This window comes from Peromyscus maniculatus, chromosome 15 (genome assembly GCF_049852395.1).
Source record: "Peromyscus maniculatus bairdii isolate BWxNUB_F1_BW_parent chromosome 15, HU_Pman_BW_mat_3.1, whole genome shotgun sequence".
Taxonomy (NCBI): Eukaryota; Metazoa; Chordata; class Mammalia; order Rodentia; family Cricetidae; genus Peromyscus; species Peromyscus maniculatus.
Genome location: NC_134866.1, coordinates 43334171 through 43478349, shown reverse-complemented (window position 1 = coordinate 43478349; position 144179 = coordinate 43334171). Strand labels below are relative to the sequence as shown.

At 45.4% G+C, this 144179-nt stretch overlaps 1 protein-coding gene and 1 long non-coding RNA gene across 3 annotated transcripts; one reads left to right on the top strand and one right to left on the bottom strand.

The window, feature by feature from the left end:
• Positions 1-33480: 33480 nt before the first annotated feature.
• LOC121822758 (uncharacterized) lies at positions 33481-36949 on the bottom strand. Its single transcript, XR_006063971.2, has 2 exons — positions 36558-36949; positions 33481-34265 (listed from the first exon to the last, which is right to left on the bottom strand). It is a non-coding gene; the product is annotated as an uncharacterized LOC121822758 (long non-coding RNA).
• Positions 36950-45834: 8885 nt separating this feature from the next.
• On the top strand, positions 45835-140952 carry Ankrd55 (ankyrin repeat domain 55). 2 transcript variants are annotated; one of them, XM_076551893.1, is made up of 12 exons: positions 45835-46135; positions 46360-46525; positions 70932-71054; positions 76007-76137; positions 79932-80041; positions 91406-91466; positions 103012-103140; positions 113364-113548; positions 121062-121229; positions 125923-126554; positions 137997-138089; positions 140320-140952. In XM_076551893.1, exons 2-12 carry the CDS (start codon positions 46471-46473, stop codon positions 140439-140441), a joined length of 1809 nt encoding a protein of 602 aa, XP_076408008.1. In that variant the 5' UTR covers positions 45835-46135; positions 46360-46470; the 3' UTR covers positions 140442-140952. The 2 variants fall into 2 exon arrangements, with proteins under 2 accessions (XP_076408008.1, XP_042117495.2); XM_042261561.2 differs by having other exon boundaries at positions 125887-126554.
• The last annotated feature ends 3227 nt before the right edge of the window (positions 140953-144179 follow it).

The following is a 144179-nucleotide window of genomic DNA, read 5'->3' as shown; positions in this document are numbered from 1 at the left end:
ACTAGATACACTGCCTTAAAGAGTTAGACATGCAGAATATGACAGCAGCTGGTTTCCAGGCCCAATTCTGTCACTCTTACTACTTGGTACCTGGTCTGAACAAAAATAAGCAGACTCTTTATATAAAGTTCATTGGGTACTTCATAAATAGTAGAAGCCCTATTAAGAATATTTTAAACTTATGCAGGGACACTTGGCTTAGTCTGGGAGGAAGGGACTGGACCTCCCTGGACTGAGTCTACCAAGCTGATCACAGTCCTCGGGGGAGGACTTGTCCTGGAGGAGGTGGGAATGGAGGGTGGGCTGGGGGTAAGGGAAGGGCGTGGGAGGGGGGAGAATAGGGGAACCCATGGCTGATATGTAGAACTGAATGGTATTGTAAAATAAAAAATATATATCACAAAAAAAATAAAAATAAAAAAAAAATAAAAAAAAAATCCCAAAGAAAACACAAAAAAAACCAATAATAATAATAATAATAATAATAATAATAATAATAATAAATAAAAATAATAATAATAATAAAAAGAATATTTTATATATCATCTAATTAATGCTGAAAATAAACTATTAAAGCATTTTTCTTTACTTTGTAGATATGGGACTTAGACATAGAGAAGTCAAAGGACCCTCCAAAGGCTACTTAGCAAGCTAGTTCCACTCAGGTGTAAAAGTCACAACTACCCATAGCCATTGTGGTGGTTTGGATGAGGATGTCCCCCATAGGCTCATATATTTGCATCCTTGGTCTCCAGTTGATAGAATGTTTGGGAGGATGAAGAGGTGTGGCCTTGTTGGGAAGCCTATGCCAAGCGCTCTCTCTCTCTCTCTCTCTCTCTCTCTCTCTCTCTCTCTCTCTCTCTCTCTCTCTCTCTCTCTCTCTGCCTTCTTCCTGCAGATCAGGATAGAGCTCTCAACTGCTTCTCCAGCACCATGCCTGCCTGCATGCTACCATGCTCCTTGACATGATGGCAATGAACTAACCCTCTGACACTGTAAGCCAGCCCCCAATGAAATGCTTTCTTTGATAAGAGTTGCCTGGGTCGTGGTGTCTCTTCACAGCAATGGACCAGTGACTAAGACAGCCATATTACTTGCTGCTAAGAGATGTCACTTCTGGGAGGGGCTCAATGTGCAAAAATACAGAACAGAATGGGAGCAGCAGGGGGCAAATTTGTCCATGCTGAACTTGGTGTGCTGACAGAGAAGTCCCCAAGTAAGGGACAAAAGTCAGAGATGAAGATATAGAACTAAATCCCTTACAAGAAGGTAATGATTGACGCTGTGCCACTGAGAAGGCACACACCCAGGGTAAAGGCAAAGAAAAGAGAGAGAAAGCTAAGGGAAGACCCTTGGCGTCCACTGCACAGGTGTTCAAGAGCCAGAGAGGGACTTACGGGATCAGCAGAGACCCTCACGGGAGTGCTTCTGGAGTAAAGTTAAGATACCCAGAGAAAGAGCTGGAGAGATGGCTCAGTGGTTAAGAGCACTGACTTCTCTTCCAGAGGTCCTGAGTTCAATTCATGATGGCTCACAACCATCTATACTGGGATCTGATGCCCTCTTCTGGCATAAAATTGTACATGCAGATAGAGCACTCCTATGGATAAAATAAATAAATTTTTAAAAAAAAGAAAAGAAAAATCTATGTAGGTGATTTATTTTAAATTACTTAAAAAAAATACCCACAGAAGGATGGTCCACAATTCCAGTGCCTCATCTCCAAATCAAGACAAGCAGAGGCTATGGAGCATCAGGGGATCCCTGGTGACCCTCCAGAAAAGGGTAGCATGCTAGGGTTCCAAACCTGAGCACAGTGTTAAGAAGAAGGTCACACAAGAACTGATCTGGAGCAGGAAAGCATATTCTTCATCTTTCAAGGAATACAGTGTCACCAGAGAAGTACTCAAGCAGGGAAGAGGAGGGAATGTTGGGAGAAGGCGATCTCTAACATGGGTCAGGTTGGGCAATTTTTACTCTGTGGAGAAGGAGCCACAAAGAAGAGGGGATAATTGGAGGGATGGAATCTTGGAGGCCAGGGTTCAGGTGCAAAGGGGTGGGGGGTTGAAGTCCAGTCATCTATAACATCAGCTTCCTGTCATCAGAATCATCATCCATCCTCAGCTTAGTTCAAGCTCTCAACTGAGCTACGCCCTGGCCCTCTTACTGCATGCTAACTTAATTAATGTTGAGGCCAGAAGCTCTTCCTACAGCCATATTGCTTATACAAGTGCAAAACTCTTTTTCACAGTTCCTTCAAATAACCACTCCATTATACTTTGAAGGCACACAGAGGAAAGGATGGCTGCATTACTTATGCTTGACTTTGTGAGGTTAATGCCTTCCTCTTTACATGATGCTAAACCACCTCACTGAACTAAACTCATACGCTATCTGCCCGAGGCCTAATGCTTCAGTAAGTTTATTGAAGCATGATTTAATCAGTACAAAAATCAGTTCAACTAAATCAACACCAGAGGTGGTTAAGTTGGTGTAAGACCAACCACATCATCTTGCAATCCCTGGATTTTAACACCAGGAAATTTACAAACCACTCACATGCATGGTGGAAGTCTGTCTGGGCTTGCTCACCCCCTGGAAGGGACCCTCACGGAACATTGGCATCTTTTACCCTCAACCTGCCATGTCTACTTTTCCCTCTCCTTGACTTGACAGCTGATCACAAATGCCTTTCACCAGAACCTACTGTCTTAATCCTGGCTGCTATGGATAATGACCTGGTCCCCAGTGAGTCTACAAATCCCTTTATGTGTCCAGCATATCCTACTTCATTCTTTCTAAGGGCCAACTTTTGCTTCTCACTTGGCCTCTGTATTAATCACTTTTCTCATGCTGTGGTAAAACACTATGACCAAGGCCGCTTATAGAAAAATGAGTTTATTCGGGCTTGTGGTTCCAGAGGGCTAGAGTCCATGATAGCAGAGTTAAAGCATGGTGGCTGTAGCAGCAGCTGAGAGCTCACACCTTGAACCACAAGCAGAAAGCTGAGCACTGGGAATGAATGGTGTGTAGCTTTGAAAACTCAAAGCCTACACCCAGTAACATACATCCTCCAGCAAGGCCACACCTCCTAAACTTACCCAACAGCCCCTCCAACTGGGAACACGTCTTCAAACACCGGCGCCTATGGGGGACATTCTCATTCAAACCACCACAGCCTCCTAATGCATAAGGAGAATGCAGTCAGTCTGGAAGAACTCCAACTTCCTGCCACCCTCATCGTAAATATATTCACATCGTCACTCCTCATTTTTGCCTTTACACATCTGCAAGGCTGAGATGGCCCTCCCCTTGACCAGAGTTAGTTTCTGCTTTGAACCCCACCCCTGTAGCTGGGAGTTTTCTCTAGTCCTGCCCTGGCCTGCAGCCACTCAGGCCCAAATAAACACACAGAGGCTTATATTAATTAAAACTGTATGGCCTAATGGCTCAGGCTTCTTTCTAGCTAGATCTTACATCTTAAATTAACCCACTTCTATAAATCTGTACCTTGCCACATGGCTCGTGGCTAACTGATATCTTTTACATCTTGCTTCCTCTGTGTCTGGCTGGCAACTCCTGAGCCAGCGTTCCTGTTCCCAGAATTCTCTTCTCTCTTTTTCCCATCTATACTTCCTGCCTGGCTACTGGCCAATCAGCACTTTATTTATTAACCAATCAGAGCAACATATTCACAGCATACAAAGTGATATCCACAACACACCCCTCTCTTTCCACCTCCCTTTGCTATACTAGAGGCTTTTCTCTCAAGCTACCTACTGGGCTGTGAATTCCTGCAGCCTCCTCTGGCCTGAAACATCTGCCTTTGGTCAAAGGTTCCTCAGCTCCTATAACCCCCCCCCCCAAGACAGGGTTTCTTTGTGTAGCTTTGTGCCTTTCCTGGAACTTGCTTTGTAGACCAGGCTGGCCTCGAATTCACAGAGATCCACCTGCCTCTGCCTCCCGAGTGCTGGGATTAAAGGCGTGCGCCACCACCGCCCGGCTTCCTATAAATCCTTTTTGTCCTTTCCTCACCAAACCTTTCAAAAATGCAACCTCATGCACCATTCTTTGTCACCCTCCCCGACACCAGGCTTCCACATCTTTCTTTCACCACAGGTGACCCCTGGGTATCCCACTCCCACATATTATGACTCCAGAGCCCCCAGTTACCCTCGGCTTTTGTCTGTGTGGATGACCACTCACACCAAACTTACCTGACTCCCATGAGCCCACGCTTCCACAGTTCCCTTCCTAACTCCATTTATTCATCATTCATTTAAGAAAATGTGGGGAAGTGGCTCAAAGGTTGAGAGCACTGGCTGCTCTTTTAGAGGACCCAGGTTCAAGTCCCAGAATCTACTTTGTGGGTCACAGACTTCTCTAACTCCAGTTCCAGGGCATCTAATGGCCCTCTCCTAGCCTCCACAGGTCCCACGCATGTAGGTGGTGTACAGACATACATACTGGCAGAATGCCTATACACATATAAACAAACAAACAAATGAATACATAAGAAAACACATATTTTCTTGTACCTGCCATATGCTAGGGATGGCACAGATCTAGGGATGAGGAAAGTTGAGCTAATGCTTATTCCCACAGAGAGTGCTGCTTAATTGGAGAGACCCTGGCAGACAGCTAAGAAGGAAGTATATGGGGGTTCTTGGTTTTCAGGACAGCAGTGTAAACACTGAATTAGTGAATAATGATCCATGGCTCCCAGAGGAAGGGAGGGCCAAGTTCCAACAAGCCTAATGGTCATCAACCAGTTACTATTGCTCTTGTTTTATGTGTTTCTGTTTAAAGACACCCAATTCAATATATTTTTAAAGTAATTAATTATATGCAGGATTTCTTTATTTAGGAAAAAAATACCAGCTAAAGAAGTTTAATATTTTCCTGATCCTAAAAAACAGGAACTCTCCTACATCAGAGTCTCTCTGGTCACAGAAAATTCAGGACCAGCAGTCTTAAATGGTTCCCTTGTGTGCACAGGGCTCCCCCAACCCAAGCCGAGCATAACGCACACAGCCTCGTAGCATCTTTCAAACTCAACTCACATTATCAGCACCTGAGTCTCGCTACCACCGTACAAATTATCCTGACACTTTAATTATGTTTCTTCAACCAAAATGTATGGACTGTTGTGATTGACTTTCAGTCCAACACCTTAGGTTTTCCTGAGACCAAAGGTAGAGCTGGCTTAGCCAGGGATGGGAGTGGAGATGGCAGTAGAGTCCTCAGTGGGCAGAGGACAGAGGACACTGGGGTCTAGAGTCAGAGAGACCTGGGACACAGTGCTGCCGGGTGCCTACTAGACCTCAAACGTAGGCTCTTGTCCTCTCTGAGTTTCAATGAACTCATCCATTCCATGGGAGAAATGGGTTAGAAGAAGGCTTGAAGACTTTAAACACATGCTGCATGTGAATTTGCTACCTCTTGGGTGGGTCATTACCACTAATTAGTGGTACAGGCTTCGGTCGGCTCCCTTTCATTCAGGACTATGGCCCTGTCCACTCGTCTGGCTGACTCTCTGGCCACTACAGCACGAGCTGGTACCAAAAGGGGAGGAAACCGTCTTAGCGTAACTTAAATGAAAGACTTAGAACAGTGTGAGTTCCAGGAAAGGCGCAAAGCTACACAGAGAAACCCTCTCTGGGGTGGGGGTGGGGGTGGTGGAGAAGAGGCAGCAAGAGCCCTGGGAAGGAAGAAAGGTGGGAGGGGAGATAGAGGCCACTGTTACCATGGAGAAGACAGAAGCACTAAAGGTCCAGTGGTCGGGGAAAGAGGGCTAAGAGAGAAAGAAAGCATAAATGTGTTCAAGGACAGCAAACGGCAAATGAACTGTCACGACACTAACCATGACCTACCTCCCGATTCCCAGGATGACTCAGGCTCTCCCTGGTTGGATTTGGCTCACAGGGAGGGAAAGCCCCAGCAGGCCAAAAAGAAATGCTTCTGTGAACTTCTGGCCAGGCTGCTGGAGCCCATGTGTGGAGACAGGGAACAAAAGAGAATGTCTGGAGAAAACAGAGCTCTAGTTCTTGTTCCTGGCTGTCACGTGAGGCTAAATTCCAACTGAACCAAAGACAAGGACCCGAATTTAACCCACAATTCGGGCATGGCGTTACCATGCCTAATGATGACACAGATTTTAGATATACTTCCTGCATGATAGTCCCTAGCAATGACAGGTTTGGGGGACCTCGTTTCCTGAGATGACCACTCTGCAGAGATCCAAAGTCCATATGAGAGCTTGGAATCCCCGGTTCAGTTTAAAATAAAATTCCACAAAAGTCAAAGAAGGATCCCCCTCAGTTTCTGTAGCCTACTCGTTTTCATGTATACAAAGGGAGAGCTGGGATCCTCGGGGTCCTCGTGTGAACCCCTACAAGGAAAAAGACCACCTCCTCTCCCCTCCCTCTGCACCCCACAATAGCAAACCCCCACAGTGGCATCCTTGCTTCCTCTCAGCTTTTGTCCCATTCACTCCCCCATTCACCACCACCACCACCACCCCTTCCCCACTTTTCCAAATTCTTCTCCCCCACGAGTCAGGGATTGAAAATTCTTGGCATCCTTGTTGAACAAATAGTGTTTGTCCACGGTGATCCTGGTCAGTGGCAAACTGCCATCGCTCTGGGACAAGGAGGTGTGAGGATACAACCCACGAGTCTGCCCAGGACCCTGGTCTATACGGGTGTCAGGCCATTGGGCTCCAGGCTTTGCTTGCCTTCTCTCCTGGCTAGCTAGGCTGGCATCCACAGAAGGGAAGAGGGAAAAGAAGAAAAAAAAGGGACCAATGGGGGGTGAGGGAGTGCTGACTGAATCCCACTTTTATTCTGCTGTCTGGAGGCCTCAGGGGACACTCTGCCCCCCCTCCCCGGGGCGGGGCACATAAGCTGTTACCTTCTCCTCTTCTCTCTCAGCCTGCCCCATTGAGAGAGCTGTGTGTTTTGGAAAGCTCTGGAAGACGCACATCCTGAAGATCCATGGGCACAGAAGTGTCCCAATACTCCCTGAAAATCCCCCACAGGGTTGGGCAGACAGGCAGGAGTCACTTACCTGCCTTAGTAGGTCCCGCCCAGCACCAGTGCCTGCATTAGCCAGGGAGCAGGAGAGTTCTTTCTGCCATGCAGGGCTTTTATATTGCTCTTTCCATAGCTTCGGAGCCTCTGCTAATGCCTTATGATTAATATATCAATTGTGCAAATTAATAGGTGCCCTGAGGCATTTGCAGACAAGCCTGTGTCCTGCCTTGGGTTTGTTACTTTCCCTTCCTTTCTGCCCTCTTTTGTCCTCCTGTCCCTCTCCTCCCTCCCCTCCTTCCCCTCCCTCCCCCCTCACCTCCTTCTTCCTGGATGGTCCCTCCATTTCCAGATCTAGATACCTGTTTGAATGCTTTTAAATTCAAAGGTTTCAAGGGTCACTCACTCCCAGCGGCCAGGTGCGGTCAAACCCAACTTCTTACAGAGAGCATGGGCAAGGCCCAGGAAAAATGGACACCCTTTGAAGTCACACAGCCAGGGAGTAAGAGCCCGAGACATGGTCCGTCACTCAGCACGTTCACTGGGTGCTTAGCATCCACCAGGTACCACTGCTTGCCGAAGCTCATCGTTCTTAGAAGCATGCATGGATGCCCCCCGCTGCTGCTCCTCCGACGTGCCCCTCATCCGGAGACTTTCCATTCCCAGCCCCACAGTCTAACCCCAAGACCTCCAAGGCCACTGGCAGCATTCCTGAAGACTTAGAAGAGGGGCTTTTGTGTGCAGCCTTTTTCCTCCGGGACCCTGGAATGCATCTTCACAGAGCTTGCTGATTTACGGCCCTGCTGTCTTTCAAAGAATTCCCTGGCCTGTGTTGAGTCAACAGATAAAAGAAAAGGCTGGTTAAAGGTTCTGTCACGGGAGCCAGTTGTCTCTTGCACTATCGGATGCTTTCTTTAACCCTGGGCCTGGCTCTGGCCCTGGAAAATGCACCATGGTCCCACAAGTGCTCAGCATCTGCGTGGGAGACTTCAAAGCTCCCAGTGATGCCCGGCGATAACCATATCCTGTGCCGCATCCAACCTTGTTCCCAAGCTGCTACTCTACCCTATATTAAGTTCCGGGCTTTACAGAACTGCCTTCAAGCTTTGTTTTGTGGGTCACATTAGCCTGTTTTCTAATTCCACACTAGTTACTCTGCTCGAAAACGGTTGCTACATCCTGTTTGTGCTTACCAACCATTCTGAAAAGAATCCATTCATTCATTTGTTCATTCACCCATTTACTCAATGATCTTCGCCCCTGTTATAGAGTTAAGAGCCCAGCAATAGTTGAAAAAACTGGCTGATAGTTCGGGACACTACCCTCATCCCGGCTCCAGGCCAAGCTACTCTGTCCCCAGCTGACAAGAATGCTGTTGGCTGGTGACTCACAACTGAGTTCTCCCTAGGAGTTGTCCTTGGCCAAAGGGAACTCTATACCTTGGGGAAATGTCTCTTTTTGGGACAGCCAGCCTCCAAGGCCTGGTAGCCAAAGAGAACTCTGTCCCTTGGGGAAATGTCTCTTCTTGGGACAGCCAGCCTCCAAGGCCTGGTTGATGTAGAGGTCTGTACCTCTCTAGGCCCGGGCCTCTTTGTCTCGCTGAACTCACACTGTCCCCTGAAGCAGTGTCTAAACTTTTAGGCTCTTAGGCATCTAGGTCCCTGTCACAGTTACATCACAGTCCACCTCCCATCGCTACCAGCTCCTCCGCCCTGACTTTTTTGGCTCCAGTCCCCAGGAACAGCCCTGCTCCAAGTAAGCCTTCTGTGAACAAATCTCCAACTCCGAGAGCTGTTCCCAGGGAACTTGTCCTGAAACACCTGCCATCGTGAAGTGTGCGTACTTAAGGAGAAAGAAAATAAACAAAACAAATAATCACAGTATGTGAAACACCACATGGCTGTCAGGAAAGCTGGAGCAGGATGAGGGGATTTCAAATACCGAATGGAGGCTGATTAATTTTCATAACTTTATTTTTTAAATTTTCATTTATTTGTTTGTTTGTTTTGTACAATGATCACATGCCTGGCCTCAAACTTATTATGTAGCAAGGATGACCTTGAACTTCTGTTCTTCCTGCCTCCACCTCCTGAGTGCTGGGATCACAGACAGTCCTTCCTTGACCCACCCACAGGAAGTTGAATCCAGGGCCTCATGCATGCTAGGCAGAAACTCTACCATCTGAGCCGCAGCCACAGCCCCTGTATTCCTTTTTGATGGAGTGATCGGAGCAGCATTCTCTGAGACATTTGAGCAGACTTGAAATTAGCAAACAGATCTACAAAAAGACTCTGAATCCAAAATTGTTACTGGCAGAGTCCTCCAGAGAAATGTAAGTGGCAATGTGTGATGGGCATATGTGTGTATGTATATTGAATGTGTGTATATGCATGTGTGTGGGAGGGAGTGTATGCATGTGGGGGAGAAGTGTGTGCATATGTGTGTGTGCGTGTGGGGGAGGAATATGTGCATATGTGTGTGCATTTATTTGTGTGTGCATATGTGTGCGTGCATGCGTGTGTGTGTGTGTGTGTGTGTGTGTGTGTGTGTGTGTGTGTGTGTAGTCCTGTGCAGAATTTGTCCTTCTCAGGGAACATCAGTGTTTGCTTGTTCAGTAGATGAGCTGACCACACTGTGGAGAGAAGTCTGTTTTATTTAAAGTCTACTAATTGTGATGTTCATCACATCCACTAATCCCTTTACAGCAACATCCGGGTTAGCATTAGATCAAATCACTGGGTACATCAGCCCCGCCAGTGTCACTCAGAATTCACCCTCACAGCTGCTCTGCTCCTCCAGCCAAGCCCTGTCACTCTCCTCATTTGCCCGCTGGTACATTGTACATCCCTGTCTACCTTATTGTCTTTCCTCCCCATCAGCAGAAGGTGCCTCACGCCGAGGCCGGAATACTCATCTTTATTCTCTGTTGTCTCTTCAATGTCTGGAATACGCTGGTCCATATGGGTTCCCGGTGGTAATTCACAAGCAAATAGTGAATGAATTTTAACCACCGGTGTACCAAGGAATTCTTTCCAAAAGTTCACAAATTCAGAAAGGGATTCAGGTACCGGAGGAGGAAGGAGGGGCGGAAAGAGGGGTTTCTGACCAAAGGCGCAGAACGAACGTGAGGATAATTTCCCAAATTCAGATTAGCAGCCGACACAGGAACTGGGGGGGGTGGGGGGGTGGTAAGATTAGATGCAGAAGCAGCAGAAGATGGTAACAGATGAATCCTCTGGAGACAGGATCTCTCCCTGCGACCTGAAGCTCACAAAGTAGGCTGGGCTGGCTGGCCAGGAACGCCCGGGGATCATCTGTCTCCACCTCCCGGGTTACAAGCCTGAGCCACCAAATCCAGCGGTTTTTTGTTTGGTTGGTTGGTTTGGTTTGATGTGTGTGCCTGCGCGTGCAGGTGCACGTGCGTGTGCGTGTGCGTGTGTGACGTGGTGCTTGGGATCAAATTCAGGTCCACATGTTGCCCTCCCCCTCCCACTCTTTAGGTTTTTTGAAACAGGGTTTCTCTGTGTAGCCCTGGCTGTACTGGAACTTGCTCTGTAGACCAGGCTGGCCTTCAACTTACTGCCTCCCATGGGTTGGGATTAAAGGCATGCTCCACCACCAAGCTTCCACACACTTCTGTAGCAAGCGCCTCGCCAACCAAGCTGTGTTCACCAGCCCCAAATCTGACTTTCGATATAGGGTGTGGATTCAGTTTTCTACAGCCTCCTTGGTTCCCAGGGTCTCACACTGAGGCCACGCATTCATGTGGTACCTGCTTGTTCCCCTGGATATATAAAAATATATAAAGTGGTTTTACTTTCCAGTTTGAGTATCTCAGAGAGAAAACAATCATATAAAGTAAAATATGAAGGGATGGAAATGATAGCGAATGCCGATAAAGAGAGAGAACGGCCCCAGGCGGAAAACATGAAGGTACCAAAATAGCCCTAAACATTATGCCATCGCTAATATTGCAGAGATTTAAAAAAACAAGAGGGGCAAAATATTTGTAAGCTGTACTTCTGTCAAGGGGCTAGTGTGCAGAATATGTAAGGAACTTTCAAAACACACACACATAAGCAACTCCATGAAAAATGAGGGTAAGGGCTGATTCATGTAGATAGGCATTTCTCAAAAAAAAAAACATACACAAATTATGAACAGATAGGTGGGGAACATCCAATATCGCTTCTCGGGAGGGACCTATCAAACCAACCAGAGATACCACTTCACCCAGTAAAAACAGTCCTTATCAAAAAGATAACGATAACAAACCGGTACCGCAAAGGTGTGGAAGAAAAGAATACTTGTGTATAGTGTGGGTAGAAATGTCAATAAGGCATTGCGCAGAGCAGTGTGGTGGGCCCATCAGAAAGTCGGAAAGAGAACTACAAACTGGTCCTGTAATCCCTACTGCTACATCAATAATCAAAGGAAGTGAAACCAGTGCCTCAAAGAAGCAACTTCACACCATTGTTCACTGCAGCACCGCTCATAATAGCCGAGAAATCAGAATAAATACGCACTATGAAAAGCAATTCAGCCGTACAGATAAGGAAATCTTGTCATTTACAACAACGTAGGTGAAAACAGAGATCATTGGGCTAAGTGAAATAAACCAGACACAGAAAGATAGGTACCATATGACTCACATTTGGAAGGTTCAGCCAGGCCTGGCGACAGACCCTGTAAACCGCAACACTTTCGAGGCTGAGGCAGGAGGATACCGTGGTTCAAGACCAGCCTGGGCTAAATAGACTCTGTCTCCAAAAGTTGAAAAAGAAAAAGTTAAACTCATTCAAATTGAGTGGAATGGCGATGCCTTGGCACTCTTTCAGGCACACACACACACACTCAATTTACACATATGGAAAGCTAGCCAATAACTCAAGGCAGTCAACCTTTGGGCACAGCCTAGGGCTTTTGCCATATGAGCAGTGGAAACAGGCTGATGGCGGAAAAGATTTTATGATTGAAGAATAGAACTTAGCCCCAGAAGAGGAGAGAGCAGCCTCCAGTTGAGACACTGTTCTGAGTGAAGGCACTGTTCTGAGTGAAGGGCAAGGTGGGAACACACACACACACACACACACACACACACACACACACACACACACACACACACACACGTTGGGCAGCAGAATTCCTGCCACTGTACCAATCCCCAAGGGAAGCAGTGTAAGGTGAAGACATTTTTCATGCCTTTAGCATGCATAAAGGGATGGTGAGATTTTTGTTTCTGGTTTGTAAAGTTACTTGTACAAATTCTCCCACATTAGGAACATTTAGCTTGGGATATAATAAAACAGTCTTAGGAGAACCCACACCTTCCCTGTGCGCTGGTGGTTCATTCGCGGCTCCTCAACTCCAAATCTAACTTTCTGGCCTTTGCCTATTAGCATGCTGGGCCACACCAGGGCTGCCCTGGGCTTCCCATGAGACCCCTATCAACAGGAGTCTTCGTGTGTGATGGCAGGTGGCAGGAAGGAAGAGGACCCACCTCCCTGTGTGGTGCACTCCTGTGAGTGTGACCCCAGCATTCTGGAGCTGACTCCAGCTTTCAGAGACCCCAGAATCAGCCTTTCCATGCCCTTCTGAGGAGCCAGCAGCAGGCTGGTGGTGCCAGAGAGCTTCGTTCAGCCCTGGGTCATCCTCAGATCAACAGCGTTCTCCTAACTCCACCTCCTGACTTCCCAGGCTCTCACTGGTCATGGATTTCTCTGTCATTTTTTTTTCCCTCTAAAGCTAACTTCAAACCACATAAATCATTTTAAAGTGCACAGCTCAGGCATTATCACGCACGCCTTTAATCCCAGCACTCGAGAGGTTGATGCATATGGATCTCTGTAAGTTAAAGGACAGCCTGGTCTACATAGTGAGTTCTAGGCCAATCAGGGCTACAAAGAGACCCTGTCTCAAAAAAAAAAATCAATCAAACAAACAAATGAATAAAAAACCATAGCTTACTGGTTATGAGTATGTTTACAATGTTATGTGACCTTTACTGCTATCTAAATCAGTGCATGAGCAATATCTGTGTTAGTTCATGTGTCTACATATATGTATGAAGATACAGGTATATGCATACACATATTAGTGTTTTATTTCTGTATCTAATTCTACCTGTTGAAAGCTCTAAGTTTCTTCTAAATTTTGATGAATCAAAACTTCTTCTAATCCCAACACAGGACTTATTCTAGAATTCTCCGTATCTGCATGTTTTACTCTCTTTTCTTACAGTGAGAAGCTTGCCTATGCCTCACTTTGCAACAGTGACTGAGGGTCGTCCATTCCCTCGTCCACTGGTTTGGACTTATTTCCCAAACCCAGTGAGTCGCCACCCCTATTTAGCCATCTTCCCTAAACAGCCAGAACACCATCAGGACCATAACCTCTTTCAAATGACGTCATTACAACAATAAAAATGCAGATTAAAATGCTTCCTGTGCAGAAGATGCTCCAAACGTTTTGATCCAGCATACTCTTTACCCACGTCTCCCAGCAACTTTGAGGGTCTGGCTGGTGCTTGCATCTGTGCCTGTGAACCTGTCTTCCCTAAGCAAAGCTGACTTTGTGGGTTTAAATTCTTGAGTTGTACAATCATGTGACATGAGCAAACACACTTTATTCAATGATTCCTGATGTGGCACAAAAGAGAAAGTTAGCTACTGTTTCCTTTCGATGGTGTCCCCCACTCCAACCCCACCACACACACACACACACACACACACACACACACACACACACACACACACACACACGCTTTGTAGAAACAATAAAATGCTTCTTTCTAAAGAGGTATGACTTTTTCTCAAGGCCTAAGATTAGGAAGGGAAAGAGGGCCATGGCTTTGTGGACCACTTAGCATCGTCATCCGGCCATTAAAAATTCTGTAGGACGTTTTGACTTGGTGTCTTCCTTGCCATTGACTGGAAAAGCGCTTTCTGGGATTCTTGGCTATCGTTTCTAGAACATACTGGAAGATCCTCTCAGCTCTCAGAGACTGTCCCTTCCTCCTTCACAGATGCATTCTGGCCTGAGCAGCTGACGTGTGCGATCATTAATGTGCACCCAGGTGTTTTGCAACCAGCTTTCAGGAGTCACACTACAGTGTGGATCTGGAGTGTCCCCCCACCACACACACACACACACACACACACACACACACACACACACACACACACAGAGGCCCATATGCTGAGGTTTAACCCTCAGTCTGGCATTGTTAGGAGGTGGTTGAAACTTTTAAGAGGAGAGGCCTAGTAGGAGGTTGTGTAGTCCCTGGGGACATGCCCTCAGAGGGGATAGTGGAGCCCTGGTCTCTTCTTCTCCCACTTCTAACATATCCTGGCCATGTGGTCAATGGTTTGCTTCACCATAATGCTTCTGCCTTGTCTTGCTATACAAGTTCACATGCAACAGGACCAACCAGCATGAATGAACACCTCCAACACCATGTGACACCTCCAACACCATGAGCCAACGTGAACCTTTCTTCTTTTTAAACTTGATTGTCTCGGGTATTTTGTTGTAGTAGTGGGAAACTGGTAACACAGGGGAAATGGGCATTTGCCCATTTTATGGCACTGATTATCCTAACAATGGCTCCTCTCTAACTATCCATGTGGTAACGCTTAAGTAGGCTACAGAATGAGATATATACAGCTGACTCTCACAAGCTGCCTCTGACCTGGATGTTTATGTATATCTGTGAACGGATATACACACCTATCACTTAAGCAATGTGTTCAGATTGCCACAGACTGAAAAAGGAAGTGGATATATCAAGGAGATAGGGATTCAAGAAGTTAGGCTAGAGTCCTCTATTCCAGGTGTTCACATGCTAAGCCAAGGAGATGACTTTCCTGCGTCCATGACTTCTGTGTCCATGAAAGCCCTAAGTCCTCAATCTACAGAGGTCTTATCACTGGAGAAAAGTGAGATAGGAAGAGAATGAGTGGACAAAAACATGGATGCTCCCAGTGTTTTGAAGTCAAAGCCAATGTCCTTGCTAAGGGCCATGAGATCCCATGCCTTCTCTCTTTCTAAGTATCTACTCTACCTGGTCAGAGAACTCCAAAAGAATTGACATTGGCTTAAAGACACAGAGGCCTGGATGCTCTCTGAGATGAAGCACCTCTGACCCCTACTGGCTGTTGGAGTGCATTGCATCTCTAGATGACCAAGTCTCAGCTTGTAACTTTTTTCCAGCCAAAGGGCTGGACCTACCTAGTGCTCCTCTTGACTGTTGTTGTTGTTGTTGTTGTTGTTGTTGTTGTTGTTGTTGTTGTTGTTGTTGTTGTTGTTTTGTCGTATTTCTCCTCTGGGGTGGTAGGTAATTCTACTGTCACTATATAGTGGACAGAATTCATTTGAACAGAAAATGGGCCTAGAGAAAATCCGAAGGTTTTACACGTGTGGTTGGTTTTCATTTTCCACTCTCTGATTCTTTTGCTGGTGAAACCTCAGGCCCTACTTCCTTGTTTAAGACCTCCCTGAAGATTTCAGTGCCAGACATGGAATTTTGCCCATCAACTTATTAGTCAGGGAGGCCCTGGAGGTGCCCCAAACAACAAGAACTATTGCCGTCGATACTGGTTGCCAACATAACTGAATGGGAAACTCTATTGCTGAAGACCCCATCCACTTTCATTGTGAAATCAACCTCAAACTGATCAGGATATTCTCTCCCCGCCGGCTACCTTTCATAGTGCCGGAGGATGTTGTGTAGCTGGCGGGGAGAAAGGGAACACATCAGTGGTCTTACTCAGTACCAGACCCTGTGTGTTACAATAACAACCCACTAGCGAGTTGTGCCCACGGGAACAGTAGTGTCCCAGCAGGGATGGGGGTAACCAATGACTTTCTGGTTGGATTTGAGATCAGTTCCATTGGAGGGAGTTCATGTCTGGTACTGAAACCTAGTCAAAAGCCAATGACTAGGGAGATCGTAGGTTCTAGAGGGAGACTTGCTGGTGTTTCTCTACAGGGTCATGTGTCCAGCTGCCTTCTCATTATTTATGTTTAGACTCATAGATTGGTGCTGCTCTCAACCTAGGTCAGAGAAGTTTCTTTCTTTGCAGCGGGCAGTAAATTGATTCAAAGACTTAAACCTGGTCCAAGTGCTGAGATCAAGTGACCACGGGAGTTCAGCAGTAGATGGATCATCTACATCAACCCTACCCCTCCTTCAGCTCACAGCAGTTCGGGCTGCCTACACAAGACCTGTACAAAATCGAGCCAGTCAAAACTCCAGCGTGGATAGAGAGCAGCTTACAAGGACACATTCCTAACACCGGAGCTGCTGACAGTTGACGGTTGATGAGGGACAGTCACTTCTTGGGAGGAATGTAGCCAGTAGTGTGTTGTTGTTCAGGTCCTACTTTACGTCCCCATTCTTGGGCGCAAATTGAACTTAGGGAGTTATTAGTAACATTGTCGCTCATAATAAAAGATGACATCAAATTGGGAGGAAGATGGGTTGGTAGTGTCCCGAGGGAGTTTGAGAGAGGGAGTAAGGAGCGGATATGACTACAGTACACTGGACACATGTATACCTTTTTCAAAGATTAAATAATACATGTCCCTCCACCACCTAGTCTGTGGTGGCATTGTCACCCATGGCACATGCTCGCTCATGATGTCCATGGTAGAGCAAAAGCACTAAACATAGCAACCAAACAAGCCTGGGCCAGGCACTGGATCTCCACAGGGAGTGAAAGCACTCGGTGAAACCTGGAGCCAGAGTCCTGGAGACAGTTAGGATGCTCCACCTGTGTGTGTGCTCAGAGTCTGATTGCACTCACCCATTCTGCTATTTCTAACGCATCTCTCACCCTAGTACTTACTGCGCTGGTTAATCTCAGTTCTCCTGCCTCTGCCTCCTAAGTGCTGGGATCACAGGCCTCCAACATCACACCTAGCATCTTTCATCATTTCCCATCATGGCCTGACTGAGACTCCTCTTTACTGAACCAGGATCTTCTTGCGTCTCTGGGTGTCAGTTTTCAGCCATAAAATCCAGGCTTTCTTCTTAAGAACCGCTTGCTGCTCCTGTTTCTCACGGCCAGCCGGGAACCCCAGGGCATTGCTCAGACAAAGTGTGGGATTAGGCTATTCCATGTGGTGAAAGAGGCATGGCTTTCTTAGAGAGGTGACATTTAACCCCCAGGCTTCCCAGTGCACACACAAGAGACTTGAGAACCGCAGCTGGTCTCCAGGGACCACAGGTGCCCTCATCTTCTTTTGGGGTAGAGAAGATATTTGCAACTATATCCACCCCTGGCAGGAAGGAAGAAAGCTGTGTTGATTCTTTTGAGAATAGAGAAAACTAAAGAAAAGAGAAGGAGGAGGAGGAGGAGGAGGAGGAGGAGGAGGAGGAGGAGGAGGAGGAGGAGGAGGAGGAGAAGGAGAAGGAGAAGGAGAAGGAGAAGGAGAAGGAGAAGGAGAAGAAGAAGAAGAAGAAGAAGAAGAAGAAGAAGAAGAAGAAGAAGAAGAAGAAGAAGAAGAAGAAGAAGAAGAAGAAGAAGAAAGAGAGAGCACTTTACTGAATTATCCAGTGTTGGTATCTGTGATTGCTATTTTTATGTTTAACCTGATTGGATCAAGAAAAACCTGGGGGGGGGGCGGGTAGAGAAGCACCCCTCAAAGAAGCATCACACAGAGTGTGTCTGTGATGGCATTTCCAGACCCTTAGATCATGAGGGTTCTCTTGTAGTCAATAGATGAATCCCTTGAAGGATTCATTATACAGCAGCATTATCAAGAGATAGCATAAGGTAGAAGGTAGGGGCCTACTCAAAGGAACTAGGTCACTGAGAGCATGTCCTCTGGAACTGTATCTGCCCTTATCTCCTTCCTCTTTCCCTGTCCTCAGTGAAAAAGATCTTCCACTACCATGATGTTTAGCCCAAGTGCATGAGGCCAAGCAGACATAGACAAAGCCCTCTGAAACCAGGAGCTTACTTCTCACTCCTTAATTAAAGCTACCTCCCTCTTAGTTGCTTACCCCACATGAAAGCTCACTAATCTGACAGTGAACCAGGGCTGGGTGGAGGAGGAAATGGAGGAATTCAGAACCAACTTGTGTTCATTATATTCTCTCAGTTGAAAAACTTTACAAACATCCTATTTTTCTCCATCAATATTATTTTGTCTTTTGAGCATTCCTCTGCTTGTCTTGTTGCTTGCAAAGTGTAGTATAGATGTAACCAACCATCTTATTAAATAAGAAACACAGAGCCAATACAGAGATGAAAGCCAAGAGGTCAGAGCTAATAGCAAGCCTTAGCAGAAGCTGGGAGGTGGTGGTGCACGCCTTTAATCCCAGTTCTTGGGAGGCAGAGCTAAGCGGATCTCTGTGTGTTCAAGGATACAGCCAGCATGGAGACACACGCCTTTAATCTCAATACCAACCATAGAAGACCTGGAGGTCTGTACAGACAGGCAGTGTCTAGGAGGTCATGTGGTTGGGTTTACAACTAATGAGAAGGCAGAACAGAAACAGGACTTTAATCCCAGAAAGCGAGCCTTTAATCCCAGGGAGTGAGGGTAGAAAGTAGAAAGGTATATAAGGCATGAAGACCAGACACTAGAAGCATTTAGCTAGTTAAGCTTTTAGGTTTTGAGCAGCACAGTTCAGCTGAGAGCCATTTGGATATGAGGACAAAGAGGCTTCCAGATTGAGGAAACAAGATCAGCTGAGGAATTCAGGTGAGGAAGCTGTGGCTTATTCTGTCTCTCTGATCTTCCAACATTTCACCCCAATAACTGGCCTCAGGTTTGATTTTATTAATAAGATCTTTGAAGATTCATGCTACAGTGTAGAAAATAAATTCTTCCTCAATAAATATCTGTTAACACCAACAAACTACTCTGAATGGAACCCTGTCTAGTGAGTAGTAGTGAATGGACAGCTTTATCATTTCTTGGCACATGGCTATGTGACCCTCAGCCAGTGTCTAGGTAGATCCGCTATTTAAAAAATTTAAATCTTGAAGGTGAATTTTACTTTATAATGCTAAGAAAGAATGGTTAATATGGTTAAAAAAAAAAAAAAACATGGTGTATCTGTCATGTTTAGAGACCATACAAGGCAGTACAAAGACTTTCAACAGGCATTAAGCATGAGCTCTGAATCCTAAAGTTGACTACCCACTCAGAAAGAAGAAACATAATCAAAAGCCATAAAAAAAAGTATCACAAAATCTGTTTGATGCTAACGTTAGCTGCTGAGTGCTGGGCATTTATTTTGTCCCATCCTCTGTACCAAGTGCTTTCTAAACTTTATCTCTTTAAATCCCTAGAGTATCCTTATGAGGTCGAGACTATTATTATTCTCATCGCAGGGATGTGGAAACCTATACAAAGTTTAAACAACTTGTCAGGATTTCATTTCGAAGTGAAACCAGATCCTGCCCTTAAACATCAGGGGATCTGCCTTGCCAGGAAGCTCACAGCATGGGTTAGCGGAGCATGCTTAGAACTGGAGAGCAGATGAGGCTCCTGGCTGGAGAAAGGAGAAGTCTTCTGGGGAAAGAGAAACTGAGAACAAGCGTGGCTGGCAAGTGAGAATCATGGGTCACCCGGGTTCCAAGAGTGGACCTGCTGCCTGCTGCAGACCCTTCCGGCAGGGACACTAGCTGGCAAGTACCAGTGGTCATTAGTAGAACCGAGTTGAAGTCAGCTCATGGGGTGGTTACCCTGAAAAATCACCCCTAGAGACTGGCGTCATAGAATGTAAAATATAAGCTGATTCGTTCAATGATTCTCTGTAAGAGGTTACAAGGCATGAAGTTAAGCTGTGGGCAAGAAATTCCAATAAAAAGTGAGAAAGTTTCCTGGGAACTGGCTAAACTCTAGCCCTGAGTATCTTACAATGTAGTCTTTATCAGAGGCTATCAAACACTAAGGTATTTTTCGACTTTGGACCAGTCATCTAAAATGACCATCTTGGGTAAATCCTATACAAAGTCCTTTCCATATGGCTTTCATCCTCATAAGTGAGCGTAGGAACCATCATTACCATCACCATCATCAACCACAGCTGTGTTACAGATGGGGAAATGGAGGTTCAGGGGTGCTGAGTATTGGACCTAAGGCTTCACACATGCCAGTGTCTTAGTTAGGGTTTCTATTGCTGTGAAGAGACACCATGACCACGGCAACTCTTATAAAGGAAAACATTTAATTGGGGTGGCAGCTTACAGTTGCAGAGGTTCAGTCCACTGTCACCATGGGGGGCAGCATGGCCGCATGCAGGCAGACATGGTGCTGGAGTAGTAGCTGAGAGTCCTACATCTTGTAGACAGCAGGAAGTCAACCGAGACACTGGGTGGTATCCAGAGCATAGGGAACCTCAAAGCTCGCCCTCACAGTGACACACTTCCTCCAACAAGGCCACGCCCACTCCATTAAAACCACATCTAATAGTGCCGCCACTCCCTGTGAGGTGATGGGGGCCAATTCCGTTCAAACCACCGCACTAGGCTTGTGCTCCATCACTGAGTGCTCCCAGCACTGCTCCCTAAATGGCTTTATAGAAGCTTCTCAAATATCACCAAGTCCAAGTTCAAACCCGGATTATCTTGTCCTGGTGTTCACTGTTGTATTCTGCAAACAGCAGCTGAGTGGTCACACATACCAAGCATTGTGCCAGGCGACAGGGACTCAAAGCTACATGACTTGCAGCCACCACTCTGGGGAATTCATAGAGACGGCAAGGAGAAACTTAATAGAGGTGATAACTGTAGGTACCAACAGTACCTGTGCTGACTGTCTTAACATTCGTAATGGAGTGAGTGCGTATAAAACATCCAAGAGCCATTTTCAAGAGTAAGAAGTCAGTTCAAAGGCAGCTTACTTCATTTCTCACTCCTTGCATGAGGGTGACTGAACAAGGTCAGCTGTCAGTCCTTCAAAACGGGCCCCAACGGGATGAGTGAGTGATGATTTCCACAGTTTGCCATTAAAATAATTCCTTGTGCTTTGTAGGAGTGCTGACTGATACAAGCCTGCCACCTGCTGGTGCTAAGCAGAACTGACGCCAGATTCCGTGAACGGGGTATCTAACGCTGCTATCTTAAACGTACAAACACCCAGTCACCGCTCACAGCCAGCCCCACGTTTAATGAGCGAAGGCTGATGAAATCAAACACAAAGGAAGATTTTTAAGAGAAGACGTTATGAAGGATTTGGAGGCAGCGGCGCCGGAGTCCTAAGCGCAAGTCATAACCGGCCCGTGGTAAAGTACTAAAACTCTCCCGAAACCTCAGACTGGAACCTGGATCTACATCCAATGGCTGAAGGAACGGGCTGCATGGATGCATTTTTCTGAGTAGGATTAGGGAAAAAAAAACATGCAAAGCATTTGCTGTGGTACACAGCACAGAATCACAAGTAAGCCAGTGTGAATAGTGTGTCTAAATAATCTAGTATTTCTCTAGCGAATGTGAATAGTGTGTCTGAATAATCTAGTATTTCTCTTCATAAAGTGATTGGGGAGAGAAAAATGAAACAAAAACTTCACAATCCCCTTTCTCGGGTTTATATAAACTGGGACCGGTCCAGTTTCTACACCACTGAGATATGTACGTAACATGCCTGTCATCAACACAGAAGAGGCCTCTCTACCCATCTGGCCACTGAGGAGGGACCAGCTGCCCACTTGCACATACGGATGAGATGCTCGAGGCTTTTAGAGGCAAGTTTTGAGGTAATTTTCTTGAACGGACCCTGATACTCTGCAGGAGCATACTCTGAGGACAGCTGTGGCAGCTGCGAGCGTCACGTAGGCTAGGTGCCTTCCGGGCGTTGTTGCATTTCCTCTTCTAACAGCCGTGTGGGTCCGCAGTCACGTGGATCAGACATTATTATCACTGGGTTGTGGATAAGAAAAGTGAGATTCGACAAACTTGAGTAGAGAAGACACCTGGTGATTGTGCGCCCAATACCCTCCTTTCGAGTCAGCCAAGCTCAATTTCATGGAATCACCTGCCCATCCCACCCCAAGTGGGTCTGGTTTACATGCAGATTTGGGAAACCCCGGAGAGGAATTCCATTCTCCCTGGCTTAGGTGGAAGCCAAGTGGTTCAACTGTTCTTAAGAGAAGTCAGCTGGGGATGAAGAAAGGTAACCAGCTCATGAGAGAGAAGAAAAGCAGGGAAGAATTTTTTTTCTTTCACCAGACCTCCCATCTGGGTGTGACTTGGGGGGAAATGAGAAGCTAATAATGTCACTGAGACATTGAAGACAGACTAGAAAGACGGTCAGGACCTGGAATCTTCTTGATGCTCTGAGACGGGTTGTCAGCCCTGGAGAACTTCTGGGGAGGCTTTGTAACAAATGCAAGTTACTCTGGGGGCTGTAGTTTCTGCTACTTGCTTTCAAAGGCTTCTTAGTGGAAATTCAGAGACCGCCACACACCTAAGAAATGACAGAACCAGGTCACCTCACCTCCACATCTCAGCTCTGGTCCTCTGGCCTGAAAATACAGGGTGGGAAACTTGAGCATTTTACCTGGACCCTCTGTTGCTCAGGAGGGTCACCAAACGCAAGGGGACGAGGTCAGACACACCGTCCCCAGGCGGCCCTGGCTCCCACTACCAGGGCTCTTCCAGACTGAAACCCGCTTCCTTACAGATTTCCCACCCGGTCCTTTCTTCTTCGCCTCCTTCTCCCTGCACTGCCCATCACTGTCCCGTCAGGCCTCTGAATTCTCAAGGGCTCGTTGTCTCTTATTACTTGATTTCAGAGTTTTAGGACACGGTTCCACCTGCTTTTCCTTTATGCCGTGGTTGAGCACCGCATAGTCAGTTTAATCATCGAGGTAAAACACCTGAGAGGACAACGTAAGGGGAGAGGCTGTCTTTGCTCATGGCGGCAGGAGTTTCAGTTTTCATGGCGGGTGGGGCATGGTGGGGCACTTTGAAGCATCACAGACAGAAGACCCCAAGGCACATCTCCAGGAACCCACTTCTTCCAGTCAGACCTCACCTCCCACAGTCGCATCCCCTCTCAATACTCTATTCCAGTTTTGGGTACACAAAGGGGTTAACCCACTCACTAGCTCAGAGTCTGCGCACACCGTCACAGACACATCCAAAGGGATGCTTCATCAGCCGAGGCGTTTCTCACTGCACCCAGCTTCACAAGCAAGATTAAATATCACAAGCACTGTGAGCCTTCCTAGACAAAATAATAAAGGACTGTATACTTTTTTTTTTGGTTTTTCGAGACAGGGTTTCTCTGTGTAGCTTTGAGCCTTTCCTGGAACTCACTTAGTAGCCCAGGCTGGCCTCGTACTCACAGAGATCCACCTGCCTCTGCCTCCCAAGTGCTGGGATTAAAGGTGTGCGCCATCACCGCCTGGCTAATTGTAGCAGAAAGTGTGTGTGTGTGTGTGTGTGTGTGTGTGTGTGTGTGTGTGTGTGTGTGTGTGTGTGTGTGTGGTGTTGGGACTCAAACCCTGGGCATTGAGCGCTCACCATTGAGCTACAGCCCCAGCACACACACACTCTCCCCAGCCTCCCCCGGCCGTGAATGTGATGCAAACCAGCCTGAATTTGGTTCAGTTATCAAGGCTAACATTTTAGATGTAATTTTTGCCCCGCTCTCACTGGTTAGACGTGCAATCAGGCACTGCCAAGCCTTCATCTCCAGCACAGTTCACTCTGAAAGCATAGTAATCGGCATCTTCTTGTTCCCCCTTTGTGGGAGCCCGTTTTCAGGTTCCTCGTGGCTTTACCCAGCAGGTCCGCATAGAGGATGATCAGGACCACGGGCCTGAGTGCAGGTGTCTGAGATGGTCTGCACTTGGCTGTGCTGGGGGAGGAGGTCTTTTGCTCCACCCTTTGGCGTCTCTATAAATACCCTGGGGCAGAGACAGTCAGGGCCCAGTGGAATAGGTTCCAGGCCCTCTCCAGGCTATCCTGTATTTTCTATCTTTATCTCCCCCAGCTAAATCCTTCTATCTAGTATTTCCTGCTGCTCCGACTCAAGCACTCTGGGGAAATGTGGGGATGGTGGGTAGCCCCCCCCCACACCTTTTGTAGTGAGGTTCCCCCCTTCCAGATGTTGGTTGAATCAATATTATCTAAAGAAGGCACCCAGGAAACGTTAGGAGATTCCCCCATCCCTTGAAAAAAAAAAAGTTCTACACTACATTTGCATTAGCTGAGGCCAATTGCCGGGCCAGAGCAGAACAAGACTGGAGTATTAAAATAAATTATTTTGTACTCAGAAGAATACTACAGGATCCTTTTTAAAAGAACATAGCCTATTGTGGATGGATACAGGGCTCACTCTAAAATAGACGGGTATGACGAGAGAGAATCCAAATGCAGAGCGTGGGGCATGGTGCTTCTGTTGGTCAGGGTCAGACAGACCACAGTGCAGGGGCGATAGAATCATCAAATTGTAATGGCTTGACACAGCACCGTTTAATGTCTAGCTCCTTCATGCTCAGTACTGGTTGGCAGAGGATCCTCCTGCCCCTGTTCAAAACTGAAGAGCGGTCTATGACTGCCATGTATCCTGTCGGCTTCCAGAATGTCTTTCTGTGTCGCTATCTCAGACTGGAAACGGCAGCCTACCTGCTCATAGCCATTGCCCAGGGTTCTTACATGGACCTCTCTAATGTGAACCATGATATTCTGTGAGTCCACAGAGGAGGAAAGAACCTCTTACCCCACGGCTTGTGGTCCTGAATATAAGGGGAGGGGCTGAGCACCAGCTTCCTGCCTGGATGCCTCACCTTCCCACCACCATGCCTATAGCCAAGATGTACAGCATTCCCGATTAAACACGACCCCAAATACGCCTCTCCTTCCTTAGGTTTCTTCTGTTGGGTGTTTTATTTTTATCTTTATTTTATTTATTTATTTTTTTTACAGCAATAAGATGGGTAACTAACACACCCAGCTTCCTGCTTTCCTTCTAAGTAGAGGTATCGTGCTTACGTGCACAGACTGGGGGGACATGTGCTCTCTTGATCCTCCCTAACATTAAACTTCAGCAGAGCTTGTCTTACTCAAGCTGGTCTCCAGCCCGGGGAAATTATAGTTCTGCCTGTTACCTACCTCCATTCCTTTCCCACATAAACATAAGGCAAGTGTTCCATGCTGGCCTCTCAAAGACCACACCCTAAGTCCAGCCATTGATAAGATCACAGGTTATAGAGAGAACAGAGTAATGTTTTCATAAGAACACACACACACACACACACACACACACACACACACACACACACACACCAGACTACTCAGGCTTTTGACATCAGCACACAAAAACATACCCTGAACAATGTTCTAGAGTCTTCCACGTCAGTTTCCCCAAAGACCTTCAGAATAGGCTCAAGCCCCACACTGGGGACAGGCCATCTCCTTTTGTGCCTTATTCCCAGAAACTCTAGTAGCAAGACACAAAACCCAGCAATGGCAACTACCACTTCCAGAGTCGGGGTCATGGGTGTGCAACCTGTATTTTCACCGATTCAGAAAAGGTCCCTAGGGGGCACCCTCCGTCAACTGTTTCAAAGGGTCTAGGGTAGACAGATGTGGTCACAGGCCCCTCTGCCGGGTTACCCGTGTTAATTTCCAACCAGTGTGGGTGATAGTGATGCCCCAAGATGGGAGAGCTTGGACATGTATATTCCCCAATCCTTGTACAAGAGAGATGGGTGCATGATTTTCTCACTGGAGGTTCTGTCTGGGACATTTGCCCATGTCTACTGGAATGTGGGCCAGTGTTTGAGTGAGGGCCTTCTCCTGCTTACCCCTTAGGCAGGAAGAGGAGGAAGAGGGAAGCAGGAGGTTTTGTGGAACTCTTCGTGATAAAGAATGAGAAGATTCAGATCTTCTGCAGTTACGAGAGTCTATAATTTTGTCCCTTTACTCCTTATGTTTCCAGAATGTAGTGTTTAAATTCCAGCGAGGCCAGCCACACACCCTCCCTCTGATCCAAGCACATATTCATAAGCATCCATCCATTAAGCTGAGTGCTGGATGATCCCAAAATACTGCCATGACTGTCTTTCTGTGAGCTGGAAGCTCTCGTCATTAGAACCATACTATTTTGGCGAATTCATTGCATCCTATTGTGATCTGAAAGCCAAACCTACAAATGACCCATCTAGTCCAGGACGCTATTATCCATGAGTCTTGTCACACTAAGTGCAAAAGGGCTCACTCTCTTTACTGGACAATCATCTTACTTTATTTTATTTTCAGACTGCCCCATTACTTTCTTCAATGAAAGTTTTTTACTCTGGTGCAGTCAATAACATGCTCCACAGCGAGGTACAGTAGCTGCTCCCTAAGCACCCAAGGAAGGGCCAGGAGACTTTACCCCCAAATGTAAGGACTTAGCTTTCCTTGGACTTAGCCTTGACTAGTACAAAACAGGAGATGAGAGAGAACTGAAAACTCACATCCCTTCTCTCTTCCCTCCATGAAACATCTCCTCAAAACCCTCCAGGGAAGTCACGTGTCAAAAGCAGACACCTGGCCACTTCTCTCACTGCGGATGCTATGGCCAGGAATGTTTCCCACAGGTTTGAACACTTGGTCCCAACCTCGAGACATTGCTTCGGGAAACTGGAACCTTCGAGACAGAAGGCATGGCAGAGGTGGGTTACTAAGAATGGGTTTTGGGGGGTTACGGCTGAGGCCCACCAACTTTTGGTCCCATGCTCTGCTTTCTGGTCAACCGAGACATGTAGCAGTGAGGCAAACGCCAAGCATGCCAGCCTGCATGCTCTCCCTGCCGTGGGCCGGCCTCTGAAACTGCAATCCTCCATGCACTGCTCCTCACTCAAGTTGCATCTGCTGGGCACTTGTCACAGTAACAGGAAAAACAGACAAGACGGAGTTCGAGCCAGCATAGCACATCGTACTGCGTGGCATCACATCGTTCCTGAGTCCACTTCTGGTACTCTGTATCACACACACACCATGCTGAGATTGCCTCAAAAAACACGTCCAGAGTTTATTCTTCCCCCTTCTAGAAGAGCAAGGCTACGATTGTCCCTCTGATAGACTTTCAGATTATCCCAGTAAACAGCACCTTTCTGTATAGGATTCTAGACTAATTAAGTGAAGAAAAGAGAAACACTATATACACACATGCTTTAAAAATCGAAGCCCTGGGAGCTGGAGAGATGGCTCAGAGGTTAAGAACACTGACTGCTCTTCCAGAGGTCCTGAGTTCAATTCCCAGCAACCACATGGTGGCTCACAACCATCTGTAATGAGATCTGGTGCCCTCTTCTGACCTGCAGGCATACATGCAGACAGAATACTGTATACATAATAAATAAATAAATCTTTTAAAAAAAACCGAAGCCCTAAGAAATTGCCTATGATAAGAACCATATGTATCTATAGATGGACATATATTATACATATATTTTGTCTGTGTGTATGCTTAATCCAGCCAAGGCTTGCACTTTTGTCTTGTATTAGACTGGGGTCCACTTGGCCATGCAGTAGCAACTTGCTCAGATGAGATTGACCACAGTCAGTGGCAGGGCCGAGAGAGGCTCAGAGTTATGGTAACTAATCCTCTCCTTCCAGAAGCAATATAGAGGTAAGAAAGAATTCCCGTTCCATAGCTGATTTGCTCTCAGGAGTCTTAATGGCATCCAAAAGGTCTATGGTTTCCAGTGAATGAGAGCCGTCAATGGCAAAATAAGTTGTCATCATATCCAGGGCAGGGAGGGACCCTACATTGTCTACAACAGAGACAACGTTGTCATGGAAGCTTTTAGAAGGGTTCCCGAGATCACCCTGTTTAATGGACGCAAGCTGAACATTTAGGACAGGCTGCGGGTGGGCATACGGACATTAGGGCCTTTGGGTGGAACGCAGTTTTGGGAAGGCAGATGAGTTTTACCATGAAATTATAGTAGAGCAGTAAAGCTGCTTCCCTCGGGAGCATCCGGGCTCATTCCATGAACAAGACGATCTGCACAGACCGCAGCAGAACCTTGAGAAGCCTGGTTAGCACTCCGCTCACCCCAGAGATTCACTGCAGCGACCTGAAGAATTCATGGAAAAAAACAGGGAGGACGTGACCCTCGTCGGGCCAGACACTGGAAAATGGGAGCAAAGAGAGCAACAGCAGCGGGGCCACACTGGCAGCCAAATCAGATCGGAAGGAGGCTGCAGAGCGGGGAGTGAGGACAGGAAAGCTGGGGAGAGGGAGACAGCAAAGAAGGCTGTGGAGGGGGAAACAGAAGACGCCTTGGTGGAAAGGCTGTGGATACCAAGAAGCCCAGAGTGGAAAGGAAACCATTAAACTGTTTTCTTCCACAAAGATCAAATAATTTGGGACAGTTTATTTGAGTAAAGACCCGATCAAATAGTGAGAGAAAAGAAAGAAGAGGAGGAGAAGAGGAAGGAGGAGGAGGAGAGGAAGAGGAAGGAGGAGGAGGGGAAGGGGAAGAAGGAGGAAGAGGAGGAGGAGGAGGAGGAGGAGGAGGAGGAGGAGGAGGAGGAGGAGGAGAAGGAGAAGGAGAAGAAGAAGAAGAAGAAGAAGAAGAAGAAGAAGAAGAAGAAGAAGAAGAAGAAGAAGAAGAAGAAGAAGAAGAAGAAGAAGAAGAAGAAGAGAAACTGAATCTTGGGGCTTGAACATGGATGTTTACAACTCCCAAAATCCCTCTGGACTCTGGTTTTCTGGTTTTCTGAACACGTGCTGGCTCAGGTCTGCAATCCCAGTAAGGAAGAGAATTCCCCTCTAGAGGGAGCCATGACCTTGTCGGCTAGTTTAGGGTTAATCTGGCCGGGCAGGTCAGGGACCTGGCTAAGGAACCACGCCCAGGAAGGTGAATTGACCTTAAATAATGTTCTTTTCCTTCCAGAATTCTCACCCGCTAGCACAGCCCCCCACCAGCTGCCATGAGGTTCCCTGGGGATGGCTTGCTTTTCTGAATCCTGACTCAGAAGGGTATAACGATTCCCTTTTCTTCTGTCTTTTCTCTCGGATGCTGGCCAGAGCCTAGGTATGCTTTAAACTCCCTAAAGTTTGGGGCTTTCTTATTCTTTTTCTAAAGCCCCACCCCACCTCATCACATGGCTGACCCCCAAGCCAGCTTGTCTCAAACAGCATAGCTCTTCGGTCCATTCTCCTCCTGCTTCATCGCAGCTGTGGGATTGACAGCTTGCCTGTCCCAGAGAGTGTTTCTGTTAAACTAATAATTTGTCCTTGAGCTTCCGTTTGAGTTTCTTCTCTGATATATGGGTCCGAAGAAAACTTAACCCCGGTGCTGTGGTGTCGGGAGATGGGACCTTCTGAGAGCTGACAAAGTTCACAGTCCTCTGCCCTTGGATCATTTGAGTGGCCTGCATCCTAAGACACTAGATGGAGCATTTTCATCTTGGAGCTCCATCCTCCGGAACCCTGAGAAACAAATCTCTGCTCTTTATAAATTACCATTACCAGGCATTGTCTTGTAGCAGAGTAAAATAGACCAAGACACTAAAGATGGAACCATTAACTCTTATCTTTCTCAACAAGCTGCTCTAAGAATTAAGGGAGGATGGGTGAGGATAGTTAAGAGCCTAGCATGGTCTCTTTTCCATAGCGGATTCCTAGGCACTATCTGTTAATTATGAATACATTCATGAGAGTTTTGCATGAAATACTGGGGACAAGATAGCATGTAGGGCCACAGAAAGAGGCAATACAGGCATGGGTGACTTCTTCAAGGAGCATTCAGCAGATTCTGAATCTAGGCGAGGGACTCTGTGGGTCTTGGTTTTTTCCTTTGTGTAGCCAAGGTTACCGACTCTGAGCTTCTGGGATGTTCTGACAGGCTCAGCTCATATGGAAGAGTTTTTCCACGTGACCATTGCAAATAATTTATCTTTTTTGTTTGTTTCTTTCTTTCTTTCTTTGGTAGTTACCAGCCTTACTTAGAACAACACAGCTTTTTATGGGTATATTCTTTATTTAACAGTCATTAACCTTGTCAATGATCAGTTTGTGACCTCCAAGATCAAAGTGTATTTATCCTTGAATGTTCTGTGACGATAGGCAGAATTGTTGTAAGCATTTCTCTTTAATATATGGAGCCAAAGAAAATGTCATCCCAGAGCTATGGTGCCAAGAGATGGGGCCTTCTGAGAGAGGACAGAGTTCCCTCTCCTCTGCTCTATGACCACTTGGGGCTACACCAAGATGACCTGCATCATCAGACACTAAATGGAGCATCTTGATCTTGGGGCTCCGGGGGCCACTACATAAAATACTCACTACATGGGGTTGCAGAGGTGGCTCAGCAGTTAAAACACTGCACTATCTGCTCTTCCTGAGGACCCAGGTTCAATTTCCAGCACCTACATGGTGCTCACAACCATCTATAAATCCAGTCCTGGACAATCTGAGGCCTTCTTCTGGCCGCCATGAATACTGCATGCACTTGGTATACAAGCATACATGTTGGCAAAGCACCTGCACACATAAAATAAAAGTAAATCTTTCAAGTAGGTACTGCAGGAACACCACAGGGTGAAGGAGCCTCTCTCAAGGCTCCTAGCTGTGGCCTAGGAGTCATCATTAACAGTGAAGCATATGTGAAGCTCTGCCCCAACCTTGGTCCCAGCAAACCCAGACAGCCTAGGCATCTTTGTAACCTCAGCCTGTAAAGGACTTTCTCTGGCCCACTGAATATGGAAACCAATATTGTAGGACTCCTGGTCATGCTAACCATTCAGATCTATAGCCTAAGGATGTCTCCCAACCCCACAGGTCCATGCTGTAAAGATACAGTGCACAGTGCGTGGGAAGCTTTGGGAGGTTTTGGACCAAGGTGCCTTGCTGTAGGTGAGACATGCCATGTGGGTGCAGCGGACGGACGGCAGCAAGTTACTCAGACAGCAGACGCATCATCCACGTGGCATGTTTATTTTGGTGTTGGGGAGAGGGAATGGAGGAAAGGAGGGGAAGAGGGGGGGAGGGAGGGAGGGACAGAGAGAGGAGAGGAGAGGGGAGGGGAAGGGAGGGGAGAGAGAGAGAGGAGAGAGAGGAGAGAGAGAGAGGAGAGAGAGGGGAGAGAGAGAGGAGAGAGAGGGGAGAGAGAGAGGAGAGAGAGGGGAGAGAGAGAAAGAGAGAGAGACAGAGACAGAGAAATGCCCGCCACCTCTGGCAAGAAGAAGGAGGGAAAGGTGGAAAGGGTTTTTCCTCTTAAGGGGGCTTTAACGTAAGATGACGTCAGGACGCTGGGCAGGTCTCCAAGGGGTGGGTCAGAATACAAACACATGCCATTGCTTGCTGAAGACATTACCCCTCCTGCACTCTGCCAGCTGTCTCCTGCTTGCCTAGCGCCTGCTGACCGGAAACAGGTTAGACAAACTAGCAAATTTCACTGTTGTATCACGTGACTAACTTTCTCCACTGAGGCTCATCCCTATTGGGCACTCTCCTTTAGCTCTAGGGCACCACTGATTATAGATTCTTATAGCTACTCTTTTATGTTTAACTTCCCTAGTAAATTGATGGTTTAATTTCTGTCATTTCTAGACTGACATACTAGTTTGATGGGCAAGATATTTTCATTAATATTTTTTACTTCGACCATTATTGAATATTTTTCTCTATTAATTAATTCCTTCATTTATTTGATAAATATTTATTCAGTGAATGCTATAGGGTAGACTAAAGTGAATAAAGAAATGTCAATCTTTTATTTTAGTAATTGGTATTCTTTTCTTTACAAACTTTTTATTTGTACCTGTTTTCTTGTTGGAATCGATAATTTCCTAATTATAATATATTGTTTTTAAATATTTAAAATGCTAACTCTTTGGCATATTTGTGGGGAAAATTGTCTAAGAACAGAGTTAATGTCATGATTTTCGTGTTACTTTAAAATGACAACTGAGTGTTGAATTTGGTGAAATGAGAATCTGCCATGTTCGGCTGTTTCTGACCAGGAAAGAAGGAGTTACTGTCAGTTGGTAGTCTGTGCCAGCCAAAAGGTTTGGGTGTTGGTTTCGGGATTGACGAGTGAACCAGACCTGAGGGAAGGCATAACCAGTTACAAAGTATGTCGGGCACCTAACATCTGGTGGGCACTCAGTGAGCACTGAGCATATACCTTTCACCAACAGTCACAGGGATGCGATCTAATCCACAATCCGAACTCAACATTAGGTTTTTCACTAAGCGGAAACAAGGCTTCTGGTTTGGATTTCTATGTATGCCTGGAACCATAAGATTTAATACACAGAAGTCTGTCCCAATCAAGCAGAATAACACATTTCTCAAGCTGATTTCCCATATAGGCTCTCTCCCTATCAAAAGAGAACTCAGGGATCATCATAATATACCTGGTTCCCCAGTCATATTATTACTAGCTTGATATTGAAAATCATATCTTAGCTTATCAACCAAACAGAATACTTCCAGTATAGTCTTTGTACCTCAGATTATTAGATTATAATGTATGTGTTATGGGGATGTTATAATTAATGCTAAGTATGCACACAGGCTAGGGACTGTCATTTCAATTTCTTATCCACCTAACAAGTGAAAGAAACTTTGAATCTGTCGTTTGAAGACTCAGAGATGAATTCAAATTTAGCTATTGAAAGTTACTTCTTTTATTTCGCTAAACCCGGTTTTGCCAAATTGTTCACTCTGCAGATTGAGACCTCATTTCCCCCTCAATTTTTCAATTTGAATTCAACAGTGGAATTTCCTTCCGTGAGGAAAAGAAGGAAAACATGTCAGAATATAAATTCCTGAACGCTGTGACTGTACCTACGTGACATGTTCCCTCAAGCTAACTTGCCTAATTTCGGTGCTACACGTAGACATGAAACCTTTCGTCAACAAATAGAACCTAGTACGCTAAAGAAACAATTAGTCACCATTTCACCAAGAAGCCCAAAGCCTGGGGCTGCCACCTTGGGCCGTCAATCAAACCAGCTACGCTGCATAAGGTAAACCAAACAATCTGCACTGTGGCGTAACCGACTTTCTGTGCTGTGAACTCAATGGACATCTGTTCGCTGTGTTTCCAGGGAGAAGGAAATAGTTTTGAACAACTCTCTTTAAAAAAGAGATGGTGGAAAATAAACAGAAAAAGAGTTCTCTCGGCACTCTGAAACTGTATTCTGGCACGGCCACCTGTGAAGTACCCTCTTTGTCACCGCGTGAAGGAAACTGAGTCCCCCGACATTATTAAATTTTGATACAGGGGGAGTATCTCTTCAACCAGCTAAACAATAACCTTGTTTTTCACCCTAAAGATGAAATCGTTTTCCTTCGATGATTATTGCTTTAACTCTCCACTCCCCTCTGGATCTGCTTGTAAAATCAAGGTACTTCAGACGCCTCTTTCTTCATGTAGCTTAGAATTCTGTGAATCTTGGGAACTTTTTCATATGACAAGAAGTATTCAGCAGTTAAGAGTCTCCTGAGAGGAGAAGGCAGCCTGGGGCAGAGAGAGAGAGAGAGAGAGAGAGAGAGAGAGAGAGAGAGAGAGAGAGAGAGAGAGAGAGAGAGAGAGAGAGAAAGAAGAGAAGAGAAGAGAAGAGAAGAGAAGAGAAGAGAAGAGAAGAGAAGAGAAGAGAAGAGAAGAGAAGAGAAGAGAAGAGATAAATAGATAATACTGAGAAACACAAGACTAGTTTCAAGACAGCTACGGCTTCTGGTTTCTTCAGAAGCCCACTTTCCTAACTAAAGGGTCAGGTCTGGGTCCAGCATCATTTCATGAGCCCTTTACATCCCTGCCTTTGTCTTTCTGCAGAGAGAAATCCTTCCCAGACTTCTTCTGCAGAAAGACACGTTGGTTAAAGGTTTAGATACCTAGCCTGTTCGGGCTCTCCCGGCATTGGACCGAACCAGGATAACTTCTGTGGTTTCGTAAGTCCAGTGAGTTTCTGAGCAAAGAAACTCGTCTTAATTGAGCATCTACCATTCGCAGAGCAGTACAGAGGCTCAAAGATTTGAGGTGGAGTTCATGAAGCTGAGTTCATTCCCATCACACTACGCTGCTTGGGCTACGCTGTCCCCAAACCACTGAAGACACACACAGTGAAAGCCTTAGGCTTTGTAGAAAAAAATACGATTTGGGTCTGCCTGGTTTTCATAGCCCACCTATCGCAATTAAACACCTAACTCTGAAATAGACCCATCAGATTGGTTGCCTATCGGTGTCGACAGCAGAGCCTCCTTCCAGCAGCCATGGAACCAAGGTCAGGCTGCGGTGAATCAAGAGGAGTCTGGGTGTTTCTGGAAGACGAAAGAACACATCGTTTTTGCTTGCTTTTCCGAGACTCTATTGAGAAAGGAGAGATATATCAATTTAAAGAAATGTTCTGGTTTTTATTTTGATGTTTTTAAGGCTGAAAGATGTGAACACATGCTTAAGCTAGAGGGAAGTTTCTTAAGAAAGAATCAGGATGAAGGTAGAAAAGTAATAGAATAATAGTGGAAGTCACAGTAGTAAATACATGTAAAAATTACTGTAGAAAGCATTTCTCTGAGAACTTGACATGCTTAAGTCAATTTACTTCACTCAAGAACCTTGTGCCCTGGACATGGTGGTGCTTGACTGTTGTCCCAGCACTCAGGAGGTGGAGGCAGAAAGATAACAGGTCGAGGCCAGTTTGATCTACACAGGAGACCCTGTTGGGTAATAGCCTCGTGTCATGAGGAATTGAGTCAGGCTGTCCAGAGCAATAGCTCCTAGTCATAAAGAGTTGCTTGGCCCCAGCCTGACCATTCCACTCTACCTGCAAGAGCAAGATGCCCAGGTATTGAAAGCAACCCTCCACCCCCACCCTGGCTTCCAGCAAGCCACAAAACAACAGCTGCAACTTCCTGGTAGCTACTTAAATGTGTGTGTGTGTGTGTGTGTGTGTGTAGATACATGTTCTCAACCCCACTAAGGCTGTCAATAAAGCAGTTTCAACCTGTTGAGATCAAAGTTGCCTGCCTCTGTGCCTCTCTTTCTTTAAAGACTCCTCCCATTAGAAATAATACCCCCCCCCCAATTAACCTCATGAAAAGACTCTAATATTATTCTGATTATACAGATGAGGAAAGTAAGACAGAGGTCACACAATGTTAAGTCCCAACACTGAAAATAGGACCCAGATAATTCAGAACCCAGATTCTCAACAGTGGGGCACATCAGCCCCTCTGGGGGAAAGCTTTTGAGTAGAATGAGGCACACAAATAATGGCACAGGGTCCTGAAGAAGAAAAGACACACGTTTATCTCTAGCAGAAGGCACTGAAGAAAGTCTAAGGGCAATAAGAGGAAAATGCAGAGGAACAAGGAAGACTATCGGAGGTCACGGACCTTGGATAGTGAGGCTTGTGGAAACTGACAACATGACAACTCCATGAGACGCTTAAGGGTAAGGTTTTAATTGTAGAGATGAGAGAAGGAACAGCCAGGGGCATCTAGAAGGGTCCAGAGTGGAGAGAGAAAGTAGAAGACTGAACATGGCCAGCAGACTGGACCTGGTCATGAGAGAAGCAGGAGCCAAGCCAAGAAGTGTGTGTTGGTGGTGGTGAGGGGGGGCGATGTTGAGAGAGGCAGAATGCAGAAGAGCTGAGAGATGGGGAGGAGGGAGACAGTGAAAGAGGGAGAGAGGGGGAAATGAAGAAGTCAAGACAGGAAGACAAAAAATGGGAGCGTAGCAGGGTTATAAGGAGAATGAGCAGCTGTGGAGAGGGAAGTCTGCGAGCCAAAGAAGTTTAGAGCAGAGGAGGAGGTGAGAAGAGCCAGGGTGCCAACATGGACTCTGAAACATGTAACAGGTGTGGTCCTGAGGGAGCCTGGAGGCCAGCATGTGCCTTGGTGTGCTAATAGGCACCACACGTAGCCTTCTGTCCGTCCTGCCAGTGATAGGGAAAACGGCTCCTTTGGTAGAGAGGAACCAGTTTCCCAAGCTCCTGAGGAATGCTGGCTTCTGTCTAAGTGCCAGAATTTGGGGAAAAGGGAGTTTCCTTTGGACCTGACAAGACTTAAGGTCCTTTATGATCGGGAAAGTAAACCCTGCAGTCAGTACAGACACTCAGAAAGCATTACCTCCCTACTTGCTAGAGCAGCTGGTGTCTTCCAATTAATGTACCAGTTACAACTGTGTAGGCAGATGTGTGAAGGGCCCAGACCAATTTAGCAGCAAGTGTGGGTATTCAGTCCCACCACTTGCAGATCCTGGCATGCCTGCTCCGGTGTGAACTTTTGAAGAAATGGTCCAGCTTTGTTTGGGTATGTCTCTGAGGCTGAATGGTGCGAACATATGTTTACGCCAAGGAGAAGTGGGTCTATCCTGAGACCGCACAGCTTGGGAGTCTGATGCTTCCGGTGGAGGGGCTCAAAGCCAACGGAGCAATGAACCCCAAAGAACTGCGGCTGTGCTCGGTGTTCCTAGGAGACGTGAAAGAGCAAATCACTGACCGGTTCTAGACAGGGTGTGTTAGCCAGGCTTCTCCAGAAGAACAGAATTTACAGAACGAGTCTGTATATCTATGGAGATATATAGAAAGGGGTTTCATGAGAATGACTTACAGGCTGTGGTCCAGTTAGTCCAACAATGGCTGTCTATCAACAGGAGGTACAAAAACCCAGTGGTTGTTCAGTCCGTGAGGCTGGATGTCTCAGCTGCTCTTCAGTACATGCTGGAATCCTGAAGAAGTAGGCTCCGATGCCTGTGAAGGGATGGTCTTGCCAGTAGGGCGAGAGCAAGCAGACAAGAAGAGAGCAAGCTTCCTTCATCCGTGCCCTTTATAAAGACTACCAGCAGAAGGTGTGACCCAGGTTAAAGGTGGATCTTCCCACTTCAAAAATCTAGTTTGGAAGTAGGTCTTCCCACTTGAAAGCATTTAATTAAGAAAAAAATCCCACACAGGTGTGCCCGGTCATTTGGGCTTTAGTTAATTCCAGATGTAGTCAAGTTGACAACCAAGAATACAGATGTAGTCGAGCTAACAACTGGGTTCTGGCAAATGTTCGCACATCCCGCAGCCTCCAGTTTGGAGGCTCAACCACGTCTACTGTTTCTTGAAAAGAATTATTGAAAAGGAAGTGCGTTTAAAACACACAATGCCCAACCATATATTTCAGACCCTAAGTAGAGACACACACACACACACACACACACACACACACACACACCCAGTCTGTAACCACAAGACCCAGCAACTCTACAGGGCAGAGTCTAAGTCCACAGAGTAAGACTTTGTCCCCTTAGCAACTACATCAATCATCGGAGTCCCAGGAGCTTCTCGTCCATGACCCTTAGCAGGCCCCAAATTCACTTCCCTAACTCCACAAGAAACTTTGGAGAGCGAAATTCAATTGCATTCCTTTCAAGGGCTTCCTCTCAAAAAATTAACTGGAGGACAAAATATTGTTCTGGATATTTCAGAGCTGCTGAGAGGATCAGGCGAATATCATGACAGGCCCCTAATGACTCAGTTAAAAACAAGGCCTCAGTCCACAAACAAAGGGCAATCAATCACCAACGCCCCTGACAGTAACAGAGGGGAGAATGGCACATACTAGGCTTGGGCTAACCTCCCTCCCCCGACCCCAGGTACCTCAAGGCAATAACCAAATAAGGACAAGGCCTGGGACTTGTCTATACTTGCCCAAGAATGGAAAGGCTACAGCCTTAGCCCACCCCTGCTAGCCCTAACCAATTAGAAATGTACTAATGTGATTGCCACTTGGGCAAGCCAGTCCTAGGTAGAATGATCTCATTGCTTTTAGAATTCCTTTCGATGTGTATAAAAGAACCTGCAAGCATCTCTTGGGATCACCATTCTTGCCTTTGTGTTATATTCATGGCCCCAGCATGCTGGTACTTTCTCGAGATAGTAAGTGCTCTTGCTGATTGCATCGTGTCAGGTAGTCTTTTGTGGGACTTCTCCAGAACCCTAACACTGCCAAGAAGGGACAGAGTCGGAGAGTGATGTTGCTGGAACCATCCGTCTACACAATGCTAACTTAATTCACACCACAAGACTTCATTTGAACTTGACCAGTCAATACCAAGCTAAACGTAGAAGTAGAGGATGTGTGTCCAAGTTAAACTTCTTACAAACACTTTGGGGGGCGGGGGTGTTCAGCAAATTCACCGTCCACATAGGTCTCCAAATGTGCTTTGGGTTGGGTTTGTTTGTTTTTCTCACATTTGCTTCCTGTGTTCCCCTCAAATCTATTGGCTTGCTGAGGAAGTGCCAACAATCCAGACATAAATGGATGCAAATCCCTAAGGCTTCCATGGGAATCTAATGAAACTTCAGAGAATGAAAAAAATTGAAAACCGATACTATGGTAACAGGAAAAGTCCACCAGCCAGTGTGAACCTAGTTACATCCAACTATCATAACCTTGTTTCCATATTTCATCCAGGTATGGTAGGCTATCCAAAAAAAAATGTATGGGGTGGGGAGGTCATACATGGAAGAGTTAGTCACCAGCTTGTGTCCTGCTGGAAGGTAATGGGATCCTTAGGATGTGAGCCCTGCTGGTTAGAAGTCACATCACTGGGATTCAGCTTTTCCCTTTCTCTTTGTTTCCTGGGGTCCATGAGATGAGCAGCATTCTCTCACACTTTTTCCTGCATCACCCTCGGCCCCCAAACCAAGGCACCAACTGACCATGGATCGAAACCTCTGAAACTATAAGACAGCATAGACCTTTCCTCTTCACTGGTGTCTACATCAGGCATTTTGTCAGCGTCAGAGAGCTGACGAACACACTCAACATTCATTAGAAATATAATTAAAATTATGCTTCATAAACCTCAATGATAAGTTTTAAATAAAGACATGTTGACCCAAGTATTAACCAAATGTTTACCAAAGTGCCAGGTAGCTATTAGCTTTTGTTTACATAAAATTTAAAAGTTTAGCAAAAAAAACAATATTTGCCTGTTACCATAGAATGTAATGCATTCTTATTGTAACCCATGCCTTCTAAAGTTGTGTGTACTTATTAAAGAAGGAACAAGAGATATCACTCTGAAATGTCTGCATCAATAGCTTCAACGTCTTTTCATTCATTCTCAGAAGTTATAGACTTAGAAAAGTTTCCAGAAGAGAACTTCATGTGTTCATTGAAGTTGTAGCTTCGTCTATTAGAAGAGATGGATCTTTCTTGGTAGTGTTGTAAATCATTAACCTACCTAATGAGTTCATTTGAGTCTGCTTTTCATAAACAAGGACAGATGGGTAGATAATTGCCATATCCTTCCAAAACCAGTAACAAATGCACAGGCTTTTTCTTTTCTTTTCTTTTCTTTTTTTAATTGAATAGATAGTCACAAGATTTCTTTAAGACCAATGCAAACTCCACTTTTGTGGTAGCACTTCATGTACATTGTAACAGCCCCAATGGAATGACTATTTCATACTATTTATACTATTTTGTGACTCATTTATAGCTAAAGTAATTGGATCAGGAAACAGCTGACTTCATCAGAGACTTCTGCCCTCAGTTGCATGGCTCTCACACTTAGGCACTATATAGACTCATTCGACACAGCTCATACGTCCTCTACGTGAGAGCATTGCTTGCACTCTGGTTTCATCGGGGTAAAGCATAGGACCTCTGAAAACCTGTGTCAGTTGGCCTGTGGTGGCCACATGGTCAGACTACAGTTCACACACACCAGCACGTCCTAACCCCTCAATTCTCATCCTCTTGTTCACATTGTGAGATTGCAAGGATGACGTCAGAAAGTCCTGTCTGTGGGTTTTTCCAGTGGCCGGTAGTTAATGGGTTTTCATGTCACTTCATCAATGAACGAGACCTCAGCTTAGGTGTGGAAAGCCCTTCAGAGACATTCTGTCACTCACTGAATCTCCCCCGGTTCCCTCTCTGTGTGTGCTACAGAGACATGGGGTAGACAGAGATGCAAAGGCCTGTGTGGAGTTTACCCTCTGGTGGAGAAGTGCCATTTGGGTTTTTGTTTTTTATTTTTAGAGTCTCAAGTATCCCAGACTGATCTTGAATTCACTAGACAGCTAAGAACAGTCTTAAACTCCTGATCCTCCTGTGTCCATCTCCTTAGTGATGAAATTACCGGCAGAGTACCATTTGCTTATCCTCGGAGGCTGGCCCTAAGACAAGGATGCTATTTAGACACAGTTACAGCGATACAACATCGCAGCACACCCTAAATCTCAAACGACAGGTTTATCTCACCGTGGATAAAATCAACTTGAACAAGGTCAGAGGAGACTGGGCACGTTCAGGGTGGAGGGCCGTAGACTCGAGCAAGGTCAAGCTGGTGTGAAAAGCCATAGACAGGACAATAGCTACTGTTTTAAAGTTAGTTTGCCAACTATAAAACATAAGCATCTGAGTAAAGTGATCATGTGTTCATTTTTTAAAGCCTGATCATTTCAATCATTTCTACTTTTAACAAACTTGCTTTGAAACTTGGGTTGACATTGTGAGATAAGTTACAGATTATGTTGTTTATTTCCTCAGGTCTTTAAAGTGTGATGTTTGTACATTCACCCTTTGAAGTGCCAGGTCCTGTGAGCTTGTGAATATGAGGTGTGTGCCCCTCGCCACCGTCAAGACGACTATTGACTATTTCCACAAGCCCTCACGCCCCTGTAGCTCATCCCGCTTTCTGGAAAGCACTCATGAAGTCTCTGTCTGCATGGTTTTTGCCAAGAGTGCTTTATAGAGGGGATCTCAGCATGTGGTCCTTTCTCTCTGGTTTCTTTGACGGCATCATGCACTAACATCCATCCCTTACCAAAGATGTTCGGCTCAATGAAATAAACCAGACTCAGAAAGACAAACAACATATCTCCTCCTCTCATCTACAGGACGTATGTGTATGTGCACGTATGTGAGTCTATGTGTGTATGTATGCATATGTGCATGTGTGAATGTTTGTGTGTGGTGTGTGTGTGCGTGTGTGTGTGCTTGTGCACTATGTGTGTGCGTGTGTAAATGTATGTGTGTATGCATATGTGTGTATACATGTGTGTTCACATGTGCATGTATTTGTATGCACAGGTGTGAATGTGCATGTATATGTTTGCGTATGTGTGTATCTATGTGTGTGTGTGCTTGTGTGTATGTATGCATATGTGCATATGTGTGTCCATGCATGTGTATGGTGTACATGTGCACGCACAAGTGTATGTGTGTGTATGTACAGGTGTGAACATGTGTGTTTTTATGTGTATGTGCATGTGTGAATGTGTGTGTGTGTGCACTCACGTGTATGTGACAGGAAAGGAGAAGGACACTATCTCTGGAAAGAGGAAAGGCATCAAGGGAGGGAAGGAGGTCAAGAGAGAAACAGATGTGACTATGATCAAAGTCCATAATTACACAAATTAAAGCGTCATTACAAAATATATGTTATGATGAAGGTATGCTTAAAAAACAGTACAAAGCAAAATAAACTAACTCTGTGTCCTTTAGAACCTGGGTTGTTCCTCCCATGAAGCACCGAGTTGCTTGGTTGTCCACTGGCTCTATCCCCCACCGCCGGGGTTTGCCTCCTAACACTTCCCTACCTCTCACGGAGCAATTGGTCTTAACTAGGACACTGTCGAATCACAGTTGTTATTGAGGTTGAAGAACTGAGTTTTTAAATTTAATTTTAACTTAAACAGCCATATGTGGCTAGAGAATACTGTATATGACCACACACTATAATAGCACCCAAACACACTTTGAGTGAACAATGGATACACGTTATTCAATCACATTTTAAGAACATGTTGTTCCCCAGTGGTTTGGGAATTTGTAAACCTGGTCCTTCACCCTGGATGGTCTGAGCCACCCTGAACCAGACAGGTATCAATCACAGTGTGGGCAAAAGCTCTGTCTTCCTGGCAGCATTTTCCATTCTAAATTCACAAAGCAGCGTTCTGAGGAAGGAAGTGGCTGGTGCAGAAGTAGAGGACTCTTCTAGGCTGGGTGGTTATGCTCAGGGAAGTCTGTTGGAAGCGGTGACCTCTGAGCTGGAGACCAGGTAAGGCACAGGATAACCAAGTATGTTCAGTACAGGAAAGGGTATGGCATTCCGGAAACAGGAAGGAGACCAGCATGGCCAGGTGCTGGGCACAGAGTGGAAGGGTGCTGAGGAATGAACCGGAGATGAAGAAAAGAGCGGGACTTGCATGGCCACACAGACCATGCGTCCTCTTTTCCTCTCCCGTGTATGGACAAGAGTTGGTGCGCACCACCACAGGCCGTGGGTGGCTGCCATGGTTTGAGTCTGAAGTGTGAACCACATCTTTATAGGGTTGAACCCTAGGTGGTAGATATCACAGGGGGTCATGTGTCCTGGCTGGCTGGAAGGGGTGGGTCATTCAGGAGCGGCCATGAAGGCTTATAGCCTGGTCGTGTTTCCGGTCCTGTTCTCTCTGCTCCCTGATCTGCCACAGTGGAATAAGCTACTATCTCACACTCCCTACACCAGGAGCTCCCAAGCAGCATGCCTGACTCTCTCTATCTTTCCTCACCATGATGGCCTGAAACGGTGAGCCGAAATAAATCCTTCCACCCTTAAGTTGCCAACTGCCAGATACTTTGTTACAGTGACAGGAAAAGTAGCCAATGGGCTGTGAGTATCTGCTTGCCAGGGGAGGGGCTAGTGTGCCAGGAATGCCGGAGAACTTGCAGACTCACAGAAATATTTTTGTGGGTTGCAGTGGGACATTATGCCCTCACTCAAAATGCATCGTAAAATACAAATTTTTAAATATCCAACATTTTTGAAACCTAGAAAGGTGAAAGAATAATAATCACCATGAATTCTCATGGGATATTAGTGAGTGGGGTTCCCATGCAACCGATTATAATGCAGGGCTCCAAAAAGTTGTGCAGTCTGCCCAGGCCACACCTATGGAACAGACTCAAGCCATGTCCCTCCCAACCTACCTGCCTGCCTTTCTTCAGAATGAGCCCACAGCAGCCGCCTTAAAACATGAAAATATCTGTACCTAACACTTTGGTTTGTGTAACGATAAATGCTCACACACAAATGTATTCATTTGGGGAGATTTTATTTTGAGAGTCCTTCTCGGTGTTAATTTTTTGAAGCTGCTATAAGACAATTATCACAAGCATAATGGCTTCCAACAACAACAAAAAACTTACTATTTCACAGTCTAGAAACCAAACATTTGAAGTCACGGTGCTGGCAGAGCCTGACCCCTTCCATAGGTTCAGGAGACAGTGGGTTCCTAATGTCTTCCTCCTCTTCCCTCAGAGTGTCCCTTTGAACAATACCAACCACTGAGGTTGCTTTCAGATCGAGCCCCTTGACTTCATTATAGATGCTAAGGCTCCTTCTCAACAAGGTCATGCTCATGGGCTCTCAGGGGCAGAACATGGGCATCTTTTCATGCACCACAGACCACTGAGCCCACCAGCCACGCCATACAATGGTCTGGATCTCTCCAGGCCATGGGCTGGAGAGTCAGCAGGCTGATGTCAGCTGATGATCTTCTCCCGGGATCACCGCCCTGCAACACCTAGCTCATCTGTCAACGTGTTTCATTCAGCAATGCTGCTGCATCATCCTAGTGGTTCAAGGCAGGAGGCAAACCCAATCCTTGTGGCTCCAGCATGGCCAAGAGCAGAAGTTGCACCCACACGTGGAGCTCATTGGAAGATGCACCTTTCCTGTCTTGCTCACGTGTGTGTGCTCAGTGCCTCTAGCAATGACTGGAGCTCAGCACTCTTGCTGTAGTGGTGAAGGAATGCATGGCCAAGTCGATGCGAGGGAGGGGCATCTAAACCCTTCATGGTTCTCTTCCTAGGGGCTGAGTGGTAGCAATGCCTGCCGGTTCAGTGGACTTAAGCTGCCCCTCCTTGGGTATCTGCTACTATAATTAGCAGTTTTCCTTCACGTACTGATTTATTTGATTGTCAGCTTGATGGGATCTAGAGCCTTAGACACCTAGGATGCAAACAGCTGGCCATGTCTGTAAGGGAGTTTCTACATTGGGTTAATTAAGGTACGAAGACCCACCAATTAATTGTGAGTGGCACCATCCGATGGTCTGGGATAACAGATTGAATAAAGAATCGTTCTCTGCTTCCTGCAGATGCAATGTGGCACATTGCCTCAAACCCTGGCCAGCATGACTTCCCTGCCTTGGTGGACTGTACTCTCAAACTATGAGCCAGATAAACCTTCCCTTCTTAAGTTGCCTTTTTCAAGAATTTTGCCACAGTAACGAGAAAAATAATAAACAGAATCCCCAAGGTTGTGCCACATCATTAATATAAGAGATTGGTGCTGGGAAACTTAAGAAATATGAAATATATTTGAGTACTGGGTATTAAGCATATGTCTGGATGTATTTTAAATTTTTAATTGTATTTCTCTGCATGTGTGTGTGTATGTGTTTGTGGGGGGGGTCACATGTATGTGTGGGTGAACATGTTTGCACATAGATGTGGGAGCCAGAGTTGAAATGGGGTGTCTTCCTTGCTTGCACGCCCCTTTATACGTTGAGGCATAGTCTCTCACTTGAAATCAGAGCTCTCTGATAGTCCAGCCACCCAGCTTGCTCCCCAAATCCTGACTCTACCTTCCCAGCACTGAGATTACAGCCAGACTGCCACGTCCACCCACCATTTATATAGATGCTGGGGATCCAAACTCTAAAATGCTAGAGCAAGAACTTGACCCCACTGAGCTCTCTCTCCAGCCTCTGCTTGTATTTTTAAATCAAATGATGAGGAGTATTTTGAAGGAAGGAGCCCATATGGGAAAGGAGAGTGATTAATGACATTGTTGAGTACTTAATAGTACTACTGAGTAATAGTACTACGACGTACTGATTTTATTAAGTGATTGTGATATCATTCATAGATGAGTGATGACATTGTCACTGGGACGGGAGGCCCTTCAAGTTTTATTTTATGGAAAATAAATAATAGGCACCCAGAAAATATGAGGCAAAAGATAAGAAAGGGGTCCTGCCTACAGAAGAACACAGATAATAGGTTAGATCACTCTGTGTCAAAACAATTGTAAGGGCTAAGAATGCAGTTCAGTGCTAGAGCACTTATTTAGTATATGAAGCCTGGGTTCAGTCCCCAGTAACACACACACACACACACACACACACACACAATGATTAATATAGCCACCCTCAGAGAAAAATGATTTATTTCCTGCATTTATTTCCAAATTCAAATATTTGTTAGTTAAAAAGAAAAAAAAAAGGTTTGTCATTATCAGTGACACATAAAATGCCAGGTGATGTCACAATCCCATCACTGCGGGGGGTGGGGGGGACAGATAGGAGAATCCTGGGGCTTGCTGCCTGCCAGCCTAGTCATGTGGACAAGGCACGGGTTTCAGGGAGAGACTGTATCTGGAAAAACAAAGGTGTCCCCAAAGAGAGATCCCTGAGATTAACCTCTGGTCTATACACGCACATATGCACACATGCACATGTACCCACACCCATGTGCACACACACACAGATACAAAGCCCCAAACACACGTGAAATGTACTCATTTTATAAAAACACAAACAAATGAGCTGTAGAGATGCTTTCACATGGCAGTAAAGAGAGCCATCGAATGCAAAAGAGAGCAAGACTTCCCCACCTCGGGTTCTTGAGACTCGCGGATGAATTTGCCATTTTCTCAGCTGCTTCTCAAAGGTGTCCATTTGGTGACCCGTCCGGTTTCGTGCATAGTGCAGTAACACCCACCCTGGTGACTGCAGACTGTTTTTAGTTGGCGGCACAGAATCTTGAGCCTTGACCTACAACCTCGCAAACACCACTCCCCTCCCACAAGTCTCCTGTGTCAGGAGGAGACCACTGCAGGGAGCCTGGAGAAAAGCAGCGCCAGCGCATAATTGCTCAGCAGGGCACGTGGCCTGCAGCCTCCCGCTACAATATTTACGTCCCATTCCATTGAGAGGGCCCCCTCTCTGCTCACGTGACCCAAATGCAGTTCTCACTGCGCCAAGAACAAACAGCCCGAACGCAGTCTGCGCCGGCGGCTCCGCACATGCTCCGTCTGGCCCCGAGAATCCTCACTCACTCATTGAGGTTTCCATTGGTTTAAAAGCAACCTTCCAGCCGCGGAGGCTCGGAGACCTGCAGCGTCTTCCTGGCCCAGATCCAAGGTAGGCACCCCCACGAGGACGGTTTTATTCTAGGATTTGGACTGTTCTATCTGTTTGGGGGGGAGGGGTGTGTAATACTCACACATGAGTATAGATGATGAATGGAGCTCTGGGAGTAACTCTTCCTCTCCACGGTTTTTAGAAGAAGGGTCTTTTTTTATCTCTTTTCAACGTTGGCCTTGAAGGCAACCTGCAGATCTAATGCACACTTAATTCTCCAACAGGAGTCTCAGCCAGCCATGCTGAAGCTGACTGACGTGTTGGCTGCAGCGCATGAGACGGTGTTTTCTCCTCGCCAGAGCCCTGGGTGTTTTTTGCCGTTCTAATGGTAAACGATGAGACAGGCTACCATGGATTTCAGCACCTCACCTGTGTTCGATCAGCAGAAAGGTAGAATGATGCTTTACTACGTTTTTCGGTGCTGAGTACAACAGACGGGATTTCCAGTTGTAAGGAAAGATGTGAGCGTGTGTGTGTGTGTGTGTGTGTGTGTGTGTGTGTGTGTGTGTGTAAACCTGTTAAGAATGTTCTCCTCTAACTTGATAAGCTTTTAGGAAGAGAAAAAACAAGCATATGGGCTTTCTGTCTTGCTGACATATTCCTAGCCCCATTTTAAAGCTTGGGTTTTAAGGCATACCGGCTAATCTACCTAGTGTCATCTTTATGCTATGTCTTAAAGCATATTAGAAAAAGTGATATCCGAATACATCCCATGCCTCTTTCAGCCTGTAAATCTCGTATTTTGTCACTACAGCCTTCACGAGAGACTGTGGATTCCCCTCCAGGAAAGACATGAACCACAGACAGACCATGCTGACATAATAGCTCATTCAAGGCTGTGCAGTGACTTAATACTGTATTATTTAATTGCGATGACAGAGTATTTTTTTCTTACCCTTCATTTGCATAAAGGAGGTCATCTTCCACAGGAGAAGTAGGCTGTGAAATTAATTCGTCCTAACCGTCATCCGACATGCAGCCGTTCAGTCTGTGTGTGTGATTCTGCATATGCTGTGTGCCTCCACGGATCTGTTGGTCATCTGTGTAATTCTTCTGTGCATGGTGGCGAGGGGGGGGTAGTTTCCACTCTTTAAATCTAACAGACATTTCTACAGCCTTGTTATGAAATAGCTGGCGTCTAACCCCCTCTTTACACCGAGATTCTTCAAGATCCTTTGACGGTGTCTTTCTTTCAACTACAGCATGAAATGGTGGCTTGGGGAAGCCTCATTAGGAAAATCCATTTCTTCTTTTTTTTCCCCAAATGCCGCTGCTTCAGGCCAGTGTTGCCTCCCCTGGATCTATATCGGGCTTCATGAGCAAATGATGTTTGCTCAGTGGGGTTCTCAAATAACTTAGATTTCGGAGGCAGCTGGTCGATAGAGTCTTCTCCAAGTCTTATTTGGGGTGGGAGAGAGAGAGAGAGAGAGAGAGAGAGAGAGAGAGAGAGAGAGAGAGAGAGAGAGAGAGACTTGACAACATCTTGATTCACTTTGAGTCTGGAGACAGGCATTGTAGGGAAGAGCTTTGTCTAGTTCCCCTGACCACCCCCTTTTCCTCCCTGTACATTTTGTTCTACTGATGTCGATCAGTAGATGAGAACTCTGCTTAGAATCAAACTGCTCATTTGCTGGCCAGAGAACAGTGCTGCTGAGCCATGGAACCACACAGACACACAATGGGCTTATTTGGGGGACTATTTTGAGGGAGCAGGGGCTGATTACAGAACAAGTCCTTCAAAATGAAGCCATCTGTTCCAATGTGGTGCTTTCTGTGTGGAGTGAGCTCAGGACATACCTAGGTGCTGGTTTAGAGTCTCTTCATGCAGCATGATTTGTGGGTGCCATTCACAGCAGCTCCTCTACCTGATTTGTCCCATAATATTAACCCTTTCCTTGCTCTCTCTGCCTGTCTCACTCCCATCTCTCTGAAATTAGTACTCATTAAAAATTGTCCCCAAGTCTAAATTGGAAACAGAGGCTCCTACAGTCGCCGCTCTGAATGGCATATCAGTTTAGCGTTGCAACCTTAGCCTGTTACCTAACCTCTCTTGGCTTTCATTTCCTTAGCAGGACAATGATGGGGATGATGTTTATGTAGCAGGATCATTACAAAAATCCAAAATGATACTTAGGGAGCGCTGGCCAGATTACTGAGGTGCCGCGTTCTCAAATCATGGCTGCTGCTGCTGCTCTTGCTGGGTTTAGTACCACCTGATCTTCTCTTGACCTCCTCTTGGCCTCCAGTTTAAAGGTTCCCATCCTCAGTCAGGGCACTCAGTCGCTGCTGGGTGACTAGGTTACATTCCATTTACTGTTCAGAACTGCAGGGGGCCACTCAGAGTAAGTTCTGAGAGACAATGAACTGAAGCAAGGCCCATGTAGTTCTACTACCCCACTGACCCCCCCCCCCTACCTTAAAAGCATGGGAGAGCCCAACAGGTTTTCAAACCTGAATAGATCTCACTATTATGTCATTTAGCAAACGGTGGTAAAAGGACTGGAAAGCTGAGTGTGATCACGTCAGTTTGATATCTGGTATTAAAGTGGGAGTGTGCTTCGATCACTCTGGGCATCGGCCTGGTGTTGCAGTATCTCCAGGAGTGGTACACCTCTTCAGGGGATCTTAAAGAATAAATAAATAAATGAAAATGGGCTGAGTGTGGAACTTGAGGGAAGGATTTTACTACGGATCCTAACAATCAGAGAACAGAGACAAACAGCACCAGATTCACGGGCATATGTGGACAAAGACATTTCTTCTGGAAGAAGCTTACATACATACGTTTTAGAAACTTTCTCTAGGGACATGCAGACAAGTGTTTACCTCCTCCTTATAGACCACCATGGGCTGGGAGAACCAATGAATTTCTTGGATTTGCTTACAGGGCAAAGATGAAGAGTTGCAGGATCATGAGTGACCCCCCCCCCCCCAGAAGCTGCCACACCACCACAAAATATCTCACGCCAACATGGATGATAACTTCTCTATCACTGCATAGATGGAGTCCTCCTTTACTGAACCAACCATAGCCTGTATGTTCTAGTACCTCCCAGGACCCCCAAGACCACATGCAGTTATGGTAGAATTACATACAAATGTCTGGACGTGTGGGAGAGAGTGGACAGCATCTAAGACAAGACTCCAATGATCCCCCCAATCCCTCCTTCCTGAAGGAGTGTTCACAGTCAACAGGCTGCTTCTTGAGGGTCTCCTACAAGCATCCACAGCTGCTCTGATGAAAATGGCAGCTGTTAGGCGCAGAGGATAATGTTCTACAGTGATGTTACACAGCCCACTGGGTCTTGAACTTGGCTGGACAGGAAATAGGCTGAGAGCTGGGGAGGCATTGAAAATGGCGATGCCTGCCTCCCACCTGTGGAGTTTTCAATCAGACGGGTATGGATATGGCTTTGTCCCCACCCCCGGGGTGTTCCAATAGGAAGCAAAGACTGGAAACTGCTCGGTTCATCCCCCTAACATTTCAAGAGGAATAAGTGAGGCACAACAGAGCAGCTCGAGGTAGCTCTTGCAATAACCACAATAATCTGCCTGCTACTAACAGAGAGGACCCAGACCTGGGCGCTCCCTATGCAGGCAACATAGCAATGGTAAGCTTCCAATTCCTCCAGCTCTCTGGCCTGGCAACTGCTGGAGGTAAGCACAGCCCAGAACTCAGCTCGTGGCTGGGCAGAGACTGGGGGAGCCGCATGCAGGGCTCTAAGGAGGGAAAGCTCTATGACTACATTTTTTTTTCTACAAAGTCTTGTCTCAAGCCCCTATAGCCGCCCGAGCCGACGGCTCTCTTTGGCTTCAGTCTCCTCTCTCACGCGCTGTAGATGGTTTTGCAGATCTATGAGGTCTCTGTGGGCTTCAGGACCAGGTTATCTGACTGGCCCAGATTCTGGCTTGCTTTGTCAACTTTAGAGGGAGAAAGGCCAAGTCTGCCAGGCTCCCTGCTCCTGTGTCTTGTGCTTTCTGTTCTCACCATAGCAACAGCTCTGATCCCACGTGTTCCTCCTGGCTGGCTTCCCTCTCGAAGCCCACATGCAAGACAGAAGCGTAGTAAAATGATTTACTACAGAACCCAGAGGTTCCTGCTCCAGTCGACATGCCCCGTAACTGGGGGGAATCTGCATTTCCACCTCTGCCCCAACTTATAGAAAGAAAAGGAATCCCTGGCCTCAGAGAGAATAGGAGACACACTCTCTATGGCCTCCTTCGTTCTAGTTAGTCAGCCCCGGTGTTGGCCACAGTGAGGAGGCCAGGTCCTATTGCAGTTCTGTGGGGAAACGGATCTGATAGGCTGAGTGGGTTGTGTGCAGTCATCTCGGGACTGCAGGCTCCTCACAGGCTGGGTCTCTTGTAGAAGCATTGCGATAAGAATGAGAGGAAGAACCAGTCTTCTGCTCAGGGTAGTACAGTTAACCAGTATCCTTAAGCTACTGTAATGAAGCACCATTCATGGGGCGCTTATGACAATGGAATCTTCTTTCCCACAGTTCTGGAAGAACATATGAAATCAAGATGTCAGCAGGAGCACACTCCTTCTAGAACTTTCAGGGCAGCATCGTCCTTGCCTCTTCCAGTTTCAGGCTGTCATTACTTCCACCTCTGCCTCATTCTCTGTCTATTAGACTGTGTGTACGCATCTCCTCTGTGTATGGAGTCCATGGTGCAAGTCTCCAACTCCTGCTCTAGACAGTACAGAAAAAATATCTCATAATCTGTGACTTAACCCCACTATTTCATATCTAAGGTGTGTGTGTGTGTGTGTGTGTGTGTGTGTGTGTGTGTGTGTGTGTGTATGTGTGTGTCTGTGCACATGCACATGTGCATGCACCACACAGAGCAATAATCGTAGGTTCCAGGAGTTAGGACATGAACACATCTCTAGATCTATGTGAAATGAGACCTCTCAGAAAGCAGATGTGCTGGGCAGTGTTTTGTCAGCCTGACGCAAGCTGGGGTCATCGGGTAAGAGGGAACCTCAGCTAGGAAAATGCCTCCATCAGATCGGCTTATAGCAAGTCTATGGAGGCATTTTCTTAATTGTTGATGTGGGAAGGCCCAGCCCACTGTGGGCAGTGCCATCCCCTAGGCAGGTGGTCCCGGTTGTATAAGAAAGCAGGCTGAGAGCCATAGATAGCAAGCCACTAAGTGGCCTTTCTCCGTGGCCTCTGCTGCATTTCCCACCTCAAGGTTGCTTTGAGCTCCTGCTCTGAATTCCCTTCAGGACGGACTCTGAGCTACAAAGATGACATAAACTCTTCCTTCCTCAAGTTGCTCTTGGTTATGGTGTTCAGACCAATGCTAGACAACCAAACTAGGACCTAAGGCAAAGTCATAACATAACATGGTTTTGGGTAAAAATCCATTCTTATATATGCTATTTGAAAGTTGGCGTGTTAAGAGAGTACATCTCTTTGGTGCCTGCTTTGAACAGGCATTGTGTGTGGATAACACAGTGGGAGGGCTGATGTCTACTGAGCACTCAGCCCCCTGTGCTAAGGACTACACCTAGACCAACTCATAGAATTCTACTATCTGCTGGGCAGTGGTGGCGCATGCCTTTAATCCCAGCACTCGGGAGGCAGAGGCAGGCGGATCTCTGTGAGTTCGAGGCCAGCCTGGTCTCCAAAGCGAGTTCCAGGAAAGGCGCAAAGCTGCACAGAGAAACCCTGTCTCAACCCCCCGCCCCCCCCCCCAAAAAAAAAGAATTCTACTATCTGCTTCTTTCTTTTATTCCCCTTTATCAGCAGAATTCAGAAAGCGTGTGACCTAACCAACACGACCACAGAGTAGAACAGCAAAGCTGGGATTCTAGCCTAAGTCTGTTGCTCTTCAAATCCCTGTCCTTTTTTGCCACAGCATGTTGTTTCATTGGGCAGCCATAAAACCCAACAGGAAAGTTAAGGCATCAACAACAACCAAAAATTACGTCGGCGAACCACTTTGTTTTACAATCAAGCTGTCGATCCCGTGGTATTTTAGATCAACACACAAATGTGCTGACTTCAGCGCTCAGCTTCTCATCTAAAATGGTAATGGCAAACAGAGAAGCTTGCATTTTGCTGAAAAAGCAAAAGTTAAAACTGCAGGGCCACAGTCAGACGCCTCCAGAGGAGGCATAAGCAAATTTGAAAGGATCTGAGGGAGAGAGAAGGAAGGGGAGGCGGAGGAGGCAGTGAAGAGGAGGATTCTTGGGTTCCGTTGGTGGTTTCAGGCTGAAGGACTGAATTGGAGGCTGGTGTTCGGATTGATGACGGTTCAGATGAAAGGGGAGTGCATTGCAAATCACTACCCACAGGATTAGAATCGGAGTCTCTGCTGCCTCTGAGGTGATGCTCAGCCTTGTCCCTCTCTGGCTTAAGGAAGGAGAACAGAGGGAAAGAGGGATGGGAGAAGAATCACTTCACCCAAGTTCTGGGCCACTCAAGACCAAGGCTGCTTCTGCTTCCTTCTCTGTTCTGCCCACTTCTTCCCATCAGCCAGCTCTGGAGACAGGTTATGAGAGACTATCCATCCCGGAGCCGGCCAAGGCCTGTATCTGTTAGGGCCTCAGAAGATCCCACCTCCAGCAACCTGAGCATCCCTCTCCTTCACCCTACTCAGCTCCTTTAATGGGTCACCCCTTAACAAGGCATGATTGGGTGCTGGACACTAGGAGTGTGTTGCTAGGAGCGGCATTCTTCACCACAGGACGGATCTGTTGCTAGGGGTGGGAGTCTGGGAATGGTATCCAGGGACTGAAGAAGCCCCAGCTTGGGTAGCCATGTCTCTGGTATCGACTCTGTTGTTTCTCATGACATCCCCAGATCCGTTTCAGACGTCCGAGCCTCATCTCAGGCAGGACTGAACTGGATTGCCACACTGAGTTCTCCCTCTTCTCTCTTCATCAACTCCACAGTGTTGCTGGACAGAGCATCTCTGTGGGTTACTTCCTGCCTATGGGGTTCCCCTCTTTGGGGCCACCGTTTTTGCCACCTAAAAGAAAAGAAAACCACTACACTTCTAGCTGTTATTTTTGATGAAACCAACCTCTTACCCACCCACCAGATAAGGGCCAAGGTGAGAAGGCAAAGATCTGAGGCAGGGAGGCTGGGGTTGGTGTGAAAAGGGACATGTGGCTGGGCCAGCCACCATCTCGCGGAAAGACTGCTTCCAGCGGTTGTCACATGCTGAGGGTGCTCGGAATTCTCTGAAGGCCTGTGGGGCATTTAGTGCGGTGTCCGCTGATCCTGTTGAGTCTCGAACCTTCGGCGTCTCAGATGTTGATTTGCCTTTTAAAGTCATGAGAATTTCACCCCACGATTAACTCTCTGTTAACAGAGGTGTGTGTGTGTGTGTGTGTGTGTGTGTGTGTGTGTGTGTGTGCGCGCGCGCGTGCATGCGCGCGCGCGTGCGCTCGCATCGTTAAGTATCCTTCATTTATTTCTGTTTGTGAAAATTGAGGCTAGCACTTGGTCATTAGATTGTTCTGTGTCATTGGTTATATTGGGGAAGGAGAAGTCACCGTATTCTGCGCAGGAAGCATTTCCATTTCTAAATGGGCCCTCAGAACATAAAATGTACGCACATAGCAGGCAAGGGCTCTAATCAGTTTTTAGCTTTTTATTTGAAAATAATCTCTTGTGGGGGGGTGATATATGCACACTTGGGGATGTACATAGGGAGGTCAGAAAAAGATATAGGTGTCCTGCTCTATCTCTGTCTGCCGAACTCCCTTGAAAAGAAATCCAAAGCAATACAAGAGTAAGCACAGGCCAACAATGTAGTATTACCTTATCTGGCGAAGAAATTTGTTCTTCATAGCCTCACCCCAGCCTGTTCCCAACTCCTCAGTAGCAAGATGGCTCTCCAGCACTCATGGGTATCAGCTTCCAGAGAGAACCAGTCCAGCCAAGACTGTTAACCCCTATTAACAGTTACAGTAAGCTAGAGCTCCATTTCCTGTCTCAGGCACGCTGGCAAACATCTTCATTCCGAACATCTCCTTTAATCCTTGCCACAGACTCTGAGACAGACTCCGTGTTTGCTCTACCCAGGGTTGCGGGGACTGCCCAAGCCAACAAGACAAGGGCCGAGCAGCCTTGCTAACTCAGGCTGCGTGTCCCGGCACCTTCTCTCTCCTGCCAGTCCACCCCACCGGCCTTTTACTGATAGGGAGCACCAGGAGGCTAAGAAGGCTGGAGTTCTTGACAGAGCGCGATTCTTCCTCTCATCTGCTGCCCCTGGGCTGGACGTCTCTCTGCAGAGAGATGGTCCAAGAGACCTCAGCTCCTAGAGGCAGCCCAAGCTCTTCCGGGGTGAGGTGAAACATTCTCTGTTGGAAGCTGGCCTGTGGAGCAAAGAATGGCCCCAGCATGTGAGCCGGGGAGAGGGGGAGGGGCTCAAAGAGCGAGAGAGAAAGCACTGGAATGTAAAGCATGGAAGCCTGTGGTGGCCCGAAGATTTGCGGGGACAGGGTTTAGCTTCCATCATAGAAGCTTCTGAGTCCCCTCAGCTTCCACCCCCCTCAGCTGCCACCCCACCCCCAGCTTTCCAGCCCCCCTCAACTTCTGAGCCCCCCTCTCAGTTTGTTCTGTATAGCAACAAGTTGACATTTCTCAAGAAGACAGTTCCGAGACCCGGGGTGCTATAAACAAAGGCACATGACACCGCCCCTGGCAAAGAAGAATCTTTTCAACCTGGCCCTTTGCTGGTTGGATGTGGTCCTGTCAATTTCATCACTGAGACCACACCTTCCATCAGAACACACAGCTGTTTTTTAACATCTTGGTTTTTAAATCGGTGAGAGGGGTATCTAAATCCACCTGAGACGGGGCTCTTCGTCTTTGCTTGCGTGAAAACATTGTCCTAGGCTTTGGACATAAGCAGGCTGACTGGTAGGGACCATTGAACACAGGGAGAAACTGAGACGGATGCAAAGGGATCCACTTTCTGCTGGTCCTAGAACAATTTAAAGATGGATCCTAAAACTGTGGTTTCAACACTTGGGTACCATCCAAACTCCTCAGCTTTATATTGCCTTAGTAATTACTGCAGTTTTGAGGCAGACCCTTATTTTTCTAATAATTATAGTTTTATAATATTTGGGTATTTCATAGAAGAAACCTCCTTCAATATTGATTTGTTTTGGTTAAATTAGATATCCTCGCCCACTCTTTTGTTTCTTGTGTTTGTTTCTGTGTGGGGGATGGTAGCACAGTCATGCCCTTTCTATAAATAATAATCACACTTTTAGAGTTGGAAGTTAATTTAATGAGTATATATCCCCACGCTCTCCCTCTTTAATGTGAAGACTGAAACACGGAAGGATGGTCACTGAAGCCACACCGACTACTCCGATTATAAGAGTGCCTCATGCAGTTTAATGTCTGGGCCCCTAGCTCTTTTCACTTTGTAAGCCAAGATGATGTTGCTAAAAAGGTGTGATACAAAGGCTGAATTGATTAATACACTCAGAGTACCTAGAACTGTGTCTGGCCCGTGGGAATTGCTTAGTAAGTGCCACTGTAGTCTGTGGGGACTTAGAAAGATAGGTACAACAATCCCCTTAAGATTTAAGTAATACATACAAGCCCTTGGAGCCACCCCAGCCCATAATGATGACTTGGAAAGTGCTGGTGACTATTACAAATGACTCATCTGTGGTGGTATTGTGTTCCCCAAAATATCGTGCACCCTAATAAACTTATCTGGGGTCAGAGACAGAACAGCCACAATATTAAACATAGAGGTTAGGCAGTGGTAGCACACGCCTTTAATCCTAGCATTCCAGAGGCAGAAATCCATCTGTTCAAGGATACAGCTAAGCATGGCGACTCACGCCTTTAATCCCAGAAAGTGAGGCTTTAATCCCAGGGAGTGATGGTAGAGAGCCGAAAGGTATATAAAGCATGAGGACCAAAAACTAGAAGCATTTGACTGGTTAAGCTTTTGGCTGGTTAAGCTTTTAGGCTTTGAGCAGCACAGTTCAGCTGAGATTCATTCTGGATGAGGATTGAGAAGCTTTCAGTCTGAAGAAACAGGATCAGCTGAGGAATTGGCAAGGTGAGGTAGCTGTGGCTTGTTCTGCTTCTCTAATCTTCCAGCGTTCACCCCAATACCTGGCTCCAGGTTTGTTTAATTAATAAGTCCTTCTAAACAATTCATGCTATACTCATCTAAGGTTATTTGGACAAGCCACCTCCCCAAGTTCAAGCTATCTTCTGCTCTGTAACAGATTCATGACAGAGCACCTCTTTTCAATTGGTAGGTGCCGAAAACCATAGCAGAAGAAAACTAATCTCTCTAGGCCACTGGTAGATCTTAGAATGTTGCTACTGGTCTTACCTCATCACCCTTTGTCTACAGTGGGAGGATGCATATCCGCAAACCAAAGTATCCAATTGGGCTGACTGTGAGATGCATTTTTACTACCGTGAGCCTAAACTCTAACTTGATGACGCTTCTGGGCCCCACAGCTTGTACAACGGTGCAGAATGGGGAACAGGCTGCTCTAAGACAGAATGGAAAGTGGGCATGTGGGGTGTCCATCCCAAACCACAGAAAGGTCAAAGTTCAATGGGTTGTATGGGGTCTTTGCGTGCTGGTGAGAGGGCAATTAGAGACCACAGTGCCAGGGCAGTTACAGGCTGTGGCACCTGTGGGTCAGAGGGTAGAATCTGGGCCTAACAGTCTTCAGCTGAGTTTCACCCATGCCACGTTGGCTAAGTCACCTCCTCACTCTGAATCTGGGTTCCTTCACCCACAAAATGAAGATAATTGCAGCCCCCACTTCCAAAAACGAGCATTAAATGATTAGGTGTATAAAGAGTGCTCATCACAGTACCTGGCCTAGACCAAGCACTACGTGAGGGTTTTTCATAATTGCAAATATTACCGAGACAGCGACAGGGTCCTCAAAAGACCCTGTGAGCCCCGAGGTAGCATGGGGCAGTGGGTGCCCTTGCAGTGACTGGGAGGTGGTCTGCAGGAATACTTGTGAGGTAGTTTTCACTAACATTGGCTTTGCGTTCTGCTGTCTTCAACAGTGCTCCCCAAAAGTTTTAGAATCTCAAAACTGTGCAAGAAACAGCAACAACAAAAGGCTTTACCGTGGAACACCCGTGAGAGCCTGAAATGTGGGTGCGGCGGGCACCGGCTGCATTGCCAAACTCATGCATGATCACTGCAGAGAGGATGGTTCTAAGGGGTCCCTGCTTCCCACGCCACAGTTCCGCAGCAAGGGCTATACGAGGCCCCTCCTCGAAACTGTTGATGATTTAGTATCTGACCAGGTGGCCATTATAAATTAGTGGAGGAGCCGGGCGGTGGTGGCGCACGCCTTTAATCCCAGCACTCGGGAGGCAGAGCCAGGCGGATCTCTGTGAGTTCAAGGCCAGCCTGGGCTACCAAGTGAGCTCCAGGAAAGGCGCAAAGCTACACAGAGAAACCCTGTCTCGAAAAACCAAAAAAAAAAAAAAAAAAAAAAAAAAAAAAAAAAAAAATTAGTGGGGGAAAAGGAATTACCCAATAAGTGACTAGTTGGCTAAAGTCAATTATACAAAAATAAATTTTAAAAAATCACGTCAAGCAAAGTTAAACATTTACAAATAAGTCAGTATAAAGTTCAACAAGGAAGACCTTTGTAATCACAAATACAATGGTAAAAGTTTTCAAATGCAGTATGCATTGATTTTTGACTATATAAATGCTGAAAATCCTGTTCCTAAAACCAAAGAAAAACTTAGCCAAGCCAGACTGAGAACTTGAGTGCAAATGAATGGGTAACCATGGCTGCAGCATTGCTAAGGGATGAAGGGTGAAGATCCCTACTGCGTAGGAAGCTCTTCCGGCAGACTGATGCCTTGAAGTAAAAAGAGGTCAAGTTCAACAGTAGATAGCTAATTCATAAATGTCCACACAGATGAAAACGTCTTAGGAACAATAAAAGAAATGACTGTTAAAAATGATATAGTAGTCTCCTTTCTTTGTAGTATTAATTTATGAAGAGTATTATTAATATGCAGTATCCTTGGGGCTGAGGAAAAAAAGTATTTAAATGTCTAATAATAAGAAAATTATCAAATTAGCTGTTTTAAAGTTCAATCATTCACATTTCAGCCATATTTTTACAAGCAATATTTTGAAATATTTTGACATGGTAACTTGTTTATACTCTGGTATTATATAATCTTGTTTATATGGAAAGCAGAAAAACTCCAAACTATTTTTATTAACATGGTTATACTTTTATAAATAACATATGCTCCAAACTGTTAGCTATTGTTTATTTCAACATTAAAATGGTTTGAGTGAAGACTACCCAGTGGGTAAACCCTTGCTGAAAAACCCTGACAGCCCAATTTTGATCCGAGAAATCCACAATGAAAGGACAGAAACCAATCCCAAAAGCTGTTCTCTGACCATCACACCCACATCCCCTTATTCATATATGCACATCACACACACACACACATACACACACACACACACACACACACACACACACATCTTTTAAAATGTGTCCTCAGTGTTAGTCAAACCCACACAGGAGCTCAGAGAATTTCAGTCAGTTTCTCAAATCCTGTCACAGTCTCTCAGTCCTCAGAGGTAATATCATGCAAGAGAATTGTGGGATCTACGTTTCTAGTCTAGTCAATTGGCCCTGCCCCTGTGGCTGACAGAAGTCCTGGCTTCAAATTCAGACAGGTCACTGTCCTAACCTCTGAGGGCCACACTGACTTCAGGAAGTAGCACCTCCCCAAAATTTCTTTCTCCTATCCCTTGCCTTGTGGCCTCACATCTGTTAGGACCTATGAACCCCTTGCTTGTTCCTTAGGACTATCCCTTATCTTTTCTGTTACCGTTTAAAATGCCTGAAATAGGACTTCAGTCTTGTTTATTTGGAGTTGACGATGGAGAACCAAAGAGAGTTCAGAGTCTCAGTCGCAGGGGAAGACGGATCTAAGAGATTCTCGTGACTACACACTCTGATCCAGCTAGATCCCCGCCTTCTAGCCCACCTCCTGCTAACCCCCCTCCTTACCCTCCTGCAACATCATGCAATGGGTAGAAGTAAGGGGTCCTAAGAAGGGGTGGGGATGGATACAACCCCTCCTGGCCTATAAGTAAAATAAGTATCTAAGACACCAAATTTTTTTAAAATTGTATTTATTTATATGGGTATGGGCATTTTGTTTGCATGTATGTCTGCACCCCACATGTGTGTCTGTTTGTCCTTGGAGGCCAGAAGAGGGCATCAGATCCCCAAGACTGGAGTTAGAGACAGTTGTGAGCTGCCCTGTGGGTGCTAGGAATCGAACCTGGGTCCTTTGTAAGAACAGCCAGTGCTCTTAATCACTGAGCCGTCTCTCCGGCCACCAACACCAACATTTTAATGCTGATTACCTTTGCATATATATTTTCTTTTTATCTGGATTTTGATAATTTTTAAATGAAAAAGTAAAATAATGTAAAATGACAGGTCAATAAAATCAAAATGTCCATGAATAGGACTCAGACATCAGTTGTTTGTTTATTTTTTGTTTTGTTTTTGTTGCAAATCTCCAAGGCAATCCTAATGCGCAGTCAGGACTGAAAACCAGGGATGTCTTAACTTGCTTGTTTTACCAAAGACTCTGGACTCATATTGATACACAATAACTTGCTTGGTTTTCAGAAAGAAATTCAGATTAAGAAATGGTTTCTGCTGTCACTTTTTCAGTATTTTGAAATCGTACGCTTAGAGCTCTGATGTGATGGTTTAAGCCAACTTTGCTTAAGCTACATGCCCGCAGTATGTGAGGGGTGAAGGCTGAGGGTGGATTCAACTCTTACAATGCCAAGGGCATGCCTTCTAAAACTGCTTAAAGAAGCAGCCATCTTCCACCTTGACCAGCTCTGGCCCAAAGGTTATAAACCATAATCCTTCACTTCTTATGTCTACCCCTCTTCAGATTGCCAATTTGGAAAGAATATGCTATAAAATCAGCAAATATATAATCAATGTATCAAACATCACTCTTATGCATAGTTTCTAAAATTTAGGAATTTTTTCTTTAATAAATGAAAAGTCATATAACCCAAACAGCTGTGTATTCTAATAAGGTCCTATGGAGGATGATTATACACCAAGTAAGGTTTTATTCATTGCTTTAATGAAGCAAGTAAGCAACCTAAGGCAAGTAACCTAATAATTATCCCAATGATGAAAAGCTATTGTATTTCAATCCCTTGTAGACATCTTTATTGTCAACTTGATTTGATTTGTTCATGTAATGATAAGTGACCCAATATTTGTCTTTCTACAGATGTTAGGCAGACTCAGAGAATATTAATCAGAAAAGAAAATGGAGAGGCGAACTGTCTGCTCAAGGGCATCACCAAGATATGCTTGATCAGAACCTACTGAGATACAGGCTGAGAGTGGAAAGCATTAGTCCACAACATGACCATGGTTCTATGTCTCTGGTTCTTCAAAAATCTCTCTTCTGGTTTGTGCCCACCTAATTCATTCTGGGCCTACAGGAAACAATGCCAAACTCTCTTTCCCAGCATTTCAGAGCAGCTGTGTGTTTAACAGAATCTGCTCCTTTCCAGTCAAATCAAATCCTGCTTCTTTTACCATTTGTCACCCCTTCCAGAGCTCCCAAAACATGGTAAAAGCCTGACTCTATCACTTACCACTTTGAGAAAATGAAAATGGTAAAAACAGTCACATAGTTGTTTCAAAATAACAATAGGAGAGTCCACATAATGCTTATCTATTTTTCAGTTTCCAAAGCTAACCAGGCTAACACCACCCTTTATAAAAATGAATGTAAAATTTATACATGCATAATTAACAAAGGACTAATGTGATATACTAACATCAAGAGTTCTACAAGAATACAACGGGTGACAAATCCATCTGCATTTGGAAAATGAACCCTAAATTGATCGATAAATACAATTATCCTACTTTAAAGGTTCTATAACTTAAAAAAAAAAAACACATCTTTTTAAGAATTAGATTGCTGACAAGGCATGCTGTGAATGTTTCCTAAGTTGGGAATGGCAGTGCACGCACATAATCTCAGCATGAGGTAGACTGAGGCAGGAGAATCACCAGCAGCTCAAAGCCAGTGAGTTCAAGGCAAACCTGGGCGATTTACCAAGCTCCTGTCTCAAAACAGAAACCACAACATCCAACCCCTAGGCATGGTGAAGCATGCCTCTGGTCCCAGCCCCTACTAGAAAGAGACGGAAGGACCGCTGTACATCCGAAGCCAGAATTCAGCGGGAGTTCCCACCAGCCAAGGTTGCACAACACGCAAGGCTCTCTTTTAAAAATTGAGTAATCATTTAATTAATCAATAAATAAATACCCCAAAATAAGAAAAAAAAAGTATCCTTTAGAGAGGCATCTTTACTTGTTCCTGTATTGCAGGGTGCTTCAAACTCTGACTTGTATTCAACAGCATCAGCGGTCCCCTGGCCCAGAGCCCAGTCAGGGACCATAAAGATTCTTCCTCACCAGAGGGTGGCAATGTTGTCACATGGAGCCATTATGGTGCCGTGAAAGCCTGGTACCTCCTGAAAGGTGCAAAGGCCTTACTTCTTTATGAATAGTTAGGTCCTTCTAGGTTGCCCCAAAATGTAATTTCTCTGCTGTTCCATAGTAACCGGGATAACTGTATGGAAAGAGAGAGGAATCTGAATTAGAAGAATGCCCTATGAAACATCCCTTTAAATGATTTTATTGCCCCGTCATAATAGCCCAAGGATGTCTCAATCACCACTTAGACATCTGTCTTCCCACTGGATTATGTCATTTTAAAGGATGGAGACTCTGCCCCTTAGCGACCAGGCTGTTGCTGTCCATAGGAGATGCAGCGTCCATGGATGACTGAATACTTCAGTTCTCCAGAGGCAATCAGTCCTATGTGAAAGAATAATCTGAGATCTGCAGATCCCTCTGTAAGTGCTCAGAATGAATTCCAATGTCACCGGTCAATCAATGGTGAGTTCAGTCACCCAGGGATCCTCAGAATAGAATAAACTGAAGGCAGTGTCTCAGATCAGCTGGCTTGGACTCTGAAAACTAAAACGACCTTTACACTGGCCTGGCCCTTCCGCAGGTAATCTGACCTCGAAGCAATTTCAACAAAATGGACTCAGGAACAAATGTAAGAGATGGCTTTCCTAAGAACTCCACAGTGACCCGAGGGCACAGCCATCATTGGAACCCTAAAAATGGAACCTGCACCTATGCAAAATTTGGGGAGCTCAGAGCACCCAAAACTTGGCTAAGAGTGAGCGAGCTGTGTACCTGAAGCCCTAGGGTCAGCACTAGGCCCTCGGGATCAAATAAACAATTTCTAATATGACCAGAAACCAATTAGGTTTTTGGCATGTAAAATAAGGAAAGAGGCCTAGAAGTGATGGCACACGCCTTTAATCGCAGCTCTCAGGAGGCAGAGGCAGGTGGATCTTTGTGAGTTCAAGGCCAGCCTGGTCTACAGAGCAAGTTCTAGGACAGCCAGGGCTACACAGAGAAACCCTGTCTCAAGAAAGAAAAGAAAGAAAGAAAAAGAAAGGAAGGAAGGAAGGAAAAATGAAAAAAGAAAGAAAGGAAAAAAGAGAAAAAGATGATACCAAAAATATCTGTCTATCCTTATATTTTTTAGGTAAAAATTAATCATTTAAAATAGTTACCTGTTTCATTTTGTTTTACCTACCAGAGTATTTATAAAGGTCAGAGTTTTCGGTAAGTTCACAATTTATTGGATTCAACAGAAGTTACTGGGGAACTGTTGTACAGTTTCTGAGCACACGATGTTTGAGGCATTCTTACCTCACTGCAGGCTAGAGATAGTTCACAGACAACACCAAACAGTACTGCTTCCGCACACTTTGGTTTCCTTGATCATTACAATTTCTACCTTTATTTTCTTTATACAGTAACTGTTTTGGCATTAGTCACTCCCTGAGTAAACCCAAAGCTCCCTTTGAAAAAACCCCAGAAATCAATTATGGCCTCAGAAGTAACTCTTGGATGGCTTTACCCTTTGCCAACCTTTCCTGTCTGTGTATAAATCAAGAAATGTTTTCTTTATGTTCTCTATAGCATACATTTAATATTAGAAGGTCAGAATTTTAAAAATACAGTTGTTTGGTTTTTTAGAATGTCAACTTTTCCAGGAACTGTTTCCTTACATGTTGTATTATAAAGGTATTTACATAGCTATTAACCTTCCCTTACTTGTATTATTGAAGCATTTGCTTAACTATAATCTTCCCTTACTTGTTGAATGATTGAAGTGTTCGCCTACCTCTGTCTGAGTACTCAAAGGCACCTTGAAGGAAGAAAGATTCCCTTTGACTCTGTAGCAGAGGGTTGAGTCCTTTGTGCAGGCAAGGCATGATGAAGCAGGACAGTTCACATCACCACAGTAAGGAGGCATCCTAAAGAATCCCAAAGGGGCCTGGAACAAGAGACCCCCTCAAGGACCCACCCCCAACATGACTTCCTCTAGCTAGACCCCCCTAATGATCTCAGAACCTCCCAAAATGGTACCACCCACTGATATCAATCCCCTAATACATGAACCTTTCGGGGAGGCACATTCTATCCAAACCATTAACAACGATCATCGTACAAAGCTCTGTCTACCCTTTTAGAAGTAAAATACTAATGAAAAGTAGCAAGCACACATCTCTCCCAACATTTAAGAGGGAAAAAAGCTTGGTTAACTTTGATGAGCATAAGCAATGTAAATTCACTATAGAGAGTCTAGAAAATATAATAGGTTCAGAACTTGTCCAAGACATTCAACGTTTTTATTGTGCTCTTGTGGATCTTTCTGTATTTCATGTATATACACACATAAAATGTTTTAAAACTTACAGCCAACATTTCTTCACATGGTGCTTCCTATTCCTTCAGGCCATGTCTCTCTCATTTCCCCTACTGTTAGTGTCCCTCCCTCTGTGTGAATTCTAGACTCGATCTACGTGCAGCTGTGCGAAAGTCTGTCTGTTTAGGCTTTATACAGAGAGGCAAGAAGCATTCAAAACTTGTTGCCTGGGAAGAACAATAGACACATGATGAATTCATGGAGCTGAATAGGTAGATGACTAAAGATAGATACATACATAGAAAGATACATAGAGAAAAGAAAGGGGTGTGTATCATCTAATTGTATGGAGTTACTGGAAGATGGTAAGTGGGTTTGTGACCTTTGTGGGAAAAACAAAACCACTCCTGCCCCTATTTTAGATTCCAAAGGAATGTCTATCATTTTTTCCTTTGTACTTGTTATTTCTGCAACATCTTTTCTCATTTCTGCAGAAATTCTTCTTACCAACTGCAAGGTTAGGCCTGGGATCTCCACTCACCATGGTTTAGACTGGGCATTTCTACACAGGCTCTAGGGAAGTGCCTTCCTGTTCCTAATCACTAGTTTCATAACTTAGTAGCCTAAGCTGAGCAAACTCTGAGGCTCATTTTAATCAGCCTTGTGGATCTTCCCTTGCCCTGTCTCTGTGCTTCGCTCCGATGTCCTTCCAAGCATACGTCCTAAATGGTCTTCCAGGCAAGACTACCCATCTTCAATAACAAGATGCCTGTTTGCTCTGGACGTGACCTGGAACATCTCTGTCAAGCTCCAATAACCCAGATAACTTTTCCTGTCACTGATTCACTGCTACTTCTAACTGCTTAGAGTCACAGAACAATTTAATTGTAGAAATGTTTGCATAAAAGCTCTTTGAACGCAATGCTATTCACAATAATAACAAAAGAATAAAGTAGTTAGGGATAAACTTAACCCAGAAGGCAAAAAGATTTGCGTACCCCAAACCACAATGAGTTATTGAAGTAAATTAAAGAAGTTGCCAGTAAGTGAAAAGATATCCTGTGCTTCCTGAGTTAGAAAATCATATTAAGATGTCGCTGCTTCCCAAACAAAGATTGTACTGTAGATTCAGTACAATCTCTGTCAAAACTCAATGACATTGTTCCAGAAATGAGAAAGTTCATTCTAAAAATGCATGTGGAATCTCAAATGAACTCCCAGACATTTCAGACAGTTTTACAAAAGAAAAACAAAATTAGAGGGAGGCCTTACTTTCCCTGATTTTAGAAGTTATTCTAAAGCTGCAATAATCAAAAAGTTTGGTATTGGCATGAAGGCAGTAGTCATATGGATCAATGGAATAGACCTAAGAGTTCAGAAATGATCCCATACATCTACGGTTAGCTAATTTTTAAGAAGGATGCTAAGATCACTCAGTAATGGTCTTCAAAATATAATGCTTGAGAAACTAGATAGTCACAGGAAAGAAAGAGCTTAGATTCTCACCTTGTAGAATATCAAAGACCCAACCACAATGCCTAGAACCATAAAACTCTTAGAAAAAAGCCCAAAGAAGGAGAATCTAGCAGTGGATTTGGCAATGCTTTTCTGGATATGATATCAAATGCACAGCCAACGAAAAAGAAACATAGACAAATTGGATTGTGAGGTGCTATTAACAGTGCAAACAGCAAAGCCATGGAGTATGAAAAGATGTTTGTGCATCAAACATCTGATACTGGAGTTACTGTCAATAATAGAGTTCTTCATACATCCCTACAAGCCAACACCACAAAACAACAAGTCTTATTCCAAAGTGAACAAAGGATTCTAAAAAGCATTCCTCTACAATTCCTCCAAAAATAGAGGGACAGTCAACAACACATGAAAAAGATGTGCAACATTGCCCATCATTAGGGAAATGTAATTCAAAACCACAGCTAAAGACCACTTCCTACTCGAAAGGATGGCTGTTATAAAAAGTAATGCATTGTCACACACAATAAATAAGTGCAAAGAGATGTGGGAAATTAGAACCCGTGGGCAGATATGGTGATATAAAATGATAAAGCTGCCTTGAAAAAAAATAGTCTCTTAGCAAGGGGTCTCTATTGCTCTGATTAAAATACCATGACCAAAAGCAACTTGAGGAAATTGTTTATCTCATAACTCTCAGGTCACAACCCATCACTGAGGAAAGTCAGGGCAGGAACCTGGAAGCAAGAACTGGAAGAGAGACCATAGAGGAGCACGGCTTACCACTTGCTACCCATGGCTTGCTCAGTCTGCTTTCTTATATAACGAAGGACCACCTGCACAGGGATGACACCACCCACAGTGGGCTGGGCCCTCCCACATCAATCATCAATCAAGAACATGCCCTATAGATTTGCCTATAAGCCAATCTTATGGAGGCATTTTCTCAGTTGAAAGTCCCTCTTCCCAAATGACTCTAGCTTGGGTCAAGCTGACGTAAGACTAACCAACACAAATGATATGATGGATTGTTAAAAACTGAACATGAGCCAGGTGGTGGTGGTGCACGCCTTTAATCCCAGCTCTCCAGAGGCAGAGGCAGGTGGATCTCTGTGAGTTCGAGGCCAGCCTGCTCTACAGAGTGAGTTCCAGGACTACTCAAAGAAACCCTGACTTGGAAAAAAAAATTGAACATGAAAACAGTATAATCACATGATCCAGCATTTCTATTTTTGAGGGTATACCCAGAAAAGGTGAAAGCAGAAGATCAAGGCAATTTGTGTACCCCTGTTCACTGCAGCATTACTCACAATAGCCAAGATAAAGACAAAGAAAAGCCACGTGTCCATCAAAAGATAAATACAGTATGGTTGGTTCATATATAGGGAAAAATATTACTCAACATTCAAAAGGAAGGAAAATATATTCAAAAGGAAGAAAAATATACTCAGATACATATTCCTCCATGAATGAGCCTCACAAACATTCTGCTAAGTGAAGTAATCTAATCACAAAGAGACAAATACTGTTGATTCCACAGATGAAAAAAACCTAGAGTCAGATTCACAGACACAGAGGGTAAAGTAGTGCTTTCCGGGGCCTAGAAAGGAAAACATGGGGGTTACTGTTTAATGGGTACAGAGTTTTGGAAAGTGAAAAGGGCTTGGGGAGGGTGGTGGTAGTGAGTGTATGGTGCTTTGAATGCCTTAAGGCCACGGAACTGGGCAGTTAAAAGTGTGTAAAAATTGTAAATTGTATATTGTGCGTGCAAACTATCTAGACCATGATCTTGACCTCATGGAATTATCTCCAGAACAAACCCACTTACTTTCCTGAACTTTTCACGAGGCACAAATGAAATCCACTGCATCTCATTTTGACCATCCCCCTCTATTTCCAGTCTCCTCCAGTCATATTTAACCCACAGGCTAGAGATCTCATACGACACTGATCTGGGAAGAACGGAAGGGCCCTGACACCTCCCTCAATATGGTTATAATCAGTTATCAGCTGGAGTTCCTCCTCGTCATTAAACATTAATTCCTGTGGCGCTAATATCCATCTAATACCTCCTGTTCTTTGCTAATGTGCCTCTGCTAAAACTATCCTTGCTTAGAACTCTCTCACAGACTGAAAAGAAAACTAAAGCTTATAATAATACAAAATAATACAAAATGACAAGCCCAAGAACAAACAAATAAGAGGAATGTATTGATTGGCACGTGTAAATGTTCTAGCGATACTGTTGGCCTGAGGTGTGGTGACTCGGGTGTGTAAGTGATGTGGAGAGGCCGCAACTCTTTTCTTCACCCAGCTCTTCTCAGCTGGTTTAATCTTCATTCTTCTTAGACGGGCTTTCTTTCCATCCAGAAGCTGACCGCAAGCTTCCCAATCCATGGGTGGTGAAACGGAGAGAGCAGGGCTCTCAACCATCCCAGCTAGATTATGTTTGCGTTTCACAAACTCTAATCGGGTCACAGCCCTCAACATGTCACGTTGGCCACAATGATGTAAATTCTTAATAACGTCGTTCCGGGTCACATGCTGCACCTGTCGTTCAGGACACAGGCAATGCACTGAAACAGCTGTTTGGCTGAGAGGGGAATATGTTGATGATCATCCGAGAACATTCAGAGTAAAACTAGCATCGGGGTGAGGGGAGGTTGATCAACAGGAAGGGCGGAGTCAGCCACCTTCCGATGAGTCGATGAGTCCCTGCAGGCATTTTACAGATCCAGATATGTCACACATTAAATGTGATATTCACATCCGTCTGACCAGTTACTTTGGGGAATCCTAATTCTAGGAGGCAGTGCAGTTCCACATCGTGATGAAGATGTTGTCTGTCTCTTACCGCACTGAGTCGTGAATGGCAGGTGAACATGTTATCATACAGCATACCATCTATAAAAACCCACAGTTGAATCTGGTGTGATGCCATTCACCCGTAATCTCAGCACAGGGGAGACAGAGGTAGGAGGATCACCCATACATTTGAGACCAGTTGGTCTACGTAATGAGTTCTAGGCCAGCAAGGACTACACAGTGATACCCTGTCTCAAAACAAAGACAACCACCCAGCTCCATGGTTCTGTTGGCACCTTTAGCGGCTCCCTGACTCAGTCGGGCTCCTCCTTCCAAGGTACCACTATTAGCATCTTTGAATGTACAGCTGAAAGTAGGTTCATCTTTTAAGTTGGGGCCCTAGTTCTTATGCCCAGAGACACTGGGAGTCATTGCAACAAAATTCCAGACTTACGTGAGGATTTGTAATGGATTCTAAGCAATAGATGGCTTCTTAATAGCTATCATCAACAAGAGCCCCTTTTAAACATATGTCTCAGACATCTAATGCTGTCTAAATAAGCCAAAATTTTTAAGTGGAGCAAAAATTATAAAATGTTTACTAAATGCCAGGCTGTTCCTAGGCACACAGGATTAATATTAACACAGTGTCACCCTGTACAACTTTCTAAAGGAAGTGATGGTCAATGTCATCACGATCACTTCCATTTTACAGATAAGGAAACTAAGCCAGGCGAGGGTGACTGACCCATATTTGCACGCAGCTGGTTAGCACAAGCGTGGCTTGTCCCAATGGTATCTGGCTCCAGAGTCATCCAACCGACCACACACGAGTGGTATTTGTCCCAGACCCCCTTCACCTGGCCTGCAAATGAGCAGAGGAGCCCGCTTCAAAAGACAAGACACAAAACCAAACCTGGACGAGTTAGGAAGCAGCCGCTCACGTTACAAAACAAGGCTGTCCTAAGCAAGCCGACCTCAGTAACAAGCTTGCCCTGGAACTGGGTGACTGGTTAAAAATCATTAATGGTTTTCTCAGAAATACTGGGACAGAGAAACCAAACCAAAACTTTATTCTCATGCCAGCTAAAGTTCAAAGAACTGGAAAGCCAAACTTGAGCCTCGAGTCCACACTGGAAGAACACACAACTTTACAACTGGTGAGATATTCTTTCTCTGAACATCAGTTACACTTGGAGAACTGTAAGAGAGGGGCTTGGCACAGCTTCCCTCCAGGGGTCTCCCCAGGAGAACTTGCTTCCCAGCCTTCTCTGCATCCTGGACCCACCTGGTGGTCTGTTGTCGCCCTCGGCAGTAAAATCTGTTGAATCAATTCTTCACAAAGGTGCAGGGGTAAACAGGTGGCTACCATATTTAAAGCAGTTTCATACAACCCTAGTTCCTCTAGAAATAGCATCTATGCAAACCCAGGAGGTTGAAAATGAACAGACTTAGCCAGGCGGTCATAACACACGCCTTTAATCCCAACACTTGGGAGGAAGAGGCAGGTGGATCTCTGAGTTCCAGGCCAGCCTGATCTACAGAGTGAGATCCAGGCCAGCCAGGGCTACACAGAGAAATCTTGTCTTGAAAATAAAAGAAAGAAAGAAAGAAAGAAAGAAAGAAAGAAAGAAGGAAGGAAGGAAGGAAGGAAGGAAGGAAGGAAGGAAGGAAGGAAGGAAGGAAGGAAAGAAAGAAAGAAAGAAAGAAAGAAAGAAAGAAAGAAAGAAAGAAAGAAAGAAAGAAAGGGAACAGGTTTTAAGGAAAGGACAAAAATACAAGATGAGGCAAAAGGTCCAAATACAAATGTAATAGATGGAGACCAAGAGTAATTACCCAACTTAACAGCTGAAGGACAATGGTGGTGGATAGGTTATGAGGGGCTAAGTGAGAGCCAGCTCCACATGAGAAAAGGTGGCTGAGGAAAGGATAGCCCCATCTTCCCCTTTCCCAGGCTGCCAGTGCCTCTCGCACATGCAGCAAGAGGGTAAGGGCATCTGGAGACAGAGTCAGCAAAGATCAGGACAGGAAAAGGTGTGGAGCATCTCTGGAAGAGAAAGAAGGAGGAGCATAATGCTTCTCCCAAAGACCGGTGAACCAAGCCCCCATGGGCCGGTGGATGTAGCTCCGTAGAAGGCTTACCTAGCAAGCACGCGCTTTCGATGCCCAACAAGTGCATAAAACCAGGCATGGTAGCCACATCTGCAATGCCAGCACTCAAGAGGTGGGTGTAAGAGGATCAGAAATCCGAGGTCAACCTCAGCTATATAGAAATTTCAAGGCCAACCTGGGTGGCACGAGACCCTGCCTCTAAACAAGAAACAAAAGAGAGACCATGTAGCCTGTTTCAGATCTTGAAGAGTAGACTGGAAGCAAGAAGAGGGCCTTCTCTCTCGGCTCTCTCTAATTTTGGGAAACCCAAATGCCTGAAGAGTCAGAACGCATCAAAGGGCGTCTAACCCCAAGGCTCCTTGTCAACACACGGCGGTGTTGCAAATGGCCCACAGCGGGTCACTTTTCCTCAGAAGTGTCCAGGGAGTATGTGGCCAGGCTGACTCAGCCTCTGCCTGGATGCACTGGGGTGGTAGGGTGAGTGAATCACTTGCGTGGGTGACAGTTTGGACTGTGTTATTCTTTGAGTGAATTCACGCCGCACACTAACAAGAGTGTCTGTTTGATTTGCGAAGGTGACTCATCTGAGGAAGTCGACTTGGCCATGGTGTATCAGGCAGCATCTAATGGAGATGTCAACGCTCTGACTGCCGTGATTCGAGAGGACCCTTCTATCCTGGAATGCTGTGACAGTGAAGGTGAGCTGTTTGTGCATTTTTAAATCCAGGCTGCAGTGCGTTATCTTCTCAGAGATGGTCTCTTGAGATGAGCAACACCATTGAAATTCTTTTGGACTGGCCACGTGATACTGAATGTTATCTTGTCTGTGGCCCATGTAGCATCCCTTGGCATTTCTCTATACATAGGTGTTGGACACAGACCTTCAGCATCTTACTTCATTTCTTATTATGATTGGTTTGTTTCCAGTATTTTGGTAGGAATGGCCAAGTAGTTGTATGCGTGTGCACATGCTTGTGGAAGCCAGGAGTCAACCTCAGGTGTCGTTCCTAAGGTACCATCCACTTTATTTTTGAGACAGGGCTTCTCATTGGAATTTGGAACTTACCTAATAGGCTAAACTGACTGGCCAGTGAGTCCCAAGTATCTGCCTGTCTCCGTCTTCCCAGGGCTAAGATTACAAGCACAAAACATCACGTCTGGTTTTCTTAAGCATGTTTCAGGTACCCTACTCAGATCCTCATGATTGTACAACAAGGTCTTTGGAGACTGAATCCTCTCTCTCTGGTCACCTGTAGTTATAACAAGTGTCTAAAAAGAGATGGTTACTTTAGCAGAAATGGATGTCGGGGAAATGTAACTATCATAGTCCTTCAGACCAGAGAACTTGGCTCTCGGGAGGACAGCATGGTTGTATTTCCCCCTATATTATTTCTAAATACAACTGCAAAGTCTGGATATGATGAAAAATAACACTGGAAAAAAAGAGAAAATGACAGATTGGCTACGTCCTGGGATCTGAAGATTGGCATTGTGGAGAGTTCTCTGGATGTCTTTTTGCCGTGTATATCCCAGGGTTGGTGTTGAAGGTTGGTGTTCAACACAGGATGCCAACAGACACGGACAAAAGAAAAGCCCCTGAAAATGTGCATTCTCTAGGCAGAACACCAGGATTAACAATATGAAAGAACTGCTAAGAAGAAACTCTACATACTAATGCATGGCCCCGCAGAGAGGGAATCCCTCCATCACTGGTCCTGTCAGGAATAAACCAAGGACATGAACATGCTACAATGAACACCAGGAATATGTACAATCATTAGCTGTTAATAAACAATTTTAAAGTAAGCTACCATAAATTTCTCTAGTAGGAAACAGACAATTTTAATATTTCTATAACTATTTAGTAAATTAAATTCATAATTTAAAAAATTTCTAAAGAGGAGTACATTCAGCCCTAGATGGTCTTACTGATTTCTACAATGTATTTATTTGTCTGTTATTTGGATTTATTTTATGTGTATGAGTTTTTTTACTTAATGTGCATCATGGGCATGCTTGGTGCCCCAGGTTAGAAGAGGGTGTCAGATCTTCTGAAACTGGAGTTACAGAGAGGATTGTGAGCTACCATTTGGGTCCTGGGAGCCAAACTCAGGTCCTCTGGAAGAGCAACAAGTGTTCTTAATCATTGAGCTATCTCTCTAGCCCCTCTATAAATGTTTAAAGAATAATTATCACTAATTTTATATTATTTATTTCAAAAAAAGAAAATAAGGAAATACTTCTTAGCTGCTGTATAACTAGACTTACATTAACATCAATACCAGTTAAAGATAATATTTTAAATCCCTGCATATATCAACTGTCCTCATGAATATAAATGCAAAAGAAGAAATAAAGTCTCACAAACAAGCTGGTTAAAGAAGAAAAATCACATAATCATATTAATTGGTACAGAAGCACTTGATGAAACGCAATACACAACCATAATTTTAAAGATCAGAAAACAGAAATGGAGAGGAGCTGTCTCAATGTGACAGAGAACGAAGTCAGGCATCGTGATGTAAGCCTGCAATCCTATGTCTTGGAAAGCTAAAGTACAAGGCTATGCAGGGCAACTTAGCAAATTTCCCTCTCTGATTTTCTTTCCTAAGATTATCTTCAAACAGTCTTGAGTAGTGGCTAAATTTCTTAGCCCAAACCCACAGCTAATAAAAGAACAAGAGCTGGAACCCAAGCGTTCTAGAGCCTAGATAGGTGCTTAGGTGCTCAGTCCTGAGGCGGAGGCCATAAAGCTTCACATGGGAGGCCGAGGTGGTAAAGCTATATACTTCCTGGGAGAGCGCACGCGCGGGCCGGGGGGGGGGGGGGGGGACACGACGACACGGACACGACTCATACTATTTGTTAAAGTATAGACTTGGACAGCCATTTGGGTAACAAAATTGGCAACATTTAACAAACTCAAGATGTTTGTACCTGTGACCAAGTAATTCTACTTCTGGGCATATTTTATAGGGAAACTTTGGTACTGATGAACAAAGATGAGTAATGAAAATTGATCTACTTGGGAATGGCGTAAGTGAACAGCAGTATGGAAGGCTAGCCTGGGCTACCTGAGCTGTGTAGTGAGGCCCCTTATTAATGATGAGAAGGAGGAGGAGAAGGATAATGAGGATGATGATCACAAAAATGATGATGCTGTTCTTGGTTTAAAATCCTTGACCACACAGAGCATTTATTCTTTTAGTAATTATCGCTAACTTAATACACAGCAATTAGTTTCCAGTGCCACATAAACGTGTATCCCCTGACTGTGAAATCATCTTTTGTCTGTTTGTTTAGTTTGTATTTGTTCTCTTGGGAATTGCTTGCATACCTATATTTCCTTTTCCTTCTTAGATTGTTGTGTCTTTCTGGTTGAAGTGTTATTTAGTTAACCTAATAATCTTTTAATTTGACAAATTAAAATAACTTTTCCTGCTACGTACGGCAGAACAGACATGTAATCCCCGCAGTCAGAAAGTTGAGGCAGGCAGATCACTAGTTCAAGGCCAGCCTAGGTTACATGTTACGATCATGTCTCAATAAAAAAAAAATGATAGTTAATTAACTAAAAATTGAAAACAAAAAAATTCTGACAGTGTACACCTAGTCTTTGAATTTTGATTGATAATATGTACTATGGGAAATTTTAATTTATATAATTGAATTTAACAAGATATTTCCTCCACAGTTTTTAGCTTTTCCTTCTTCCACAAGTCCTGAAGATTATAAGAACATGAGTAAATATTTTCTTTTCAGATGGTTACATTTTGCTTGTTACATCTCATCTCTAATCCATCTGGACTGTGTTTATGGGTGGTAGAGAGTCTGGCTGCATTTGAATTTGGCCCTTGTGTGTGCAGCCAGTTTGTCAGTATATATTTATTAAATACCTCTGCCCTCTCCACCTATGTACACTGTCTAAATTATACAGTAAGCCCATGCAAGTCTGAGTATTTCCTGGACTCTCCTTTCTAAACTGTTGAGCTATTTCTTGTTTTATTTTTTTTTAATACATTTGTTCTTTTCTTTCTTTCTTTTTTTTAAAATTAATTTATTATGTATACAGTATTCTGCCTGCATGTGTCCCTGCAGGCCAGAAGAGGGCACCAGATCTCATTACAAGTGGTTGTGAGCCACCATGTGGTTGCTGGGAATTGAACTCAGGACCTCTAGAAGAGCAGTCAGTGCTCTTAATCACTGAGCCATCTCTCCAGCCCTATTTCTTGTTTTAGTTATCATAATTTTATAATAAATCTTATCTGTTAACATCATTTTCTGTTCTTTGTTCTCTGAAGAAATTTATATAGAAAGTATAATCTCAGGATTGATATAAACTAGTCAGAGTATGTAATTTTATGAAAATAGTATGCAAAAATTAATTTGCTTGAATACCTCAGATTCACAAATTGTTTCATTTTCTTGTTCGTTATGTCCTTTCCCCTCTGATGGTCATAACCACCACTTTCATTTTTTTCTAGTTTTTATTTCTTTTTTTTTTTTGGTTTTTCCAGACAAAGTTTCTCTGTGTAGCCCTGGCTGTCCTGGAACTCACTCTGTAGACCAGGCTGGTATTGAACTCATAGATCTGCCTGCCTCTGCCTCCACACTGGCTTATAACTATATGATAGGAAGGAAGTGAGGGAGGAAGTAAGGGAAAGAAGGGAGAAGGGAAGTGGGGAGGGAGGGAGGAAAAATGAGGGTGGGGTAAGGAGGAAAGGAGAAAGAAGGGAGGAGAAAGGAAGAGGAGAGGAAAATCTCACCACTCATTGTTCTAAGAATCACTTTATTGCTGCTTTACCGAGAATGAATGTCTGAAAAGGATCTCAGGAAGAGGGTTGCTGGGTCGCCAGCTGCCGTGTTCCGTGAGAAAGGTGGTCTGGAGATTCATCCCTTCTGCTAGATCTCTGCAGACCACAGCTGGGTTCATCCCAGGGAGAATCTTAATCTCAACATGGGTCTCCATCTCAACAGAATCTAAGCACGGGCCAGTTCTGGATCTAAGCTTGGTCTCTTGGATGGAGGAACGTGGCATTCCTTGCTTGTTCCAACAGCCCCACAGTTAGACAAAAATGTGTCCATTCATCTCTATTTTTATTCAGAAAGTAAACACACTGGAAAACAAAACGCCTTTGGCTGCATTGATTCAGAAAGAGAGGAAGTCAGTGAGGTGGATGCTGAGAATTTGTGTAGCCCAAGGCTACCACCCAGCTTTACCACCCACTTACCTCCCAAAGTGTGTTGAACCTGTTTGTCAGGGTGGACCAAACGCCATTCTGGATTCTGTACTACATCAGTTCAGTCGGGATAAATCTACCTGGTAGATCCGGAGTTAGTCACATCCCTGAGGCAACAACAGCCAGTTTTGGTCATCTGCCCAAAGTGTTTTAATCCACTGACTATTACAGACACCTGGGCAGGAGGAGAGGGGAGAATTACAGTCAACTGAGGTGGGGGAGGTCAGCAAGAAACCCAACACTTACGCCAACAGAAGCCATCCCTCATCTTCATCTCTTCAGGCCCACAGAATCCAGCAGCTGGATTTATGCTGCAGGAAAGCCAAATAAATGAACAGACAAATGGTGTGCTCATAAATCTCAGAAGTTAAACTGAGATTCGTAAAGGCTGTTGAAATGTCTCATTCCAGGATGCACGCCTTTGATGCATGCGGTTTCTGGCCGTCAAGTGGACACGGTGAAACTGCTCTTGAAGATGGGCGCCAACATTAATACCCAGGATGCCTATGGCCGCACCAGTTTATGCCTGGCAACGTACCTGGTACGCATTTATGTTTGTTAATGGGGCTACAGAGCAAGGGACCTAAAGATGTCAGGGGGATTCGACTCACAGAATGGTGCCCATGGGCTGATGCAGAAAGCCATTGAGAGTTGGACTTTGGACTTTACTCATGACCCTCAAGGCTCGCGTGGATCCTTCACAAGCTAAGGTAGAGGTGGTGTGACCACCGGGAAATGTTCTTGTCTATCTCAGCATTAGAATTTCACTTGGGACATTTCTGGCTCTCCTGGGTATTTCTAAGAAGGCTGCCATAAATAACCCCCAGAGGGTGGTACTGATTTGAAGATCCAGTTAAGGTCCGTGGGGTGGGATTAGATGGGGATTAGCTGAGTGGAAGCTCCAGGCTGAAGAACGTGAGAAACGATGAGAACTGGGAAGAGTGGGAGGACTAGGGAGGGCATAGGGGACATGCCAGGATCACAGGGCAACACCAAGTGATGGAGTCGGTTCAGAGCTAGTGCTCACATTAGAAACTGTGACGTCATTCCTCATAGTCGGGACTTCAGTTCAGCGTTGCCCAACTTTGAAGCAAGGCTTGGTTAAGACTCACTGAAAATCCTCTAGCCCTCTCCTCTTTGTGATCCTTCTGGACTCTCCCTGGGCTGGCTTAAGTCTCCGTGAAACAAGCCCTACCCACCACGTGGGGGACACTTCATCGCTTTTCTTCTTTTCCAGCAACATGGCCACTCTTCTGTCACATCTGCTGCCTCTTGGGTTCCCTGCTGCTGCCAGTTGGTAGGGGCGGATTCACCCCAAGCAGGCCCCCTAGGGTGCCCCACTGAAGTAAAACACTTTCCTTCTCCAAACACACCACCCCTTCCTGCCACAATTCACAGGGCTTGCAATGATGCATTGCTCAATTCCCACAGAGATTTTCTCCAGAGGCCACATTTTCATTTTTTTTTTCTTTGCATACTCTTTCTCTAGGACCCACAAACAAATCTAGGCATGATGTTTTTGAAGTGTGGTCCGCAGGCCTCTTGGATCAATATCCCTGAGAGGTCTTGTTTGAAAGGCTGGTTCTGAGGTAGATACTCCTTGGATAGCATGGGGGCAGGGGAGGAAGGGAGTCTGCTGGATAAACTAACCTCCCTGGAAACTTCTGTGTCCACCTGAGTTTGACGAGCACTGCTCTGCATGGGCTAGCTGAGCGAGGCTCCATATCTCAGACAGACGTATGACCACCTTCTCAGTCACCTCCCTTATAGCACCTGCCATCATAACTGCTCTTGCTACAAACTTCTTTCAAGTCTGAGCTGAAGAAAAGCAAACATCTGGATTAAGGAGCAGAGCAAAGGGGTGGAAATGGCTTCTGAAGCTGACTGTCATTCGAGTCAATAAAATGGTGGCAACAAATTGTATGTCTCTTAAAACTCTAAAATTCAAAATTTGAAAGAGTGCTCCTCCAAACATCAATTATGAGGGGCAACTTGGATCACAGACATGTGACACTTTGCAGGGCGCTCTTCCCAGTCTAAAGGGCTGGATGAGGGAAGTAGTAACATGACACCAGATTGGATGGCCTTCTTAACCGTGCCTGGCCTCTGTGTGAGTCCCCTAGTCTGGACGCAGCCCCTGGATGCTGAGGCTCTGGGAAGAGGAGCATTCTGAGGGTCACTGTGAAATCCAGCAATGTCTAGATTTGATCATTAAGAGAAGTTTGGCAAAAGAGGCTTAGAACAGAGTCTTGACTCAGGGTACAAATAAATTTGTAGACAAGTTTGTAGACATGTGACCTTGGGCAAATCGCTTCACCCTTTTGTGCCTCTCTCCTTATTTTTGAGGTAAAGTAAAAACTGTAACCTAAGCTTATCACACCTGTAGAAAAAGCTGAGGCCAGCTAGCACCTAGTAGGTATGATGCTCGTTTGTTGCTTCCAAATGATATCAAGGGTTTCAAATATCTTCACTGATTTTTAAATTTCTTTTCTGAAGAAGAAGGAAAAAAAGGAATGAAGAAAACCACAAACACACATTGAGTTCCAGGAAGCATTGCAAAATATTTTAGATGTTTCAAAGCTTACCCCATCAAAAGATTTGCTTTTTTCAAAAAACATATTTAAATCTTGGGCAATTCTGAAGTCTGCACAGCATGTCTTGCTTTTGGATCCCCTGATCAATTTTTATTTTTCCTTTTAAGAGAACTTGATGACTTAGACATTAGCAACTAGAATCAGATTTACTACATTAGTAAACTATGAGTCAATACTGACAAGGCCTCCCTCAAATATTTGTTTCTACTTAAGACAGATATTGCTGGCCAATTCTATAGAGCCCTACTTGGTACCATAGCCCATGAAGTTTTTTAGTTTTGATTTTTATGACAGGGTCTCATGTAGTTCAGGCTAGCCCCAAAGTCACTATATATCAAAGGATGACCCTTAACTCCTGATCCTCTTGCTGATAGCCTCTCAAATTCTGGGATTTGCATCTCCATGAAAATGTGTTTCTTGTTTGATGCACAAAACTAGACTGTCAACTGTTGTCTAGACTCTTCAAAACCACAAAGTTCTGTTCATATTATTATTTTCTTTCTTCAATAAGTTTATTAACTCCTTAGGTTTTGCTGCTTCCAATACTGCCATCCTAAGGGAAAGAATCCTCAGTCATTTCCCTGGGACACCTTGAGGCTGGACTATGTACACACGGAGGAAGACTAAAAACTGCTTTTGAATAGAAGGTTATCACACCACTGTGCTCAATAAGAGTTTTATCTATTTGTTTGTCTGTTTATAAGTAGCTGAGTAGCCCATGAATTGCAGATAAATGTAGGAGACCTCTTCTACTTAGCAATGAGAACCAAGCTTGGTTATCAGCTAGGTTGGGTCAGCTACAGAAGTGTAAATTAAGAAAGCAGTGTAAATATGGGCAGGGCTAGCCTCAGGCTACTAATGTCCTTTAACGTAAGATAGAAGACATGACCCAGCTGGACTGACGTGCTAGCCAGCAAGGTGATAATATCAAATTTCAATGGGTACAATTAGGGTGCAGGGAATTCACACAGCCTCCTAAGAAATATGTAGGTGTGTAAAGCCTTGCAATGTGTATCCCTTGGAGAATGTTAGGTTGCCTTCACCTTAGAGGTCCAGGGTGTCATCATTGGAGCCGCAGGGTATCAGCATTAGAGTCACAGCTATTGGCAGGGTGTTCAGGTTTTGTATCTAAGCGCTGAGAAGAGGCTGACTCAAGGAAGCAAGATGCTATCCTTCGGGTTATCAGAAACAGAATATGAGCTAATGAAGAACCAAGACCTCCACTTTAGACATGGGAAACAGGCTAAGCATGCAGGCTGGGACTCAGAAGTGGGCTAGGAAGCCAGCTTTTGGAAGTGGGTGTTGCCATCCAAGTCAGACAGGTGCTATGTATTATTTGGAGCTAAGCCACATGCCAGAGCAGGTGACCGCTCCCTGTCACATGCTATCTTTGGGGCAGCCTAGTTGTAGCAGTTGAATCCCAGTGAGTGGTCCTGGAAATGGAAGGGAGAGGCAAGAGAGCATCTGCCTCAGTCTGTATGGGAGAGGGCAACGATCCTACAGAAAACCTGGGACGTTGAAGCTCGGACTTCAGCTCTCTGCTGAGGTGCGGGAGATGGAACCACATGTGGTCTTTAAATGGTTTCAACTTAAACAAGCTTTTAGCCAAACCAAAGAAGCAAAGAAGTGGCCAAAACAGCAACAACAACAACACACGCACGCACGCACACCGTAGAAAGCTTCTTGACCTGTGTTACATGAGGCTGTGTTATGTAATGATGTGACGGCTGTTGCCTTTCAGGGCTGGCTTGAAGGCTGTGTGAGCCTGCTCAGAAATGGTGCCAAGCACAACATCCCCGATAAAAATGGCCGCCTGCCACTGCATGCTGCCACTGCGGAGCCCGACGTGAGGTAAGCAACACATAATACGCCAGATGGGAAAGACCCAGTTTGCATGAGAAAGGCATGGAATCCACCCCCCGTGACTGATAAGATTGAAATGCAGAGAGGACCTCAACACAATGCTCTAGAGCCGTCTTAAACTCTAATCTCACTCCCGCCTTCAGTGAAATGCTTTCCTCATAGTCTTTTATTCTAGGAGAAAGGCTACAGCATTTTCATCGTTGGAATCCATAAATCCATCCATTCGTTCTAATAGTCAGTTATTAACTCAGTAATGATTATTGGGACTTTATTACGAACCAGGCAGAGTTTTAGTCCCTAACAATGCCACAGTGAACAAGACAGTCTCTGATGTCCCAGAGCTGACACTGTCATGAAGGAATCAAGTGACTCACTAGCAAACAAAGGCACAAGATACCTTCCAGTAATGACAAGTGCTTTGCAGAAAATCATACAAGCTAAAACGGCCGTGACATGTCAGTAGGGTTAATGTCCAAATGGAGTCTAGAGTCTAGGCGTCGAAGGGGTACAGGAGCCCGAGGCAGAAATCCAGGGCAGTAGCTGGGAAACCAGGGCGGTACACACATGGAGCCATGTGAAGAGATTTACTCAAAGAAAGTCAATGACTGAGGAGGCCACAATTTGGTAAGACAAGTGAGAAACCAAGCGGAAACCTTTGCCCAGTCCAGTGAGTTCCTCATTTCTCAATGTCGAATTGGCCTCTGTCTCTATCATTTTAAAAGCCCCTGCAGCAACTGATGGTAACGTTTCCTACTACAAACACCAGTGTTGCCGCTTGGCTCTTCCTTCACGCTCTGTTGCCTACAACAGACCTTTAATAGTGATTGAACATCTCCCAGTCCTAGGCCCGGGGCAGCAGCATGGGGGTGGGGGTGGGGGGGATATGCTGTCTGCCTCACCCTCAGCACCCAGGGCCAGAATGGAGACCTGAAGCTCTGTGGGTCTGAACAGGTGAAAACTTTCTCCAGGCAGCGGGGGGATAACAGGATTTCTTCATCTCAGTCACTTTTATAGAAAGCAAAGGGCTTGGGAAACCCCAGGACTATCCCTCAGGCTTGCTGACTTGCTATCTTGGACTATATCCAGAAATAACAGAATTTACCCCAAGCTCGTTACAGCAAGGAAAGGTGGAAATGAAAGAACAAACCCAGACCATTAACTATCAGTAAACATCCTAGGTAAGGAGACGGTCTGTTTTCAGAAAAGGAAAAGGGAGGGGAAGGAAGGAGGGGGCAGGGGGGAGGGGAAGGAAAGACTTTTTTTTAGACAACTGGCACAGATATTTAGTTACAAAAGTAAACTGTTTTTGCAAGAGTCATCTTGAGAAAATAAGTTTAAAAAGCATACCTTGTAAAAATTATTCTGTCTGGATTACTGAACTTAACTGACTTTTATCTGCTTCTCTTGAGTAATTTTAAAAGCTACTTATTCTGAAAGATAAATGCCTACTTGAGTTATAGTAATTATGGTTGTTGCAGTAAATGAAACCCAAAGCTTGAGTGCCCCACATTCAGTTTTACTTCTCAGACATATCCAAGTCCCAATGTCGGTGCTGCTGGGTGATGGCTGGCTCCCCTCCACATGGCGATTCAGAGACCCGAGCATCTCCCATCCTGTAACTAGCATCCTGAATGATCACAGAATGTCCCTTACTTGGCCTGGTAATGGGCAAAGAGGAGCACAGAGATGCCTTGTTCATTCTTACAAAACCTTAGGCAAACATCACCATTCACATCTGTTCTCTTTCCATTAATAAGAACTAGTCATTTGCATACACTTGAATAGAACAAACCTCAGGAAACACAGTCCTGGGTGGAGGATCTACCTGTCTTTCATGATCCCAAACCATAAATGGGAAAGCCAGGTTTGGATGAGATTTGTAGAGACACCTGAGGTATGAATTAAGTCTTTTCAATCAAAATTACACAGGTCAGCTAGGTTCAACCTCTGAAATGATTAGTTCAAAATCAATCCAAGTGTGTGTCCTCTTCCATGGACTTTTTTTTCCTTTTTTTGTTTTGTTTTGTTTTTGGGTTTTGTTTTTTGTTTGTTTGTTTGTTTTCAAGATGAGGTTTCTCTGTGTATCTCTGACTGTCCTGGAAATTACTCTGTAGACCAGGCTGGCCTTGAACTCAGAGATTCACCAGTCTCTACCCCACCTGCACCCCAAGTGCTGGGATGAAAGGTGTGAGCCGCCACCACCCACTCTGTAGACTTATTTTATATAACAATGTCTCGGGACACTCTAGGATCCATCCCACATAGCTGGAACTCTGAAAGCAAAGAGTTGAGGCTTCCTCTTCTCTGGATGTTATACCTAATGACCTAGCCAATATCCTCTGGTGAGTTGAACCCAGAAAAGTAAACATGCTTCTGTGTCTCAAAGACAACAGTTTTCTTCTTGTAAATGGGTAGATGATTCTGAATGGTAAAATCCTGCTTCAGTTGAATGCTACTCAATTAATGAAAAACTGAAGCTGTGATGAACCATTTTGAAAGCAATATTTTGTGTTAGTGAATCTTCTTCAAAATGGATTGGGTCAAACCCTTAACAACCATAGACAACAAATTAGTTAGTAGAATTAACTGCAGACTCTCTGGGAAGCAGTTTGTCCTAAAGGCTTCCTTCTGAGAGTAAATTTATTTTAAAATAAAGGTATTTTGTGGTTGTTATACAAGAGAATTTATGGCAGAGTTCCATCTGTGTTAGGTGTTTGAGGAAGCCATGCTTTGTCACAGCGTTGGGATGAACCATATTTGAGCATCATCAGACACTTGCCTTGCTTTCTGAGAAAACAGACTGTCTTAGTTAGGGTTTCTATTGTTGAGAAGAGATACCTCGACTACAGCAACTCTTATAAGGAAAACATTTCATTGAGGTGGCTTGCTTACAGTTTCAGAGGTCCAGTCCATTATCATCACGACAGGGAGCGTGACAGTGTGCAGGCAGATGTGGTGCTGGCTAGACTTCCCAATACTGCTACTCTCTATGAGCCTTTGGGGGCTAATTACATTCAAACTACCACACAGACTTTGTCTGGTTTTGTAGGCATCTTTCAACATTGCAACTGCTATGAGAACCAGAGCGTCTCTCCCATTAGGCATGTGAGCCTAGTTTAAGAAATGTGTCCATTTAAGAATGGACACAACCTTTAAAGAAACTCTTTACTTTGTGTGTGTACGCATGTGTGAGTGTCCACCACGGCATACATGTGAAGTCAGAGGGTAGCTTACAGAAGTTAGTTGTCTCTCCTTCACCCTCGTGAGTTCCAGGAATCATACTTAGGTCCTCAGACTTGGAAGGAAGCATGTTTACTCACTGAGCCGTCTCAGCAGCTCATACATAGGTATAACTTTAGACTGGCCTGGCAATGTTTAGGTCTGAATTAAACGAATAGCAAATATTGACAATGAGGAAGAAGAGGAAGATGATGTTGATGATAAGGAGGATAGTATTTTTTTTTTATTTTTGTTTTTCATTTTAGTTTTTTTGAGACAGGGTTTCTCTGTGTACTCCTAGTTGTCCTGGAACTCACTCTGTAGACCAGGCTAGCCTTGAACTCAGAGATCTACCTGCCTCTGCCTCCCGAGTACAGGGATTAAGGTGTGTAACACCACTGCCCAGTGGATATCAGTTATTATAAGTAGTGCTCTGAACAAAATCCTTAGTGCTTCGTAGGTCCTGTCCCATTTAATATACCACTCTTATATATTATATATACAATATATTTTATCCTCACCTCACAGAGGAGAAACTGAGGCAAGTGGAAGCTAACTAACTGATGCATACATGAAGAAAACCTGCCTGATGGGTCTGCTGCCTCCCTGAGAGCCACTGTTGTGGGCCTGTGGGCCTTGCAGAGTTGACTGCAATGATCACATTTTATCAATAAGCCCTTGGCCTGTGTCTCCAGGCCTTATGAGAAACGGCCTTACAAAATTTACTGGCCCGCGATCAGGTCATATTTTATTCATGACAACATCTTTTAAAATCCTATATAAGAAACCGCAGAGAAGAAGTTTCACTGAGAGAGGGATTGCTGTGCTTCTCCAGAGAAAATAGTTGGAACTGGTATTATAGCAACACCGTGGATTATCATCCCGTGCCTCGCTTTCTGTGCTTAGAAAATTCAAGACTCGGTTTGAAACCCACCTCCGGCACACACACAGGACTGCACATCATGTCCTCCATCTTCTGCCCTTGTTTTCTCTGGCTAATTGCTTCACTCACCTTGTTTTTATTCATGTAATTAAAACCCTTGTTGGGTTGGATGAGGTCCGGAGTGACTGGGAGTCAGACCAAACTTGAATCTGGCCTTATCTGACCAACCACTTTGTCTTGGACAAGTTCCTATGTGAAGGCCCAGATAAGTTTCTTTTCTTGAAAGTAAAGAGAATGCAGTTCTCCTCTTAATAAGAAGACAGGCAGAAAGAGAGAGACACATATTAAAGCCACTGAACATGGTGCCTAGTGAGTGCATTGTGTTCAGAAAACATTAATAGTATGATATTAATGGTGATAGTAGAAAGTAGACAAATGTGAATACCACATGCTGGCATTAAAGAATAGGACCCACTGATTGCCACCCTGCCAGTTGCCACCTTGGCACACACCGGTCTGCAAAGGGTGTGTACAAGCACACAACTATTTGTGCACACAGCCCTGTGGCAGCATGCAATACCCATTTATTGCAAAGGATGCTGGGATAGGAACACTCACTTCCCTTTGTGTAGACTCAAGGGAACTTTCGAATCTCAAGCCATTCAGTTCCCCAGAGACCCTCTTTGCAGCTTTCGTGAGCACAGGTCCATCTGTGTTTTCTTCATATTAGTAAGCAGAAGAAACAGCCACCTGGAGGCTTTGTGCAAAGGTGTTTACCCTGGCTTAGAAATCTGCTGACCCTCAGGTTTCCAAACAGCGAGCTTCTCCCACGGGACACTCACTGGAGGTTATTGAGAGGGAAGCCTCCGACTGAAGTTGCTTTTTAAATAATCCAGAGGGACGCTCGCCTTTTGCCCTTAGCCTATGAAAAGATTCAGGTACTCTGAGCAGTTCGGATCCACATCCTCAGCCAAGGCCCAGGGCAGTGGGGGCTGGAGCAGACACAGGGATAAGTGATTTATACACTAGAACGCAAAGGAGCCCAGGCTTCCGCCTCCAAGTCCCGTGCCTGCCCCGAGCTCTCACTTCTCAGCAGGTCCAGGTTTTCTCCCTTTCAGCACCCCAAGCATTTCTTGAGCCCTTGTCCAGGACATTCAGAGGGTGTCAGAGTGAAAGAAGGGACAGGATCACTAGGACAAAGTCCAAAGAGACAGAGTTGTGTTTGTACAGCCCTGTACACACTAGTCCTGAAAGGCAAGCGGCAATTTCCTCTGAAAGAAGCCACTGGGCTCTCTGAAGGATTTCTTCATGGTCTCCATGGTAACAGATAGATTTTTTTTCCTTCCTTCCTTCCTTCCTTCCTTCCTTCCTTCCTTCCTTCCTTCCTTCCTTCCTTCCTTCTTTCTTTTTCTTTCTTTCTTTCTTTCTTTCTTTCTTTCTTTCTTTCTTTCTTTCTTTCTTTCTTTCTTTCTCTCTCTCTCTCTCTCTCTCTCTCTTTCTTTCTTTCTTTCTTTCTTTCTTTCCCCCTTTTCCCCTGCCACAAGGCCAACAGTTCTTCATTTTGCATTGCTCTTGACTACAGCCAGAGGGTTTCCTGGCTCGCTACCCCGGGGTTTTATGAGTTACTAATGCTCTAACCTGATGTGACTATTTCCTTACAGTCTCGCATCCAGATAGCTTTAGTGGACAGGAAGGGGAGATGGCTGGCTTGGGGGACCATCCCCACTCACTGCCATCACTGAGCTGCAGGGTTGGGAGCCTGCGGAGTCAACAAAACAGGAAAGGTTATAGAAGTATGTAGCATGAATCTTACAGAGTCTTATTAATAAAATCAAATCCGGGGCCAGTTTTTGGGGTGAAATGCTGGATGGTCAGAGAGACAGAACAAGCCACAGCTAACCTCACCTGGCCAACTTCTCAGCTGGTCTTGTTTCCTCAGACTGGAAGCCTCTGTGTCCTCATCCAGAATGACTCTCAGCTGAACTGTGCTGCTAGAAGCCTGAAAGCTTAACCAGGCAAATGCTTCTAGTTTCTGGTCCTCACGCCTTATATACTTTTCTGCTTTCTACTACCACTCCCTGGGATTAAAGGCTTGCTTTCTGGGATTTAAAGGCGTGTGTCACCACACCTGGCTGTTTCCTATGTGGCCTTGCACTCACAGAGATCCAGAGGGATTCCTGCCTCTGGAATGCTAGGATTAAAGGCGTGAGTGTCACCATTTTCTGGCCTCTGTATCTAGTGGCTGTTCTGTCTCTTACCCCAGATAAGTTTATTAGGGTGCACAATATTTTGGGGAACACAATACCGCCACAGAAGTAAGCTGCTCCTATGATGTCTCTTCCTGATCTCTGCTGCTACCCGAATCACCCGAGTGTGATCAGGGACAACCCAGAAAAGATAAGACCCAGCAAAGGTTTTTAAAAATGAAATCATTATAGAGAAGTTGGGAGTGGGCACATAAAAGCTACCCTAAGTGCTTCGTAAGCATTGACTCAGCTAAAAATTATAGCAAATCTTTAGGAATGAGACGGTGTGCTCTCCATTACACAGATAAGAAAATGAGGTCCTGCGAGTGTTATAACTCGTCCAAGGCCCCTGGCTAGTTGGTAAGAAGCAGGGATTCTAATAGCAAGCTTCTGTACTCTCATTAATCAATCATGACCCCCGGTGAAGGAAGTACCAGCTGGGCATCCTTGTGTGATGTCCTGAAACCTGGTAGGTAGTGAGTGGTCTGGAGCTGCTGCTCTGAGACCTGAGGCCAGTTTGAACAGGTTCCAGGGGAGATGGTGGAAGAAATGTTTCTGGCCACCACAGTGTCACACTGGAACTCTAGGAGGACAAGACCGAGGCCAGCAAGAGGTCCAGAGCTGAGGCAGAAGGGGACTGAGCCAGATTAACTCCACACCCCAGAACAGTGAGGGTCACCAAGCTGCAGAGCGGACATCTAGTGTCGAGTGCGGGCTGAATCCCGGAAACACTGTGGTGGGCCATCGGGGGTAGGGAGCAGAGCTCTTCATCTGGATATCTGTGTTCAACACTGAAAACCTTCAAAACCAAACAGTTAGATAGCACAGATTGGTCCATCAGACAGAGAAGACAGGAGATTCCAAAAGGGTAGCAACTGAGGAAAATCCAGTGAAACAATCGAGAGATGGTACTCTCCACTCACCCAGCACAAGGGCACACGCCTGTTATCCCAAGCTGTGAGAGGATGGAGAATCATAGGTTTGATGCCAGCCTGTGCTACCTAGGAGTTCAAAGCCAGACTGGGTTATACATCAAGATACTAAAACAAAAACAAAAGCAAACAAAACAAAAACCTCATGTTCTTCAAAAGCTCAGAAAGACATTACCACCCCTGAACCTAAAAGAGGACAAGGAGTCATTGCCCGAAGCCAATCTGACTTTGTCCCTCCTCACTGAGATGCTCCTGAGAGGATGACAGGGTTGCAGCCATCTTAGAGAAGGGCCAGACAGGGGGCAGCAGGCCCTGGGAAACCCACCAGAGGATGGGCTGCCCCTCCGACCCTAGACCCAGACAATTAGGAGCTGTACAGAAACAAGTTCCAGACATTTTCTGCCATAATCTAAAGGCTATGATATAACATAACTGGCATACTAAACGAAGCACCAGGTATGTCCTGTGGGATGTCTTCTGCTGTTATAGATTGTATACCACAGCTGTCAGAGGGAATGAGTTTCCTGCAGATAAACATGGGATGTCTGACTGTCAGAGGAAATGGGTCTGCTGGTAATAGAGATCCAATAACATAAACTGCTTGAGGCTATGGCAATTTCCTCGCAGCTACAACTCTCCCATAAGTTCAAACCAAGCGTCTCTAACCTGAAGTAAGCACTAGTCCTGAGCTTGTAACTATATAGAGTTGGAATCCCACAAGACCCCTGACCCTAGCCACAATAAAAATCCCATCCTGTTACTGTGTGGGGTCCCTCTCACTCCACCGTTGTGATGGACGGATGAGGGGCCTGAGTTTAAACTCGAGAATTAAAGACTCTTTGCTTTTGCATTCGGATGGGTCTCTTGGTGGTCTTTGGGGACATGGACTTTGGGATGCCACACTCTCCCTAACTAAACAACAAAGTCATATGTGTGGAGTCTGGGTTGATACCATCTTCAAAGGTCAGCCTGAGAGCCAGGGACTGCAGAGACAAAGAATTTGAGAAGCCCATAAAGAGGAATGGATTCATCCCACAGCCTTAGGAGTCCACCCAGGTTATGGCATGGTATCTTTCTCTGATTACCCCTATTGAAATCGTCCCTGAGCCTCGCTTTCCTGGGAACCATGTCTCTCTACTGGATCCACAGGGGAAAGAAAACCTGTCTGAGTACATAGGAGCCCATTCAACTTGGGGCTAGCTGAGAGAGTAATATCATCCTTAGCTCAGTGGTTCTCAAGCTGTGGGTCTCGACCCTTTACAGAATCCAATGACCCTTTCACAGGAATTGCATGTAACCCCAGATATCCTGTATATCCGATATTTACATTACAATTCCTAACAGTAGCAACATTACAGTTATAATGTAGCCACAAAATAATTTTTTGGTTGGGGGTCAGCACAACCTGAGGAACTGTATTAAAGGGTCATAGCATTAGGAAGGTTGAGAACCACTGTCTTAGTTCATCTCTAAGTGACGCCCCTCCCACTTCTGCACCCACTGGAGACCCAAGGGACCCTAGAGATTAAACAAGGCCACTGGAGAGAGACATGGAGAAGAAACAGTCACCCGTTCAGCCCCACTTCCGCCCATACAGCAACCAGAAAGGAAGATACACCCAGAGGCAAGACAACTAGAAACAAGAAGTATTACCCCAGTTCAATTATGTATTTGTGTGTTTGTTTGTTTGTTGTTGTTTTGGTTTTTCGAGACAGGTTTTCTCTGTGTATCCCTAGCTGTCCTGGAACTTGCTTCATAAACCAGGCTGGCCTTGAACTCAGAGATCCACCTACCTCTGCCTCCTACAAATCTCTGTGCCAGGAACTCTCAGCCTGGTCTAGTCACTGGATCCTTCTCTCTCCCTGTGTTTTGCATAGGAAGGTCACTCAGTGGTGAGGCAAATATTAAGTCCTAAGCAGCAGCTTAGGTCCCCCAGAAGACAGTGGAAAAACTGGAGTCAACCCCAGGCTTCAAAAGCCATTTCCCATCTGTAGCGAATGAGGACGATCTCATCCCCATCCATGCTCTCCTTGCATCGTGTCTATTACACAGGATTGGTCCTTCACCCTTCTCCTCTCTTGTGGGTGGTAATTTAATACACAGGGCTTAAGATGTCATCTAAATGGAGACACAGTGACAACCGGATCCAGAGACTGGGATGATGGCTCCGTCACTGAAGAAGGACTTACCATGCAAGCACAAAGACCTGAGTGTGGACCCGAGGAAAATCATGGCCACTCAAACCTAAACCCAGCTTTGGGGGTGGGGGTGGGGGACAGAATCAACTAGGGATCGCTGACAGGCTAGCCTAGGCAGTCAGTGGGCTCGATGCTCAGGGAGAGACCCCGTTTCCACAAGGAGATGGAGAGCAGCTAAGGGAGACACTTGATGTCCACCCCTGTCCTACACACACACACACACACACACACACACACACACACAAAGGCAGGAATGTGAATATGCATAGGAACACATGAACACATAGGACACACAGAGATAGGGAAACTAGATCAGGAAAAAGAACTAAACAATTTCATTTTGCAAATGATTCTTATAAAAATCAATTTGAACCTCTTTGCCTGCACTGTCCTCAGCCCTTATGGTGGGAATTCATTGACCAATGACAAGCACTTTCTCAGTGGTTTCCAAACATGGCTGTTTACCAGATTGGCCTGTAAAGGTGCTTTTCAGCTGTAAGGACTAGGCGCCTCCAAGACCCATTGAGTACAATCCAGCTGTTTGTGGTCTAGAAAAAAAAAATCCCCCTGGTGGTTCAAAGCTGGGGCCAAGGCTCCAAAATCTAGGATTAATGATTCTAGAAATAACACCTGGTGTTTGAGCCATAGTCTACGTGCTTTGTGCATATTAATTACCTCACTCAATCCTCACACTGAGCTGTGAGACCAGGACTTACTACCCCCAGAGACAGGAACTTCAGGCAGAGAGAAGGGAAGTAACTTGCCTCAGAGCCCAGAGTTTGGCCGGTCTGACATGTGAGCCCAGACGGTCTGGCTCCAGAGCCTGCCCCTAGAAGGAGTGCAGCTCCCTGCCTCTCCCTCACAGAAGGAATGTCGACCTCAGCCAACCGAGGACAGGCCAGTGAACTTGGACTTGAGAATCACTGACTTGTTTCTCACTGAATCCTGTCATCTCCTGCTCAGGTGTCCCTGTTTTACCAGTATGTGGAGGTGTAAATGCAAGCACTGTAAATGTTTATGCAAAGGGGATAAAAGTCAAACATGCACATTGTAACAGGCTTTTGCTTTGGACCACCAGCTCACCAAAAAATGACGTGGAGACTTATTATTAATTAGGAAAGCTCCGCCTATAGCTTAGGCTTGTTTCTAACTAGCTCTTATAACTTAAATTAAAATTAACCCATTTCAGCCGGGCGTTGGTGGCGCACGCCTTTAATCCCAGCACTCGGGAGGCAGAGGCAGGCGGATCTCTGTGAGTTCGAGGCCAGCCTGGGCTACCAAGTGAGCTCCAGGAAAGGCACAAAGCTACACAGAGAAACCCTGTCTTGAAAAATAACCAAAAAAAAAAAAAAAAAAATTAACCCATTTCTATTCATCCATGTGCTGTCACATGGCTCATGCTTCTACCTCTCCTCCTGTCTTGCTCCCTCTCCATCCGGTTCCCCTTCTTCCCAGAGGTCCCTTTGTCTGGAAATCCCACCTATATCTCCTCCTGCCTAGCTACTGGCCATTCACCTCTTTATTAAACCAGTCACAGTGCACACATCTTCACACAGTGCAAAGGAGTGTTCCACAACAGCACGTGAGTTTGGCTCCTGCAGTACTGTGTAGGTGACAGAGTGTGAGGCTGAAGGCTCACTGTCCTGCCTCCCCTCAGTCCCCAGCAGCACCAAGATGGCAAGAAGCTGGAGACGCCATCTTGCTTCTCTGTGTTCTAGGCTCACATCTTCCCATAGGTCTTTCTCTTGGAGGGGTGGGAAGAGGCTCATTTCACCCGGAGGCCTTCAACTGTATTCCGATCGCTGTGCTTTGATGCCCTTTCTAAGCGCCCATGGCTGTCAGTGCTATTGAACCACTCTTGTTCTTCCCCACAGGCTCCTCATAGTCCTGCTGCAGCAGTCCAGCCCCGGGGAAATCAATCATCAGGACACGGAGGTGAGTCGGCTGTCCCCTGCCACCGTCTGCATGTGAAGGCAGAAGGTGTCCTTTGTACATCCCGCTCACCAAGTAACCTTCTCTGCCCCTACCTTCAGGCAGAACTCTGTCATTTTGGGTGTGGGCAGCTTCTACCAGGGAGGCGCTTTCTTGCATTAAGTACTTAGGTATTAATCATGTGACTGAAATTTCGTAATTTCCCTCTGGGCATTCCCCCTCCGGTCATCTCAAGTCCCCCAAACATAAATAACAAGCCGTGGCTCCGGATGTCTGCTTTCTGTGTTAGGAGGACATACAGACGAATCCCAGGCAGCATTACTAGTCCGTGTTAATCATAATTGCTGCTCCCTTCAAGTTGCTACGTCAGCCTTGCAGAAGGCTTCCAAATCATCCGTCTCCATCCTTGAGCAGAGTTATAGGTCAGACTCTGTAGTGCTTCCCCAGAGCATCTCAGGGCTTTGTTATAGTTATGCCAAGTTGTTCAAGGACAAATACTGATTTTCGTCAGCCAATGGATTATTTCTATTACAATCGTCCCAAATCCAATTGGAACACCGGGGCTCTTAGTGGGCTTTCTATATAAACATATACTTTGTTAGCTACTCTTCAGTAAGAAGGGCTGGTGATATTGAGAAAGTCTAGTCACATACACACATACACAAGATGTCACACTGCACTGGTTTCATAAATCCAGCTGGTCCCAGACACTGAGATAGGAGTCTGCCCCTCACAGCTTCCTCCTGGTCTGCGCCCCTGTACCCACCTGTCTTGAGCCTTTCGTCAAAGGCCTCCCCCTGACCATCATGATGACCACACCAAAAAAAGCCCCTGTTTGCAGCTTGGTTTTGAGACCGGATGTCTCCCTGAGTTGTGGTCGCACACTGTGTCCACTCCACACATCTTGAGTGACCAAAGCCAGACCTCAGAGGACAGAGCAGCGCACCTTCTGAGACTTCTGCTTTGAAAAGGAGAACCAGGGACAAGACGGGAGATGTGTGCACTGATCACTCTGTGCCCACATGGGAAGCAGAGTGCTTGGAAGGTGGCACTTACATCAGCCCACAGCGGGTGTCTAGACCCTAAGCCAGCTACCAACTGCTTCCTCCACCTCAGCCCCGCCCCCCAAAGTGGGTCTGATTTAGGTAACTGGTGATTCAGTCAGCCGTACCCTAAAGCCAAATTCCATTTGCAGACCTGCAACTCTGGTTACTTTAAAGCTGATCTAGTGTACCCAGCAAAGTCATAGCTCCCCATCACCCTGCTCCTCCAGCAAAGTGACCTCTGTTTAAAAAAAAATTAATAAAAAAAAAAATCCAAGGGGTATAGTGACTCATGCCTTTAATCCCAGTACAACTCAGGAAGCAGAAGAAGGAGAATCTCTGTGAGTTTGAGACCAGACTGGTCTATACATCAAGCTCCAGCAGGACTATATAGAGAGCCCCTTCCTCAAAACAACAGCAACAACAAAAATTCCTTTTGTTATCACACCACCATTTAGACCCACCAAATTCTAAGCTCAGAGAGTGGCAGCCTCAATGATGGTGTGTCCTACCCAAGGCTACACTTTCCTCTTCAGCCTGTGTCTCAGCAGGTCTGTTGCAGAGAGCATGACCTTCGGGCTGTAAGTTGTTCGGCAATTAGGAAGGATGTCCACACAAAATTTGGCTTCCCAATATGCTTGGTTTAGTCACACAAAAATCCCCGATAATACCATGCTATCAGACACATCAGCAAGCGGAGAACAGCTGGTTGAGCAGAAAATACAGCTGCAGGACTCGATTGGGGATTCTTCTACTGTGAGGACGCTTCAGGAGCTTTGCGGGCTCCTCCACAGTGGAGTCCTTCAGTTGTGGCAAGCCAGGAGAACAGCACTGGTGGAGATTTAGAAGGTCCTGGCCAGCGGCTAGGGCTGACAGGTGGGCAGCCATGTGTGAGCCCAGCAACAGTGCCAGCAGTTCAAAGGTCACTGAAGCCAGGGCCATACACAGGCCCATCTCAGGTCCTCTGGTAATGAGTATCAACACAAAAGGCCAGAGAAACCATGTCTGGGAAATATGGCGGTAAAATCCTAGAGACCACTACCAAAGTTCCAATTTTTGTATCATTTCACTGGGTGGTGGCTTTGGGCTATCAGGGCTCGCTCACTCACAGCCAGTGTGGAGCTAGTTCACTCACATAACAATGCCACCTTGGGGTTTCATGGCTGGTCATTAACACATCAGAGCTTGTTCTGGGGCCACCCTCTTATCAGAGCTGCGTGGTGGCAAGCTTCCAGGGCTATTCTAAGCCACACAAAATGGTTTTGAAGTTACACAAAATGGTTCCATTTGTTCCTAACACCCATGTTTTTCATACTGCGTGCATCTATATTAAGCAGGTGGGTTTAATATAGACGCAGCACTCTGTGTTTATAGGGAACTAGTCTCTCTAGGGTACCAAAAATCTGAATTTCAAGTGCCTTCTATAATACAATGTAGTTCTTGCCAGTAACCCTGGCACATCTTCTCTCGGGCCTCAACTCTTCTCTATATTACTTACAATACCTAATGCAATGTAAACAATGTGTGAATAGTTGTTATACTGCATCGTTTAATGACAAGAAAAAAAATCGGTGCGTGATTAAGACAAGTATGATTTCCACGTTTCTTTTTTAATCCTCATTTGGTTGAATCTATGGATGTGAACCCCACAGATGGAAGAGTCATGAAAAGAGGAAAGGAAAAAACAATCAACTTCTGAATTCATTCTAAAACTAGAATGTGACGCTCCTAGGTTGAGGAAATGGGTATCATTTTAGAGAATGTCCTATGTGAGTTCAGTGACATGAAACAATTCTTCTGCGGTCCAGCTTTTATGTAATCATATTTTCTTTCTGTTCAGTAACTTCAGTGCTACAACTAACCTTAGAAAGACTCTCACCAATTCCACCCCAGGTAATCATTTCGCCTTCCCAACCTCCCCATACATTCATAGAAAGCACAGCATATCACACAGAAGGTATCGTAGTTCTTTGAGTTTACTTTTTTAGTTCTCCATGTTCATGGATAGAAGCCTGGTTCACTCCTTTTAATGGCTCCGTAGTGTTCCACACTGTGAAAATGCTTTGGTCCATTTAACCAACTCCCCTGTGAATTCAGATTGTCTCTCGGTTTTCTTACCTGCATCACACTAATCTAAAATGCAGTCTCATTCAAGTCTCCTTGAGTCCCTTATACAAGAATTTCTCTAGGAAAATAATTTCTGGGTAATAGCGTGTTTGTTTTTAGTGTGATACAAACTTCCTACTTGTTTCCCGAAACACCCATTTACAGATCCACCAGTAGCCTAAGCGGCCCTCTTCTCTGTGTTGAGTGGTTATCTCCTCCTTTAATTGCATCCCTCACTTGAGACTCTCTTCCGTGCCCTTGACATTCTTGCTGTATCTACTTTCACAACTGGCCTCTTTACATTTCTTTTCCATGACAGGGGTGCCCCTCCCTTTCTTGTTGTTTCCTATATTCTGAAGGCCGGTCCTGTGTCTCTGCTGGCTTTAAAATGTATTTTCACAGTTTGTTGAACTATTCATCGTGCTGTGTTCAGAAACTTGTGAATACAAGTTATTTAAAATGATTGTTCTTTCCCAGTACTGATTTTGCTTTGGGCACCTTTTTTTTTTTTTTTAAAGAATGCCTATGTACCCTCCGAAACTTAATGACAGTATGCTAAATTTTCTCTTAGTTTGTCTGTGGTTTCGTTTCTGAACTCTTTGTTCTAGTCCAGTGATCAGCTTGCTTTTCCTGTTTCGTTCTCACTGTGCTGTTTGATTGCAGAGTGACTTCTGGAGAAGCTATCCACACTGACGGGTTTCACATGGTGGGAAAGGCAAGACGGGTCTCAGGTGTCCTTTGCAGAGTTAGTCTAAAAGGAGCTCAGAAAAATCGTTGGTTTAGAGAGAGGCTTGTCTTTTTCAGAGAGGGAACTCTCGAGTTGCTGAGCATGTGGAATCTAGCCTCTCCTGCTCTCCCCTGAGCGTTCACGGGAAGAGGCCCGCATCAGGAGGGGCCATGGGCTGTTGGCATCTGGGTTAGCCGTCTTAAGTGCATCCATCCAAAGAAGCACCATTATACACTGTATTTGGGATGCAGTGTGGATCTTATGCACCATTTTATTGTAGTAGACTTTTCAGGAGCAGCCTCATAATCCAAATACCAGTTATAACAGTACTCCGAGAAAACAAATTCAACTTGCAAAACCAGATGGGAGGTTTTGGACGTGATTCACAGCTCTAGCTCCACTCTCTGAATTCCTGATGTGTAACCCTAGCCACTGTGCACTCAAAAGGAGAATCAGAACACGTAGCTCCTGACTCCAGACATCACACTCAACACCTAAGAGAAGGCAAAATGCTAAAGCACTTCTAAATACCCCAAAAACTTCATACTAAAACCGACCATATTTCAAGGTGGAGTTAAGGCATTACTACTTAAGGCCCTGAACTCCCTCTGTCCCTGATCCTCCGTAAGTTTCTGAGGACAATGTCTCTTCCATCTTTGTGTTCCTTGACTCCATCTCAGTAACTTACACATAGTGGATATCAAAAAGTGTGTGTGTGTGTGTGTGTGTGTGTGTGTGTGTGTGTGTGTGTGTGTGTGTTACTAGAGAGATGGCTGAGTGGTTAGCAGCATGAGCTACTCTTGCTGGAGTCCCAAATTTAGTTCCCAGCACCCATGTGAGGGTGACTCACAATCACCTAGAAATCCAGCTCCTGGGGAGTCAATTCCCCTGGCCTCGATGAACACTGGCATGCAGGTTTTACACACACACACACACACACACACACACACACACACACACACCTTAAAATAATAAATATTTTAAATACTGTACATATATACAAATAATTTATCTTAATTCATATGATATAGACCTTATATATACACACATTACATATCAATATACATTATATAAAGAAGCCAAAAGTTTTAATCCAAGAAAAAGTCACACAATTCATGTTTTTTTTACATTAATGACTCTTTCTTTTCTCTTTGTTACCTAACTCAATCATACAATTCACAAATCAGACAATTCTAGGTGACGTTAGTTATTTCCGGCATCTACTATCAAAAATAAGATTTCCTATCACTTATCTTGCTTATCATCCTCCAAAAATGTCCTGCAGACTCAAGATCAGGGATTCTCACCCATGTTTTACAGCATAAATACCTTTCACTTGTTCGTGAGGCCCGTGGACCTTCACACTCAGAAGAATACCCGGTTACACAAAACAAAATATATAGAACTGCAAAACTAGTCAGTTGTTTTGTTATAGTTATCAGGATGTTTTAAAGAGCAAACTGATAACAGTAACACACAAACGACTGAGGGGCCTGCTAATACATCAAAGCTAATGCTGGTTCTCTCTCCCAGCATCACTCAGGGCCTGTGGCTCCTCCCAGCCCTTCTCGCCCTGCCCTCTATACTAAACTTCCTCCTCCCAGGGGCTGGGGTCCCCCTCCCTCTCCCCAGCTTCTCTTTCCTATGTAAACTCGGCCATTTTGGACATCCGGTCTCTTGACCTTTTGGTCTCCCAGCATGCTCCTGGCCTGTTACCCACCCTCTCCACTCTCCGCCCCCCCACCTCTGTTCTCACGGCCCAGGTCATCTGCTGGTCAAGTTCAATCTGGACTTTTCCAGAGGCCCCTAGCTGAATTCTCCCTCCTGTCCACAATAAACCTTCTCAGCCCACATCTCGGAAGAGTTATGTCTTTACTTTTTTTTTTTTTTTTTTAATGTCAATTTTTAAATGTCAACCAAGGAGAGACTGAGCTTCTTGGCACTTCTAGACCCTTCCAGATGTGGAGCTGTTTTTCTGATCTCTCAGGCCCTGCTGTATTGTTCTGTCCTCTACATACCTAGACAAGCCAGGCCCTCCATGTGGCCACATCAACATTGTTCTCTGTGTCCTTCATTGTTGAATAGCAGTGGTGAAATTGCTTTATATGAATCAGATTTCTGGTTCAGAAAACAAAAACAACCCCCCCACAAAAAAAAAATTTAGCAATGGCTGTCAGAGAGGGAGATCCGAGATCCTTTTCGAACCTGTCAGCTAAGCAGAAACTGAAAAGGCACGTCACAGGTTCAAGGCACAGGATTACTCATCTGCACAGGAGTACCATTTCACAACAGCCCTCCTGCACACCCCCCAGCTACAGAGTCCCGCAGTAACCTCAAGACACATCCCATGTCCCCAACTTAATGTGAATTATTCTCCAGTCTTTGAACTGATGTTTGTTTATTTTTCATTAAAAAAAAAAAATGGAGCCCTGTTGTCACCAAGGCCATCTGGGTACTTATTGGCACCATATCTGTGATTCCTAGATTTTTCACCTCCTGAATGTTTCCATAGCCTAATTACATCCTCAGTGGAGCTGAGAAGACAGATGAAGGGAAAAGCAGATGAAGGAGGCTTTCTCACACCCAACAGATTCCATACTTCCCATGTCCATGAGATCCTTGATTCCCCGGAATTAACTACTTCTAGAAAGCAAGTCTCGAACATCTGCTGTGTGCTTGGCACAGTAGACAGTATCTTCATTTACCTGTGACACATTTCCACTGTGACGTCTACCACCACTTCGTGCATACAGCTTCCAAGCCTGAAGCCAGCTTGTGTATGGTCCCCAGACTTCACCACACACAACCTGGCTGTCTGCAGACTCCCCAGAGGGGGAAGAAAAGAGGAAGCAGTTATAGGAGAATATTCCCCAATGATGAGTTGCACAATACCAGTGGTTACTCGCCTGCCTGAATGGCTACCCCTGAGCTTTTGAAAGCTTTGGTTTTCAATTTACTAATGCTCAAGGATTTATTTTTACTTCTCATTAGTTCAGCAGGGGTGGAAAAAAGAACCAGCAACAGGGAATTTCTCTTGACTGAAAGTTTACCAATTGTTTACAGTGTAATGGTATTCAGGGAAGTTAAGTCAGGTCATTGTTGATAGCCATAAAGAGTCATTTCTAGGCAGGCGGGGCGGCGCAGGCCTTTGATCCCAACACTCAAGAGTCAGAGGCACTCTGAGTTTGAGGCCAGCCTGATCTACACAGAGAGCTTCAGGACAGCCTGGGCTACACAGAGAAACCCTACACAGAAAACAGCAACAAAAAAGGAGGCATTTCTAAAGTACTGCTAGTTATACTTTTAGGAGGAACCCAGAGACAAATAGCAGAGCTAATACATAGGGTGACAACCCGTACCCAGTGATAACCACCATTGCATAAAGTCCCAAGACTTGAATCAGCTAAGATGACACACACAGAAACAGAATTTCCCAGCACTGCTTCTGTCCAAACATAGACGTCTACCAACAGGATGAAGATCTTTTTTTCTCCAGAACCACAGAAAAGCGCGTTTGAATTCCACCCTTGCTATTACTTGTACTTATCATTACCTTACCATTACCTCGCTCGGCCATTGGCCTTAGGCAAGTTGCTTACCCCGTCTGCTTCAACTTCCTCTCATCAAAAGTGATTCTAAAACTCATACCCTTGGGATCACTGTAAAATTCAATGAGGTAATACATACGGACTTCTTGGTACCAAATAGGTGCACGAAGGTAGCATCTGGGCTGGCAGATACCTAAGCAGGAAGAGATGGTTGCCAGCAAGTCCAGGAACCTGAGTTCTATCCAGGCAAGAGGTCAGCTGTCCTCTGACCTCCACATGTGCTTCCCCGTCCCCCAACACTAAATAAATAAATAAATGTTTTTAAACCTTGGTAACATTCTTCTTGTGTGGAACACGGGATAATTAGCCTTGCATAACCACAGTTTAATTTACAATCATGTTTTCACTATAAATTCTTACACGCGTAAATCACCAGTTCTACGTAATCACTGCCATCTATTGCAAGCTTCCTTTTATTTATTTGTTTGTTTGTTTGTTTGTTTATTTATTTGTATGTGTTGTATACATTCATGCTTTTGTGTGCCTGTGCACGTGTGGAAGCCAAAGGACAATGTTGGATGTCTTTCTCAGTTGCTGCCCACCTTTTGTTTTTGAGATAGGTTCTCTCCCTGAACCTGGGGCTCACCAATTCAGCTGACTGACTAGCCAGTGAGCCCCTAGAATCCCCCCACCTTCATGTCTCCAGCACTGGGATTACCGATGCCTGCTGCTCGGCCTGGCCTTTTAACACACGGCTGGGGATCCGAACTCAGGTTCTCATGCTTTGGAGCCAAGCACTTCACAAACTGAGGCTCGCCTTGGTCGATAGCACTACGAAGAGTGAGATCTTTTGGAACACTCCCCCCAAAATTTTGAAGTGTGAGTTGATAAATTGGTAACAGTGATCATTAAACAAGTTCACTTTGTATGAGAATTCATTCTACATCTTCTTGCTGTGGGATGTCCTGTATGCTGTAAAAATATGTTGCTATGATTGATTGATAAATAAATGCTGATTGGCCAGTAGCCAGGCAAGAAGTATCGGCTGGACTAGCAGAGAGGAGAATTGGAGGAACAGGAAGGCAGAGTGGGAGAGACGCCAGCCTGCCATCCAGGGAGCAACATGTAAAGGCAACAGGTAAAGCCACGAAATGCATGGCAACATATAGATTAACAGAAATGGGCTGAGTTAAGTGTAAGAGCTAGTCAGTGGTAGGCCTGAGCTAATGGCCCAGCAGTTTAATTGATAGAAGTTTCTGAGTGATTATTTTATAAGTGGTTGCAGGGTCCGTGGTGCTGGGCAGGACTGGAGAAAACTCCAGCTACATCTTCTCTTTTATGTGTATATAAAAATGGAGAGCTGGGGCTGGGAAAATGGTTCAGTCAACAAAATCCCTCTGCTCAATCACGAGGACCTAAGTTTGGACACTCAGAACCCACATAGAAAGCCAGGCGCAGTGTGTGCCTCTAATTCTAGAACTTGGGAAGCAGGAACAGGTGGGTCCCCAGCACTCACCTACCAGTCTGCCTAGCCCATTCAGTGAGCTCCAACTTCAGTTATTTCAAAAATTAGGTAGAGGACAACCAAGGGAGACCCCGCACATCAACCTCTGGCGTCTACATATACATATACTCTGCCCACGTGCACACAGGAGCACATGCATGAACATATACACACATACACCACACACAAAAATTAAAAATCAATAAAAAGCAAAGCCAATTTTTACAAAATCCAGAAATGCAGTCAGGAAGAGTGGGAGGTCATTCACTCACTTAATAAGTAGTATTTTCTTAGCACCTACAATGCATTCACTGTCCAAAGGTCTTGGTGTTGAGACAGGCAGAGGAGAGCGAAACTATCATGAAGCCAGTGGTTGAGACAGGATCTTACTAGAAAGGGAGTCATCAATGTGAAATAAAGGAAGAAGAATCTGGTTCCCTGTGTCTGCATTTCCAACCCTAAGCGAAAAGGAAGAAGATATATAAAAACTCACGGAGTGACGGTATTCCAAGAGAAAATGCAGCGCTGTACCGAGTAGGCAAACCCCACAATCTTCAGGCCAGGATTCTTTTCCATATGGGATCAATTTGTTAAACAGCCATAAGAACAGGCCTAGAGGCTCAGTATCAGAGGACACGGGAAACCTGAAACCCCCACGCAGGCCATAAATTACAGATTCAGACCCAGAAACTGCTTGAGAGGATTTAGCATCCTGAGCCCAGTTCTCCGCAGACCTCAAACCCTGGACTCAGTTCCATCCTCACTGTGATGTGAACACTTCACTGAGGCCGTTTCTTCTTCTAGGAAATAAAAAGACAATGGCATAGATCAGGGTTAGCTGTCTTCTGTGGTAACTCGAAAATCTCAATCTCCTGGCACAAGAAAACGGACTTTTGTTCCCATCATGGTCCAATGTTGGTTGATGAGATGGATTTGTTCTCCCTCCTCAGTTAGGGACTCCGGCTTTGCAGTTTTGTGGTCCCATCATCTTCTACATCCCTGTCCTCTTCCACACGCAGTGGTGGATGAGGAGGAGAAAAAAATGTGTGGAGAACGGTATGCTTTCTAGACTAGGCCTCGAGGGGATCCCTTCTGTCCTTTTTCCAATGGTTAGAACCCAGTCACATGGCTGAACTGGGTGTAGAAAGCTTAGGATGTGGTCGGACTGTGTGTCCTGGGAGAAGAAGCCGCTTGGGAACATGGGAGATTTCACCACAGCCCTAACTCCAGAAGGTGGTTTGGAGGGTGAAGTGAGGTAATAGCTGTAAGAACTCAAATGAAACCCTGGATCAGGCTGGAGAGATGGCTCAGAGGTTAAGAGCACCGACTGTTCTTCCAGAGGTCCTGAGTTCAATTCTCAGCACCCACATGGTGACTCACAACCATCTGTAATGAAATCTGGCACCCTCTTCTGTATACATAATAAATAAATAAATCTTAAAAAAAATAAAAGGAAAGCCTGGATCAATAAACACTCTGGGGTTTTGAGGTCGAGGCCTGTCTTCTCCTCCCAGCTCATCCTCTGCGGCAGAGCAGGCCTACCCATCTTCATGCTCTCTGTAGGAATAAATGTAAACGAGAAGCTATGAAGCTGCTCCAGCCCTTTGCAGTCTCTGTGGGTATCCCCATCTCAAGTCATTTCAGATGTTTTCATGTGGATGAGAGACGTGATGAAGGAGAGGCCATCTTTCATGGCATACTCCCAAATACTAATGTTTCTCTGGGGGCTGCCATTGCCTGGCACAAAATCACTTGCCAGTAAGGCATTCCTTAACTGTATACCTTCAGTACTCAGAGAAGCTGAGATTCGTCAGCTAGACCTATCTAGCTCTGTCCTCCCAGACGCCGAGAAAGGATTTCCTCTTAGCAGTGTCAATAAGATCATTCTAACACCCACTTGAAACCCTCCACCATGTTTCCATTAATGTGGAATAAAATCCAAATGATTTTTGCAGGATTGGTATTCCTTACCAGCCTTCCAGGATCAGCCTGTCTTCAATTTCATTTCTCCAGTCCTCTAGTTCATCCTTTCATCCATCCACCCACCATCCATCCATTCATCCCACAGCTATGCACACAGTTTCTGTTCTAGGCACTGGGACCTCAACAGTCACACAATGTCCAGGACTTGGTGGGGGCTGTGTTCTCACATGACTACTGTCACGGATGCTGTCCTTGAGCACACCCTCAGCTACGTGGCTTCTGCTGGCATTCTTCTTCCTTCAATCCTTCTCACAGAAGCCTGTGTAGAACAGGCCTTGCTCCCCCGGTAATGCTGTGTGCACCCTGGCCATCAGGAAGAGCCCCTGGTTCCTCCATGAGCATTCATTGTCTGTCTTCCTTTATTCTACCGCAGCCCAGCTCCCATAAGGGCAGGGTTTTGTTTCTCCTACTCATTTTTGCAATCTCAATAAATATTAACTCGGCAAAAAAGTTAATCATCAGCCATCTCTTGAACAAATGGTTTAATAAATGAATGAATGGACAAGCAGCATCGGTCGGTGCATGGGTGATGGGCGGCTGGCATGGGTGATGGCCTGCGGGCATAGGGAAAAATGTGATCTTGTGTCCCCTTAGGAGCCGGTGTTCACTTCTGTCCCCTCTGATCATCATGTTGCAGGGGATGACACCGCTCCATTGGGCTGCTTTCCACAACCGGCCTCAACATACCCAGATGCTGTTGAAGAAAGGGGCAGATCCCACCCTCTTGGACAAGGACTTTAAAACAGCTCTCCACTGGGCAGCCCAGGTGAGAAAGCAGGCTGTGAGCAGAGCTCGAGTGTAAGTGATGGGAAGCTGTGCTATTCCTGATTGCCTGATTTCCTGAGCAGGTCCACCGACGAAATGGGAACTACCACCCGCGCCAGTCCTGATATTTATTTGAAATGTATCTGATAGAGCAAGGAGGGTGATCTCCAAGGCACTAGCAAGTCTGCCACTTAGACAGGCAGACAGACAGACAGACACACACACACACACACACACACACACACACACACACACACACACACACCCTTATTGCTCTCTCTTCACACTCAATGCTTCCTACTGACTTAGAGAAACCCTCGGAGGATTACTGGGCAGTTCCCTTCCACACCTTTGGACCAGAGCTCACTGACTTTCCTCCATCCCAGTCCTCCACAGCCACGCCACTGTAGATGATCCTGACTTTTGTACAGAACAGTGAAGACAGTGACTCACCCTCCTGCATCCCTGTCACAGGAGTTGAGCCCCATGAGTCCACGCAGCCAAAGACAGCAGGAAAGGAAGGCCTGTGAATTCTAGGGCGCAAGGAGAGTCAGACAGACAGAGAGAAACGAGTGGAGACAGCTAACAGCTCTGAAGTCTGTCCTCTTGCCAAGGGGACGGCTCACTAACAATGTAGTGGAATTGCCCAGTCCCTCCTTCAAGGAGAGCAGGTGTGTGCTGCCCTTCAACAAGTTGGCTCTCCATGCCGATGCCCAGATCCCCACCCTTCCCTGCCGTTGGCCGGCCAGGGGAGCCTTTCAGAACCGCTGCCAACCTCGTTGTGAAAGTCATCTCCGCTACCCAGCGATGGTTTCACTCAGTGTTTTTGTGTGGCAGAGGCAGCACCTGGGACTTTCAGGGCTCACAGATGTGCCTGAGGTAAGGGGGAAACAGAAGCGACTTGGAAACTGCTCTGTGTTTGTGTCTCTCAACTCGGCTTCAGTTAGAGGGCACCAGAGCGAGCCCTGGGCAGAATTACAAAGTGAACCCAACTTGTTTTTGTCGTCCTCACCTGCTGTGGCATCCTCCTACACACTTTCATTATCTAATCATAGCCCTCCCCCTCCCTGCAGGCTCTGTTTGGGGCGCTTTGGCGATTGCTTCTGGCTAGTTAGGGACTACAGTAGCAATGGCCCCCCAAAGAATCCGGTTCAGCGCCAAAGCAACACCCTGGGCATGTCGGTTCTGAGCTTAGATGAAAACGGTATCCGAATTAAGTATTTCCTACATATCCCCCCTCAATACCCTCACACTCTGATTCCTGCTTCTGGGCTGTGTGTCCTCTGGAACCCCCTCCATGTATCATGTGTTCCCCCTTCCTCCATCCCAGCCACAATTTAGCCCCTAAATTAGCTCTTGCAATGGAATGACTCCCCAGCAGGCCTTGCCCAATGGCAGACTCCTGAACTCCATCCCAGACCCTCTGGACATGAAATCGCTGTCCCTACCCTGTAGGGGGCAGTTTGGCTAAGACAGAGCAACAACACACTCTGAATTTCCATGGCAACCCTGGATTTGATCTAAGGAGATACCCCCACATCTTTGGAGCTTAACTCCAAATATATTGGGAGAGGGAAGCTATGAACGAAACTGTGCATATGACAGCTATGGGATGTGATGGAACTGGAAGAGACAGTGACTTTGTTATGTTCTCTGACTTTCACAGAGACTTGATTGACGAACTGAGTATTCCACTCTCTAAAATTTAGAGTCTAAATGACTGTGCTGTAAACGATATTGCTCCCAGCCTGCCACACTATGAGACTCATCTAAAGAGCTTTTAAGTGTAGTAGAATATTTTAAAGTGTGTTACTTTTGTTTATGTTACATTTGTCTAACTCTGTGAAGCTGTGTTACTGTGCCTGCCTAAAACACCTGATGGTCTAATAAAGAACTGGCCAGTAGCAAGGCAGGAGAAAGGATAGGCAGGGCTGACAGAGAGAATATATAGAGGGAGAAATCTGGAAAGGGAGATCTAGGCACGAGAGAAGGGGAGGACATCAGGGACCAGCCACCCAGTTACATAACCAGCAAGCTACGGAGTAAGAATAAGATTTACAGAAGTAAGAGAACGGGAAAAGCCCAGAGGCAAAAGATAGACGGGATAAGTTAAGGAAAGCTGACGAGAAATAAGCCAAGCTAAGGCCAGGCATTCATAATTAAGAATAAGCCTCAGTGAGTGAATTTATTTGGGAGCTGGGTGGCAGGCCCCCCAAAAGAGTACAAAAAAACAAAAAACCCAACAACATTTAAGTAATACGGACTCTTAGGCCCAACTCTTAGATTGTTTTCCTTCACTTGTTCTAAGGTGGAGCCCAGGCATGAATATTTATAAGACTCCTTCCTTCTCCCTGAAAAGTAAAATGCACTGCCTAGGATTAAGAGCTGCTGTTGTAGAAGAACTCATGCTAATGGATGCCAATATCTCATCTACTCTTATCTTCAGTTTTTGCCTTTCACCACAATTGTACACATGAATGAAATTCCTCATATGTATGCCCCATCGTGACTCAATAAACTTTCTGGAACACCTACTACATATCTGGCTCTGGCACTGGAAGTAAAGTGAATGACATAAAGGTCCCTTTAATACCCTACAGTGCTATCCAATATTCTATGGGCAGGTGGTATGCACTTGCATTCATATCTCTAAGGAAAGAGTCCACAGCTTTCTTCAATTACTCGATGACAGATCAACATATAAAGAGTCCTGGCTCCGGAGGACCTGTGTTCCCTCTCCCTTCCACGTGGTTAGTATTGATAGTCAAATCCCCAGGCTGTGTATTCTGCCCTTGCTCTGCAAATACCAGGAGTAACCGTGGAAATCATCACCTCGCTGGTCTGTAGTGGCTCCTTGCTACACAGGTCCAGCACTGCACTCCCTTTCAAGTGTTTCCGCATGAAAGAGTCCACTTCCCATTGTCATGTATTCCTTTGCTCAACTTCCTGCTTTCCTCTTGACCTGTACAGTGAGATCACATTTAAAGCTACAACGCTTGGAAATAATTAAGCCTTTGTATTCGACCCAAACAACCAAAGTAGTAAAGATTTGAAACATCGGGGCCCAGAAACTAGCTTCAACTTCTGTTCCTATTTTATAGGTCCCTTATTAGCTAGGGATGCTCTACAATGGCCATCACCCTCTTTCCTATTCTCCTGTCTGTCTAGAAGACATCACCGTGTGGCTATAGCCGGGCTAACAGAAGCATGATACTTGCTGTCTGTGACAATCTTACTAAGTGTCACTCCAGACCCGCAGGGCCATGCTCTCACCTCCCTGTGATGATGTAAGCTGATCAGGCATCTCTGCCTCATCTCCCTCTACAGTCAAGCAAAGGGTGACACCCCCTGATCTAATCACCTCTTAAATGGCCCGCTGGTCAGTACCATGGCATTAATGGTGGAAGGTTAGGGGGTGGTATCAGTTGGTAAAGTGGAAGCCCGAGGACCTGAGTTGGAATCCCAGCATCACACAGAGTGGAGTGAGACGGAGTGAAGCCTCTGAAAAATGTGAGCCCAAATAGGTCCTTCCTCCAGGTTGTTTCTCTTATGTATTTGTCACAAAGGCAGACTTGACTCACACAACATATAGGAGTCTATTTCCAGGGTATCTGCTCTTTTCTGGAGATCTCTTTCTTCTGTTCCCTTGCCAACATCATACTGCCTTGACAATTGTAGATAACAGGAAGTCTTTAAGTGGGCTATCAGTCCTCCAACTTTACTCTTATTCCTCAATGTTCTGTTGTCTTTCCTGGGTGTTTTGCTTCTCCGTGTAAACCTCAGAGTCAATTGATTAGTATTTATACATTGAATCTGAAGATCATTTTACACACCAATCAATGATTCCCCCTTCCCTCCTTCCGCCACCCCCAGCCTCCCCTCCCAACCCATCCCCCACTCTCCCCCACAAGAAGGCAAGACCTCTCATGAGGAGGCACATCCAGTAGAGGCAAGTCCAAGACCCTCCCCCTGCCTCAAGGCTGCATGAGGTGTCCCATCAATAGGTAGTAGGGTCCAAAAAGTCCCCTCATGCACCAGGGATGGATTCTAATCCTACCACAAGGGGGGCCCCCAAGAAGATCAAGCTACACAACTGTCTCGCCATGCAGAGGGCCCCGCCCAGTCCCATGCAGACTCCACAGCCATTGATACAACTTTCATGAGTTCCCACTAGTTTGGTTGGTCATCTCTGTAGGTTTCCTCATTATGATCTTGATGTACTTGCTCACAGAATTCCACTTCTCTCTCCCCGACTGGACTCCTGGAGCTCTGCCTGGTGCCTGGCTATGGATCTCTGCATCTGCTTCTATCATTCACTGGAGAAAAGCTCTGTGATGACAGTTAGGGTATTCACTGATCTGATCTCTGGGGCAAGCCAACAGTTCAGTCACATTCTCCACTATTTCTAGTAGTCCAAGTTGGGGTCATCCCTGGGGATTCCTGGGAACTTTCCTAGCACCTGGATTCTCTCTATCCCCATGATGTCTCCCTCTATCATAGTATCTATTTCACTGCTTTCCCACTCCATCCCTATTCCAGCTTGACCATCCCATCCCCTTATGGTCTCACCCCCATCTCCTACCCTCCATTGTCCCCCCTCACCCCAAGTTCACTCATGGAGATCTGATCTATTTCCCCTTCCCAGAGTGATTCACACATCCCACTTTGGGTCTTTCTTGTTAGCTAGCTTCTCTGGAGTTGTGAATTGTAGTCTGGTTATCCTTTGCTTTATATCTAGTATCCACTTATGAGTGAGTACATACTATGTTTGTCCTTCTGAGTCTGGGTTACCTCACTCAGGATGATATTTTCTAGTTCCATCCATTTGCAAATGTCATGATGTCATTGTTTTTCTCTGCTGAGTAATACTCCCTTGTGTATATGTACCACATTTCCTTAATGGAAAAAGGGTCTTGACAACACTTAGTTTTTCCCAACCATGGCCATAGAGTAACTTTCTATTTGTTTAGTTTAAGTATCTTGTGCTGAGGGTTCTAACATACATGTCAGAGTCTAACATACGTGGCATTTTTTACGTGTATGGGTGTTTTGCCTGCATGTATGTCTGTGCACCATGCTAGTGCCTGTTGTCTGTGGAGGCAGAGACAGGAAGACACCTGGCACTCACTGGCCGACTAACTAGTCTTGCTGAATGAGTGAGCTCCATGTTCAATGACAGGCAGGCCCCTGTCTCAGTAAACAAGGTAGAGAGTGACAGAGAAGGACACTCAACCTCTGCCCCGCCCCCACATACACACATACGAGTGTGCCCCAGTACACATACACAGGCATACACTATCCATTCCGTATATCTATCTGTCTATCTATCTATCTATCTATCTATCTATCTATCTATCTATCTATCTATGTATCATCTATCTATCCATCCATCTATCTATCTATTTATTTATCTATCTATCCATCCATCTATCTATCTATCTATCTGTCTATCATCTATCTATCTATCTATCTATCTATCCATCCATCCATCTATCTATCTATCCATCCATCCATCCACCCATCCATCATCTCAATCTCTCCCTCTCCCTCCCTCCTTCTCTCTCACACATACAAGCACAAACAAATGGCATTATATTGAAAATTAAATTTCAGAATGAATTTTGGATCAGAGACAAACCAAATCCAAAACAATAGTTTCTAATTTCAAATTCTATTTGTTCATTGCCAATATATAGAAAAACAATCTTGTCTGTTGTATGATATGTGTCTTATATTCTGAAAACGTGTTACATTTGTTTCTTAGTTTCAGGGCTTTGAGTTCCGTCTGTCTTTTCGAATATTCTACCTGGACAGCCACAGTTAGACACAAGAAGTCATTACAGCTCTTCCTTCCCAGTCATCCCCCTCTCCCTCCATTCTCCTGTCTTACTGCAGTAGTTAGGACTCTGAGAACAGTTCCGATTCTAATAGTTCAGCGGTACTGTGTGCATTCTTTCCTCCCTCTGGTTAGCCTGGAGCCCATTCTCCAGTGCTTAATCTGCAGCCTCACTATCTCCATTCCTGTCTTATGTGTCCGGCTACAGCACATCATAAAAATACTCAAGACTTTAAGGGGACGTGACTAAGGCACAGACACTAACACAGCCCAGTGGCCTCTGCTTTGTACACTCACTAGCACATGATGAGTGATGTTGACATCCCCTCGTACAAGGTAGGACGAATAACAGACTTTGCGGTAAAGGGAAGGTGCCATAAAACTTATTTCGCATTAGTAATCATCCTTGTTGCCATAACAAAGGCACCTTAAGGATAAAAGAGTTAGTTTTGGCTTGACGTTTAAGGGGATGCAGTGCTTCGTGAAAGGAAGCGTGTTGGCAGGAGCTGGAGGCAGCTGGTCACATGGCATCCGCAGTCAGGAAGCAGAGAGGGATGAACGCTGGTGCTCAGCCCCCTTTTTCCTTTTTATTCAGCACCGGGACTCCACCCATGGCATAGCGCTGCTCACATTCGGGTTGAGTCTACCATCCTCTTAAACTTCTATGGAAGGAAGCATCGTCACGGACACACCAGGAAATATGTTTCCATGATGATTTGATGATTTTTTTTGTCCACTCAAGTTGATAACGAAGATTAGACATTATAGTGCCCCAGACGTATGCTGATAATGAACTAACTGCTCACACAGCCTCCCAATGAACTTCTTCCAAAGGACCCTGCCTTGGTGACTGTTCTATTGCTGTGAAGAGACACCGCGGCCAAGGCAATTCTTGCAAAAGAAAGCATTTAATTGGGGGCTTGTTTACAGTTTCAGAGGGTCGCTATGGAGGGGTGCGTGACAGCAGGCAGGCAGACGTGGTGCTGAAGCAACAGCTAGGAGCTTACATCCTAATCCACAGGCATGAGGCAGAGAGAGAGACACAGAGACACAGAGATACAGAGACACAGAGAGAGAGCACAAGACTGGACCTGGTTTGGGCTTTGGAAACCTCAAAGCCTACTCCAAGTGGCCTACCTCCTCCAACAAGTCCTCATCTTCTTACCCCTCCAAAACAGTTCCACCAACTGGGGACCAAGCATTCAAATATATGAGCCTATGGAGGCCATCCTCGTTCAAACCACTACGGGTATCTAAAGTCAAAGGAGTCCACAGTCAGGATATTCGAATTTTGGGTTTTTTTTTTTTTTTTTTTTTTTTTTTTTTTACATATAGCAACACTGTTATCTATTAATTCAGCTTTCTCTTTGGCAAGCCTTCTTCGGAGTCAAGCTCCTCTCCAGTGCTCTCTGCTCATAAGGGATAAAGAAAAAACAGCTAGAACACAACAGCTCTTGGAGCACGTGAAGGCAACATGATGGTGATTACCCATCAGCAAAGGCCAAGAGAATAAATACAACAAAACAGTCCACGACCCTGATCTAGCCTCCCAGGGCAGAATCCAAGAGCTCAAGAACAGGCTGTGTGTGATCGTGTTGCTCCCTGATGTGACAGCATATCCCCACTGGATGGGGACTCAATCTCTGTTCCTCTTATGGCCCCATCCGGGCATTTCTACTTCTGCTCTCCTACTAGAGGGTCTCTGTGACCTCCCTGGCCCTCACTGTCTGAGCCTGCCTTTCCCTGACACCATCTAGAGTGCTGGCAGGGAATGCTGTGTGTCAACCAAAAGGTCATCGTCCCTGGTCTTGGCTTGTAACTCAGTGCCTCTGGGGTTCCTCAGATTCTCAGGAGGATACGCCATGGCAACCTTCCTAGGAGAGGCGTTTTAAATGCCTCCTGATTAACTCAGTCCCCAGTTGGCAAGGCTCATCGCGATTGCTTATGTGACAGGTCCGAACAGCTGTTCTCACTTCGGCTTCCTCAGTGTGAACATGCGGGGCCGATTCCTCAAAGATCCAAGGGTACAAACTCTCCAAGTCGATCCTGGCTCAGCTAATTCTGAGCTGTGACCAGGAGCAAATTCCTTAGTCCCTCTTAAAAGCCTCTGTTCTCTGACCTCTGACCTACCTCCCGGGGTTGGTTGTTGTCCGGAGGGGTTTAGGAAGGAACTCAGCAGTAAGCTTTCGCTTCATGCACACAGCTATCGCCATTATTTCTGAGGAAAGCTCACAAAGAAAATGAAACTGCAAGCGCTAATGTCGTCTGTGAGACCCAGGAGCAGGCAAAGGAATTATCCGGAAAATGCACAATAACAGACGGCAGGTTGGGAGAAAAGTGTAAAGCCAGGTGCGATGTCTTGCCTGTCCTCGTTCAGAGGGGTGGCCTATGGTCTTCTGGCCTCCAAGACACATGGGACAAGTTGGAGAGAGTTCAGAAGGGGCTGATGCAGGTGTCCTAGGATGCAGCCTCTGCTGAGTGACTCCTCCCAGGGGTCAGGCGAGAAGAAGGAGAGAGAGGTGAGGTGTGTCCTTTTGTTTTTCCATCTGTCCTTAATGCCCCTCTCCTACAAAGAGGGGAGATGGAACAGAGCTGTCCTGCCCTTTGAATCACCTTGGCAACCCGAAGGCCTTTTCTCTTCCAGGAAATTGTAAACAAAACCAATTCCCCACGCTGGCACTCATCTCTGTTTTCCTTCTCCGGGAGCGGGTACTTTCCAAGAAAAATGTCTCTTGACTGTTCTCAACTGTATTCCAGATCTCTTCAAAATGCATTGAGTAATATATGAATGACTCTAGAAAAAAAATATATATATATTGTATATATATAAAAGCCCCTTGTCTATGTGTTCAGGTTAGCAGGCTTCTTGTGACAGACACAAATAGGTGATGGAGTTATAGCCAAGTTATGTAGAACAGGAGGCTAGATGGAAAGAGGAAAGGGATGTAAGAGGTCATGTGAGAGAAAGAGAAAGATCTGCCTTCCAGCTACGTGACCAAGGTCCTTGAGGGAGCCCTCTGCCCGAGACACCCGAGATACAGTGTTCTGTGGTCAGCACCTTGAACTTACCAGTTTGTTTTATAAGTCAAGTCAGATTAGGCAATGGAGTCTGCATACACAAAATTCTAACCCTCAAACTCCTGTGTCAGGAGCCCAACTCTTGCCCAGTCTCTGCCGCTGCCTTCTGCTCTGGCAGTGGGGGTAGCGGGTAGGGGTGGGGCTTTCCATGGAGGGGGTGGGGTGGGGTGGGGTGCTTTCTCTGTTCTTTGGGAGGGAAAATCTCAGCATGTGCCCTGTTACAGGATGGATCCTGGGCACCTGGGAGGATCTGGAGGTGTGGTAGAAATCTCTAACCCAAGGAGCAACTCCAAGTCACCATGCCAGACTGAGGAACAGGCCTTTCTTTCCTCTGCAGCCTTGTGTAATGACACAAGGCTCCTCCTCCTCGTTGTGTTAATGTTGAATTTAAGTGTACAAGCATCCTCCTGGCCACCTTGTCCAGTGACACGAGGAAGTCAATGAGCAGATCTAGTGAGCAATTTGTTGTCTAGGTGACCCATCTGTCAGGCTAGCTCTGACGTCAGTTGACGTTGGTCATCAAGTCCACCATCAGTCCACCAGGTGTGGAAGACATGAGCCCCGACTGGAAACAAAACTCCTGGCAGAGAAGTGAGATAAATGGAAATTTGTTGAAGAACTTAAACACAAATTATAGGTAGCATTGTTTGGGATTCGGTTTCTGTACTGGCCCCAACAGAGCAGACCAAAAGTCAAAACGAGTCACCACACTTAAGCTCCATGTCACTAAAGTCAAGCTTTGAACTTCCAAGAAGCCAGGAGACAGACAGACAGACAGACAGTCACACACACACACACACACACACACACACACACACACACACACACACACACGGGGGGGGGGAGCGGAAATAGAAGAGAAAAGAGAGAGGTCATAGCAAAGTTCTCCACATGTGGTTTGCCACATGATCATGAAGTTCACTCCTTTTGAACTTTTTATCCTTCCAAGCCTGCCTCGCCCATCACAAGACTGTAAACTTACTTAAAACATTGTGAGAATTTTTTTTTTTTTTGCAAATTTTTTTTTGGGGATAATTTATGTCATTCTAGAGTGTGAACTTACAATAGCGTAGTCATGCTGGAAAGTCCAAGGGCTGGACATGCCTACAAGTACTCGGCAAGCTGATGTAAACTAAGGCTCTCTCGGTCCTCATCTTCTAGGGAAATGACCACTCTTTTTTTTTCTTCTTTGTTTCTATTTTTTCCCTTTAGCCATCCTCCATCTTTCAAAGCATCCCCCCCTCCCATCTCTCTCTCACCACGCATGCACAGGGTTGTTCATGATAGGCTTTCTCTGGCTCCTTTTTCAGAGTGGAAATAGAGTCCTATGCTCTATCATTCTCAGTCACCACCAGGGACCGTCCATCATCAACTGTGACGACGACAGTGGAAAGACCTGTGTCCACATCGCAGCAGCTTCGGGTTTCGGCGACATTATTACCGATCTGGCAAAAGTCCCTGAGTGTAACCTGCAGGCCCTGGATATGGATGACAGGTATCCATGGCAACTCAGAGAGTGCTGGGAACTCCAGTCATTGTCCCCTAATGTCAATCTTAAAATAAAGACATCGAAGGCGCCATCCTTTCCGCCTATATCCTTACTGCTGGTAACACGGGTGTCTGTGACAAGCCTCCGTCTATTTTAGTAAGAGGAGGAAAAATCATTGTTGTGAACAGAAATCATGACTACGTACTGTCAGAGTTTCCACTTTTCACTAAACATCTGCAGTGTTCTCAGAAGGCTTTCTATTGAACTGACTAATGAAGTTTGTATTTCCTTCTTCTCTCCTGAGTTATATCATATGCCCACAATTTCCTATCCAGAGTGTGAGATAAGGGACGAGGGGCCTTTTAATTCAAAACCATGGGCCTTACTAAGGAGGCTTTTTTTTTTTTTCTTTTTTCAGTCATTGGTGATATATTGGCTGGAAAAGGAAGCTGGGTCCAGAAAGGGAAAATGATTAGTCTCAGGGGTCATTAGGAACGGAGTAAAGGACTGCACCTGCATCTTGTAAATGTAGCATCTATCACCTCTGAGGACGGGCTTACTAACCTTTGTTTAGTTTAGGCACTGAGTCTCGGGAAATGCAAGGAAAAAAATAACAATTAGCAAAACGGTTGAAAATAAGTGTGAGAATTACAAACTATCTGAGTGTGTGTATTCACCATTTTCCGTTAAAGTGAGAACTGAGAGCATGACAATCTTAGAAGTCCCATAAGAGTGTCCCCGCCCCCATATCTGAAATTCTTTCAGTGTGTGTGTGTGTGGGGGGGTGTCTTGTCTTCCACATGGATCTTGGGAGCTGGAGGTGGCTAACCTGATGATTTTAATTAAAATTGAAGGATGCTTTTTCCTAAGAGCAGGCGTTGACCCTGAGAAGGTAAGAAAGAGGATGTTGGACTAGAATTCTTGTAAAAGAGCCATAAAGAGAACGGAATATGTTGCAGCATTAAGAGATGAAAGGAGGTGTGCCTAATTCAAAAAGCAGCTTCTATGGAAGCAGCTCCCCATTCTGCAGAACCACACAACTAACAAAGAAAATCCATTTTCCTGAGCTTCTGGGAAGGAAACAAACCCAGAGAGGAGAACGGAGGAAAAGGGGACTGTAGTTTCTAGGAGCCCCCGCCAAAACCTCCCCCTCCCTCACCCCCAAACCCCTGGGTAAGCCATTCCCGCACCTCTGTCTTGTATTCTCATGTTGGACACGAGACTCTGGCTTTTCTGTGAAACTGTGAGTTTCTGTTCATAATTGAACTGTTCAGAATCATCACAGGCTTAGGGGCATCTCCATCTCTGCGACTTCTGTCCGTCTTTTTCCTTTCTTTTCCTTTTTCCAAAGGAAGATTTTGTGGGAGGAGAAGAAAAATAAGATCGCGAAGAGAGGTGTGGAGGTCGGGGAGGGGCTTGGAGAACGAGCCTGCCCTATTAGCGGACGCCAGAGAACTGGCAAGGTGGTGCACCCTGGAACCATAGCCCCCAGGAGGCTGAGGTGGGGGATCTACAAGTCAGAGGCTGACATGGACTACAGCATGGGCAATGGAACGAGACTGTCTCCAAAACACCCCGGGTTTTTTTTTGTTTGTTTGTTTGTTTGTTTGTTTTTTTCCGAGACAGGGTTTCTCTGTGTAGCTTTGCGCCTTTCCTGGAACTCACTTGGTAGCCCAGGCTGGCCTCGCACCCCGTTTTTTAAATGGCCAGCAGGATGGCTCAGGAGATAAAGGCACTCGTCACCACGTCAGATAAACTGAGTTCATACACACACACACACACACACACACACACACACACACACGAAGGAGGGAACTAACTCCCACAAAGTGCCATGGTACACAAGCATGCACAGACACATCCACACACACTAAATAAATGTAGGGAAAAAACTAAGTCACATAATACATCTACGGTATTTTAAACATCATGGTACTCACCTAAGACTAAGGCCAAATCACAAATAACACAGAAGCAGCCTCCATGTTTTAAATGTCCCGAATTTCATCAGTCTATGAGATCATAATTCACTTCCATAAACAACCCATTTCTCTCCAGGGAGGACAGTCTATTATTGGGTTCTCCTCCCTGCATGTTTCTGGCAATTCTCCTGAGATGTTTACAGGCTTCACAAATCAACCCTGAGGTACTGACAGCTGGAGCAGGCCTGTTCCCTTCCACCCATCATCCCTCACCACGCAGGGACCACCTCATCACCCAGTGCTGGCCTCTGCTCGGTCACAGAGGTCCTGACCTTCCACTCCTCATTGCGATGGCTGAGGCCAGCTTGTAGGATCATCCTGCAGCCTTGAGATAGGAAAGAAAATGTAGCTCATTCAACACAGCCTCTGTGTCACAAATTTGCCTCAGTGTGCAAGTCAGAGGCTGTCAGTGTGTTCCCTTGTTTTTCTGGACCCCTCCCACGACGGCCAGAGGAAATAAAACAGCTGGTCTTAGCAAGTGTGAGGCCGAGTTTATTTCACAAACCTTCGGAGTGAATTGTTGCGTGTTGGTAAGCCTCCATCAGCTGAAGTCACTGGCAATTTTCCTCTAAATGGAGAGAATAATCTGCTGTTGCCTCATCTTGTAAAATATTGTCTAGAGAGCTCTTTTATGAAAATGAAACAAATCTTACCTGTAACATTCAGATACAGTGTGACAGATGACGGCACATTCAGATACATGGTGTGATAGGTCACTGCACATTCAGACATAGTGTGATAAGTCACTGCATATTCAGACACAGTGTGATAGGTCACTGCACACTCAGACACAGTGTGATAGGTCACTGCACATTTAGAAACAGTGTGATAGGTCACTGCATATTCAGATACACAGTGTGATAGGTCACTGCATATTCAGATACAGTGTGGTAGGTCACTGCACATTCAGACACACAGTGTGATAGGTCACTGCACATTCAGACACAGTGTGATAGGTCACTGTATTGATGATACATTGCCCTCTAAGGTGTCATAATGTGGAGATGGGGGTTAACACACAGAGAACACACTCTGAGTGTGGGGACCAAGGGGCCACACAATGTACCTAGACACTCTCTACATACTTGGGTCCAAGGCCCTTCTCTGCCCACCTCCAGGTGCTCCTATGCCTGAGGGTTATTTGGCTCTCTCCTGCATGCCCTTCTGCCAAGAGCCCAGGTCCTAGAACAAGGCCCAAGAGAGGCCTGCCATCCTGTGTCCTTCCTTGCTGCCCCGGGACTGCTTCCTTTCCTGACTGAGAAACAGGAAGCTTGGTAATTTTCTGCAAGGGAGACCTCATTCGTGGGAATGACATCACATTGCCTTCCTAATCCCAGTTCTTAGGGGAGTCGGGGGGAGAAACCAGAACCTGATAGTGTGACATTGCATCATCCAAAATATGGCCTATCCAATCTTGACTAAAACTATAGCAGATTCAGGTGTCTGGTCCCTTTACACGGTATTTTCTAGAAGCCTAATGTCCATGGCTACTCATCACCTCTGCCTAAGGGCCACGGCTACTCATCACCTCTGATCTGATGGACATTTCCAAGCAATTACAAGTCTACAACATCCGAAACCACATGAGCACAGGACAACACATAGCCACGGCTAAGGGAGAAGTATTTATTTACAGTGAATACACTCTGTCTGCAGTGTATACAGAGATACGACGCTCTCAACCACCCCTACCCAAGGTTAACTCTGTATACACATTAGCTAAGCTGGAGACTCAAACTTCTGCTTTAGATAAAAAGGTCTGATGCATACTGGAGCACATAAAGACCTCCTGGAACAGGGTATCAAAATGAACTATCCAAATTCTTGCTTCTCATGGAGCTTTGAAAAAAAATCACAGTACACTGTTACCCAGAACTGTCCATGATATAATAAAGAGCGTGATATTGTCAAATCATCCTTTCAGTAATCGTTGGATTGAGACCCTTAAGGGGGGTAGGAGTTCCAGTAGGTACAACACAGTGAGTGAAATGTTCTCATTTTTTCTTAAATGTATCTAAAGTGAATCCAAGGGAAAGAGTGGAATATTCACTATGTCAAGTAGCAATGCCTTGTCACAACCAAGGTTTTTAGACATTATCACAATTTTTATTATCTATAATTTAATCATTTTTTCCCAGTATGGAAATCTAGAATTGAACCTAGGCCCTCAGTAGGCTAGGCAAGCATGCTACCATGGAGCTATCACACCAGCCCTGTGGTTTCCCAATTTTATCATCTATTTAGACTCGTGGAAAACGTAACCTCCATCTCTTTCGGCTGATTACAGAATTTTCACAATACCACAATATTTAAGAATAGAGGTTGGAGGTGGCCCTCTTGATGCTTGTCTGTGTCCTCTTGGGTCTGATGAGCCTTCAATCTCTCTGAGCCTTACTTGGGAGCATAGCGATCTTAGGCTACAGGTCATCTTGGCTTGTCACGTGACTCAGACATTACAGGCCCCGCCCTCCCAGTAGTTCTACCAAAGAAGCTGAGCTCTGGTGTCTATTGTTGTTTAGCCTGGTAGTCCCTTGTGTTCTTTTTGTTGTTGTTTTTGTTGTTGTTGTTTTTTTTTTTTTTTTTTTTTTTTTTTTTTTTTTTTTTTGAGACAGGGTTTCTCTGTGTAGCTTTGCTCCTTTCCTGGATCTCACTCTGTAGACCAGGCTGGCCTCAAACTCACAGAGATCCGCCTGGCTCTGCCTCCCGAGTGCTGGGATTAAAGGTGTGCGCCACCACCGCCCGGCGTCCCTTGTGTTCTTAACAACCTCTTGTAATGGTACTGGGGTTCAAATCCAGTGCCTGGCACATGCTAGGCAATGCTCTACTGCTCTACTACGGAGTGACATTCTCAGGCCTTTAGCACCCTATGTCACATCTGCCTTGACATCTGAGGAAGAATTCTCTGTCCGGGGTTGGGGAGGCCAGCTCCCTCTCCCTTTCCATGAACAGTTAAATATGTTGCCTTGCGTCCCATCTGTCCCCAGTTCTGAGTCTGGCTTTTGGATGCAGGCAAACATGATTTATCATATTTGCCCTGCCACACCTCTCCTCTAAGATTAAGTACAAAGTCAGCCATGCCTTTAAAGAGAGGACAGAAGAAAGCAGAAAAGAATATACGGTCACATTAATAAATGGTGTTGAGAAAAGTGTGCCATGTATTAGAAAAATACATACCCAGAGATAAGAACTTACTCCATAACCTAGGCTGGCCTCAAATTTGTAAGCCTTCGGCCTCAGCTTCCTGGATGCTGAAATTATAAATGTGAGCACCATGCCATACCACATTTCTTATTTTTAATCCAAATAGTGACTTTCTTTTTAATCTATATCCACTAAAATTTTCCTTTTGTGTGCGTACATGTGTGCACATCTGTAAGTTTTAACATGTATAGATTATATGCCAACACAAACAAAATTCCTAACAGTGCCATTGACTCCAACATCAACTCATGTTGCCTTGGGATAGCGGCACATACTCTCATGCTAAGCCCTGGCAACCACAGATTAGCTCTCTCTATAGTTTCTTCTTTTCAGAATGTCACAGAGATGTGACCGTGGGTTGCACGTCCCTTAGCCACCATGCTATGATGGGAAGTGTTTCAGACTTCTGAATTGTTGGGACTTGAGAAGACTTCCATACGTGTAACAAGACATCTTGAAATGAAGCCAAATCTAAGCATGAAGTGTGTTTAAACACGCAGCCTGGGAGTCATTCTATAAAACATGTTGAGTGCCCTTGTACTTCAGCCCTGACTTGTCATACAGGGTCAGATATAGAATTTGTAACATCCAACATGTCAGTGCTCAGATTTTTAGAAGAGGGAAGGTCACTGTGGGACCCTTTGAGACTGGCTGGTGTCACATAGGAGAATGCACTTGAGGTTCAGGTCTGCTGTCGCGCTCTGGTAGCCTGTTGCTTATGTCATTGAGGCATAGTCCACAGTGTAGAGGAACCACTGTTTATCCATTGACCCCTGGAAGGATGGTGGTTTCCTTCCATTTGGGGAAGTTATGGTCAGTTGCTATAAACATTTGAGAGCAGGCATTTATGTTAATGTAAGTTCTCATTTCTCTACCTAGATATCTAGAGTGGGATTCCTGGGTCACATAGTCAGGATATATTTAATCCTATAAAACTCCTACTAAGATCATAGGCAAATTCCAGGTCTTCTACATTTATTGCCAGCATCAACTATAATCAAGCTTTGTTGGGTTTTGCCTTGTTTGAATAATTTTTACTGGCATGTGGGATCTCCTTGCCATTTTAATTTGCATTTCTTCAATAACAATTTTGTCGTTGGTGATTCAGGGTCTCACTCTGCAGGGCAGACTGGCCTGGAATTCACTATGTAGCCCAGGCTGGACTCAAACTCACAGAGATCCTTGTCCTTAACCTCCTGGGTACTAAGACTTCAAGTGTGTGCCACCATGCTGGCTTGACAAGTAGTTTTGAGCCTGTGGCACTCGTCCTGAGTGTCTCGCCACCCACACATCTTTTTTGATGAAATGGCTGCTTGATCCTTTGCTGTTTTTCATGTGAGTCTGTCTTCTTATTGTTCAGTACTGAAAAATGTTATGTATTCTAATTATAAGCCTTTGGTTGAACATGTGGTTTGTAAATATTTCTTCCTGTTTTCTGATTCCTCTTTATTGTATTCAGAAAACACTGGTTTTACAATTTAACAAATGGTTAAGTATTGGCGAATATCTGTCTTCTGGTTAAGAAAGGACTTTCTGAACATGAAAGAGATAAAATGAAACGTAATTGAATGTGAGTGCTTTCCTTTTTTTTTTATAGAAAATCACTAAAAAATTTAAAGATTGAATAAAATTTTTTTTGAAGTTTGTATAGATGACCTATAAATGGTCAGTGTCTTTAGTATGCAAAGAACCCACTCAAATTAGTAAGAAAAACGGTAATATTATAATAGAAAAATAGACAATAGAAACTAGTATAGTGGCAATGCCTATAAACCCCTCACTTGGGAAGCTGAGACAGAAAGAGTATGTATTGAAGGTTAGTCCTTCTTATACAGTGAGAATCTACCTTAAAAAAAAAAAAAAGGCTTTAAGAGTGATTTCAATGAAGAAATTCAAGTGACAAATTTAACCTTACTAGTAAGCAAATAAATGCAAAGGAAAACATCAAAGTATCATTTTGCCAACTAAATTAACAATGATTTAAAAGATGGTGATGTACTCGGTGTTCAAGAAGGAGTATGGACTCAGCTGTAAGAGGGTAAACTGAGTCAGTGATCCTGGAAGGCAGGTGGCACAGAGAGCCTTAAAAACCACTCAAACTTCCTCTTCTAGGAAATCCTCAGGAAGGGCAGAGATGGGAGAGCAGACAGAATGCACAGAGGTGGCAGGAAGTGTCTTACACACCCTAGATTCCTATACCGGGTTCACACACACCATTTCATTCTGTGGATAGCAGTGTCCTCCTTGAGCCTGACTCTGGGTGGAAGCTGACCATGGCTAAGCTGTCTGTAAGGTTCTGTTGAGCTCCTTATGTTTCTCCTCTGGTATTCCTCCAGGACACCCCTGCACTGGGCTGCAGCTGCCGGGAAAGCAGAGTGCGTCCAGTCACTGCTGGACTTGGGCATGGACAGCAACCTGAGGGACATCAACGAGAGCACGCCCCTGGCCTACGCTCTGTACTGCGGCCACACAGCCTGCGTCAGGCTCCTCTCCCAAGGAGGCCGGTGAGTTTATCTACTGTCTTCCTCTCAAAGATGTATGACATTAACATTTCTCCAAACCACCATCATGCAAACCCAGCAATAACAACATTGCCTCTGTGTGTGTGTGTGTGTGTGTGTGTGTGTGTGTGTGTGTGTGTGTGTGAACATGTGGAGGTCAGAGAAGAGTTTTCAGAAGTTTCTGTCCTTCCGTCATGTGAGGTCCAGGGCTGGAACACAGGTCATCAGGCTTGGTGACAGGCATTTTTATCCACTGATCCATCTAGTGGTCACAGTGATGTAATAATATCAGAATTATGTAATATAAGTAATATTTTTAATTACCTAATTAATTGTGTGTGTTAGCCGTCCTCTAACATAGAGTGAAATGGTCTCCATTATGTGGGACAGGATAATAGAAACAAGCTTGACTCCATCAGTTACGGCACATAACCGTAACTTTCCTCCTCTTTGAACCTTCTCTTTCCATTCTTTTTCCTCCTTCTGCCTAGATCACTTTTTCTCGAGACACTTACACACTCTCAAAACTTTCTGAAGATGCCAAAAAAGCTTTTTGAAAATCTGAGTTACAGCCATCATATTATGGTGTCAAAATATTTAATTAAGAAAATTTCAATAAAATATTTGCTCTGTTATTTATTTAAGCAGTAAGTTTGTGTTCGCTGCATGTTAGAATGAAAAACCATATTTTAATTAAAACAATATTGTAGCTGCAATCCCGGGGTTCTGGAAGCAAAAGCAGGAGGGTCATGAGTTTGAGGTTAGTCTGGGCTGTCTGTGTAAAGAGACACCGTTGGTAAATGAATAAATAAATAGTTGTTAACTTCATTTAAGGTAGCGATTTTCCGAACAAGGAAAATAATGAGCAGCACTTTTTTCCATTCTTGGTAAATCTCTCTCTCTGTCTCATTAGACAATTAAGCCAACTTTGATTGAATTTTGCACTGTGGTATAGAAATTTCATCCGGTCAAAGCCCAACACCAATGAAGAGAGAAATTAATGGCACCAAGATTTCCCCTCTTCTCACACTAGGGCTGATTACCAAACAATCAGCAGGTTTCATGTCCCTCTAGGCTCTGTTCTGTGCAAATCCATGCAAGCTTTCCACATCAGAAGTCTTAATTCTACTGGGGTTGGGGGGAATCAAACCTCAAGGCAACAAAAGGCCATCAGATCTACTGGGTTACTGTCCAAGAACAAAATTCGGTTTCAGCACTGTTCCTCCAAACAGTCATTAGGTGCTGCACCCACTGCTGAAGGAGACTGATAAAGCCGACCGACAGCTGCCTCAACCACTCATTCAATCAGTGTGCTTTAAAGTCAAGAAACTGTCCCACCCATTGGATTTCAAACCAAGAAAACTAGGGAGTATTCTTAAATGCACTAAAAAGTCATTTATAAACCCATAAGCAACAAAATACCACTGTACCAGTCCAGAAACTATTATGAAAAAAAAAAAAAGGTGAAGGCAATAAATAAAAAATTTAGTCAGCTTTTCTCTCCTCTCCTCCCCTCCCCTCCCCTCCCCTCCCCTCCCCTCCCCTCCCCTCCCCTCCCCTCCCCTCCCCCCCTCCCCTCCCCTCCCCTCCCCTCCCCTCCTCTCCTCTCCTCTCCTCTCAGTTGCTTATATAATACCACAAGTAGGATGCAAACTCTTGAAAGCCTTGATTTCTTGTCCAGGCTCATTAAGTATCTGTAGACTCTCTTGTGTTGTTTCCTCATTCATACATTCTGCTACACAACTACCTGAGTAACGTGGGGAGTCCCCATTCTGGCGGGGGAGGGGGGGACGACTCATTGATCATGTGATTGCCATGGTGAAAGGGAGATAAAAATGTATTCATAATTTAAAAGTAGAAAGGCTATATAGTCATGTAAATATGTATGTGTGTGTGTATGGACAAAGAGACTTGAGAAAACACGGTGGTGAAACTGTTTTCATAGTGAGAAAACATCCCTTGTCTGCGTCCAAATTTAGTGCTGGTGTTTTTCAAACAGACTACAGTATCTCATTCCGAAGAGTAATATTCCAGTCCACCCCCCTTGGCAGCCTGCACATGGGTCCAGTTTTGAGGTTGATTCCTAACGCAGAAAGCATGGACTTGACCATGGCCTCAAAAGGGAATAGTACACACTTTCCAAAGAACTGGAACAGAACAACGCCTCGGGGAACCTCAGCTTGAGCAAGCCCGCCGAACAGCTGCTGCTAACCTTTTTTCGGTTGAGTTTGCTTGTGAATGGAGTATTGCTCACATCTGCCACGCCCGACCTCTGGCACACATGACTTCCTCTTCCACTGGAACTCAAACTCAATCTCATTCTTCTCTGCCTGTTTCCTTCAGTAGAGTGTTTTTCATAACTGTATTTAGGGTGTTTTTTTTTTTAAGATGTGAAAGAATAACAAAGAACAAACTATAAAACGTGCAAGATGCTGGATACATAATGTCAGTGCTGCCGGACCCCCTGGGGTCTCTCACTCGGAGCAGACGTAAAGCCAGTTACCTCTGCAGCTCCTCTCCTCTCCTCCTCCTGCCCCGTGAGGCAGAACTCACACCTTATTCTTCATCTCTAATGCCTCTGTCACTGAGATGAGAGAGCGGGATCACTTTAAGCTATTTTCAGCATAACCAGTTGATAACTGAAAACGGATTGCCATGAGGTCATTGAAAGGCTATCCTCTGGAGACTCAGGGGATGGTTCAGCCAGTAAATGCTTGCACAACAAGCCCGAGGACCCGAGTTGGATCCCCAGCACCCACGTACAAGCCAGGCATAGTAGCCCACGGCTGTAATCCCAGCGCTGGGGAAATGGAGACGAGGGGGTGTTTGTGGCCCGCTGGCCAGCTAACCTAGCCGAATAAGCAAGCTCCAGATTCAGTGAGGCCCTGCCTCAAATCATCATCGTCATAATAATGTTGGTCCAGAGACATGGTTCAGCAGGCAAAGGGGCTAGCCATGCAAGCCTATGGCTGAGTTCCATCCTTGGAGCCCACAGAAAGGTCAAAGGAGAGAACCAGATTCACAGAGTTGCCCTCTGACCTCCACAGACATGCCCTGGCATGTAAGCACCGGCACTTAGGCACACCATACAACGTCAACACAAAAAACGCAAATCTCTCCTCAAAAGGGATCAGAGATGGTTTATTCTGGAACCAAATATGGGTGGTCAGTGGCCTGGCAACATCGATTTGGGTTACTTCAACGTTCATGTTCCAAGATGAAGTTTGTATAGAAACAGAAGAAGGATACTTGTGAATCAAGAAACCTTGCAGATACGTTAATGGAAACAATTGGTAGGCAGGTTAGAACAGAGCGGGGGAATTTCTGCTCTGGGTCTCGGGTACTGTCTGACATTCTTAGCCTTTGGGTTGATGGGAGCTAGGTATCAGCTTGTTTACTCCAAAGGACTTACCTGATGGTCACCAACAGAGGAGGGCAATACATGGCTATTAAGAAGACTGGAAATAACCTGAGATAAGTTGACTCTGGGTTTTGTAACATTCCAAACGCTCCTGAAGTTTGAATCCGTTCATTGCAGAAGCGTCAGTAGGAGATGCAGCTTCTTTCAGAGAACTGTCCTTCACAACAATAATAAATAATTGTTAAAGATTAGATAAGTAAGGTTGACAGATACAGAGGAAGGCACACACCTCAACCTCTGGCCTCCACATGTAGGGAGAAGGGGAAGGAGCGGGGAGGAGGTGAGGGAAAGGGAGGGAAAGGGGAGAGGGAGGAAAGAGAAAATAGCCCCTGTGGAACTTAATGCAGAAACCCATCAAGTGGCCAGAGAGCCAAAAATAAGCAAAAGTGGAGTGCAGAGTCCTGAACAGGATGGCTGTGCCACACCCAGCAAGCCTCAGGGGACATCACAAAGAGAAAGAGAAAACGGAAGAGCCAGGAGCTGGAAAGATGCGCAGCAGAAAGGTGTCTTCTGGACATCACACAGCATTGCACTCGCGAACTCACCGCTGCTGTGGTTTCTGCATAAGACCTGTGCAAGACTGGGCCGGTCCACAGATTTCCTCATGAATGGGGAGGGGTCCTCCCTAGGGAATTCTCTGCTAAGGGGATAGGATGTCATTTTCTCTAGCAGTGTAGCCATGATACATTGCTTATGTTCCAGTAAAAAACTTCCCTCCCACACTCATGCAAGAAACCCTAGCTAACCTCAGTGGGAGTGCTGGTGAGGAAAAAGTTTCAGCAGGAGAGGGAGGCGGATGAGAGAGAGGGGAGCTGGGATGAAATGACTAAAACGTACTACATGCATGTATAGCATTACATTACATACATGTACAATACCGTCAAAGGGCAACAAAATGGGGTATGAGAGGAGACTCTAACCCGAGGAATGAAGGGATGTGGGTAGCACACGCCCATAAGCACAGTACTCAGGAGGCTGAAGCAAAAAGATTATGGGGTTGAAGCTACATTACGTAGAGAGTCCCCATCTCAGAGAGAGGAGAGGTGTTGAGGTACCACCTCTGCAAGGAGTTAACAGAAGGTGGGGTCCTTGAGAAAAACCTTGGCTTGAAGACTGCAGGCCTCTGGGGATGAGCCCAGACAAGCTGATCAAGCAGATGGAATGGGTTGGGGTGTCAGTATCTTATTCTTTCCCCTGTTTCCTGTCCTCGCATGGCACTCTCGTTCTTTTCTGTTCTAGAGCAGAACCTGCTCGGCCTCTTCCTTCCCAGAACAGTCGACCCCAAAAGAAGGAAGGACGATTCAGCATGCTCAACCAAATCTTCTGCAAACACAAGAAAGAAGAGCAGAAAGCCAATCACAAGGACCGCAGCAGGGACAGGCATAAGGAGGACACCACCTCGGAAGTCAATGACATCATCACCACCTTCGACAGCGTCGTCGTGGATACCAACTGCCAAGATCAGCCTGGTGACCAGGTGGCTATGGTTGTCTTTAAGAAGAGGACCTCAGAGAATTCAAAGTATCTCTTGCCAGAAAGGAAACCTCTGGCCCGGAAGGGGCTCCCACCAATCAGAACACAGAGTCTCCCACCCATCACCCTGGGCCAAAATCTCCTGACAGCCTCCCATGGAGCCACTTCCCATACTGGCCTGAGCTCTGGTCCTCAGCATCCTGCCCAACGTTCTCAGAAAAGTCGGAGTGAACAGGACTTACTAAATAATAGGACTGGCTGCCAGATGTCACTAGACAATCCCTTGAAGGGGGACACTAATCAAGCATTCTCCTCCAAGGCTTGGACCGTGTCTTCTTCCGATAAGTTACTAGACAGGTTATTTGCTGGCCAGCCTGGTCACCAGGAGCCCTCTGGGCCACCTCATCTTCCTCATCTACATAATCCCTCATCAGGTAACAGCCTTACTTCCTTCTCTTTCCTAAAGGGCTCCCTCATGCATGGAGTGTCTCTTGTAGAGTTAAGCTAGTAACTGCCAGATGAGTAGCCTGCAGGCGAGGGCGATCACATAGTAACTACAGTCGCTTTTATTTTTTCCCCCCCGGACAAAATAAATGTTTGAAGATTTCTGGGAAGTAAAACCTTTCAGCTTTTCCACCCTGTGTGTGCTGAGGTAAAAGTGTGCTGTTCTCCAAAAACAGCAACAGAAACAAAAAGAGTATTGCTGTTTCCTCTAAAAGTGATTTCTTTATTGGAGTTCTGTGGCCCTCTCATTCCCTAGATGCTAATTTTCTTGTGCAGTTAGTTGTGTGTTTTAAGCCATCATTCAGGCTCCGCCCGAGATCTATCCCACCAACACCTGAGGTGAGAAAAAATGCCAATACCTTGTTTGGATCTGTGTAGAAAAAAATGTGACATATTCGCACATGTATGGTTTATACCTCCCCGCATACCAAAGGCTTGCATGGTTCTTCTCCCTCTCCCCTCACCCAAAGCTACCAATGTCATTCAATTTTTTAGCTTATACTTCCAGACACATGTTACACATTTGGGTATAGGCCTATGCTTATAAACATGAGATCTCTCTTTCCTCTTCTCCGTACTCCTGCTCCTGACAGCTTCGAGGAGTCTCAGCTTTTCTGTCCTGCTGTTTTGCTCTCACACTCAAATAACCTTGTCCCGAGCTTTAAGAATAATTTCTGCAAATAAACAGGAACTCTGTACATATCCCCTTGTAGTAATTATCATAGTGAAGAACTTAAATTTGGGGGAGGATGTTGGCTCACACCTTTAATCAGGAGGCAGAAATGGGTGGATCTCTATGAGTACATCAAGCCCAGCCTCGTCTACATAGAGAGCTCCTGGACAGCCACACCTACATAGTGAGGCCCTTTCTCAAAAAACAAAAAAACAAAAACAAAAAAAACCCTTACATTTTATATACATACAAATATTACATATTAAATATATTAATATTCCATATTATAAATAAAGCATCACACTAAGCAATTCATTTTGCTGTTTAAGCAATGCATTTTGATGTTTCATTTTGCTTTTTGAGAGGGTTAGCATTGAATTTACTATGTAGCCAAAGATAACCTTGACTCCTAGTCTTCTGCTCTCGCCCTCCATGTGCTGGATTATAAGTTTATGTCTTCTTGCCCAGCTCTTATTTTTATTTTTTAAAAAAAGTGATGCATAAGGGATTCTGAGCCCCTCTAAGGTTGTAAAACAACTTCCTAACTCTGCTCACTGCTGCTCACATGGTGCCTTGGTTTGCTTTTAAATAAATTAATTCCCAATACTTAAAACATGACATTTTATATAAAAATCTACAGAAAGAGTCTAACTTTCTCTTGGGAAATCTAAGCCAACATTCTCACGAGACAATAACTGATTAGCTCTGAGGCATCATGGTACTCACTTCTGCTTGCATTTCACTGGCCAGAACTGGGGTCACATGCTCACACCTATCTACAAAGAGGATTGGGAACTGGAGGCTTTATAGCTGGGTGCCTTGTTCCGACCTCCAAATCAGATTTCTGCTTCTCAAGGAGAAGAAAGAGAGTAGACATTGGGAAGGGAACTAATGGAGTCTGCCTGGAGTATCATCCAAAGCATCTACATCATGTGAGCAGAAGAACGTTAGATACAATTGCTCTGGGCTGGGCCCCAGAGAAGTAACCAGTGAAGTCCTGGGGCTGCAGAACTATGAAAAGAAGTGAAAGTTAGTAAGGGATTCTGAGGACGTGAACAGTGCTTATAGGAACACATTTGTTACTTATTAGTGCTAGTTATAGCTAGGAGCCATTCATGGACACTGATTCGGTGGTGGCCCATGCCTTCAATCCCAGCACTTAGAAGGCAGAGGTAGGAGGATCTCTGTGAGTTCGAGGCCAGCCTGGTCTACAGAGTGAGTTCCAGGATAGGCTCGAAAGCTACACAGAGAAACCCTATCTCAAAAAACAACAACAACAAAAAACAAACAAACAAAAAGGACACTGATTCATGGTAACGCAAATCTCCTAAGAGTCTTTAGCCCATAAATGAGCTTCAAGGGAGACAACTGCTGGATGATTATGCAATTGAACTTGGGACCTCCTGAATGCAAGCAAGCACCCCATCCCATCCCCAGCATAACACTGGGGGATATGAGCTAACTTTATGGATAGGCCTGGAAAAGGAGAGAAAGAATAGGGATTAAAGTAGAGATCCAGTCTCTGAGGGCATAGCTGGCTCTAAAGATTCACTCCCTTGAATTCCACCTGGCCGCCTCAGTTCCTATCACATCCGTGTAGCATGTCAGTGGCCTGATCACTGCACATTGCTGCACGGAGAGCCATATCTTCCACACATGAGCCTTTGGAGGACATTTCAATTCTCAAACCATAGCATTTCCCACCTGCAAAGTGGAAGACAAGCCCTGACTCACGGGGTTGGGAGTAGCTGTTAGGATTAAGTGAGTTGAAGGCCTGGGAGATGCTCAGTGCTTGATAGGAAGGTATGAAAGCCTGAGCTTGGATTCCCTAGAAACCATGTAAATACTAAGTAGGTGTGGAAGCCTTGGAAAACAGAAACAGGGACCCCCAAGAGCAAGCTGCCAAGGAAAACTAGACATATCAGCTAGCTCTGGGTTTGATTGAGAGACCCTGCCTCAAAGAATAAAGTAAAAGTGATCAAGTATGATTATTAACAGCAACCTCCAGCCACCACATGCATATACATACAAGTGCCTACACACATGCAAAATAACTAACACCACACACACTCACTTCACACTGACTCACACACATACACTCACATACACACACACTCACACAACTCTCATACTCACACACACACAGTCTCACATATACATACACTCACACACACCCTCACACTCACACACACAGAAAACAGACTGAGTTGGTATAGACAAAGTAACACCGTGACTAGCAGATGCTACTAGACAGATACGTTTTGCTGTTGGTATTAGTGTTGCTTTGGTTTGGTTTGGTTGTTTTTATGTTTTGGTTTGGGGGTTGTTCATTTGCTTTTTGTTTTTTGAATCAAGGTCCCAGTCTGCAGCTCAGGGTGGCCTTGAACTCACAGCAATCCTCCTGCCTTAGCAACCAAGTGTTGGGATTATAGGAGTAAGACACTGTGCCTGGCCTCCAGTTTGATGTGGATTAGTCCCTGTGCTAAGCACTACACGTTAGAAACAAGCTACTAATGACCTGTATTTTAAAAACAATGAGGTTTAAGCCAGGTGTGGTGGAGTGCCTGGAGTATAGTCACAACTACTCAGGAAGGTGAGGCTTCTTATTAATGTAGCATAGGCCACATAGTGAGACCTAAGAAGGGGGGAAGGAAGATGGGAAGGGAGAGAGGGAGGAAGGGAGGGAAGGAAGGAGGGAGGAAGGGAGGGAGGGAGGGAGAAAAGGTGTTATCAATTATTGTGTGTGGGGAGGATCCCGTGCGTGCATCCACGTGGAAATGGTTTATTATAATGAGGAATAAAGAGAAAGATAGGAAAAGACAGAAGGGGTCGTCGAGGGTGCACAACATGTGCGAGAGAAGCAGAAAGAGAGAGAGGAAGGGGCGGAGTTTCCTTAAAAAGAGGCTTTCACGTCAGGACACAGGGCGGCTCCAAGGGCCGGGTCAGCATGTTAACAGAAGGAAGGCATGCCGGCTGGCACTCTGGGTCTGCTAGTTCATGCCTGTAATCCCAGCACTTGGGCGCAGACGTGAGGATCAGGAGTTCAGCGTCATCCTTGGCTACACAGCGAATCAAAGGCTAGCCTGGGTAAGAGAGACCCTGTCTCAGCGGCTCCTCTGACCCCTAAAAAAGAAGAAAGGAAAGGGAGGTGGGAGAAGCGAGTCCAGGGCGTGTTCCGTTCCGTCCCTCAGGGCTGTGTTTTCCAGGCTCCTTGCCTGCTGACTTCAAGGTAGCATCATCCAGTAGGAGGCACAGAGAGAAGAGGAGGAGGATGAGAGGAGTAGAGACCCAGTGGATCTCCATGGCAACCCTGCCTCCTGTGGGAGCTGTAGCGCGAATTCTAATTGGTCTTTATAATAAAAAACCCAGAGTCAGATATCAGGGTGAAAGCTGAAAGTTCAGAGAAGCAGCCAGCCACCAGAAAGACTTCTTCCCTCTAGGAGTCCTCAGACTGAAAGGGGCCGAGCTCCTGTCTCCACCCCACCTTATCACTTCCTCTCTCTGCCCAGCCACATCACTTCCTGTTTCCTCCTCCCAAGTGCTGGGATTAAAGGTGTGAACCGCCATTGCCTGGACTCTAGTGGCCAGCTCTGCACTCTGATCTCTAGGCAAGCTTTATTTCTTAGAGCACAAGCAAAATGTCACCACAGGGTGCTTCAGCAGGCACAATCTCCTTCAGCTCCCTCCACAGACACGGCTCGGGGCTGTGATTCCCACTCAGTTTCTGGGCTGTAGTAGCATTTTGTCTCCTCCTACGACCCCTCCAGCAAGGGCTGGAACAACCCCTCAATCTAGGGCTTGTGTTTGGTTTTCTAGCTTTTCTAGGATTATAACAAACATCTGTATGAAATTCCCTCTTTGAAAGGCCTAGAGGGCTCTGTTAGATGGACTTTGATTAACAAGGCAGGAAATGTCTTTCTGTACTACAGTGCCAAAGGACCATCAAGAAGACGTGGGGGTTGCGACATGTTTGTGTTATAAGGCCCTTCCTTGTCATAATTCACATCACCTAGAAAAAGCTAAATGATTTGTTCGGTGATATTCCAGCCCACTGATGATATATTCAAAACTTGAGTCCAGCACTCCCACACAGGGATAGCCCAAGTATTGACACTGAATTCGTTGACATGCTTACCAATTCTATATCATAATTTTCTTTATCAATTATGTCTTCCCCAAATGAACAGACGTCCCTATTTTCTGAACTTTATTCCTGTGGACATCTTAACACCATTTGATACATTGTTTTTAGAACTACTGAGTCTTTTGCCTTAAATTCAAATGGCATGGGCCAGTGAGGTGGCGCAGAAGGTACAGCTTCTTGGAGCTTGCCTCCAAGCCTGGTGACCTGAGTTTAGTCCCTGGAAAGTACAAGGTAGAAGGAGAGAACCTACTCCCAAAGGTTGTCCCCTGACCTCACACACAAGCTGGGGTTCAGGTACAGACAGTTAGATAGATAGATAGATAGATAGATAGATAGATAGATAGATAGATAGATAGATAGATAGATAGATGATAGGTAAACAGACAGGTGGATGGATGGATGGATGAATAGATAGATAGACAGGTAGATAGGTAGATAGATAGATAGATAGATAGATAGATAGATAGATAGATAGATAGATAATAGGTAAACAGACAGGTGGATGGATGGATGGATGGATGAATAGATAGATAGACAGGTAGGTAGATAGATAGATAGATAGATAGATAGATAGATAGATAGATAGATAGATAGATAGATAGATAGATAGATTTTTGCTTAAAAATCTAAAGGGTTCACTGAAGTGGTTAAATTGTTTATTTTGGGCTGGTTGAATTTTCAAGAAACTTCCAGGTTTTTACAGCAAACCTTAGTTTGTGAAGCCCTTGGCTGGCTCTGTGGTGCTGGCTTTCGTTGAATGGTCCCTTTAGCTTTGGATCTCTCTCCTCTCCTGCCTGGGTTCAGCAACACTAATAGGAGCTCATGGTGCAGCTGTCTGAGTTCCTGACAGCTGCTATCCCGTGCTTACTCAGCAACCCCCAACATTCAGCTGTACCCGGGGCTGCTCGGTGTTGATTGAGAGCCGTCAGCGGGCCGCATGAGCGATGAGGAAGAGCACTCAGCCTAATGAGTTGGAGTTTGGAGAGCCTCAGCATAATTCATTGCCAGCCACACGCAGAGAAAATGGAACAGAAAGGTCTGTGGTGTTCTCTGCTGGCCTGGTTATTTACAGGCCGTCACAAGAAAAGAAAAGAACTCACTTCCTTGTTTCCCTCAAGAAAGCTTTCTCCAGAACTTTCGAGATTATCCCAGCAACAATGCACTCTTCAGGCTAGGCTGGTCAGCACCAACTTTTAAACCCACCAGGAGCTTTCCCAGGACCAAAGGCCAATTCCTAACCTGGGCAAACACAGCCCTCACAGTGTGGACTAGCCTGTGCCTCACTCTCAGCTGCGTACCTCCCATCTCAAAGCCCCACCACACACACACCCTCAGCAGTTCCTGACTAACTCTCAGTTCCTTGAAAACCTGCCACCTTTGCATTGGGCGACATCTTTGCCTGGATTCTTTTAGCTTTTATCTATGATGTGTGACAAATTCCTACAATATTTTAAGAGCCAGCTTGAGCTGGGCACAGCAGTACACACCTGTAATTCCAGCACTGAGTTGGAGGCCAGCCTGGGCTACACGGGTCAATAAGCATCTTCTGTTTGGAAGTCACAGTGACCCCTATACATAGTGGTTTCTCCTTATTGAGCACTTTTCACCAGGTACACTGAGAGAAGGATTTTTATTCCCATTTCCCACTTTCTAGACAAAGTGCTTGAGACTCTCAGAGGTTAGCTCACCTGCCTAAGACCTCAGAGCTAGACAGTGTTGTGCCCGAGTCGCAAAACCACCACAGAGCCAATATCCGATGCAAGCACACAGGGGTTTATTAATAACAAAACAAGCCCAGGGCTTTGTTTGTGTCCAACATTCGACACGGTGTGTGGAGGAGAACGGCCCTGAGCACTCACTTTACGGTGTTTGAATAGGAAAGGTTTACGTGGGTTACATATCTCAGGATTGGATGAGGGGGCTGGGGGTGAGGTAGTTCTTTGAAGTTGCTGGCTGAATTATAAGCACGAAATTACTAGTGGCTAACAGGATGCAGGGTATCTACAGAGACATACATTTTTTTTTCCCACTCCCTATGTCCTTTTATACCAAGTCTAGGATATATAGATTTATTGTTCCAGCCTTATCTTCCCATGAGTTCAACATCTGGTCAGTTCTAAAACTGCTGGTCAGCAAATACCTTTAGAGGAGGGGTCGGGGAGGGAGCGTCTCTCAAAAGGGCTACTGATTTTTTTCCCTTTTAACAGGAAGGACAGACTCATAAGCGAGCCTATAGGATTCAAGAACATCTCTTCTGTAGGGCTTAGGTCTGAAATGTCCTCCAAAACATTTTGCACAGACACACAAAGTAGCTAATGCAACCCCCCCTTTCCACTGAGGTGACCTGATACAAGGCGTCACAGCACTTCCTGAGGGACATCAGGATCCTGTGTAAACATAGACTAGATCTAGAATAAGAGAGCTCTAAGCAGGCAATTACCGACTTTATTATTTTATTGTCCCCAACAGGGTGTGTTCTCTGAAGTTTCCTGAAAAGAAAATATGTCCCCATTAGCAATGCAATAAGCCAGTCAAGCCAAATTAGTAAGTCCAGGTTTAGTAAACAGAGCGAAGCAATTCTTAGGTGACCCCCGGAAGACAGGAGAGAGAGCACATGGCTGGTCTGGTGACCAGGTCTTAAATACCCTGTAGGCATGGTCTTGAGGAGCCCCAGGGGAGGGGCTGACCTGTGGCGAACTTTCTGAGGGCCGGGTCTGGAATGAGAGGAGTGGGTCCAGCACAAAGGTTCCCGACAGTTCCTGAGATAGCAATAAAAGAGATTTGGGCTATGTACAGATCCATCCTGTCCCTCAGAACAGAGCAGAAAGCCAGCATGGAACCTTCCAAATGACTATCCATTCTCCCATCCAAACAATGTTTCTTCCATGCCTAGGGAGATAGGAAAATGTGAGTTTTAAGGTCAAATACAGCTGGTCTGGAGCCTAGGTTCTGTCCTTTCCCAGAAAATGACCTTGAACATATTTAGAATGTCTCCAAACCTCAAGGTCCTCATTTGGCAAATGAGAAAGATAATAGTTGCCAAGACAGAATGAGACCATGCCTACAGCAGTTTGCCCAGTCCTGACAATAGAGGGTACTTAATAAACAGCATCCATTCTAGGTGGTGGTAGCACACACCTTTAATCTCAGCACTCCCAGAGGCAGAGAGACAGGCAGATCTCTGAGTTTGAGGCCAGCCTGGTCTACATAGTGAGTTCCAGGATAAGCTCCAAAGCTACAGAGAAACTTTGTCTCCAAAAACAAAATTAAATAAACAAACAAACAAATAGCATCTATTGGTTGTAGTATTAAGGCAACTCCACGTAGTTAAAAGGGAGGTTTACTTTGTGGGGTAATTTACAAGTGAAGGGATAAGTTACAGGGTCCGGGAAAAGTGTAGCGCAGTCTGGCGGTGTTCTCTGGAGAACTCTGCTCGATCTGCTTCCCGAGTCCAGGATCCGGAACCAAGAGAGCCAGCACATCTAGATCTCAGGTCTTAAGGGCTCCTGTCTTGGCCCCACCTTGTAGGCGTGACAGTGACGGAAGCCTCAATGGGGGTAGTATTTCCAGGTCAAAGCTGAGACAGCCACCCACTACAAGCATCCATAACCAGCTGTATCTAGTTACGAATTTCTTCTCAAGTGTGACCCCACTGGGGATTTAAAATAATTCTACTCAAGAACGTTACCTCTTTAAATAATGGATTCTGGAATTCTTTTACTTTCAAGGTAAAAGGAATGAAATATAATGACAAAGTTACGAACCACAGAAACCAATCTTCGCTCAGTCTCCGTCATGTGGCACTGCTTAGGTGATTACCATGCACAGCGTGCCCTTGGAGCCACTCAAATGGATGGGGTCTTTGCTCATGCACCCCAGCTCCTCATTCTAAGGATTGCTTTGTCCAAATAGAAGGCTTGAACCCAGTGAACTCCACTGCAATTGGGTTCCTTATCAGACTACTAGGCAAAAGATAAAATTGGGTGTGTGTGTGTGTGCATTTAGGGGGGCTGTTGATTTTGTTGTTATTTGTTTTGTCTTTGCTAAGGTTGGTTGAGTGCTTTATCCTGTAAGCCAGTGGTTCTCAGCCTTCCTAATGCTGCAACCCTTTAATCCAGTTCCTCATGTCATGGTGACCCCCAGCCATAAAATTATTTCGTTGCCACTTCATAACTGTAATTTTGCTACTGTTATGAATCATAATGTAAATATCTGATATGCAGGATATTGACCCCCATAAAGGGTCGAATTGAGAAACACTGCTGTAAGTTAAAAGCCGACCATGTATTCTCCAATTCAGTCTCAGGACGTTTGGAAAGACAGACATAATTATTTTCATCACTTTACAAATTAGGAAGTCGGGGCTTAGAGAGGTTTATGTCACTTCAGCAAGATCACCCAGGGAGAGCATAGTGAAGCAGGAAAACAAGCTAACCCCACTGGCCTCAAAGATGGAATTCTTGTTCACCATTTTATTCCATCAATGTTTAAAATGGACTTCAGTCACTTTTTTTATGGACATAGTTTTTCACTTTTTTATTTGTATGCCTATAGGTGTTTTGCCTGCATATATGTCTGTGTACCAAGTGTGTGCCCGATGTCCAAGGAGGCCAGAAGAGGGTATTTCCCTTGGAATTGGAGTTACAGCCAGTTGTGAGCCACACACACCACGTGGTGCTGGGAATTGAACCTGGGTCCTCTGGAAGAACAGCCAGTGCTCTTAACTGCTGAGCCATCTCTCCAGCCCCTAACTCTTTCTCTGTGTATGAGTGATTGCCTGTATGTTTGTGTATCACACATGTACAGTGCCCAGAATGGCCCAAAGAGGGTGCTGGACCTGGAGTTACAAACAGTTATGAGCTGTCATATGGGTGCTAGGAACTGAACCCTCAGCAAGAGCTGCAAACACTCTTAATGGCAAAGCCTTCTCTCCAGCCACCCCACCCCTTTAAAAGTAACTTTTATATTTTCTTGTGCTCTCAGATATCTGGAAAATCCATCTCTTGAGATCAATAATGTGCTGAATTTTTAACAACTGGCCTCCAAAAGTCAGTGCTTGTTAATTTCTGTGGTGGAAATATTGCCACTTGATGGCCACAGACAAAGCACCTGAGTGTCCTTAAAAGCTTGCTAAAGTGCCAACAGTGTAACCATCTGCTCCGAAAAAATAGGTTCTCATGCACACATTGCTCCAGCACACCAAAGCCCAGCGTCCAAGTTAAAGATAAGCTATTTCTTGGCCAAGCATGGTGGCATATGCCTTTAATCCCAGCACTTGGGAAGGCAGAGGCAGGCGGATCTCTGATGAGTTTAAGGTTAGCCTGGTCTACATATTGAGTTCCAGGACAGCCAGAGCTCCAAAAAATAAAATACAAAAAAGACAAGCTATTTCCCAAGTGCATCATCCTTTGTAGGTCAGTCGTTTTTTAATTCTGACTTCACATTTGAGTCACTGGTGCAAACCTAATGCCCCACCTGCAAAGATTCTGACTTAATCCAGTCGGGGTGTTGTTTTTAAAGTAAATCTCAATCTTACCATATTACCGATAAAGACTCTGTAGTCAGATGCTGGGGTGAAAACCTGCTAGCTCAGAGAGGCTGAGGGGCAGCCAGCTGACCTTCCTCCTTAGCCAACTCCGGGGGGGGGGGGGGGGGGGGGGGGAGCTGCTCAACGTCCCTCCCTACTACTTCCTGTTCGTTTTCTCCATCTGTTTTCCTGACTCCCTCTGATCCTCTATGGCTACTTCCTGTCATCTAGTTGCTGGCTCCGCCTCTTGACTCATGGTTGATCTTCTTTAATTAATGAAATCTCAGGGTTCACAGTGTGATCAAATATCCCACAACAGGGTGTGGCCAAGACAGCAGTAACACTAACCTAAACTCCCCCGCATTGGTATGTGCAGCAGGGATTGAGAAACACTGTTCTAGGAAAATGATACCCTAGCCATCACTCACACTCAGTAGAGATGCCAAGATAAGAGGTGATACCTCTAATCTACATGACTGGCATTTTTCCAACTTCAGATTTTATAAGTTTAACTCTTGAGAGCAACTCATTGTGCTTGTTGATGACATTTTATTTAGATTAGTTCCATTGAAATATGGCTTCTAGATGTGGCCAGATGACTGGGTGGGTAAGGGTGCTTTGTTACCAAGTCTCCTGACCTGAGTTCTAGTCCCAGGATGGTGGTGGGAAGATTTCTACTTAGGTATCACCTAGCACAACAGGGAGCAAAGGCAGAGACCAAGTGTAGTGGCTCACGCCTGTGACGCTAGTGCTCAGAAGACTGAACTCACTCCACACTCACACGAGTGCGAGAGCATACACACACCCCAAACCATCCCCCCATAGGTGTGTAAATTTAATAAAGCATTTTTTAATGCCTTCTCATTTAAGCCCTGAGTGGTATATAATAGAGTGTGGCCATTAGTATTGTCATTGTGTCGGTCACTTTACAGGATTTTCAACAACTTTTGTGACTATCTTGTCCATGGACTTTGTAATTTGCTTCCGGTTGAGTCTCGGGTGATTGATGTGCATGTGTTTGTTCCCAGGACAAACTCTTCAGCACCTCTCCCCAAACAGACCCAAGTTCAGGGATCTCCCTCTCACTCGGAACAGCCTCGCACCTCTGCCGGACCAAAAATGTAAGTACTCGGGTCCCCTCCCACCCTCATCCCCAGCTTCCTCCCCAAGCATTAACACGTCTAGACAAACTCAGCAGCATTTCGCTTTCTTTTTGTTTTTCGAAAGAACGCCAGGTGCCAATACTTGTGCACAACCTAAAAGGTCCTTGAAATTAGTAATGTCTAATTTAAAAAAAAAAAAAATCTTTTCTCCCCTCAGGGAATTTTGTTCGAAACACAATAGTGGGAGTTTATTAGCTATGTATTATTTAATGTCTTTAAGAATGTACTTTAAGCTAGATGTGTTGGGACATGGCTTTAATTCCAGCACTCAGGAGGATCAGAAGTTCGAGTCTAGTCTTAGATGTATAACGATGGAATTTGAGGCCTGCTTGTGCTACGTGAGACGACTCTCAGAAAGGCAGGGAGTCTGAATATGATTGATTTCTTTACTGTGTGGGACCCAATGGTTATTTACTTGCAAAGTAAACATTCCTAAGCAGAAAGGAAGTACTTGACGTATTTGGTTTGGTTCTGTTTTGTTTGAGACACGGTCTCACTGTGGAGCCCAATCTGGCCTTAAAATCTCAATTCTCCTGCTTCACCCTCCCAAATGTAGGATTGCCAGTCCATTCCAGCACGCCTAGTTTCTTTTGCTTTCATTCAGCTAGCTTTGTTTATTTATAGTCACAATATTTTATGTAAAACTCTCATAATGTAAAACATACTCTTCTTAGACCAGAAACCTTCAAACTGAATAAGCCCAAATATCACCTGGCATGCTATTCTAGGGGACCCAACACGTAGAAATGATGAGTTTATAGATCCTTACACCCACACTAGGAGGCAGGTTTTCTCCCAGTGTGTGCCCACTAGGCAGGCAGGGAAACTAAGTTCAGAAAGGACTTGTCCAGCATCACGCAGGTAGCACCTAGCACAACCGGGAACAAAGCCAGAGGCCAAGCATGTTGCCTCCTGCCTGTCGTGGAAGGGCTCAAAAGGCTGAAGCAAGGGGACAGAATGTGAGGGCAGCCTATGCCACGTAGCTAGTTCAAGTACAGCCTGAGCGATGTAGATACTCTCTAAAAAATAAATAAATAAATAAATAAACAAACAAACACACAAAAACAATAAAACAAACAAATGTAAAAGCTAATCCGCTACCTCATGAAACAAGCCAGTTTAGTTTCTTCTTTGTACACAATCCTACCCTGTTTAACATACACGTACACGCATTCACACACACACACACACACACACACACATATACACACACACACAAAACCCCTCTGCATTCATCTGTGAGTTAGATCATTTTGGAACTGGCCTAACAATTACAGACAGGCTCCTAACCCTTTCCCCTCTGTTGCTGCAACAATAAGGCCAGCATGATGAGACTGTCAGGATTGCATGAGACAACATGTGTACATGCCTGAGACACTTAGCACCTTTATCAACACAGAGTAAGTTGGCAAGATGCCCTTTCTCCCCCAGGCGAGAGTTTGGATGGGGCCAACCAAGAGTCCTAGGACTCCAAGTGAAAGCAGTGAACTCTGGGGTCACGGCACAATGTCATCTCTTCATAGTGATGTCAATTCAGAGCTGGAGCCGTCTGTCCAAAGTCAGGGAGTTAGAAGAGAAAGCCAGGATTCCTCCTTGACAGACCGACCCTCCACCCTTACTGACTTGGGCAAAGTGAGGGCTCCGAGTGGGGTTGATTTTTCTCCCTGGGGACTCTCCAGCCTGCACTCACCTTTATCAGCTCCCTTGGCCTTGTATGTGGCCTGGTAAAGCCAGAGAGGCTTTCACAATTTAATTCCAGGAGACAAGACAAAGATCTCTAATCAATTTTGCTGAATGCAAAGAAATCAGACAAGCCGAACTGTTCCTGAAAGAAACCTGAGAGCCTTTGGAGGTTCGCATGAAAGCAAATGTCTCCAGGCTTGTTCAGATCTGTGTGCTCAGCTGCTGCAGCCCAGAGAACTTCTCTGCCAGGCACGCACAGCCAGGTCACGTGGGATCAGAGCTGTTGCAATCCTGTATTTGTGCATTTTTCAAATCCCTCACGTGTAGGAAGCCTGATTAGATGTGAACACACAGCTTTTCTCCTTAGTCCAGCTCCCACCAACACAGGCTTCTCAGAACAATCTCCCCCTCCTTGAGACATGGCAGGATCCCACTGTACCATCCCCTGGTAGCCTCTGGGAGAAGCAAATCTCCAAGGTCTCTCATTCTATCCTCTCCAATCCAGTTCTATCTGGAGAACCCCTGAGAACAAACCGAGTCCTTCCAGCGATCCCAAGCCAGCGAGGACATGGCCCACCAGCCGAAGAGGGCGAGCGGTCTGCCGATTCCACCCAAGATGAAAACTAACTGCAGACGCTCTCTGTGGAAATCTAGAAGATATGTATTTTTCAGCTCTCTAGGGGTGAGATTACTCTAGTTTCTATGAACAAAGTCTTAACTTAGTAAGCTGTGTTCTACAAGCCATTCACAGTTTTATAATTCAAGATTCCTTATTTCAAACAAATACACTAGCTGAACATGCACTTAGAATCTTTGGGTGTGCAAATGTTACCAAGTCAGTGAGTTTCTGTGGGCCCCCTACACACTGTAATTCAGAAACGAAACACATTACTGGCAGGAAGATTTAGGATGTTTCATTAATGTTTGTGGCATGTTTGCTGTTTTGTCTCAGTTGTTTTTTGTTTTTTGCTTTTTTTTTTTTGCTTCTTAGATGATTTTCTGTAATTTTTAAGTATATGCTTTGCTGAATTAAAAATATACATATATATAAGAAAAGTAAACCTAGGCTTGTTCTTCACATTTATTTCCATCCTTCCTTGGCCCAACAAAACTGAATTAAAATTCAGTACTAAATTCCTATTGTGGTCACAGTGTATGACTTTGAAATGCACAATCTTCTGCAAAATATTTTGATATCGTCGGCTCTTGGCTTAAACCCAAGTCACTTGATGGTGTTTATGTCTCGTCCCTGTTATTTAATTATTTCCACCTTCTGTTGTGTTCAGCTACATCTGATGACCCTGTAATAAGAAGGGTCACTGGGAGCTAGCAGCGTGTGCTTCCTGGCCTGAGAGAATTTCAGGCTGGAGGCCTTGCCTAAAGTCACATTAGGTGACAGTCACTCCATGTTATATCGCCGGGTCTGCAGGTTTTGGAAATACAGCAAGGGTAGCATTTACTACTTTATATTGGGTTTATTCTCTGGTGAGACTAGACTCTGCTGTCATGATATAGAGCCTTCTTCTTGCGGCATATTGCAGGACACGATGTGCACCCTCAAACACTGACACCCGCGCCCCTCCCCCCCCCCACGCTCCTGGGAGGGAATAGAGATGTAGAGAGGGAGTCGTCAAGGGCAGGGGTAGTAAGAAGTGATAAGAGGTGGAATCCATCCAGTCATGGTTGTACTTGAGCCTGTGAAAGCAAAAGCAGATGGCTCAACCCCCTACACTGAGCAGAAGCTGAGGAAGAGCAATCCCCTGTCTCACAGAGGAACCTTTTCTTTTAACCTTTTCTTATTTATTTTACATCCCAAGCGCAGTTTCCCCTCCGTCCTCTCTTCCCGTTCCCCTTCCCCCACCACCACCACCACCTCCCTTCTGCCCCCCATCCATTCCTCCTCGGTCTCTGTTCAGAAAGAGGCAGGCCTGGGATTGGGGGGTGGTGGGGGGACGACACATGGAGCTCCCTGGGAAGGTGAAATAGGAGAGATCTCATGGGTGGGCTGGAGTTAGGTGGGAGTGGCCAAGCAATGACTGATCCAGCCTGAGACACATGTCACAAGAGTGAACCCACCTCCGACACTGCCTGGAGTGCCAGGACCCAGAGGCTGGATGGCCCAGAGATCTAGGATAGAACCAAACCTGATAGAAACAGGTGTAGACCCACAGCCGAACATTGGGCCTAGCTCAGGGATCCTGCTGAATAGAAGGAGGAGGGACTGTATGAACCAGAGGGGTTAAGGAACTTTAAGATACAGCTTCTGGGAGTTTTTCTTTTTTTGCTGTTTTGTTTGTGGAGAGCTTTTGTCTTTGAAGCTTACCTGTTTGTAAGCATCAGACTGTTAACTTGTTGAGTGTCTCAGCAGGCTACTTTAGAATCCATTTTCACCCACTAGTAAATGCCTTTCCCTGTACTGCCTAGACTAGCCGGGGTAGGCCAGCTTCTGCTCCAATAATAAACATCCCCAACATCTCATTGGTCAAGGCATTTTGTTCCTCAGCCACAGTACATGTCCCATACCAGTTGACAGAGTTAGCTAGTATAGATTCCATCTCGACGTGGTTTCCGTGGTGATCAAGGCAGGGGAAATGAGCTGTGAGTCACTGTTTCCTCTCACGTTTCTTTTGACAAATCAAATTGTGTGGACGTGTGACTAATCTCAAATGGGAGAGGCGTACGGACACTCAGTCTCTCTGTGTTTGTAGAAAAGAGGGAATTAAAAATATTTATGCTGGGCAGTGGTGGCGCAAGCCTTTAATCCCAGCACTCGGGAGGCAGAGCCAGGCGGATCTCTGTGAGTTCGAGGCCAGCCTGGGCTACCAAGTGAGTTCCAGGAAAGGCGCAAAGCTACACAGAGAAACCCTGTCTCGAAAAACCAAAAAAAAAAAAATATTTATAAATGATCATCACAATGACCACAGCTAAGCAGAGAGGACCCCTGACTGAGCAGATAAATCGAAACAGAATTTTAAATGTATTCAGCTATGGATAAAGCCACCATCCCCTAACATCTGGGTTGGCTTAGGTGCACACACAAAGAACTTTCCAGTGTTGGGCTTTTTGCTCAACTTGGCACGGGAATTTTGTTAGCTATAAAGATGTGCTATGCTGCCACCGCTGCCTCTTCAAACAGAGCAGCTGCCCTCCTGCCATGAGGTGAAGTGGCTTAGGGCACAGGTTGATCGTCGGCCACCCTTTAACTGACAAAACCAGTGTTGAGCGCTGCAGTTTAAAGACGTCATCTCTGGTTGGGCGCTATTAGGGAGCGGCAGAATCTAAAAGGGATGGGGCTTATTAGGAACTCTTCTGCCCACTGGGGACCGCAAAGGGAACACTGGGATCCCTGGCTGGGACCTCCTGTTTGTATGCCTCATCCTGGACAGGCACCATGCACTCTCAAGCATGGTGCGCTGCCTCCTATGGACCAGAAAGCAGCAGGGACAACTGACCAGGAAGCCAGACCTCCCAAATCGCAAGTCAAACTAAGACTTTCCTCTTAGAGCTGAGTACTCAGGAATGTCAAGACAGTAGCAGAAAGCTCACTAACACACTAACACACTAGGGAGGCACGGGAGGTGGGGGGGGGGGGTGCCGGGAAATCACCAATTAGTCCTTTTCAAAAGTTTCAAGCAATCTTTTCTTCTAAAATTTGTTGTTGTATTGCTTACACTTCCCTTCATTACTAGGCATGTTGCTGTGGGATGTCTTTCTGTATGCTGTGAATATGTGTGACTCCCATTGGATAAAAAAAATAAAGCTGCATTGGCCTATGGCAGGGCAGGATAAGGTTAGGCGCGACATTCAAACTAAGACGAGATGAAGAAGGGTGGAGTCGGGGGAGACGCCAGCCTGCCGCTAAAGGAGCAACAAGATGCCAGCAGACCCGTAATGCCACGGCCACATGGCCACATATAGATGAATAAGAATGGGTTGAATTAAGCGAAAGAGCTAGCTAATACAAGCTGAAGCCATTAGGCTGTACAGTTTGTAATTAACATAAGCCTCTGAGTGATTATTTTATAAGCGCCTGTGGGACTGCGGGTGGGAGAGATTCATCCCGACTGCGGGACCAGATGGGACACAGAGCAACTTCCCTCTACAGCACGCGTCATTTGTAAACAAACTCTTTCATTTGACTTACTCTGTAACATATAAGATTGGTCCAGTCATTTCCCCAACCCCCCTCTCTTACAAGACAAATAATTTGAGGCAGAAAGAGAAGTTAAGAAACTTGGGCCAAATTCTATGGCTATTAAGTGGCAGAGCCAGGCTTACCGAGAAGGTTTCTTTTGTCCCACAGCCCACATACAGAATGCCCAGACTATCATTTTCCTGGTCCAGAAATGCATTCTCATTTCATAG

Bases quoted from the DNA above. Each gene is read 5' to 3' on its own strand.
- Ankrd55 (XM_042261561.2), top strand. From the start codon at position 46,471: ATGAGACAGGCTACCATGGATTTCAGCACCTCACCTGTGTTCGATCAG. The intron at 46,526-70,931 runs GTAGAATGATGC...TGATTTGCGAAG, and splicing joins TGTGTTCGATCAGCAGAAAG to GTGACTCATCTGAGGAAGTC. The intron at 91,467-103,011 runs GTGAGTCGGCTG...ATCATGTTGCAG, and splicing joins TCAATCATCAGGACACGGAG to GGGATGACACCGCTCCATTG.